At 50.3% G+C, this 142,968-nt stretch overlaps 1 long non-coding RNA gene across 1 annotated transcript; it reads right to left on the reverse strand.

Annotated features, from left to right (window-relative positions):
• Positions 1–2,536: 2,536 nt before the first annotated feature.
• LOC123620377 lies at positions 2,537–113,309 on the reverse strand. The gene is made up of 3 exons (XR_006728823.1): positions 113,277–113,309; positions 112,851–112,919; positions 2,537–2,708 (listed from the first exon to the last, which is right to left on the reverse strand). It is a non-coding gene; the product is annotated as an uncharacterized LOC123620377 (long non-coding RNA).
• Positions 113,310–142,968: the final 29,659 nt, after the last annotated feature.

Genomic DNA, 142,968 nt, shown 5'->3' on the forward strand with positions numbered 1-142,968 from the left:
GTTCCTTGGATGGTCAGCTCCGTCTTGGCCACCTGTTCCCACCACCCAGTGATGTGGGCGGCAGGGATCATTAACCCAAGCCATGAACTCACTCTCCCTCCCAACCCATCTGGCCGGATAGACACCCCTCCTCCACTTCCCTCCCCCCCTTCCTCCAGGGGAAGAACAAACCGGGCTTCCAGCCCAACAGAGCATTTCCTGCCCTGCAAAAATGCCAGGTGCCAGAGAAACTACCTGCCACCATCACTACAATAGGCTGCCCACTAGTACCATGCACATGTACCCGAACCACATGGTGTCATAGAAGGAGCACTGGACTAGCAGTCAAGAGGCCTGGGTTTGGGTCCCAGCTCTGCTGCTCCTACGCTCTGTGGCCCTCAGAAACCTATTTATGCTTTCTGAGACTCGATTTTCTCATCTGTGAAATGGGGATAAAGTGCCTGCCTTCCAGGATTGCTTTGTGGACTGAATGAGAGAGTATACATGAACATCTTCTGTAAACCTATGAAGTACTGCTTAATTGTTGGAATTTGTGCACATTTTCATTCATTCCACCAATTTCGGTTGGGCTCTGACTCTCTACCAGGTGCCGGAGTGTGAACACATCTTTGTACTTCCACATTCACAGTCCTATTCCAGCCTTCGCACATCTTGCCATAGGGAAGAACTTTGCTCGAAATACAAGCTACATTCACATCCTGTGTATGACAAATGGGAAATGGCTTAAATTAAAGGAGGAAAGATTTTATCAGGACTAACTTCCCAATGCAGGAGGCTGGTTGATTCCTGGAAATCTTCCCAGAAGAAGAGAATCAATTAAGTACTTTGCCCAGAGTAGACACCAAATCAATTGTTGAGTGAAATTGACTCTGTCATATCATTTGCCAGGGACAGGGGAATGTATCAGATGACTTAGGACCCCCTCCATCTGACTTTCCATACACCGTACATACATGTTTCCATGTTTGGTGCAGAGCAAAGAGTCTTGGGCTGGCACTCAGAAGACCTGCCACAGATCAGCTGTGTGACCTTGGAAAGATCTCATGCCCTCTCTGAGACTATATTTCCTCTCTTGAATGCCATCCTGAATAAGAAATGTAATGAACCTCCTAAAAGAGTGTCTGCACTTGATATTTCACAAGTGTTTGCTGAATGAATGAATGAATGAATGGCACTCAGTAAAATGCACAGTTCATGGTAGCTCTTCTTCCTACCCGGGCCTGAATCTGCCCACCTGTCAAATGGGGGCATTGGGCTGCTGGTCTCCAGCTTCTCTGTCACTTCAGGCTTGTGTGATCTGCCTCTGTGCCTGAGGCCCAGGCCCAGAGGAGGGCAGCTAGGGGATTTGGGGTCTGCATCTTCACACCCAGCAGCTCGGGCTGCCCTCCCGTTTCAGGGCATGGGCAGGAGGTATGCGCTTCTGTTCCCACGGGGCCGCCCTGCTTAGCCTGAGGCTCCCTTTGCTGGGAGAGTAGCCTGGGCTGCAGCCCCGCACTGACCTGCTCTTAACCTCCAGGAAAGTTACACAAACTCCTCCACGCTCCGTTGAGAGATGAGTTGCACAAGGTGGGGGCAGGAACAATGCTTCCCCTTGTGCCCTCGGCCTATTCCACATCAGTACACATAGGGGAGGGACACGGGAGGCAAGCAAGTGGGGCTGCCCAGCTCCGGTTTCCCCCATGCCTGGAAATTGGATCTTCCTCCCTGGCCAGAGCTCCCTGGGGCATGAAGTGGGGCTGGAGTGTGGGTCTCAGCAGGAGCCCAGCTTCTCCTCCTCACGGTTTTCCCTCCAGGACCAGCCCTGTGCCTCAATCATGGAGCAGATCTGCACAACTCCTTAGCAGTGCATCTCCCTTTAGCAAATGCACCCCAGTTATAAGATGGTGGGGAGGAAAAGGTTCACCCTAGAAATCAGGAAGCCTGTGTCTGGTTCTGCTGTGGCCAAGACACCAAGGGTTGGACTAGCCAGGGACTGAAAATGCAGGATGTGGAGACAGACTACCTTGGGCCAGGTACCTGCCATTTTGACACTGCATTTCTTCATCTGCTGTAATGGTGCCTACCTTCCTGAGTCGTTATGAGGAATAAATGAGTTCCTATGCACTGCATGCTTAGAGCAGTGTTCGACAAATGCCAGCTGTGTGGTTTGCTCTCCATAAATGTTTAGTGGGAAGCAGAGGCATGTGCAGTCCTTCTTCAACCTCCCAGGGAAAAGTAAATTGCTCAAATTGTCTAAAACACAATAGAACTACTTAAAGTACATGAAACTAGCTGTCAAAATTGTGAAACATAATCACTGTTTTGATTGCTTTCTGACAGTGTAAAAATTGCAAATTTTTCATCAGGCAAGAAAAGAAAAACAAAAAATAACTATGGTCAACCACATCTCTTCTCTCATTTGTGTTCTGCATGCCTATCTGAATTAGTTTGCTCATGTTGACACATGCACAGCACAGCTTCGTATCATTTGAGACACACATTTCTTCTTCTTCTGTCATTTAATATTTAGTCTGTAGTTGTATGGTGATGGGTTTCTTTCCAGGTAACTGCCATTGTTTGAAAACAATGTCAAAACAAAAGTTTCTTCTTTTCTCCCTGACAATTGGTCACAGCTCTGTGTCTCTACAGCCTCTGTCCCCATGCCCTTCTCCATCAGAAACTTCCCTTCTGCCCCATGACCACTTCTTATCTTCCTTGGTTTGGAATTCCTGGAAGAGAACAAACAAAAATCATCGATGCCCCAGAGTGGCAGAAATAATGATGATTTGTATTAACAGTATGATAAGTTTCAGGACCATGGACAACAACACACATGTCCTCTCCTGCTTGCTGCCCAACTGCCAAGCGTTTTAGTTATGTTGTGACTATACCTAGCTGAGATTCAACTTTACCTTCTGTAAAAAGGGGAGGGAGAAGTGACTGAGAGGTTGGAGGTGGAAAAGACCATCTCTAAGACTTCCTACAGCTCTGTGACCCTAAGAATCTTTCTTTGGCTTCATGCTTGCCTTCCTTTCCCTTTCTCCACACACCCCCCCTTCCTTCGTTCCTTCCTTTTTTTTAAAAAAAGGAACATTCCATTCATTTTAATGGACTGATAGCCATCACCCAGGGAGAGAGGTCAAAGATAGTTCCTTGTGAGCACAGTGGCACCCTAGCCCTCAGGAACCCTCAAAACTCAACATTGAGGAGTCACTTGATTTTCCCCTCTGCCCCTAGTCACCTAGAGACATTGTGTTAGTTGTGGCAAAAGGCTGAGCTGCTGTAACAAAGTCCACTTGCTGATAGAACAGAAGAGTGGGTAGGAGGGATGCTCTGCTCCACACAGCCATACAAGAACCCCGTCCATGCAGTTTTCCTGCCATCCCCTGGTGATGCCTTTGTCTGCACAGTCCACTCGGGTCACAGGCGTGCCCATGTGATGTCTTCAAGAAGGACCAAAAGTGGGAGGGGCACATGAGCAGTGTTTTAAGGGCCAGGCCTGGAGCCAGCACATCACTTCTATTCCCATTGTAGTGGTGGGGCTTTGCCATATGGCCACACCAACTACAGGGGGCCGGGAAATTGAGTCCCTAGCTGGGCAGCCATGTCCTATGACTTTACTACTTTGGTTCAACAAGTCCACCACAAACATTATCCTCCATTTAATGGATGAGGTAGAGATGTGGGAATGGATAGTTTTGCTCATGGAAAGAGAAAGGAATTTGTTGAGTCAGATACCATACTAAGTGCTTTTCTGTACACTTCAAATGACCCAGGGTCTCATTTCCCCAAATGCCCAATCTAATCCAGTTACCTCCCAATCTTTGCTCATGCTGCTTCCTCTGCCTGGAATGCCTTTGTCTCCTGGATGAGTGGGTCCCATCCTCCCTTCAAGCTCAAGAACCACCTCCTTGATTATAAAAAATTAAAGCCAGAAGGAGCTTCAAAAACCATTTAGGTCAATGACTCATCTTATAAGTGAAAAAACTGAGGCCCAGAGAGGAAAAAGTACTTGTCCAAGGTGACACAGTAAGGTATCTATATAGCTGAATAGCCCATAACTAGGGCTCAGGACTCCAAGTCCAGTGCTCCTTCTAAGGATTCTACCTAGCCCTGAGAAACCCCTGCTTGTCCCATAGGCTTCAGCTCTGCCTCTCTTCATGTGACTTTGGACAAATCTCTTGGCCTTTCTAACCTCCAGACTCTTAAACTGTGAAGTGAAGAGGTTGGATCAGATTCTCCCTAAGGTTTTATTAGAATACAGACCCAGTCACTTAGTGGCCGGGCCTTCCTGGACTTTCAGATCCTGGCCCCTCCCCATGATGCTGCCACATCACCCAGACAAAACTATGCAGACCTCTCCCCACCTCATCCCATGGGTGAGTTCATAGTTGAATCAAAAAGAGAGTTCCTTTCTTCCCACCTCCCAGGGACCAGGCATGGGGCTGAACACTACATGCTATATCTTGGTTTATCGTAAAAAAAAAAAAAAAAAAAAAAAACCTCCCTGAATAGTGGGTATTATTATCTCCACTTTTTAGATGAAGAAACTGAGGATCTAAAAGGTTAATGGCTCTGAAACAAACAGATTAGTCTTGATCCTGGGGTCTCCAAAGTGGGGGATAGGACCAGTGGCAGAAGTTACAGGGAGATTTGGGCTTGACACAATAAAGAACTTCCTACTAGAGCTGCCTCTAGAGAGAGAGGCGGTTTTGGAAGGGGGTGATTTCCTGGTTGCTGGAGGTGTGCGCACACTGGGTGAAAGATCAAAGGATTTTAGTACCGGACGGGTAGAGGCAGGGGCAAGGGAGTGAACAGTATCAGTGATTCCCAGAGTTTCTTTTTGCAGATACAGTGACCAGTATTAAATAAGTGACTCCTAAAATTATTTTTCAAACTTTCTGATTTTTTTGACCAGGAGAAGGTCTCAGTTTGGGGCTGGTATAACTTGCATACCTCTCTACCATTTGTTAGTTTCATTTTTAACCAGAGATATTGAGCCTCAGGCTCAGAGCTCAGGAGCAGGTAGTAGGACTCAGGATGGAAAAACATGGGGCTTTTTATTTTTCTGGTTTTTTATAGTTTCTTCATGGCAAATTATTTTGGTTTCCCTATTACTGTTGTTTATATGGAGTTTCATTTTAACATGAATATATTAATAGTATATTTTAAGAGAATGAACAGACAAGCTACAGACTGGGAGAAAATATTTGCAAAACACATATCTGATAAAGGACTTTGTATCCAAAATACACAATGAACTCTTAAAACTCAACAACGAGAAAACAACCCAATTAAAAAGTGGTTAAAAGATTTGAACAGTCACCTCATCAGAGAAGATAAGATGGCAAATAAGCATATGAAAAGATGCTCAACATCTCAGGTCATTAAGGAACTGCAAATTAAAACAATGAGATGCCACACACACCTATTAGAATGGCTAAAACCCCAAACACTAACACAACTAAATGCTAGTGAGGATGAAGAGCAATAGCAACTCTCGTTCCCTGCTGGTGGGAATGCACAATGGTCCGACTTTGCAATACAGTTTGGCAGTTTCTTACAAAGGTAAACACAGTCTTACCATATGATCCAGTAATTGCACTCCTGGGTATTTACCCAACTGAGTTGAAACCTTACGTCCACACACAAAACTGCACACGAATGTTTATAGCAGCTTTATTCACAATTGCCCAAACTTAGAAGTAACCAAGATGCCCTTCAATAGGTGAATGGATAAACAAACTGTTGTAAATCCATACAATAGAATATTATTTAGCATTAAAAAGAAATGAGCTATTAAGCCATGAGAAGATTTAGAGCAAACTTAAATGCATATTGCTAAGTGAAGGAAATCAGTTTAAACACCACATGCTATATTCCAACTATTAATATAAGAAACTCTGCAAAAGGGAACTAAAGAGATAATATAATAAGATCAGTGGTTGCCAGGGGTTTGGGGGGGGTGGGGAGAGGGATGAATGGGTGTAGCACAGGAGTTTTTTAGGGCAGTGAAACTATTCTGTGTGATATTATAATGGTGGACACATGAAATTATGCATTCATCAAAACCCATAAAACAGTACAACAGAGTGAACCCTAATGTAAACTATGGACTATAGCTAATAATAATGTATCGATATTGATTCATTAATTGTAACATATGTACCACAGAAATGCAACACCTTAATAAGAGGAGAAACTGAGCAAGAAGATATGGTAACTCTCTGTATGTTCTGCTCAATTTTTCCGTAAAGTTACAACTTCTCTAAAAATAAAGTCTATTAATTTAAAAATAAATAAATGTATTTAAGAGTTTTGTCCACTAGCAATTCCACTTCTAGAAATACAGACATATGTACACCAAAGACATGTCCAAAACTCTGCAGAGCAGCACTATTTGTAAGAGCTTAATATCCACCAATAGAAGAGCAAATTCTTCATCATATATTTACACAATGTAATACAATGCAGCAATGAAAAAAAAAACTACTGTTACACACAACATGAATGAGTCTTACAAGCATCATGTTGAGTACAAGACACCAAATCCCAATAAGTCTACCCCTTTTGATTCCATTTTTATAAAGTTTTTTTTTTTTTTTTTTGAGACAGAGTCTCACTTTGTTGCCCAGGCTAGAGTGAGTGCCATCGTGTCAGCCTAGCTCACAGCAACCTCAAACTCCTGGGCTTAAGCGATCCTACTGCCTCAGCCTCCCGAGTAGCTGGGACTACAGGCATGAGCCACCATGCCCGGATAATTTTTTCCATATATATTTTTAGTTGTCCAGATAATTTATTTCCATTTTTAGTAGAGACAGGGTCTCGCTCAGGCTGGTCTCGAACTCCTGACCTCGAGCGATCCACCCGCCTCGGCCTCCCAGAGTGCTAGGATTACAGGCATGAGCCACCTTGCCCGGCCCATTTTTATAAAGTTTTTAAAAATGCAAAACTAACCTATGGTGTTAACAGTCAGGAAAGCAGTTACCTGTAAAGGGGGTTTGAAACTACAAAGGGCAACATGGGAGCTTCTAGAGTCCTGGTAATGTTTTGTTTCTTGTTCTAGATGCTGGTTATACAGGTGTGTTCCCTTTGTGAAGATTCATCTGGATATTCACTTATAAGTTGTATACTTTTCTGTATGTGCAGTATAAAGTTTTATATAAAAGTGCATCCATTAAAATATTTTATGTAAACAATAATATATGGTGAAACCCCAGAACCCAGCATTTCCATCCCCCATGGGTATGCCCAACAGAAATGCATTCATGTACCCACCCAAGGACATGTGCAGGACCGTCCACAGCAGCACTGTGTTTAACAGCCTCAAACTGGAAATGATTCCAATGTCTACCAACAGGAGAATCGCTACATAAGTTGTGGTATATTCAAACAATTGAATGCTAGGCAGCGTGTAAAAAGGACAACCTACTACACCACCCAGTAACATGGTGGAGCTCACAGGTATGATGTTGAGTGAAGGAAGCAAGACAAAGAAGAAGGCCTGCTGGATGAATCAACTTCTAGAAATGTCAAAAACATAAAACTAATCTTTGGTTGCTTTTGGGGGTCCTGAATAGAAGGAGGTATGGGGGAGGCTTCTGGGTGCTGGAAATATCCTATATCGTCACAAGGCATGATTACATGGGTGAATATATGTGTGAAAATTGAGGAAGCTGTTCACTTAATAGGATGCATTTCAAGTTTAAAACTACAGGGGCACTCAGAAATGGCCAACGTTATGAAAGTAGAATGTAAATGACTAAAGTTTGGGAAATAGTGGATAGAAGAGTGGGCTTTCAGGGGCTTGCTGTGCTGAGAGAGTGGGATCCTCTAACTGCAGTACCACCACCCCCTCCCCACCAAGGCTCTAAGGTCAGTGGGTGACCTGCCCCTTATCTGGCCTGGCGATCGGTGGAGGCACCAGCTTTAGGGGGTCAGACACCAGTTGCCCCCATCCTGTCCCCAGGGCCAGCTCTGAGCCCTGCAACCCGAGGCCTCAGGATCAGGAGGGCAGATTCCTGCCTGAGCCTTTACAAACAAACGTCAGACCTGTGGGGGTGCACATGCTGCCATCCTCCCTGCTCCACCCCCAAGGCATGGTGGATGTTCTCCTGGCCTGCCCGGTGCCTCCCCTGGCCTGCCTCCATCCTAGACCAAGCATCATTGGGCATCTCCCCATGGGCTTGGGGATAAGTGGTATCTCACATTGTCATCCACCTGGCCTTCACTGGCTCATCTACAGACTCACTATGGGGCCGATCACAGCCCTTCACCTTGCCACATCTCATTTCCACCTCTGCAAAGTCTGGGGACAGAGAAGATTCGGGAGCCATTCAGGCTAGAAGCATGGGCCAGCCCCTGCAATGCCAGGTTCCTATCCCTAGGACTCTAGGCAGTCACTCAGCCTCTGTCTAAACACCTCCTGTAAGGTGGGGCTCACCTGGGCTGTTAGAAAGTACTTTTTAGAAATAAGTGCATCTAGTATGTACCTCTTTTTGCAAAAAATTAAAATGATTTATCATCTACCAATCTAAATGTATGTACATAAATATATAAATACGTGTATGCCTAATATGCATAGATAAGTTCTCTCTGGAAGACTGTACAATAAAACAAGCAATAATCCCTGCCCGGAAGGAGGTGAACTGGTGCAGGGATAGGAGGAAGATTTACTCTCCCACTCTTACCCATTTGTACCTTTTGAATTTTGTACCATGCGAGTGCATTACCTAGTAAACGTAGGGAGAAGACTTCAGAAACAAAAATTCTGGTTCTCACATGCCTTGGCTGGCATCCCACCCACCAGTCCCTCACTGCCTGGAGAGATTAAGGCTTTGGGGACAGATGCCTGAGCTCCAGTCCTCGTCTACGAGAACTTGTGAGACTGTGGCATATTGCTCAGCTTCTCCAAACGAAGGTTTCTTTGTCTATGAAATGTGAGACTAATAATGTCTGCCCACTGGGTCACTGTGAGGATTAAGTAAGGCTATGTCTGGCTCAGAGTAGGTGCTTGATAAAGTTTAATTATTAATATTATTATTTACTCTTGTCCTTTTATTGTGCCCACATATATATGGCTTTTAGTTTACAAAGTATTTTCCCATTTAACTCTTATGACGAGATAAATTTGGGTGTTTTTAACCCCCCCCCCTTTTTTTTGAGACAGAGTCTCACTTTGTTGTCCAGGCTAGAGTGAGTGCCGTGGCGTCAGCCTAGCTCACAGCAACCTCAAACTCCTGGGCTTAAGCAATCCTACTTCCTCAGCCTCCCAAGTAGCTGGGACTATAGGCATGCGCCACCATGCCCGGCTAATTTTTTCTATATATATCTTTTTAGTTGTCCAGATAATTTATTTCTATTTTTAGTAGAGATGGGGTCTCACTCTTGCTCAGCTGGTCTCGAACTCCCGACCTCGAGCGATCCACCCGCCTCGGCCTCCCAGAGTGCTAGGATTACAGGCGTGAGCCACCGCACCCGGCTTTAACCCCCTTTTACAGATGAGGAACTGAGGCTCAATGACTGAGGCTCATGGTTACTTAGCAGACAGGTCGCCAAGCCAAGAAAGAATCAGGCCTCCTGATGTCTACGATGCTGCTTTCTCACCTGGCTGCCTCTGGGTGGAATCTTCATTAAGTATCTCAAGTTATTCTCTGAGGGCCATAGAAGTGCCTCTGCCCATCTCCCTCCCATCCTTGCCTCCGCTGTGGTAGTGGCTCTGTCCTGAGTCCTTGCCCCAGAGCCCCTGGGCATCTTGAGAAGGATGGAGGGAGGCAAGGCTCTCCCTGTGGTCCAGCCCAGCCCGGGCCAGGTGTTACCCTCCAGGAAGCTGGGGTCCCTGAGACTTGGTTAGAAGAGACCAGGAGAAGAGACCAGCAAAGCTGATGGTTCCAGGGCCGTATGAAGATGTCACCACGAGAGGCACAGGCCAGGCAGCTGTAATTAAGACCTTGATCGGAGGTCAGTGTGGGCCTGAGACCTGGCCCAGACACTGGAGGGCAGTGATTCCCTCAGCTTCCCTCTGGCCATAAGGAAGCAGCAGGGAGCCTCCCCATCCCCTGGAAGGAAGTGTTTGTGGTTATTCCATTAAAGTCCCTCTCGCCCCGGGGGCTCCAGCGGGTTCATCTCACATCTGTCATGCTCGGCAGCACCTGGCCCAGGCAGCACCTGGCACATGCGAGGTGCCCATTAAAGATTTGTCAAGTAGATAAGCGGGACCTCACAGGCTATCCCATGCACCCCCAGCCTCTGCACACAGCTGCCTCCATCACTCACCGGTTCCTGTGTACTCCGACCATCCCAGTGTCTGGGAAGTTCTGGCTGAAGTCTACCCTGCATCCTCCCTGCAGTAGCCCCTGTGCGGTCAATGGTGTGCCTGGCTGGGGGTGTGGGTAATGTGTATAAGGAGCCACAGCAGAGTTACTGCGGCTCCCGACAACTAGAGGAGAAAACTGCTGTAAATTTCCCCAAAGGCACCCGGCCCGGCTCCTCCTCCCAGATTCCAGGCCCTTAGCTGGTGATTTACAGGTGAGGGAAGCAGGAGCTTCAGCAGCCACCTCTGCAGGATGGAAGTGGACACCAACAGTCAGGCAGAGGGCTTGTCTTCACCTCAGGCCTGGGGCAGGGAGCCCAGCCATTCACCAACACCTCCTTTGGCCCCAGACCTCCCAGCTGGTCCACCCCACCCCGGTTCCCTGAACCCCAAGACATCTGGGAGGGGAAGCCAGGAAGCATCAGATCCCACAGAGGCTCCTTCCACAGCCACTCGCCTTGACCTCTAGCTTTGCGTCTGTCCAGTGGGACTACCGGGGGGTCACTCTGAAACCAGGAGGGCTCCAGCCAGGGCCCCTGCTAGAGCTGAGGAGAGAAACACAGCTCTCATTTTTCTTTTTCATTCATTCATTCACTTCCCCACTTACAGCCAGGAGGACCCAGACTGCACAGAGAGGAATTTGTGGCATATCCAGAGGGATGGAGCTGGAGCTCTCAGCCTCATTTTTTGGCCTAGGCCTGGCCTCATTCCACCAGGTGGTGGGGAAAGAGCACTGCACTGCGAGTCCAGAGGTCTGGCTTCTAGTGCCTGCTCTGCCAGTAGCTTCCGATGTTCCCTGGGGTAAGTGTCTGGCCCTTTCTAGATGTCAGTTCTTCTGTCTGTAAAATGGGGGCCTAGGCCAGGTGGCTCCTGAGGGCTGGGGGGAGCCCCCTCCACCCCTTGCCACCCTGGAGTCTGCCTCACATCCCGGGGCTGGCACCCACTGGTCTGGCTCCACAAGCAGCACCCTGCCCTCAAGCCATGCTGCTCCCTAGATCTGGAGGAGGCTGGGGGTGGGGCCTAGACCCATTCGTAAGGGAGAACAGGTAGGCAGCTGCTGCTTGGTTGTCCCCCTCATCCCTAGGGCTGTCCCTTGGCAAGGGGCCCCCTCTGCACCTCAGCCTGAGGGCACAGACTCTTGGAAGGCCTCCTACCACTGCGACCAGCAGGAGTCTTCCTCCTCATCCCCCTCCCTCTCCTCCTTCCCTCCCTCCTCCCTCTCCTCCTCACTCCCTCCCAAAGTAACCCAGAGGCTGAAGCCACCCCCTCCGCAGGCACTGCTGCCTGAACCAGGCTGGCTTTCCTCCAGCCCCAGCAGGAAGCTGGGAGCCAGGGAGCCTCTGAGAGGTCCAGATTGGGTGTGTCTTTTCTGCCCACTCCAGCAGCAGGTAGGCATCAGGGTAGCTGCCTGTATCAGGGCCCCAAGGATCAGAAAGAGGAATGGGTGATGAAATGTCCAAGGTGAGGGGACAACCACCGTAGTTCCCATAAACGCTCAATGAGTTTCGAGCAGCCAATCCGATTGCTGGGCTGTGGGCAGCGCCCTGGGCCTGCTGGTCCCCGTGAGCCAAGCTGGGCTCTGTGCAGGGCTGTCTAAGGCCCCTATTTCCTAGCAATGTCATTGACGAATAACCATAATGACACCTACCGAGCCAAGCCCTGCTCTCCGCACTTTGCCCATAACAGCTCCTTTAACCATCACAGCAACCCTAAGACCTGTGAGCTGCTATTACCTCCCACCTACAGACAGGGAATGAAGTTCAAAGGCTCAGCTGCCCGGCCACAGTAACAGACTGGAACCAGATTCAAACCCCCGGCCTGGCTTGGAAGCCTGAGCTCCATTCTTGCTGCTTCTGAGAATTAGAAGGGTCCCACGCCTTTGTTCTACTCCTTTTGTGGAAAACAGAGGCCCAGAGACAGGGGGAAGACCCCCAAGGTCACACAGCAAGATAGGAACAATCTCGTTGCTCAGACTGGGTTTCCTCGGGCCTATCCTGGGATCTAGTCCATATGCAGCCAGTCCCTGCTGAGCCGCAGGACAGAGCAGCTCCCACCACCCAGAAAAAGAAGAGAATGTCCCCCTGCCCCCACCTCCCCTTGGCATAAGACAAGCCAGGTCTCAATGTACGGGCTGCTCCGTGGCTAGTGGTCAGTGTCTGTAAGCTCTCCCTGTAACACACACCCATGACTCAGATCATCAAAATCCAAGGATGTAATTTTTCATTTTTATATCAACCTGTATTCTTAGGTATCAGTTTTGCCCTCCTGGAATTCAGCTCAGCTGTTGGTGAAACAGTTTGCCAGCCCTGAGGACTTGCATGGGAGGCAGGGGGTGGCGCGAATCCCCTCAGGGCAGGGGATGAATTTGCCTCAGATACCAGGACACAGAGGAGGATAGAAGCCCAGTTAAGTCATAAGTGGCTTTTTGCCCGCAAAAATTTGATTATTTCAATGCCTAAACTCCCCCAAGACAATGTCTATTTTGTTTCCATCAGGCTGAGGGAAGCTTCCTGAGGCAGAGCTATATCTCCCCCATCTGACTGTGGGTTCTTCTAAGACAGGAATTTTGTCTACCCCGTCAGATTGGGGGCTCTCCCAGGCTAGAGCTGTGCCTCCCTCATCAGACTGGTTACTCCCCAAGGACAATGCTGTCTCCCCCATCAGACTAGCTGCCCTCTGAGGATAATGCTGTCTCCCCCATCGGACTGGGTAGAGTCTACATCCCCCTCCAGCCAGCCCCATCCTGGGCATGGCTGAATCTATACCCTTTGGCACAGGGCAGCTTCTCCTGGAATAAGGCTTTATGTGGCAGAAAAACTCCCCTATCCCTCCCCCTTCCCCAGGGAGCCAAGCCAGAGAGGCCACAGTGAGGGGTTCCTGGGGGCCTGTCCCAGACCATTGAGGCCCAGCCAGGCCCACAGGCTCCTCTCCCCACCTGCCCCCCACCCTGGGCTGCCCAGCACCCCCTGACCCCATGGCCTTCCATCATGGGAGATCTATAACATTTACAATCCCAAAACAAAAGACCCCGAGAGCCGAGGACAGAATTCATCTTCCCAGCTGACAAGCCCCGTTAATTAACGACTTAGAAATCGATGACGAGAAGGGACAGGCAGCAAATGACACCTCATCGTGGGCCAGGAGGAGGGAGGAAATGTCCGGGGACTGGTGGACACACACCATGGGGCTGGCCGGGTGCCTGGAAGAGCCACCCCCCCATCTGTCACTGTCACTTCAAACGCAGTCATCTACCTCCCAAACCAGAAATTCTCATTTCCCACCGTGGCAGACCCCCAAGAAAATGGGGAAGTTGTGCCCAAAGACTGAAGGGAAGGTAATTTATGGAGTACCTACTATGTGCCAGGCATTGAGCCGGATGCTTTTCATTCATTATAACCTCTTACGGCAGCTGTGGGAGGTGAGTTTTGTTATTCCCATTTTAGGGATGAGAAAATTAAGGGCTGAAGGAAAGTCAACCTAAGGTTGACTAAGGCTGGGGCTGTGTTTTTAGATGCCCGCTACAGGTTGATGAAACCAGTTTTGTTTCTAAAGGGGCAGCTTGGTTAGAGCAAAGAGCTCTGGATTTGAGAGCAGAAGCTGAGACCAAGGCCAGTCTCCATCCCCACTCTCTGTGTAATATAGGACAAGTTACTTGATTTCTCTGAGCCTCAGTTTCCTCATCTGTAGCAAAGGGAGAATGATCCCTGATCCCTTACTTACCACGTAGAGGACTCACACATCCTCGTGGCTGAGCTGAGGACACACTAAGGTCCACACTTGGGTAAGGGGGCAGACGTTATTTTCTTAGCAGCAGGCCTGTTGGTCACTCTCATGCAACTCTGGGGCAAGATGTGGGGTGAAGTGGCCTGAGGGCACAGAAGGGCTGTGCTGGAGAAGGGGAGGCTTGGGAGGGCCCAAGAGTGGGCATCAAAGATTCAAGGGCAAGGCCAGGACACAGGCCTTCGTGGGCCCACCTGGGAAGAGTTCAATCTTTCCATTAAAAAAAAAAAGGAGATAACAGAAGTGCCTACTCTGTATGGGGTTGTTGTGTAGTTGTGACAAATAATACAAGTAAAGGGCTTGGCATGGCCCAGCACATAGTAAGTGCTCAATAAATGTTAGAAAGTAACCATGTTCCCCTATTCCCTCTCCCCCTCCCAAACAAATATTTGTTGAGATGTGGTAGACTGGGGAGACAGGGAAACACGTGGAGCACCTGCCTGACCCGGGCCTCCGCGCTGAGGGCCCAGGGGAGGGAGCACAGCTCCTGCACCCAGAGAGGGCCCTGAAAATGGACTTCACACTTGCCATCACCATGAGGTACTCCATATTGGAGTGGACAGAGTTCTTTGGGAGCACAGAGTGGGTGCTGTCTGACCTGTAAGGATGAAGAGGAAGGCGAGGGAAGGGACTCAGCAAGGCAGGGTGAAGGGGTCCCAGGAAATAATGCCCCTTCTACCCAGCCCAGAGGCTCAGCAGAGGCCAAGAGGTGTCTGGAGAACGTGGGAGCCACTTGTGGCTGCTGGGGGTATGCGGGTGGGGCAGGACAAGAGCCTAGAGCAGCTGGGGCCAATTGGAGAAGGGCTCAGGATGCCACACCACACCAGGGAGTTAGAGCCTCCGCTTCCTGATGTACAAATGGGGCGAGTCCAAAGAAGATAAGCAAATGGCAAATAAACATATAAAAATATGCTCAGCATCATTAGGCACGAGGAAAATGTAAGTCAAAACCACAAGAAGATACCACTTCACCCTACTAGGATGACTATAATTAAAAAAAAAACACCAAAAAATAAGTATTGGCAAGGATGTGGCAAAACTGGAACCCTTGTGTATTGCTGGTGGGAATGTAAGATGGTGCAGCCACTGTGGAAAACAGTTTGGAGATTCCTCAAAAACTTGAATATAAAATTACCATATGACCCAGCAATTCCACCCCTAGGTATGTACCCAAAAGAAACTGAAAACAGGGACTCAAACAGATACTTATACACCAGTGTTCACTGTAGTATTATTCACCAAAATAGCCAAAAGATAGAAACACTCAAGTGTCCATCAACAAACCGATAAACAGGCCGGGCGCGGTGGCTCACGCCTGTAATCCTAGCCCTCTGGGAGGCCGAGGCAGGTGGATCACTCGAGGTCAGAAGTTCGAGACCAGCCTGAGCAAGACCCCATCTCTACTAAAAATAGAAATAAATTATCTGGACAACTAAAAATATATATAGAAAAAATTAGCCAGGCATGGTGGCACATGCCTATAGTCCTAGCTACTCGGGAGGCTGAGGCAGTAGGATCGCTTAAGCCCAGGAGTTTGAGGTTGCTGTGAGCTAGGCTGACGCCATGGCACTCACTCTAGCCCAGGCAACAAAGTGAGACTCTGTCTCAAAACAAAACAAAACAAAACAAAACAAAACAAATGGATAAACAAAATGTGGCCTATGCATATGAGGTGATATTATCCAGCCATAAAAAGAAATCAAGTTATGACACCTGCTACAACATGGATAAACCTTGAAGACACTTTGCTAAGTGAAGTAAACCAGACACAAAGGACAAATATTGTATAATTCCACTTATATGAAACATCTAGAATAGGCAAATTCATAGAGGCAGGAAGTAGAAGTCACCAGGGACTGTTGGGAGGAGAGAATGGAAAGTTATTGCTTAACGGGTGTGGAGTTTCTGCTTGGGGTGATGGAAAAGTGTCAGAAATGGAGAGTGGTAATTTTTGCACAACCTTGTGAAATATAATTAATGCCACTGAATTGTACACTTAAAAATGTTAAAATGGCACATTTTAAGTTACATATTATTTTACTACAACTAAGAAAACAAAACAAACAAACAAAAACCCAACAAGAAAACAAACGGGGCCAAGATCTCTGGCAAGAATTCTGCTTTAGTTGTCTTCGTAGGGACCACTTCCTAGGGACCAGGGGAGCCCTGCACTGGGGGGATCCTCTGAACCGAGGGTGGGAGAATGCATCGTGCCAACCCCAAAACCCCTCTCCCACGTGGGGAACATTGGCCAGGCCTGGACAAGCCTGGGCCTTCCTCTGAGAGCAGATGGCTTCACTCTCCTCCTGTCCCTCCGCCCTCTCCCCCACCCCCAGCCTCTTTAAAGAAGAGACCTTTCCAGAATACATCATCTCACCGGAGCCGTAAATGTCAAATTTAAATTCATACTTTGTACTACCTTTGATTTCAAAGCGGATTACACCTCAGTGGTGAAAGGCGGCCACAGTGCTGGGCCTGAGCAGGCCTCCTGGGCCTGCACGGGGCCCTGAAGCATTGTTAACTCCTTCCAATTCATTAGGTCTAATCCTGGCTGCCCCGAGTACGGCCCCGGGCTGCACCCGGCACTCGGGGCCATATGTGCCCATTGTGTCACTCAGCTGCTAATCCAGCACTGTGGCAGGCACAGGCCCACGGGAAAGGGGCTGTGGCCTGGGAGGGTGTCCTGGCCTTCGGCGGGGGGTGGGCAGCCAGGCGTTCAGCCCCAGAAAGCCCCCAGACTGGGGAGGAGTCGGTGAGGTCCTGGGAGAGGCGGAAGGACTGACAGACATCAGTCTGTGCTGCCCTGTGTTTTCTCTCCTCAGTACACACCCACTCACATATACACACTCGCACATCCACATGCACAGTGTCACACCCCTGCACACTCACTCTCAGGCAGCACCCACACCCACAGTGGCACCTGTGCACCTCCCACCTCACACACCCAGACCCAACCACACCTGCACACCCTCACACGACACATCCACACAGTCACGATACCAGTAGCCAGAGGCACACCTGGGTAGCTACACACAGCCACATCCACACTCTCAAAATATGCACACACTCATGTCTACCCCACTCCCACACAGATCCCCATCCACTCTACAGAATTTCCCAAGTTTGTTTTTAAAAAATAAAAGAGCTCCTGGCATTTTCCGCTGCCCTTTTAATGCCTAGAATGTCACAGCTGGAAGGGACTTTAAAGAGAATTGAGTCCACCCCTCTTGCTTACCAGTGGGTAGACTGAGGCTCAGCAGGGCAAGGGGCCTGCTGGGCGGTGTGGGGGAGCAGGGCGTGAGCCCGGTGGCGAGCAGTGCTGCCCTCGCTGGCTGGCGACATCGGGCAACTCTCTGTATGCCGTGGAGCGCCTGTCTCCTTGGCTAACTGCACAGTATGGCAGCACTTGCCCTGCAGGGCTCTCATCAGGGTGAAATGAGACAATGCACGTGCTAGTGCTTTGTGAACACAAAAGCACACTACACACGTGTGTAAATGTCATAAATGGGTTCCCAGGGACACCTGTTAATAAGCATCAATGGGAGACCAGAACCCAGAGCTTTGGACTCTGCCCAGGCGCTCCATAGCCCACGACTTTTCAAATGAGAGGGGTGCCAGCCCTCCCCGAGAGGTTCTGGTGGTGTGGGGTGAACAGACTATAGCTGGGGCTGGTCCCACACAGCAATCTCAGGCTTAGGAGAAATCAGGTTCTCAGGTGAAAGGGGTAAACGAGGCATGTCTGCCCACTGATAGCTCCCCGGGCCCGGGCTCCAAGCTCCCAGTGCTCATGCTTGCGGGAGAACCTGCTGGAACAAGTCTGGCTGAGGGTGACGTTCAGTTAGGATAGGGGGCAGAGGCTACCATGTCACTGATCCTGTCCCCAAGAAGGGAGACAGACACATGCAACACCTAAGGCTAAACCATATGCAGAGGCACTAGCACACCACCATCTGTCTGTCTGTCTGTCAGCCTTTGGGTCCACCTGTCCATGTTTAGGGGCATGGAGGCAGTGGACAGAGGTTAAAGTTGGTGGAGAAGGGGTTGGGTCTATTTCTTCTGATATTTCTCTTAGGCCAAGAAAATACATGTGCACATGTAACTGAGTGCTGTGTTGGAGTCACTCCTCCCTCACAAGAACGAATCGTGTGCATCTCTTTCCAATTCTGTGTTCAGTGACATCAGATTGGTAACTTGAAATACAGCAAGGTGGGAGTATTTACACCACAGAAACTGGAAATGCTTCAGATCAGGACTCTCCCCTGCCCCACGTCTGCTGGCACACCACTGCACATGCTCCCTCCTCCCCACTGGAAACCTTAAGTACGGAACTCTCTGCTCTGGCAAGGTCTCACCATTTTCTTCCACTTCTGAGCCTCAGTTTCCTCAACCATAAAATTAGGAGAATAATAATAACATTTGGAACAGAGCCTCTTGAACTTCAGTGTACACACAAATCTCTGTGGGATTCTGTTAAAATGCAGATTCTGGTTACTCAGTGTCTTATCCATTTGTGTTGCTATCACAAAATACTATATCCTGGGCCACATATAAATAATAGAAATTTTATTTATTTATTTATTTATTTTATTATTATTATTTTTTTTTGAGACAGAGTCTCGCTCCATTGCCCTGACTAGAGTGCCGTGGTGTCAGCCTAGCTCACAGCAATCTCAAACTACTGGGCTTAAGCGATCCTACTGCCTCAGCCTCCCGAGTAGCTGGGACTACAGGCATGCGCCACCATGCCCAGCTAATTTTTTCTATATATTTTTAGTTGGGCAGATAATTTCTTTCTATTTTTAGTAGAGACGGGGTCTCGCTCTTGCTCAGGCTGGGCTCGAACTCCTGAGCTCAAACGACCCACTCACCTCAGCCTCCCAAGTGCTAGGATTACAGGCGTGAGCCACCGCGCCCAGCCCTATTCATTTATTTTTGAGACAGAGTCTCACTCTGTTGTCCAAGCTAGAGTGCTGTGGCGTGAGCCTGGCTCACAGCAACCTCAAACTCCTGGGCTCAGGTGATGCTCCTGCCTCAGCCTCTTGAGTATCTGGGACTACAGGCACGCACTACCATGCCTGGATAATTTTTTACTATATTTAGTTGCCCAGCTAGTTTTTCTATTTTTAGTAGAGATGGGGTCTTGCTCCTGCTCAGGCTGGTTTCAAACTCCTGACCTCAAGCGATCATTCTGCTTCAGCCTCCCAGAGAATAGAAATTTATTTCTCATATTCTCTCACATTTCTCAAATTTATTTCTCTAGAGCCTGGGAAGTCTAAGATCAAGGCACCAGTAGATCTGGTGTGTGGTGAGGGCTGCTCTCTGCTTCCAAGATGGTGCCCCGTTGCTGTGTCCTCACGTGGTGGGAGGCAGAAGGGCAAAAAGGGCCTGGCTACTTGAGATTCTGCATTTCTGACAAACGCCTAGGTGCTGTTGCTGCTGCTGTCCCATGGACCATGCTTTGAGGAATAGGGACCCCTTATCGACACCTAGTACCAGGTATAGGTGTTAAGGCTGCCTTACATCTCTAACCTCTGGCCTGAGCCCTCTCCTCAGCCTCAGGCCCCTTCTCATGGCTTTCATCTCTATTCGAATGCTCCTCTGGGACCTCCAACTCAGTGGTTCCAAAACAAAAGTTAAAAAAACAAAAGCAAAAGTGAAGATTCATCCCTTCATCCCAAATGCCTCCCTGCAGACTGTCATTCTCCCCAGCCACTCTCTTTCTTTTGCCTATGACCAGCTGGTCACAGGGACGTTCACCAGGAACATCTTCCCTAGATGGTCAGAGCCTGCTCCTTCTCTGACTCTGTCCCCCAAGTCAGGCCACATCCCTCCAGCCCCCACCCCTGGAAGCCAGTGACAGATTTCCTCCCCAACCTCAAGGGGACCCCTGCTACCTCCAGCTTGAAGTCCCAAGGTTCTTCTCTACCTGGCCTTGGCCATCTTCTCCCTCAAATGAGTTCAATTCAGTGTTGCAGTTCACTGTTCCCAGGAGGTTCCAGGGCATCCTGGGCAAGAATTTGCCCTCTACTCCCTCAAGGTCAACAGGGTAGCTACTTGCCCGAGGACCTGCCCTCTCTACACTGTGCACCCTTCTTTGGCACTCACCTCTGTGTTACTCAAACGGCTCAGGGCTTCTCTTTTCAGGTTTATGTCTTCTATTTCATTCCCGCATCAGACCAGAAGCTCCCCCAGGGCAGCGGCTGTGTCTCCAACATCAGACTGGGGACATTTCCCAGGACAAGAGCTGTGTCCCACATCAGATCAGGGAGACCTCCTGCCAGGGGCTGAGTCTTCTTCTTCAGCTCGGGGGTACCCTTGGCATATCTCCTTTGTCAGCCTGGAGAAGGTAACACTGCATTTCCTATTCCTTCTGCAGGTCTGGCCGTGGGACTTAGGCCTCGTCCGATGGGGATTGGCTGAGCCTTCTCCCTCCCACCCATTCCCAGCCATGGCTCTCCTGGGCCCAACCAAACAGAAGAGAGAGCAGCCACTGCAGTCACTCCTGGGGTGGGGGCCTATCTCACCAGGGAAGGATCAGTCTAGAATCCTGTGTCCTTCACTGGCCCCCCAACACCTGTTTACGGCACTATTCCAGCTTGCCAAAGGAGCCCAGGACTCCCAGAGCCACAAAGCCACTTGTTAATTAATTGCACCAATTAGCAAGGATGAGGCTGGACATCTGGACCCTCTCATGGGTGAATTCAGACCCTCAGCACTCTCGGGTTGAGGACAGCTGCCCAACAGGGACATTGTCTCCAGCCTGCCAGACCTGGGGCCCCCTGCACAGGCACAGAGCACCCCATGTACACTCTGAGCACCCCAAATGGAGAAGAGAAGCCAGGGCAGGCTGGAGTCAGGGAGCTGTAAACTGGATTACTACGAAAGACTCCCCACTGCAGGTTTCTCTGGAGTGAGAAAGAGGGTGGCAGTGCTTTGCCCAGGGCAGGAAGGAGCCCCTTTAGTGGGGGAACATCTGCACCCCCATTCATGCCCTTGCTTACATCCTGTTTACTCCTCAGCCCCCTTCATCCTCAACACCCAGGGGTACTCATTGTCATCTCTGTGTGAGTGCTGCTCTAGGATCCCAAACACAATGTTTCTAAAACAAAAGCAAAGCTGTAAAGATCCATCACCCCTGCCATTCATCCATTCACTCACTCACTCATTCATTCAACAAATGTTTATCAAGCACTGACTATGAGTCAGGCACTATGATAGCCACTGAGCATGCAGCTGTAACCAAAATATGGTATTTACATACCATGGAATGTTATTCAGCCCTAAAAAGGAATGAAATTTTGACGTATGCTACAACATAGATAGACCTTGAAAACATCATGCCAAGTAAAATAAGCCTGACACAGAAGGACAACTATGTAATGATTCTACTTATATAAGGCACCTAGAATAGGCAGATGCAGAGGCAGAACATAGAATAGAAGTTCCCAGTAGCTGAAGGAGCTGGGGGAAGAGGGAATAGGGGTTACTGTTTAATAGGTTTGGAGTTTATTTTGAAGATGATGAAAAAGTATTGGGTATGGACAGTGGCGATGGCCACCCAACAGTGAGGATGCATTTAATGCCACGGAACTGTACACTTACAAAGGATTGGAATGATAAATACTGTGTGTATATTTTACCGCAGTTAAAAAACAACGAGAAAAACAGAAGTCCCTACCCTCATGAAGCTCAGATTCTAATGGAAGGAGGCAGACAATAAAATAAGTGAAGAAGTGAAGTATGTGGAAGATGGTGACAAGTGCTATGGAAAGAACTGAAGTCAGAGAAAGGAAAAGACAGTTCCAGGTGGGGCTGCAGGTTGAACAGGGTGCTCAGGGAAGGCCTCGCTGCTTGGGGGGCCTTTGGGCAGTAGACGCGGAGAAGGCAAGGGGGTGTGTGGGTGTCTGGGGACAAGCACCAGGCAGAGAGAGCAGAATGCCCAGGCCTGGGGAGGGCGTGGGGCTGGTGTGCAGGGGGCACGGCCAGGGGCAGCAGGGGCGGTATGGAGTGAGCTGAGCCAGGGGAGAGGGTGGGGGAAGGGCGAAGAGGGGATGAAGGTTCACCAGAGGGCCCTGCACACGGAGTGCTTGTCACACGCCCAGCACATACGCTGCGGCACCCAGCACCTCGCCACAAGAGCCTGCCATGCCAGCACCTACCAAGCACCTCTCCCACCCCCTGACCCATCCCTCAGCTCTCTCTAGGGCCCACCCCTCACATCCTGGACTCACCCCTCACCCCTCTAGATCCCGCTCCCTCTGTACTCCTGCCCCCCAGGTACCTGGACACCTTTGAAGCTCCACCCACCATAGCTTCACTGCGACAGCACCCAGACATTCCAGCGCCCACCTGCACAGCCTCAGCCCACCCAAGGTTCTCACAATCTTCATCTCCACTTGTCAGGTGAGTGGGGGTGAAGACACACGGAAGGACTCCAGCTCCTTAACCTTTTTTTAACTCTTCTTCAGCTGGAAGAAGAAGGCCTGAGCCCAATCCTATAAAACAGGATCTCGAAGCTCCCAGAGGCGGCCATGCACGTGTGTGCACATGCGTGTGTGTGCACGTGCCTCCCTCACAGGACCCATGCAAGCTCCACACTGCAGGAGAAATGCCTGCCACAGGCCTCAGTGGGGTAGAAGAGAGAAGGGGGTGGGAGGGTGTAGGCCGTTGGGAACAGCAGCCTGAGCATGTCTATACAAAAGAAAGCCACCAGTTCACTTTCAAACACTCAGAAGCACCCCACCCCATCCCCTTCTGGCCTTATCACCCTTGACTCCTTCTTTCTCACCAACCCCCCGCCACCCCCCACCAGAACCCCGGCAAATCTGGGCAGCTCTACCTTCAAAATCCATCCAGAATCTGATCGCTCTCCACTACTGGTCTGAGCTGCCATCACCTCTCTCCTGGGGGACTGCAGTAGCCTCCACATGGGCCACTGGGCCACCTCCTTCCATGCTTGTCTCCCTACAGCCTGCTCTCAACCCAGCAGCCAGAGGACCTCAAAGTCATACCATGTCCCTGCCCTGCTCAAACCCTGCTCTGGCTCCCAACTTCCTTCAGAGTCAAAGTCCTTGCAACAGCCCACCAGGACCACCCTATCTGACTCCCTCATCCTCCTTCCCTGCCCTCATCTCCCTCCCTGCCCTCCCTCCCTCTTTCCATGGCCTCCCAGTCTCCCTTTGAGTGGTCCAGGCCCAACCCTTCCTCAGGACCCTTGCACCAGCTGTTCCCTCTGCCCAGAAGTCTCTTCCCCCAGAAACCCACACGGTTCACCTTCATCAGGTCTTTGCTCTAATGCCACCCTCTCAAAGAGGCCCTCTTGACCACCCTGTCTAAAATCGAACCTGCCCCACAAGACCCTCTAGGCCCTGCTTCCTCTTTGTTCTTCTGTTTAGCACTACATGAGCACTCTAACGCTTGCAAACTGGTGTGTTCACTGTCTGTCTCCCTCCACTGGAGCATAAACTCCTCGAGGGTGGGCACTGCTGTCTGCTCATTCCTTATCCCCAGTGCTTAGAACAGTACCTGGTACAAAGTCGGCCCTTTGTCAAATGAATGAATGAATGGATGGATGAATCTACCAGGAACTACAATGAGATCAAAGCTCCCTGAGAAGGGGCAAGTAGCAAAAGAAAAAAGAAGAAAATTGACATTTGTCTTGGTCTTTCTGTGAGCTGAGGCTTCACATTTAGAACACTGATGTTCAGAAAGGTGAAGTAACCTGCCCACGGTCACACAGCAAGAAAGGGAAGGAGGAGCAAGATGTGTTTGCTCCAAAACTTGTTTCGTTTGCCCTGTGCTGCCTTCAAAGCTTTGGCATCCTGACCTCCTGGATGGGGCTGCCACCTTGATTGTTCCCTAAAATGCTGTTTCCAACAGATCTCCCCTGCCACTGCCGATAGGGTACCAATCGCACTCCTCCCTTCCCCCACCCACGACATAGCCATTGGGAATTCTTTTCTGAAAAACCCTGGCCTAGGGGTCTGGGTTCTATAACCAAGAACCTGTGTGACCTTGAGCAAGTTCCTGTCCCCTCCGCACTCCCTCACCCCTTTCTGCCCCACCCCAAACACCACACCACACACTGACGCACCAGTAAGCATGGAGCTGCGTTGGGAGATCTTGTATGTCACTCGAAGCCTGCTCTAAGTCCTAGACACCTGCCTTCTCCAGGCAGGGTGGACGCTCTACCCTCCCCGGTTCCAACCAGAGTGTATACAACACAGAGCACCTGGGCTGGGCTTACTGAACTCGGGTCCCTGCTACAGAGCACGCAGTGCCTGTTAAGCTAGTGAATGAAGTGAATAAACCTGAGCACCACAGGCATCCCCAGGTTTTGCCAGGAGGCTGAGGGTCTCTGTGGGCTGGTCATTTGCCTCTTCTGATGAGACCACCCTTCTTTGGCCACATCCACTTTTCAAACCCTCAGTTACTGCAGCCCTGGTCAAAGCCTGCCTGGGTTTATTCTCGTGGTCTGTCTCCCTTAGGTTCGGGTTCAGCCTTGCCACCAGTCAAATGGGGTTATTGTGAGGATTAAATTAGTTTAATCCATGTAAAGCACTTGCCCAGTGCCCCACAATGGTAAATAATAAATGTTAGCTAACGTTGGTGATGGGGGAGGGGCTTCCCGGGAACACATCTATCCTTTCCAGACTTTGCAAGCTCAGCAGAAAGGACAAAAATTGGGGTTCTGAGGCTGAACACAGTCACATGCTATAGTCCCAGCACTTTGGGAGGCTCAGGTGGGAGGATCATTTGAGCCCAGGAGTTCAAGGCTGCAGTGAGCAATGATCACACCACTGCACTTCAGCCTGGGCGACAAAGAGAGACTCCATCTCTAAAAAGAAAAAAAGAAATTGGAGTTCTGAGGTGGAAATCAGCTGAGTGTAAAAAGTTAGGCCATGTGGGGAAGGGGAAGTCTAGAAAAGGGAAACAGATGTTTATTGAGCAACTATTACGTGCTAAGAGTCATCTCCTTCTACCCTCTTTGCGCTCTGAGTCCACGATGCATTGTGGGCCTCCTGCTGAATGCCTGTGCACCTCTGTCATAGCTCACACTGTATTTGCAAGTATTTATTTCCCCATCTGTCTCTCTGTTGTGGAACTCCTTGGAGGAAGGGCTGGACCTTATCCCTGTTTGTGTCCCTGAGCCTTGGAAGCAGGAAGGCAGGCAACTTCCTAGATCAGGAAATGAAGACATAAGGCAGGTCAGTACCTTGCCCAGGGTCTTGTAGCAGGTGGGTACTGCAGCTGGGTTGGACTGGGTGACTCCCCACAGAGGAGTGGGTGGAGGAGACGACCTGCTAAGGAGAACAGAATTGGAGGGTGAGGGTCCTAGCTGGGCACTGGGGACGAGGAGTCTGACCTGACAGCCCCTTCATGATATAGAGGCAGCACCCTCACTGCCACCTTCACTAAGCACTTGATGTGTACCCTGTATCATGCTAAGGGCTTCACGCACATAATCTCATTGCATCCTTCCAGCTACCCTGGGAGGTAGGTCCTATTACTTGTCCCCATTGTATAGATGAGAACACTGAGAGGCCCAGGCAGGCAAAGTGACTGCCCTTGGTCACATAGCCGGGAAGAGGCAGAGTCAACCTTAGAACTCAGTTCTTCCTGACTCCAAAGCCCATGCCCTTAACTGCTACCCTGTTTTGCAGACTTTAGAACAGGCACAAGCTACTCCGCCTCTCCCAGAACGCCCTAGTTCTCACAGTCTCACATTTGAGACTCATTGATTGAATATTGATGGATGTATTTGTGGTCTGGCTCTGGGGCCTCTCAGCCAGGCCCTGGGCAAGGGCAAGAATGGGGGTGAGGCGGGGTCTTCCAACCCCAGGAAAGGCCCTGGGGCTGCTCCCTCCCCAAGCATTCCTGCTTCTGGCGTCCACCACTGCCAACTTCCCTCCGCCCCTGGATTTAAAGTCACAGTGACGATTAATCACCCAATGACATGGAGGGCAGGCTGCAGAGGAGTTAATTAATTAGGGAAATTTCTCCCAGCCCTTTGAAGGTGAAATGTGTGGGGAGGGGATAGGGCCAGGGACAGTTATTATTCAAGCTGAACAAGCTGACATTGGGAGACTTCAAGAACAACTCCAGAGGAGTTTTGGAAGGCTGGAGACCTCAACAGGGTAGCTTGGATCATGCCCAAGATCACCCTCCTTAGCCCAAGTCTAGGCCTTCAGCCACAGAGGGCTGGGGTCCTCCTCCTTAGCTGATGGACTGGGCCTCCCTAGAGGCTGAAGGGCCTCTAGGAACCACGTGGAAGAAGGACAAAGCCATTACCTGCACCACACTCACCAAATAAAAGTAGCCAATAATACTGCATATGCCAAAGCCCCATGGGAATGATTCGGGTGTCATTTGTATGGCTTGGATGGTCCAGACACACAGATAACTGGGAGGGAATTTTTTTTTTTTTTTTTTTGCAACAGAGTCTCACTCGGTTGCCCTGAGTCAAGTGCTGTGGCGTCAGCCTGGCTCACAGCTACCTCAAACTCCTGGGCTCAAGTGATCCTCCTGCCTCAGCCTCCTGAGTAGCTGGGACTACAGGTGTAAACCACCATGATGCCTGTCTAATTTTTCTATTTTTAGTAGAGATGGGGTCTCACTCTTGCTCAGGCTGGTCTCGAACTCCTGAGCTCAAGCGATCCTCCCACCTCAGCCTGCCAGAGTGCTAGGATTACAGGCGTGAGCCACTACGCACAGCCTCTGGGAAGGAAAGCTATCAGACCAGTGCAGGCTCATGGAGGGAAATTGCAGGTGATAGGGAGGTCTGGTCTCTTTAGCCTCCCATTCTTCCCTCCACCACTGAGGACTTGAGGGCTTGACCCTCTTGTGCTGGTGGGGCTCCATGTTATCTGCCAGGCTAGGCTGTTGCCCACAGAGGCAGACAGGGGCTGCCCATCCTCCAGGCAGTTGACTTGGTCATGAGGTTAGGGACAGCAGGAAGTCCCCCACCACCACACACCAAGTATTACCCTTCTGCAATGGCAAAACTTGGAAGCTAGAGAGACACGGAGGTGTGACAGAGAGGTGTAGGACCTGGACCCCACCTTGAAAGCACCCCCAGATCCCCCTATACCATGGACAGACAAGGCAAAGGTCTGAGCCCAAAACATGGTAGATGCAAAGCTTCATGGGAGCACAAAGGAAGCAGGGTTTAAAATGACCAGAGGATCAGGAAAGGCTTTAAGGAGGTGGTGTCATCAGGGCTGAAGACTTGGAAGGAAAGCTGAGATTTCAGTAGGCATTCCAGGCGCAGTGCATGGCCTGAGCAGAGGAATGGAGGTGGCAACTCACACAGTGCATCTGGGGCAGGATGAAACGTGGAGCAGGGCGGCCCCGGTCTAGAGTGGGTGGACAGGGGGCCTGGGGAGGGTTGGACATGAGGCCAGAAAATTGAGGTGGGCTGGTGGTGGAGGGCTTTAGAGGCCAGGACTGGACGTTACTCAAACATAGTGGGAAGTCACCAGGGGTTCTGAGGCACGGCCTGTCATGAGAGAGCTCTGGACTTTAGAAAGAGCACTATGGCAGCAGGGGACAATGGGTGCATTGGGGAGGGGTGAGGAGAGACAGGAAACTAGTGAGGAGGCAGGTTTCATGGTCCAGGAGAGAGATGACGATGGCTTCAGCCAGGAGACAGAGCAAGGGGGAATAGAACTGTGGTTTATTGTCCGCCTTCTCCACCCTGGCCACTGTCCTGGACACTTTTCATTCATCTTCTCCCTTCCACCTCAGGGTTTTTATTATGCCCAGGATTTCTGGGAGACTAGGGGGCTGATACAGCTGGGGTGGGGAGGTTCTGCATACCTGAGCAGGTGTCTTTCCTCCATTCTCTTCTCCCGCCACCCCAAAAGAGAGTCGGCGGCCTGGGCATACCACCCATGCCCAGCTCCGGGACCCCCGTGGAGAAATCATAAAAAGCAATGCCACATAGCCTACGCCACCCCCAGCTCCTCCCCACCCCTGCCCCCTCCAATCATTTGTACGACAGGAAGAGAACCTAATCCCGAATCTGAAAAACTATGTGATGGAGGATTTACAGTATTAGAAGGCAAACAGTGGCAGGTGTAATTAGGAGAAAAATTTGTCATGCTCTCGAGTCGGGGAAGAGAAGGGAAGGTCTGGCATCACAATCTCCCCGGTGTTTACCCAGCGTGCGCACACACGCAGGGGAGCGGGCGCTGGCCACGGGCAGATTAATATTTGATGCAAGGAAGAGAAACGCATGCTGTTCATGTTTATTTAGGATATTGTGAAATACAGTGAAATTTGCAATTTTATTGGATTTGGGGGAACGGTGTTTTGGAGAAGTCTTAAGCCGCATGGTAGGACACGCACATCTCTCTGGAGCATAGAGGCACCAGCTTTGGTGGCAAGCCCCCTCTACCCCCCTTCCCAAATCCAAACTTCTAGTTCCATTCCCCTCCTGAAATGAGAGAGGATTGGCCCCAGGGGTATGGGTGGAATAAGACAGAAATCTCAGCTGGGCCTCTTAATTTGGAGTTTAGTGGCATGTGCCTGGCACAGGGAGAGACCATCTTGGGGGGGAGGGGGTCTTGTCGATTACATGAGGGTTCAAAGCCAAGGTTGGGCAGCTTTAGGCACTGGTGACACTGGCCTGGCTTATCTCGAGCTGGGAGGAGTGGGGAGAAGTGGGAAGAATATGGGATAAAGGACTGTTTTTGTATCCAAGAAACCAGCTGATGGAAAGAGCCTTAGAAGACATGAGTCTAAGCTCCTTCCCCTAATCAAGGGCTTGACTCTCCCATTTCCTTTTCCCCAAGTGGTCTTTTAGCCTGAGCTTCCACTTTTCCAGTGTTGGGGAACTCACTAGTCCATGCCATTGTTGAATATTGCCCAGTGGAGAACTTTTTCTTAGAAACAGCTTCCAAGCTACATAGTTAGGTTGGGGCGGGGGTAGGGAGGATCAGGTCATACTTATGCTCACATGTACGTTAAAATAAAGCAGGCAGGTAGACAGCTAGATAGAGATGCTTGCATGCACAGTGTATTTCTGAAAGAACACACAAAAGTTGGTAACAGTGGTTGTTTCTGGAAATGGAAACTGGATGATTATGAACTTGAGGAGTCTGGGCAGGGAGAGAAACCTACTTTGCACTGTACACCTTTTGTCCAATTTGGAATTTTTAATCATATGCATGTAATATTTTTTTCCTCAATGAAAAATACTATTTTCTTTTTAAAAAGAAAATATTTTCTACTCAAAGAACAAGCAGAAAATAGTATTGCATGAAAAAGCAATAGAGGCCAGGCTTGGTGGCTTCATGCCTGTAATCTTAGCACTCTGGGAGGCCAAGGCAGGAGGATTGCTTGAGGTCAGGAGTTTGAGACCAGCCTGAGCAAGAGTGAGACCCCTGTCTGTACAAAAAATAGAAAATTAGCCAGGCGTGGTGGTACACATCTGTAATCCCAGCTACTTGGGAAGCTGAGGCAGGAGGATGGCTTGAGCCTAGGAGTTTGAGGTTGCAGGGAGCAATGATGACGCCACTACACTCTAGCCAGAGTGACAGAGCAAGACCTTGTCTCAGAAAAAAAAAGCAACAGGATGAGCTATAGGGGAGTAGAAGAAGTAAAAGACAGCAAGGAAACTAAAAATGCCACAGCCAAATTCACACTACTTGTGCACGTGTGTGCATACACACACACACAGAAATCACATAAATCATTTTGTGGAACCAAAGGCTGGCTGTCTCCTTGGAGCTTCCACCCACTTTCCCATTGTCCTAGTTCTATCAACTGGGTCACACAGAATAAGTCCCTTCCCTCTGCCCCATGGCAGCCCTGCAGGTGTTTGGAGATAGAATGAAATCCCACTAGAACTGTGTCTGGCTCCTGTAACTATCTGAGCTGGGTCGAATTGGATCCTGGCCCCCTTTGTACCAGGACTCGTCTCCTCCACCACATCTTGCCACTCCTTTTCTCCAGGACATGGTTTCTCTGGCTCTCTCCAGGCCTCCACCTCTGGCCATGCCCTCAAGGCCTAATACTGGGAGCCCAGAGCTGGACTGGGCCCCCTCCAGGTGAAGGTCGTCTCTGCTGTTGTCTCACACTCGCTGACTTGGACAGAGGCCCAGCCTTCTTCAGCAGCAAACTGTGCACGTCTGAGGCTGGATGTCCTCAGATACCATTCAATTCCCACATTTTAAAAATGGATAACTGAGGCCCAAGACAGGACAGAGACTGGCCTGAGGTCATGGAAACAAGATCTTCCTTGTGTCTACTTCTCCCTCTTGTGAGCCCCCTGAAAGTTCCCAGAAAGAGGGAACTTTGGGATAAGGCCACCAGGGAAGTGAGAACACCACTAGCCAGTCTGATGTTGGAAGCGGCTCTGTGTCCAGAATACACAGATAGCAATAAAACCCTAGAGCTGGGCAAGCCAGACAGGGCCTGAGGTTAACTTCGCCTTGCAGAAAAGACAGAGGTGGGGCAGGCATCAGCACACAGTGTGGTCAGAGTGGGAAGGTGGCTATGCTGATGCTTGTGTGTACCCATCTGTGCGTGTGTGGGTGTGTTGTGCATGCACACGTGAACCTGTGCTGGCGGTGTCTGTGTGCATATCCACACAGGTGTGTGTCTGTGTGTACGTGTGAGTATTGAAAAGCATGCTGACAACAACCAGGGTGTGCGTATGTGTGTGCATGTACCTCTGCGACAGCCCTCAGCACACTGACTTGTCTGCATTTGTTCATAAAGCTGCCTCCTCCCCTGAACTGTGAGCTGAGATTTTGTCCTTTTATTTCTTTATTTATTATTATTTTGTATTTTATTTCAGGATATTATAAGGGTACAAACATTTTGGTTACATTTTGTCTTTGCCTCACCCAAGCGAGGATGCCCTTCCCCTCTACAATGCTCACCGCGTCCATTAGTTGTGAGTTTAATCTTGATATTCCCAGTGCCAAGCAGTCCATGGTGTATGATAGGTGCTCAGTCAGTGTTTGCTGGGCTGAACTGGATTGAATTGAATTGAACTGAACTGGATGGAATTTCCCCAGTGTGTCTCCATGCATAGGGGTGTGTTCCAGGGAGAGGGAATGAATCTGTGCCACGGGGGCAAATGCTGGTGCAGTGTGCATGCGTTTCTGGGGCAAGTCTTCACATTGGCATGTGGGTCTGTGTGCATGCTGTGAACACGCCCTGGCATGAGTGAATTCAAACCACACGGAGGGCATGTGCGTATGTGTGTATGCAAGTGTGTGTGTGTGTGTGTGTGTGTGTGTGTGTGTGTGTGTGTGAACGTGCCAGCTCCAAAAGCCCTCTCATGCATGCAGACAGCCCAGTGACTTCCCCGCCTCAGCTGAGCCAGGTTTTTTCCTCTCTGTAAACCTGGAGCAGCTAAAATTAGTATGAAAATGGTAGTGTTCGGTTAAAAGGAAGGGGGGTGGGAAGAGATGAGGGTGCCCATGAGTGCTATTTTATTTCTCAGTGAGAGGATAAAGTGATTTTTCCTACATAATTTTTGATGTAGAGGCTAAATTAGGCCGGAGAAGAGGGACAAAGCAACTTTCGCCCTCATTAGTATTCCAGCTGCGTTGGCCCAGCCACGGCAGTTATGTATTTTTGCAAGTATGCATATAATTTATTGTGGAGAACACAATTTACATGGTAGTCGATGCCTGTTTTATAGCCTCACAAATAGATGTATGAACTCAAGCATATAATGGCCCAACCAGCAGGCGCAAATACGTTCTAAATCTTCTAAATGTGCTTCACAAAAATGTAACTGAGGAATATAAAACAGATCAATTCTTGCATGTTATATATTGGTTTTTGATTTACAAATCTAATCTGGGACATTTCTTCAGAAATGAGGGGATTTTTCCCCCCTCCTTCCCCTCCTCTTCTTCCACCAACTTCTCCGTGCACAGACCATGTCTGCTGGTCAGGTGCCTGCAGGCATTGCCACCTCTGGGACATACACAGGTGCCCATATATGTGCCTATGTGTGCGTTGCATGCTCTTGTCTAGCTGCCTGTGTGTGCATGCGTGTGCATGTTGGGAAGCTGCAGACCTTGAGCAGAAGGGACCGAGCGGTTTTGTTCCATCTGCATGCCCTCCCCCCATTTGAGGCTGAAAATTTGGGGAAGAGGGCTGATAAGAGAGCCCATGGGGGTGTGGGCATCTCTCAGACTTGCTCCCTCTGGGCTGCTGTCTAAATGGCCTATTTTCTCCGGGATCCAGAAAAATTAAGTGAGTGTCCCAGGAATGAAATTAAACTAGCATGTGTCAAGTTCCATTTATATGTGCATTTTATTGAAAATATTTTTATCAATTTATCTTTATGTGCATGGGTTTTTTTTAAAGCCCATTCCATCAATAGCTGAATGGACACATACACTGTGGTGTCCTCATAAAGTGGAATATAACACAGCAAAGAAAATGAGCCAACTTTTGCTGCATGCCACAACATGGGGGAATCTCCCAAATATGATGTGAAACGCAAGAAGCCAGATCCAGAAGAGGACCTGCTGTATGATTTGATTTATATAAAGTCCAGAGCACAAGCAAAATGAAACTATTGTGTTTAGAGATGGCAACACTATCAAGGAAAGCAAAAGTACTTGCCATTAAAGTCAGGATGATGGTTGTCTTGGGGGAAGAGAGTTGTATGAGAGCATGGGAGGGGCTTCCAGGGAGTTCTTCTTGGTTTCATTGGGTATTCACTTAGTGGTAAATTATTGAGCTATGCTTTTTTTTTTAAAAAAAATTCACTTTTCTGTACATATATTATATTTTACATTAAAACCATTTACAAAAATAGCCCTTAAGGGCTTATAATGAAAAGGTGATGCCCCAGCTCCACCCTCCCCAGCCCTGTTTCCTTGAAGGCTGAAGGCAACTACTAGGAACTATTTCTGGTTGTTCTTTCCACTCTCTAGAAGTGTTGTGGAGCTTCCTTTCAAATCTGTCTACCAGTGACATTTTATAATCCCTTTTATTTCTGTAAGGTCAGTAATAAGGTCTCCCCTTCCATTCTTGATTTTTCTTTTCTTTTCTTTTCTTTTTTTTTTTTGAGACAGGGTCTCATTCTGTCACCCAGGCTGGAGTGCAGTGGTGTCAACATAGCTTTAGCTCACAGCAGCCTCAAACTCTTGGGCTCATGCGATCCTCCTGCCTCAGCCTCCCCAGTAGCTGGGACCACAGGCCTGCGCCCCCACACTAGATAATTTCTTTTTTTGAGACGAGATCTTGCTATGTTGCCCAGGCTGGTCTCAAACTCCTGGCCTCAAGTTATCCTCTTGCCTTGGCCTCCCAACGTACTGGTATTATGATGTGAGCCACCATGCCCAGTCCCATTCCTGATTTTAGTGATTTCAGTCTTCTCTCTTTTTTTCTCCGTCAGTCTAGCTAAAGTTTTGTCAATTTTGTTGCTCTTTCAGAGAACCAACTTTTGGTTTTGCTGATTTTGTCTATTGTTTTTCTATTCTCCATTTTATTTATCTCTACTCTAATCTTTATTATTTGCTTGCTTTGGATTTAGTTTGCTCTTTTTTTTCTAGTAAGGTGGAAGGTTAGGTTACTGATTTGAGATCTTCTAGTTTAATGAAGGTGCTTACAGCTCTAAATTTCCCTCTGAACAGTGCTTTTGCTACATCCCATAAGTTTTTTAGTATGCTGTGTTTTCTTTCTTCCTTTCTTCCGTTCCTCCCTTCCTCCCCTCCTCCCTTCCTCCCTTCCTCCCTACCTCCCCTCTTCCCTTCCTCCCTTCCTCCCTTCCTCCCTACCTCCCCTCCTCACTTCCTCCCCTCCTCACTTCCTCCCTTCCTCCCCTCCTCCCTTCCTCCCTACCTCCCCTCTTCCTTCCTCCCTTCCTCCCCTCCTCCCTTCCTCCCCTCCTCCCTTCCTCCCCTCCTCCCTTCCTCCCCTCCTCCCTTCTTCCCTACCTCCCTTCCTCCCTACCTCCCCTCTTCCCTTCCTCTCTTCCTCCCCTCCTCCCTTCCTCTCTTCCTCCCCTCCTCCCTTCCTCTCTTCCTCCCCTCCTCCCTTCCTCTCTTCCTCCCCTCCTCCCTTCCTCCCTTTAGTATGTTGTTTCCTTTCTTCCTTTTTTCCCTTCCTCCCCTCCTCCCTTCCTCCCTTTCTCCCCTCCTCCCTTCCTCCCTACCTCCCTTCCTCCCTTCCTCCCCTCTTCCCTTCCTCCCTTCCTCCCCTCCTCCCTTCCTCCCTACCTCCCTTCCTCCCTTCCTCCCCTCTTCCCTTCCTCCCTTCCTCCCTTCCTCCCCTCCTCCCTTCCTCCCTACCTCCCTTCCTCCCTACCTCCCCTCCTCCCTACCTCCCTTCCTCCCTTCTTCCCCTCCTCCCCTCCTCCCTTCCTCCCTACCTCCCCTCCTCCCTTCCTCTCTTCCTCCCCTCCTCCCTTCCTCCCTTTAGTATGTTGTGTTTCCTTTCTTCCTTTCTTCCCTTCCTCCCTTCCTCCCCCTCCTCCCTTCCTCTCTTCCTCCCCTCCTCCCTTCCTCCCTTCCTCCCCTCCTCCCTTCCTCCCTACCTCCCTTCCTCCCTTCCTCCCCTCTTCCCTTCCTCCCTTCCTCCCTTCCTCCCCTCCTCCCTTCCTCCCTACCTCCCTTCCTCCCTACCTCCCCTCCTCCCTACCTCCCTTCCTCCCTTCTTCCCCTCCTCCCCTCCTCCCTTCCTCCCTACCTCCCCTCCTCCCTTCCTCTCTTCCTCCCCTCCTCCCTTCCTCCCTTTAGTATGTTGTGTTTCCTTTCTTCCTTTCTTCCCTTCCTCCCTTCCTCCCCTCCTCCCTTCCTCTCTTCCTCCCCTCCTCCCTTCCTCTCTTCCTCCCCTCCTCCCTTCCTCCCTTTAGTATGTTGTTTCCTTTCTTCCTTTCTTCCCTTCCTCCCTTCCTCCCCTCCTCCCTTCCTCTCTTCCTCCCCTCCTCCCTTCCTCCTTACCTCCCCTCCTCCCTACCTCCCCTCCTCCCTTCCTCCCTTCCTCCCCTCCTCCCTTCCTCCCCTCCTCCCTTCCTCCCTACCTCCCTTCCTCCCTACCTCCCCTCTTCCCTTCCTCCCTTCCTCCCTTCCTCCCTTCCTCCCCTCCTCCCTTCCTCCCCTCCTCCCTTCCTCCCTTCCTCCCTTTAGTATGTTATGTTTTCTTTCTTCCTTTCTTCCCTTCCTCCCTACCTTCCCTCCTCCCTTCCTCCCTACCTCCCCTCTTCCCTTCCTCCCTTCCTCCCTTCCTCCCCTCCTCCCTTCCTCCCTTCCTCCCCTCCTCCCTTCCTCCCTACCTCCCCTCCTCCCTACCTCTCCTCCTCCCCTCCTCCCTTCCTCCCCTCCTCCCTTCCTCCCCTCCTCCCTTCCTCCCCTCCTCCCTTCCTCCCCTCCTCCCCTCCTCCCTTCCTCCCTTTAGTATGTTGTGTTTTCTTTCTTCCTTTCTTCCCTTCCTCCCTACCTTCCCTCCTCCCTTCCTCCCTACCTCCCTTCCTCCCTACCTCCCCTCTTCCCTTCCTCCCTTCCTCCCCTCCTCCCTTCCTCCCTACCTCCCCTCCTCCCTACCTCCCCTCTTCCCTTCCTCCCTTCCTCCCCTCCTCCCTTCCTCCCCTCCTCCCTTCCTCCCCTCCTCCCTTCCTCCCTTCCTCCCCTCCTCCCTTCCTCCCTTTAGTATGTTGTGTTTTCTTTCTTCCTTTCTTCCCTTCCTCCCTTCCTCCCCTCCTCCCTTCCTCCCTACCTCCCTACCTCCCCTCCCCTTTTCCTCCCTTCCTCTCCACCTCCCCTCCTCCCTTCCTCCCTTCCCCCCCTCCTCCCTTCTTCCCCTCCTCCCTTTCTTCCTTCCTCCCTTCCTCTCTTTCTTTCTTTTCTTTCTTTCTCCTTTCTTTCTTTTTTCTTTTTTGAAACAAGGCCTCACTCTGTTGCCCAGGCTAGAGTTCAGTGGCACAATCATAGCTCACTGCAACCTCAAACTCCTGGGCTCAAGTGATCCTCCCACCTCAGCCTCCCCGTAACTGGAACTACAGGCATGCACCACTACACCCAGCTAAGTGTTTTTGTTTTCATTCATCTCAAAGTGTTTTCTAATTTCCCTTGTGATTTATTTTTTGAACCATTGGTTATTTATGGGTGTGTTGTTTAATATTTAGATATTTGTGAATTTTCCAAATTTCCTTTTGTTCTTGATTTCTAATTTCATTCCACAGTCATCAGAGAACATACTTTGTGTGATTTCAATCCTTTTAAACTTATTGAGATGTGATTTGTGGCCTAAGATCTGATCTAGCCTAGACAATATTCCATGTGCACCTGAGAAGAATGTGTATTCTGCTGTCGTTGGGTGGAATGTTCTATTATCACTGTTAGAAAATAATGTCTGTTAGGTCTAGTTGGTTAATAGTGTTTTTCTTTTTTTCTTTTCTTTTCTTTTCTTTCTCTCTCTCTCTCTCTCCTCTCTTTCTTTCTTTCTTTTTTTTTTTTAAACAGAGTCTCGCTCTGTTGCCCAGGAGTGCCCTGGTGTCAGCCTAGCCCACAGCAACCTCAAACTCCTGTGCTTAAGAGATCCTCCTGCCTCAGCCTCCTGAGTAGCTGGGACTATAGGCGCTTGCCACCACGCCCAGCTAATTTTTTCTATTTTTAGTAGAGACAGGGTCTCACTCTTGCTCAGGCTGGTCTCCAACTCCTGACCTCAAGTGATCCTCCCACCTCAGCCTCGCAGAGTGCTAGGATTACAGGCGTGAGCCACCGCACCTGGCCAGTTTACAGTGTTTTGCCAGTCTTCTATTTCCTTGCTGATCTTCTATCTAGTACTCCATCCCTTATATCAACGGAATTTTTTAAATCTAACCTACCTGGCGCTTATAACATAGAAGTCACAGCCCCCATTTCAGGAGCCTACACTCCAGTGGGGGTGGGGAGCCTCAGTTCTACAGAGCTGGGCCACTCCTTCCCTGTTCTCTAGTATAGGATGGTCACCCTCACCCCCGTGCTGTCCTGCAGCCTGGGGTCTTGAGCTGCTGTAATGCTCCCTATAAGCCTCAAGTATCTGCCCCTCCCCCATTCCCAGGGTTACTAACCCTGGTGCAAACAAAGCAGAACAGAAGAGGTCTTGGAGACCATATGGAAGTCAGTACCCTTGTTGTAAAGATGGAGAAACTGAGGCCAGAGAAGGCAAAGATCTTGTTCTTGGTCCAGTGATATCCTATCATCAGCTCAGCCCAAAGCACTGTGACTGATTCACTGGTTGTCAAGAAAAAGGGGCCTACTGATGACCCTCTGTGTCATTTCCATTTGTGATGTAGGGCGGTGGTAGACAGGGGCTGGATTAGAGGGGTGAAGAGAGGCTGTGTTGAATGCACACATCCCAGAGCACTTAGAAGATTTACACTTCCATCTCAACTTGCCTACTCTTGAGTTGTGTGAGTTTGAGCAAGTCACTCTCCCTCTCTGAACTTCAGTTTCCTCATATACAAAATACAAAACATCATAATCATTACCACAATTTACTGAGTCCCTACCAGGTACCCAGTATTGTACTTACACAATCTCATTCAATCCTCCCAGCAGCCTTGGAAAAGGTAAGTACCTTTGGCATAGAAGGAAATTGAGGCCCCATAAAGCAAAATAACCCACCCAAAGCCACAGGCATTCAACCATCACTCTCTTATGGCTCCAAAGCAGCTATAGCAGCGAAGCCGCCCGTGCCACATGGCTCCAGCCACTCCTGGAGCATGGGTTTACATGTTTAACGGGGGTGGGGTGGGGTGGGGTGGTGGTTGAAGATGGGCTGCCTGTCAGCTGATGTTTATCACAGGGATTACTGTTCATTTCCTTAGGTGTGATCATGGCCTGGTCAGCTAGTGAGAGGTACACACTGAAGTCTTTTCAGATGAAATAGCCTGATACCTGGGATTTGCTTTCAGCTACCCCAGCAAAAGAAAGAAGAGGGGACAGATGAAACAAGATGGACAAAGCTGATAATTGTTGCAACTCAGTGATAGGTACTTAGGGTTCATTAAATGCTCTCTCTAGTTTTTAATGTTTGAGATTTTTCGTAATAAGACATTAATAAAAACCCTCAGGTGTTCTGACTCCAGGTAGGCTCCACCACAGGAGAGTTGATGGTTCTCACAGGAACTGGCCACTGCTTGGGGATAAGTCTCACACCCCTAAGTGTCCCCAGTGCCAGCAAGAATCTGGTCTCTGGGCGGCGTTGACTGTGTTGTCTGGAACGCGGGTGTGGCTGTGTGACCACATGTGTTTTCCTTCCTGTCCTGGTCACTGGCAGCAAGGAGACCCACTGCTCCCAGTGTTGAACCATGAGGACACAGCCATTTTCTCCCTTGACCTAGGAGAGCCCTCCTGAGGGTTAATGAGAGGGATGGAGGCCTTTGCTTTAAATAATGGAGCAGCGTAGATGGGATGGCCCTTCGGTTCCCTTCCAGACAAACACGCCCCAGCTGGGGGTCCCCACCTGCCAGGAAGGGGAGGCTCCAGCTGGACTTCTAGGCCTGTATTCACAGCTAGCATCCCCATGGCAACAAGCTAGTTACAGGGTCCTCAGCACGGCCCCCTGGGGCCACTTATCTGCACCCCACCCCCACCCCAAGGGCGGCATTAATGGGCTGCTTGCTCTCCTCCCTGCTCTCAGGCCTTCCCAGGTGACTCCCAGCTCAGCCCCCACAGACAATCCCCCCCACCAAACCCGTGTACCGAGCCCAGGAGACAAAAGCCCCCCACCCCCGTCCCTGGCCCAACACACACACACCCATACAGAGGTGCACCTCTCTCACATACTCGCGTGCTGGTACACTCTCCCTCTCCTTCTCCCTCTCTCGCTCTCACACACTCTCACACACCCTCTCTCTCACACACACACACACACACACACACACACACGCTCTCACACGTCCTCTTTCTCACACACGCTCTCATACATCCTCTCTCTCTCACACACTCTCACACACCCTCTCTCTCTCACACACTCACGCTCTCACACATCCTCTTTCTCACACACACTCTCATACATCCTCTCTCTCACACACACTCACACACCCTCTCTCTCACACACACACACACACACACGCTCTCACACGTCCTCTTTCTCACACACACTCTCATACATCCTCTCTCACACACACACACTCTCACACGTCCTCTCTCACACACACACTCTCACACCCTCTCTCACACACACACACACACACGCTCTCACACACTCTCTCACACACCCTCTCTCTCACACACACTCTCACACACACACACACACGCTCTCACACACGCTCTCACGCACCCTCTCTCTCACACACACACTCTCACACACACACACACGCTCTCACACATCCTCTTTCTCACACACACACACACTCTCACACATCCTCTCTCTCACACACTCTCATATACCCTCTCTCTCACACACCCTCTCACACATCCTCTAACACACACACACATACACGCTCTCACACACTCTCTCACACACCCTCTCTCTCACACACACACTCTCACACACACACACACGCTCTCACACACGCTCTCACGCACCCTCTCTCTCACACACACACTCTCACACACACACACGCTCTCACACATCCTCTTTCTCACACACACACACACTCTCACACATCCTCTCTCTCACACACTCTCATATACCCTCTCTCTCACACACCCTCTCACACATCCTCTAACACACACACACATACACGCTCTCACACATCCTCTCTCTCTCACACACACACTCTCTCACAGATTCTCTCACAACATAGCGACACGCCATCTCCAGAAAAAAAAAAGAGAGAGAGAGAGAGAAGTGAAAAATTAGCCGGGCATGGTGGCTCATGCCTGTAGTCCCAGCTACTCGGGAGGCTGAGGCAGGAAGATCACTTGAGCCCAGAAGCTTGAGGTTGCTGTGAGCTAGGCTGACGCCACGGCACTCTCGCCCCGGCAACAGAGCGAGATCCTGTCTCAAAACAAAACAAAATAAAACAAAACAAAAAGAACCACGACGGTGCTGCTGGCAAACACTGCCTGCGTGGAGAGAGCTTACTGTGGCCGCAGCTCCCCACCGGCGCACAAGCTCAGCTAGTCCCCACAAAGTCGTGACGGAGGTGGAGCTTCCTGACCTCCCAGACAGGAAATGGAGGTCCGGAGACGTGAAGAAACTCATTCACGCCCCAGAGCGATAAAGTGGTCGTGTGGGAACTGCAGCCCAGGCAGCCGGCTCTGCATCGACCTCCGTGCCACACTGCAGTGCCCAGGAAGCAGCGCCGCTGTCATTACAGAGAGGGGACAGGTCGCAGACCTGCTCAGCCCCAGAGCCCAAGCCCTCACTAGGCAGAAGAGGAGCGAGGAGCGAGGGCCCGAGGGGGCAGCCCTCGCTGAGGTCACTCCTGCGGTCAGCAGCAGAGCCCTGGGCACTGTCGGGTCAGGTGCGCCAACCTCGCGTTCCCTGGAGCGCCCCCACATGCGAGTGCTGAGGAGAGTCGGCATCTGCCTTGGAGGGGCACAGGGACGGGAGCCAGAGTAGGGTTCTCGTTGGCAGAGCACACTGAGTCCCACCATAAGTCCCCCCACTCCTCTGTTTTATCCTTACTTCCTCCATCCCCCCTTCTCTCCCCGCTCTTCCTTCCTTTCCCCTTAAACAAGTTTGACCGAGTTCAGCTCCTCATACGCCATCTCTCACCCGCACCGAGACTGCGCCCCTTCCCTGCCCCATCCGCCAAGCCGCACAACACACGGAGACCTCTGCCACCTCCGCAGAAGCCTTGGCCCTGGGAAACAAGCCCCTGCAACCTCTTGCTTTCCTCATCGGTGAAATTGGGGTGTAGAGACCTAATTCTCAAGGTTGCTGTAAGGAGTCATTGAGAGACCTTGGAAAAGCCCAGAGCAAAATGCCTGCACGTGATGGGCACTCGCAAAATGCGGCTTAGTTTGACTGCCATTATCCCCAGTTCTCTGCAGCCTCCCCAGTCCCCTGGCACATCCTGGCCCTCTGGACCTCAGGCTCATGCAGTTCTTCCTTCCTTCAAAGACCAGGCGTCGAGAGCACCGGGGGCTGGACCCTGTGCCGGGGGCTGGGCTGTGATGTTCGGTAAGAGGCCGCCCTCCAATGGGACCCCTCACCTGGCAGAAGAGAGAAGCGAGGGTTACAGCAAGTAAGCGAGACCGCCCCATGCACAGAGAAGCCTGCAGACAACCAGCTCCAGTGGACCTCACTGTGGGGTGCACATTAGAATCCCCTGGGACTCCCACGCCCAGGGTGCACCACAGATCCATTACATCAAAATTTCTGGGGGGGGGGGAGCCCTGGCACGGGTATGTTTTATAATAAATCCCCAGAGGCTGAGACTCACTGCTGAAATAAATGCTGCCCCCCAGGCATGAGCAGAGAGGTCCAGGGCTCCCTGGGGAGGCCGCGGCGGGACAGGGCACTGGGCACACAATCTGACCAGCGGCAGTCACCCAGCCACCCACCCCACACGCAAGAGAAAGGGATAGGAAGGAATGGTTGGGGGTTGGGCAGCTGGGCGGTAGGGCGACTGTGTGCCTGGGGTGGTGGGTAGGGGAGGTGGGAGAGCCCAGGGCTCGTCCAAGCCGCACCCACCCCTCTAGCGCTCTGACACCAAGGCAGTTCCTCCCAGTGGCCTTGCCTACCACTTGCCTAATAGCTGCGGTATCATAATCGAGTTGCCCATGGAGCTGAAGTGGACCACAGTGTTTCACGGGATTGCTGGTCACAGTCTAGGTTATGGAAGGAGGCAGAGCCCAGCATCACAATTAGGAGAAGGTCTGGTGCCCCCCCCCCAACACCACCAAATTGTGGAAGCAGGAAAGCTTAAACCAAAAAAAAAAGAAAGAAAAGATTGCCTTTAGACACATGAACTCTTTTTTAAAGTTTTATTTTATTCTTAATTGATACATATTAATTGTACATATTTATGGGGTAGAGTGTGATGTTTCAATACTTGTATATGTTGTGGAATAATCTAATCATGGTATTTAGCACATCCATCACCTCTAACATTTATGATTTCTTTGTAGTAAGAACACTCAAAACCCTCTCTTCTGGTTATTTTGAAATACACAGTACAACATTGTTAATTATAGTCACCCTACCTGCAATAGAACACCAAAATTTATTCCTCCTATCTAACTGTAACTTTGTACCCATTATCAGTCTCTCCCCATCTCCCCTCCCTCCCCTCCCAGTTTTCTGGTAACCACTATTCTACTCTCTGCTTCTATGAGAACAACTTTTTTAGATTCCTCATAGAAGTGAGATCATGAAGTATTTGTCTTTCTGTACCTGGCTTATTTCACATAACATAATGTCCTCCAAGTCTATCCAAGTTGCTGCAAATGACAGGATCTCATTCTTTTTTATGGCTGAATAGTGTTCCATGGTGTATATACACCACATTTTCTTTATTCATCCATTGATGGACACTTAGGTCCATTCCCTATCTTGACTATTGCTGTAATAAACACGGGAGTGCAGATGTCTCTTTGACATACTCATTTCATTTCCTTTGGACTTATACCCAGTAGTGATATTGCCGAATCATATGGTAGTTCTAGTTTTAATTTTTTGAGGAACCTCCATACTGTTCTCCGTAATGGCTGTACTAACTTATATTTCCACCAATAGTGTATGAATTCCCCTTTCTCCACATCCATACCAGCAGTTACTTTTTTGTCTTTTTGGTAATAGCCATTCTAACAGGAGTGAGGTGATATCTCATTGTGGTTTTTATTTGCATTCTCTGATGATTAGTGATGTTGAGCATTTTTTCATATACCTATTGGCCATTTGTATGTCTCCTTTTGAGAAATGTCTATTCAGGGATTTTGCTCATGTTTTAGTCAAATTATTATTTTTTTTTTTTGCTATTGTTTGTGTTCCTTATATATTCTGGATATTAACCCTTATCACATGGGTAGTTTGCAAATACTTTCTGTAGATTGTCTCTTCAACTCTGTTGATTGTTTCCTTTGCTGTGCAGAAGGTTTTTAGTTTGGTGTAATCCCATTTGTCTACTTTTGCTTTTGTTGCCTGTCTTTTTGAGGTCTTATCCAAAAAAAAATCTGTTCCCAGACCAATGTCATAAAACATTTTCCCCACGTTTTCCTCTGGTAGTTTTATAGTTTCAGGTCACTGGACTCTTAAAGCTAGAAAGGGCTTTAGAAATCAAATTGTCCAACTCCTCACTATACAGATAGACAAACTGAGGCCCAAAGAAGTGTGTGCTGGAAGTCACCAGCATCTAAGTATCAGCGTTGCTGGTGAGATTCCCTGCACAGGCCGTGGGTCGAGGAGCAAGGATGGGTGATACCCTCTTGTTATTCTAAGAGGCTGCCAAAAAATCATGCTTGAGGCAGGTGAACCAAGATATTGAGAAAGGGGCCTTATTTGTTTCCTGGGGCTGCTGCAACAGATCACCACAGCTTGGTGGCTTAAAACAACAAAAACATATTTCTCTCACAGTTTCAGAGTCCAGAAGTCTGAAATCAAGGTGTTGATAAGGCTAGCTCCTTCTGGAGTCTCTGAAGGAGAATCTATTCCATGTCTTTCTCCCAGCTTCTGCCAGCAACCTTGGTGTTCCTTGGCTTATATCTGCACCACTCCAACTCCTGCTCCATCTTCACACGTGCTTCTCTGCATTTTTCTTGTCTCAAATCTCCCTCGCTTGTCTCTTATAAGGAAACCAGCCATTGGATTTAGAACCCACCCTAAATTCAGGATGATCTCATCTCAAGATCCTTAACTTAATTACAATTGCAAAGACTACTTCTAAATAAGGTCACGTTCACAGGCACTAGGAGTGGGTTTGGGACACACCTTTTGAGGAACATAATGAAACCCACTGCAGGAGCTCCCTGGGTCACCATGGAAGAGGGGAGATGTGGTGGCCCCAGAGGCAATGCTCTACGTTATGGCCTAGCCACCCAGCCAGCGTGGAGTGTGCCCTCCTTACTCATGCCCACCCTGCAGATGAGTAAACTCAGACCTCCTGCTGGCTGCTGCTATCAGGGGCCAAGCCCAGTTGTGTTCTGAAGCACAAAGTCTTGGACAGGACATTTTTTTGCATCCTCCCCACATGCCGGGCACTGGGGTGGGTGGTGGGGAGGAGCAGATTTCCTGGTTCCGAGGCTCTCACAGTCCCATGAGGGAGCCACAAGCCACCTCCCACACAAAGGCCTGCAGATGCCTGGCAGAGGCTGACACAGTGCTGTGGAGCAGAGTATGTGGGGCAGCTGAGGGGACAAGAGGAGATAAAGGAGGGTCAGGAGGTGATGGGAAGGACTTCAAAGGAGAGAAGTAGAGAGGAGGTTCCCATCTAAGGGCCAGAGCCCTAAGGGCCCTTGGTTCAGAAAAAGAGTTGTGCTCCAGCCCAAGTGTATGATTGTGGGGGTGGATGCAGGGAGAGCCCCCCACTGGGAGCCCCCAGGTTGGCCCCAGGAGATTCTTAGTGCACCTAGTGTCATGGGCTGTGTCCTTTGCTGACCTCTCTGCAGGCTCTGAGCTCCTGAGAGCTTGAGAGCGAAGGCTAGGTATTCCACCAGAGCATCCCCAGGATAGGGCCTGGCATAGCACAGGTGCTCAGCACGTTTGTTGGCTAAATGACCAAAGGAACAAAGGACTGCTTTAGAAAGGAAGTCCCCTGAGCACCTCGAGGTGGGGGACCACCCACCAATCTCACCTCCAACACATCGCACCATGACCACCATCAGTGACTTACTCCTTGGTTTCTTTACGTACCACCCTTGATACACACACTGATTTGAGGCAGCTTGTAAAAAACACACGACAGGGTAAAACAAAACTTAAATAAATGGAGGTGAAACCAGGACAAAGGGAAAACGTGGGTAGATACCAACAATGGCATCACCCATTGCGTACCCACTGTGTGCAGGACACAGATGGACGCTTCTAGTCTCTCAGGGCAGAGCAGAGCCTGGCAAGGGAGGACACTGGTCTACTTAGACTCCCAGAGCTTTATATTTGGAAAAGCTCCTGAATTCAATCTCCTACACCAAGTGGAATGCTCTCTACTTTATTCATTCATTCACTGGTCCATTTGTTAATTTATTCAACTAACCTTTATTGAGTACCTACTATATGCCTGCTGATAAGCACTGATCAGAGATGATCTTTGCTTTTTACGAGGTGCCCTGCAGGGAAGACAGACTCAGATGCAGAGGCTGTGGCCTCTTAGTAGGAGAGAGAATGGAGCCCAGGTCCAACCCTAGTTTTCTGGACTGGGAAAGGCAACGACATGAGGCATTCTAATAGGCCTTTTCACCTATTGTATTTCATTGAATGTTTCAAGGTACAGTGTGACCTTGGGTGAAGTACTCAGCATCTCTGTGCCTCCAGAACCTCATTTGTAAAGTGGAGACAATTAAAACTTAAAGGACTTAATATACCAATGTTAGTTTCTTAGTTTTGACAAATATACCATGGTGACACAGGATGTTAACAATAGGGTATACTGGGTGAGGGGTTACGGGAACTCTCTGATCTGTCTTTGCAACTTTTCTATAAATCAAAAATTATTCTAAAATAAAAGATTTATTTACAAAATGAAAGGATCTGTCTCATGAGTTTGTGGTGAGGAAGGCTTCCTAAGCATGTTATAAGTAGTGGTAATGATTGCTTAATTCTCACAAAATACTGTGATGGAGGTTTATTATTCCCATTTTTCAGACTAGCCTCAGAGAAGTTTGGTGACCTGCCTGAGATCATACAAATAGCCCTAGGAAACATCTGGATTCAAACTCAGGTCTGACATGCTCCAAAGGCCACAATCCTTCCACCACCCTGTGCTCCTTCTAATATCTTAGTACTTTTAGTGACAAGGAAATGAGTATTTTACCAGGAACAGTTCTTCAAGTTAGGAACAGATCGTTGCACTTATAATGATCAGATGTGCTTTCCTGCAGCTTTCATGGGTTGACTTTTGTTCCACCCCTTGGGATTACAGGGAACACATCTCCATCCCATGCCTGGCCAGCCCTCAGGTGAGCAGGCCCACTTCATCCGGCCAGCTCCTACTCACCAACGTCCCTCCTTAAGTGAGGACCTCAGAATAGACCCAGGGCTCTTCCTCAAGGGATCTGGACGTCATTGTTCTGCTTATGCAACCTGGGAGTGAGGTAGCTTTCGAGCAGCCCTATCTTACTACCTGAACAGGGTAAGAAGAGCAAGATCCAGGCTGCTGGAATGTCCCCAAGTCTGAAGCCACAGTGTTCACTCCTGGTGTCTCTGTTCAGTGGTGTAGTCTTGGGCAGTCTTTTAACCTTCCTAAGCCTCAGTTTCCTCATCTGTAACATAGAAAGACTAAAAACAATACTTCTTGTCCCCACCTACCTCTCAAGCAAAGTGTCAAATGAGATAGTATGCCAGAGCTCTGACCCTCCCACTCCCCTCATACTCCCTACAGTGAGTGTAGCACAACCCACGTGAGACCCTAACGCCAATTTTCTTGTATTGCTTCCCCCAGGAGCTATGGGATTTCTTTGGGGACAGCAACTCTGTTTTATTTACTTTTAGATTCCCCAGTGCCTAATAAGATTAATAGCAGAAAACACTTATATGGCACATACTCTGGGCCAGGATCAACCCTCTGAGGGAGATCCTATGATCATCCTTATTTTATAGAGGAAGCTGAGGCACAGAGAAATGCCCAGTCCTGTACCTGGTGCACAAAAGTGTCCAATATTTGTTTTTATTAGACAGACGGAAGGGTGAAGGGGTGAATTAATGAGTATATTGGTGGATGGGTGGGTGTATGGAAGGATAGATGGCTGGGTGCATGTGTGGGCAGATGGATCAGTAAATAGATGAATGTACGGGTGAGTGGGTGGGGCGGGAGGGCATATGGAAGGATCAATGGGGGAGTGGATGGGTGGGTGGGTGAACTCATGAGTGGATGGATGGATGGAGGGTGGGTGAATGGATGGACAGTAGGTGGATGGATAGATGGCAGGTGTGTGGATGAGTACATGAAAGGATGAATGAGTGAGTGGATGAGTGGGCAGGTATGTGGATAGTGGTTCAGAAAGTCCTTGTGTTATCAAGTCTTGAGAGAGGGGAGATAACCTTGGGACTATTTAAAGGGTGGAGGCATTTAGAAATAGCAAAGCAAACCTCCTCACTCTAGCAGCGAGAAGACCCTGGGAGCCGAGTCCCGTGCCCTCCCAGGTCCCCCGCAGGCCGCCATCTCCCAGGCCTGCGGACTTCTCCCCCGCCCCTGACACCGCCCGGGCAGCCCCCCACGCCTGGCCTGCGGATGAAAGGTTGGCAGAGGCGGCGGGTGGGCGGGCGGCTTGTTCTCTCATTGTCGGCGGTAACCTTCCTCCGGGCTGCTTGTTCTGCGTAATGTTACACTTGTCTTCCCGCAACACTTGGATACCCGAGCCAATTTTGTCATGCAAATGAATTCAGCCCATTGTAAATCCCGAGGAGGGGTGCAGGTCTCGCCGAGCTGCAGGGGCGGGGCTGCGCGGGGATCACGGTGGCTTCCCTGCTGCCCCTTCACTGCCACAGAGGAATGGGGTTACAGACCTTTGCCGGGGACCAGCCCTTCGTCCCCAGAATCCAAGACCGCTAGAGCTGGAACAGGCCTTAGAGATGGATCCTCTCCGATTATTGGTTAATAATCTGAGGTCCAGTGAGGGCCAGCGTCTTGCCTACAGCCACACAGCCAGTCAGCCAGGGTTCAGCACTGTGTTCACCCATACAGCCTGACTCTCAGCGGTAACTCTCTCTACTAGGTTGAGCTGAGCCTGCCATCTTCCTCATTCAGAGCCCTCTGGCCACCAGGATGGCCGGATTCTACTCCACCCAACCAAAGCTGTGCAGGGACCCTAAGACCTTCCAGGGGCCAGGACTTCCCAGTGGCTAGCTGTGTTACAGCGGGCAGGACTGACATGTAGACAACGGACAGGTTTGGCCTGGACAGCCAGGGGAGTCAGGGGACACTTTGTGGGTCTAGGCAGGTGTAGGTCATGTCCAGGTTTGTTGGCCAAGGCAAGGCTGGGCTGACAGGTATTGCTGGTCAGGGGTGGGGGTAGAGTGCAAATGCCAGGTGTTCTGCCAAGAAGGGCAGGCTGGCACCAACGCCAGACCATCATAGTCAGCAACAGCAAGGGGGTGAGTGCTTGGACACAGGGCAAAGAGTGTGAGACTGAGCCCAGGGGCTGCCTGGGGCCCCATGGAGAGAAAGCCCTGCAGGTGAGCTCTGCCTGAGGGCAAGGTCGAAGGAGCAAGGCACATGGCCCCAGTGGAATGCTGGAGGTGGGGGGGAGGTGGGGACAGGCATTTGTTTCAAGGCTGCAACATGCTAGGCACTTTACATCATCTTCAGATATTCTAGTAGTTATTCTTTGAAATAGATGTTGTTCCCACTTTATAGATTAGAAAACTGAGTCCAGGAAGATTATATGTTTGGCCCCTAAAGCTACACAGCTTGAAGTGGAGATTTAATTCTAAATTCATGAGATTCAGGCTTTCCAGAGTCTATGTTCTTTTTCCACTCCACATTCTGCCACCCCTGCCAAACTCTGCCATCAGGAATCAGCCCCTTACTGAGCTAGTGGCAGCTGGGGCAGAGGACAGGGTGTTGATGAGGAGAGTTGTCACTGGTAGAGCCTGATTTTCCAGGAGATGAGAGTTTCCAGCTATTTGAAAGACTCAGGGGCTCCCAGTGATGAACTGAATACAGCCCTGTCTCCTTCCGGCATTTAAGGTCCTTCTCCGCATACCCTACCTCCCACTCCCCTGCGCACGCCCACTTCCCCCACTGATCTTGAATATTCCAGGGCTTTGCACAGGCTCTTTCTTCTGCTTGGAATTCCCTTCCCCCAACTTGGCCACTTGCTAATCTTCAGGACTTGTCTCAACTGTCCCCTAGACTCTCCTTTCCCTACCCTGGACAGCGTTGGCTCCTCCCTCTTCTGTACTCCTCTAATTTTCTTACTCACACCCATTATATTGGTTGTTTGCAAAAATGTATATTGTGTTGGTTTTCCCCACTAGTCATAGAGGACTGAGGTGGCTCCCAATTGTTCACACTGCAGACTCTGTGGCCAGCAACCCCCAGGCTGACCCTCTGTACTCCCCAGTGTCTGTCTGGGGCCCCTCTTCCAGGACCGATTCCACACTCCTCACCCCCTCACTAAATCCTATGCTGCTGCTGGTGCCTCTCTCAGTTGGCCTAAGCCAAACCAAACGCAGATCAATCAAGTGCTAAAAGCGCTCACATTCCCAACCCTGGCCCGGGTCATTCTGAGGCTGTAGCTTTACAGACTGGAACAGCCTCAGATATGGGCTCAGGGCCCTTGGGGCCAGTAGCAGGGCCTTGGGTCCCCTGCCCCCATGGTTGCAAGCATCAGTGCTCTCTTCTGCCTGGCCAGCCTCCCAAGCAGAAGCAGCCCAGAGAGCAGGGTGCTGCAAAGGAAAGCAGCTCTCCAACAGCCGTGAGACACAGTCCTTTGTCCAGTTCTGCCTGGGACCCGCGGTGTGCCCTGGGCTAATCCCTTTCTTCTCTGGGCTCAGTTTCTCATCAGCAAACTGAAAGGGATGGATTCAGGCAACAGCAAGCCCCCCTCCCCCTTTATGGGAGCCAGGACCAAGGCCTAAAGCACCCACTTACAGCTCAGACCTCTCCCTGAGCCTCCACCCTGGGCCAGATGAAGGCAGAGATTTACCAAGCACTTGCTATGCCCATGCATGGTGCTAACAAACCTTCTTCCGTACATAAGTTATCTCATCAGTCCTGGCAACCACCCTATGAAGTGGGCTACATGGTTATCCCCATTTCACAGATGGGAAAGGGCCAGAGAAGGGCCCTCCTCCCAGGCCACACAGAGCCCAGTTCTACTCCTTCACTCTGTGGCTTGGTCCCAGCCTGGCTGTAGGGCATGGTGACATTTGCTGGATTAATGTGATAACCACTACATTACGGAAACATATCTTGGTGACATTTGTGAGCCTCTCTGCCCAGATCTGCCCCCTTCCCTTTGCTGGCTTTTTGGGGGTGGGGAGAGTAGAAGAAGGGTGGTTCCACAGTAGATGGAGGCAGTGGGATTACACACCATGCACCCCTGTCTGGTGCGCCCCACAAAACGTGCTCGTGGCATTCCCCAGCACCTGGCACACACAATAAGAATGTGTTGGAGAAAGGGAGGGAAGGCGAGCCCCCGCCATAAGTCGCCGGTGTGACCCCTCCACACCTCCGCATGGGCAGTGGTCTGGCTTATGGGAGGCTCCCCTCTCTCAGCCACTCCCTGTGTCAGGCAGGGACCCATGGCAAGACCCAAAAATCCCAAGAACCTGCTCTGCCCTCCCTTCCCAGGAGGCCTCATGCACACCCCCTCCCTTCTCCCAACCTCACTGTCCCCATCTGAGCAATGTTAGAATGGAACCAAAGAACTGCTCCACCCCCACACATTGCTCGGCCACAAACCCCCGGAGCCCCTGGGTGCCCCGGCTCCCACCCTTGCTGCTGACCACACTGCGGGCACCATCTGAGTGCCCCTCTCGGCCATCCACTGAGGGCCCGGGGGCCACTCGGCCGCCGGCAGGACCGCCGTGCCTCCGGCATTGCCGGCATAATGTATGCCCCGTGTGCCGCCCCAGTCACTCAATCTCAGCCGGCCTGCGGAGGCAGAGATAGTCCTTAATGAGAAGAGCCCGGGCTTTATCTGCTTTCGACTTCAGCCATTATCTCTCCCAGTCTATAGACACGCAGTTACCTCTGACAATAATGCTCAGAGGCAACAAATGCTGATGAGTTTTCTATGCAGTCCGCACAATAAGTCTATCAAAACAACCTCGGAAAATTATGAACCCCCGTGACAGACAAATACAACCGGCTTCGGTGTGAATTTAGAGCCCCCAACGCTACGTTTCTTTTAATTCTTCAGGCTTCCCTTATCTCTGCTGTTCCTCTTCTGGTGGGGAGATAACAGTAATTCTTCTCTGTGCTGGGTTTTTTTTTCTTCCCCCCCCCCCTTGCTTTTTTTTTTTCCACCCACTGAGTGAGATGTTTTCCGTGTCTTTCTGCTTGCTAAAGATAAAGGGTTAAAGACCAACTTATGTTGGGTGCTGGGGAAGGAGGAGGGGGCAGGGGAGAGGGGAGAAAAAGTAATCAGCATTCAAGAGATTGCTATCGGAGAAACCGCGCAGAGAACAGTAATTTTGCTGGCTTCCGCGAGGGCTCTCTCCACTCCCCCCCCTTTTTTATGAATGCACATAATGCCTGGAGTGTTGGGGGCAGATAAAAGAATTAGCAGCAGCCAGGGGGACGGAGGCCCGGAGAACAGGGGAGAATTAGAATGTCTATCTTTGTCTCTTCCGGCTCATCCAGCCAGCCGAGGCTCCCGGCTCGTAAACAATTTAATCTTTTTGCTACAGTTAAAATACAAAGACAGCAAGCCTCCTTCTTCCAAATGGAAAAGGGAGGAGGAGCAGGACAGGAGGAGGATTGGGCTGGGGGCTGGGGGGGGGGGTGCGGTGGATGAGGGAGAGGGAGATAGAAAAGGGCTGACACCACAAACTTTTCTGCTGCCGGTTTAAACCCCTCGGCCCTTGAGACCTCAGAACTGCTGCCCTGATGGGGGACAGGTGCAGCCCAGACCTGGTGTGGTCCAGCCCACCTACAGGGCAGGAGGCTCAGCCACGGAAGGTGGGAGTCCTGCTCCTGCCTAGGGTCCCTGGTTCCTGTCTTCCCGGGAGGTGGCAGCTTTTGGCTGTCCCAGGATTCTTCCATTGATCCATGGTCCCACCCTTACTCCTCCCCCTCTTTCTTCCTCTCCCACTGGCCCCCTTGTCTCCTGACACCCAGGTGTGGTATGGGCTCTCCAGTCATGCAAAATGAGCACGGCTTCTCTTCCCCACCGGGCTGCAAGCTCCTTGAGCGTTGGGACCACTGCAGCGAATATGCCCACTGTGCTCCCTGCACAGGGCAAGGATGGGATTCCGTGCACAGAATGGGGGCTCCAGCTCTCCAGCTACTGCCCAAGACCAGCAAAGGAGACCGGCTGAGATGGGATACGAGGATGTGTGCCCCTTCTCCATTTCTCTTGCTGTCTCACACACACACACACACACACAGTGGGGGTGGGCAGAACTCTAGGGAAGAACATTACCTAGAAGAAGGAGAAGCCTTTCTGAAAGGACAGATTACTTTGAGGGACCTGAAAATTAACCAGAATAAGGAAGCCTCTGATGGGCCCTAAGAACAGAAGATCAGAGGAGGGAGGACCCCTTCCACATCAAAGGCCAGCGGCCCACTCGAATGATCAGCTGTGCAACCTCAGGGCAGCCAGTGCCCCAGTGATCACTGTACCCCCCACGGTGGGCATTTCCATCCATTCCAGCTGTACCCTTGTCACATGTAACATGAAAAGCCGGGTTCACACAGGGCCAGGTTGGAGGCTGGCTTCTCCCTTCTCTGCCCTTGTGCTGCCTATGGAGTGCTGATCCCACTGTGTTGGCATATAATTTACCACCCTCTCTTGCTTGAAAGCTCCTAAAGGTCTTCCTCACTCCTGGGTGCCCGAGCCCTGCACCATGCCTGGCCAAGCCTGCTGAGTGCTTGCTGAGTGATTTGGTAGATGAATAGATGAATGAATGAAGTAAAACACACACACACACACACACACACACACACACACACACACACACACACAAAACCGCAAAGGGAGAGGGTAGGTGAGAAGAGCTTCTTGTGGCACCAGACACAACTTAAAGAGGGCCACTCTGGAAAAAGGATGGAGTGGGAGCACCAGGAAAGGAGGAATGAGGGGCCAGAAGAAGAGGATGGGGTATGGCCCCGGAGCTGGTCCCCTCTCCCCAGGCTCCACCAGCTGGAGCCTTTCAGATAATGAGGTGATCAAAGCAGTGATCAGGACTCAGCCATATTCAGAATGAATTCCTTAACTTCTTACCTTGGGGCCCTTCCTGGGAAGGCCTGGGGGGTAAATCATGAGCCTTGGGGACAAGGGAACTGGGTTCACTTTCCAGCTTTACCTTGGCTGGATACTTGAGTTTGGCTGTGTAAGCTTTGAGTACATCAATCTCTCCGAGCCTTGGTTCCCTATGTGTGAAATGGAAATAATAATGACCTCTACCTTACAGAGTTAGAGGAGCATACAGTGGGGACCCAGCATAGAAGTGATGTCTTGTAGTCACAAATATAGCAGACACAATAAACCAAGGATGCTAAAAACACCTCAAAGCACCAGAGAGAAGCTTTCCTTTATCATTATTATTATTATTATTAGTTATTCATTCTTGCACTGCCCTTTACTCCTTGGAAAACTGAGGCTGGGCTGAACCACAATGTGGGGCTGCTTCCACCAGCTCCTGTGTCTCCACATAAGGCTGGAAAATGACAAGTTCAACAGAAGCTCTTTCTTTGGAGACTCCGTGGAGGTGGCGTTCTGGCCAAAGGAGGTGGCTGTAGTAACTGAGTCATTTCCACAGCGTTGCAGATAAACTCTCTCTTTCCTGCTCTCTTTCCCTGGTGGTTGCTTCTCATCTATGATCTGGGCCAAGCTCTCCCTCCTGTCCCAATTCCAAGCCCCACTCAAATATTCATCCTTCCTCACCCCTGACACCAATGTTACCCTGAAAATGACCCCCATGTAGTTGAGGAGGCATCAGAGTGGAACATGGGTATGAACATAGGTGTTTATAAACAATGTTTAAATAATAATTTACCATTTAGTGTTTATATCCTACAATCACAAAACAGTTCTTTTCAAATGTACATTAAATGTATATCATCTTGGTCATGTCCTAAGCCAGGATATCCCCAATTGTCCACACGTCAGAATCTCTTGAGTAGTTTTAAAAAATATTAGTTCTCAGTTCACGCCTGGAGATTCTGAATCAGTATGTGTGTGAGCGAGAGAGTGGATGTTAGATCTGAGGAGCAAGAAAGTAGATTTCTTAAAAGACCCCAGGTGATTTGGCTGAGGAGCCTGGTTTGGGATCTGCTATCTTTAGCCACAAAGAAATAGGCTTCATTTTATTCATTAATTCAACGAACACTTTCTGAGCACCTGCTATTTGTCTCTGTGTGTGTTGGGAGTGGAGGGAGTGAGGGGAGATAAAAAGAAGCTGAAAAACCCACAAGGCACAAGAAAGCAGTGTCTAGCCCACCCAGGATGGATCCCCAGCCCCCCAGCCTCGATCCAAACAGCCCACCCAGTACTGAGCTCTCCTCTTCTGAGATCCACAGGGTTGGATGCCTGTTCTCTACTAAGGAATAGAGCAAGAATACACATTCAAGGCCAGGCGCAGTGGCTCATGCCTGTAATCCTAGCACTCTGGGAGGCCGAGGTGGGTGGATTGCTCGAGGTCAGGAGTTCGAGACCAGCCTGAGCAAGAGCGAGACCCCGTCTCTACTAAAAAATAGAAATAAATTATCTGGCCAACTAAAATATATATACAGAAAAAAAATTAGCCGGGCATGGTGGCGCATGCCTGTAGTCCCAGCTACTGGGGAGGCTGAGGCAGGAGGATGGCTTAAGCCCAGGAGTTTGAGGTTGCTGTGAGCTAGGCTGACGCCACAGCACTCACTCTAGCCCGGGCAACACAGCGAGACTCTGTCTCAAAAAAAAAATGAATACACATTCACTAAGGATCTACGAAGCACCAAGCACTACACTGAGGATTTAACCATACATATGATTGCATTAATCCTCACAAAACCCGTATGTGGTAGCTGTTATTATTTGCATATTATTAATGAGGAAATACAGTCACAAAGAGGCTGAAGAACTCACTTAAGTTCACAAAGCAAGTGGTAGGGCCACCTGTCTCCCCTCCCCAATCCCAAAATGTATGCTGCCTAAGTGCAGGGCCTTAGAATTCTTTGTCATTAATCACAGTGCCTAGCATTGAATCATTCAGTCATCCATTCAGAAAACTGACAAATCACCTACTGTGTGCAAGGCACTTAACTGTGGGGGATAAATAAGACCCTGACCTCAAGGAGTGTACAGTTTAGGAGGGGAATTCAGGCAACTGCACAAATAACTCAGAGATAAGGAGAGATGCAGCAGCAAATGATCAGAGTTCAGTGGAGAAAAATTCCTTCCAGCTTCAGGGACTCACAATCCCAGAAATCCAGAGGTCCCTGGCAAACATTAAGGTCTTATATTATCAGAGAGGTGAAGCACCTCACCCAAGGTCACACAGCTGGAGGGGCCATAAATACAAGATGAATCGAATGAGATTATTCACCAACTCCAATTACATCTTAACCACTAATAACTTGGCTCCTGCTCGCCTAATGGGATTTCCTCCTTGGACATCAGCCTTCCCTTCCCCCTTCCACTGACATCAGCCAATTAGAGAAGGCCAGGTGCTGTGATTGGGGTCACAGTGAGAGGAAGAGATGGAGAGGACTACAGCTCACCCCCATTCTAGGCTGAGAAGGAGGTGATCAGTTTTGGTGCTCACAGTCTCTTATGATGAAGAGCCTGGGAAAAGCTTGCCTATGTGGACAGAGGGGCAGATTTGGAAGTTCAGTTCCGCCAAAATGAATGCCCAGGGAACATCTGCTTTGGACACAGCACCCTTTATGCTCCATGTCTGAGACCAGCAAGCATGGGGAGAGATGTGAGGCCACATGCTGAGACCTTCACACAGATCAACAAACCTGAAGGGAGTCGTAGACAGGGAGAGAAAAAGTACCCCAAGAAATACACATATGCATGAAAATAAACCAGATATGCCTGTACACAGAACCCCAAAACTAGCTTCTGAGAGAGTCACAGAGACCCAGACACAACATGATTCTTAGGGAGAGTCAGATATCCACTCATTTATTCCACAGAAATGTATTAAGCACCTACTACGTGCAGGCACAGGGACATAAGAAGCAGTCTCTGCCGTCCCAGAGCTCACAGTCTGGTAGGACAGAGCCAGCATAGAAATAGCAAGTACAATACAATAAGCAAAAATCACAAAGATGAGAAGATGAGGCCTAGAGAAGCACAAAGAGAGACAGAGAGAGAGAAAGACACAAAGAGAAGCCCAGAGGTGCTGAGATAGAAGGCAGGCGCAGAGACACCACAGTGCTTAAAGAGAGAGCAACAGAGATGTCCACAGATGTGCACACATGCACACACATACACACACTAACACCTCTGCTGTGCAGGAGCACAGAACAAGGCCTTTCCAAGGACTCCCTCCCAGCAGACCACAAGCTTTCCCCATGGGGATGAGGGAGTGGGGCTTGGAGAGGGCTAAGCTTTCTCTTTGAGGGGCACAAAAGGCTTATGTGGAAGAAGAACCAGGCTCTGCTGAAGGCAAACAGATGTGTGGGCAGACGACAGGGAGATGACAGCTGCTGGGGCTTCCCCAGCTGTCCTGGGAGCCAAGGCCAAGGGTCCAGCTCCTGCAGACCCACTCTGAGGCACAGCACAGCTGACTATGCTCCGGTCAGCATCCCCCTGCCCCAGAGCCTTGCAGCTGGCCCAGTGTAGAGAAAGGTTCTCTCCTGACCTTGACAGAGTCCTCAGTCACCTAATCTGGAACCATGTGGTTCGTAGAGCTCAAATTCTTTGGGTGTAACTTCAGTCCTCCTACGGTCCAATTCCAGTGGCAGAGTGCAGGAGCTCAAGCCACAGAGCAGGTGTTTCCGGGATCCCGGCCTCAGTCTGGTCCACCAGCTCAGGAGCCTGGCCTGCTCCAGGCTTCCTAAAGCAGCCTCCCTCAGGGAGGCTCTGCAGAGCTGGATTTGGAAAGGGGTGCTGACTCGTCAAGCCACACCCCTTCCCTCTCCCCACCTCCCCCCAGCACCTGGCCACTGGTTCCTGGTAGGAGAGGAGGACTCTAAGCCAAGAGACTGGCTATGGCCACAGCCCACACACAGGGGACTGAAGACAGCTTGGGTGAGGTCCTGGGGAAGGGAAGGAGAGGCAGACATGAGCCTGCCCCAGCCCCCCACACAACCCCACCTGAGCCTTACAGCCCACCCAGCAGCACGGGTCAGACTCCCAACAAGCTCCGCCCCGTCCCACCTGCCAGCCTGCCCTGCTAGCCTCCTCCCCGACTGCCACCACGCGACCAAGTCACCCCACAGATGGCTCCACCAGGGCAGGCAGGGCTCGGCGCGAGGAAGAGGTTGTGGCGCACGGGCGCCCCCCGCCCCGAGCCTAGCTGTCTGTCCCTCGACCCTGCTGGCCTCTCCCGTCCCCCTAGCTTAGGCCACGGGGCCCTCCCGCGGCGTGCGTGCCTGTCCCCGCCAGCGGCCAGCCGAGAGCGCGTGCGCAGCGGGGGCGCGCGGGCCGCCTCCGAGGCTGCCCCCCGGATGTTAAGTGCAGGGCCCAGGCTTAAGTAGCAATTAAGGCTTCAGGGGAAGAAAGAGAAGGCCAAACCGCCTGTTTATTTCCCTCCCCCGACTACCCCCATCACACACACCTCCTAGTTGGAAGAAAAGAGGGAAAGAGAGAGAAAGGGGGAAAAAAAAGTAAACCAAACCTCACTGCAATTAGGAGAACAGGCTGGGGAAAAAAGATATGTATTAAATGGATGTTTCTGCACAAAAACCCCAGGCTGACAACATCTCTGGCCTTGTAAGGGGGAAATGACTGTGCCTCGGTGTTTACATAGCTGAAATCAGGGGGAATTATGCTGTCATACTGACAACTGTAGGAGGACAATTTTAAAATTACACCGTTCAACACCTTTAATGATTTGTAACAGAAGAGGTGTGGCTACTCCTATTAAATGTGTTGCCAAATCAATAAAAGGGATAATTGGAGTTGTTAGAGCAAATTATAGCAGCGTCTCTTCTGTTGCTGTACAATGTTCCCTTGTAAACTGCTATTACAGGCAGCGCCGTATTTCTCTCTTATTTGGCCGCTTTGTAATGAGTTGGCATTTTGCAGCATAATAGTTCCACTTTCTTTTATGGAGCTCTCACTTTAACTTTTTCTCCTTTGTGCAGCCTATAATTTCCTTGCCCTCCCTGCCTCCCTGCCTGTTTTCAGAGGTGGCCACACTGCCTGTCAGCAGCCTCTGGGTGATAAACTATATTATTTCACATTATTTTCAGGCCTTTTCAATTGGCAGTCAGATGGGGTTGAGGGGTAGATGGGTCTGAGGGGATGGGGATGTGAGAAGGGAGGGAGAGAGGAGACAAGGCCAGGTGGAGAACTAAAAAATTCATAGAAATCGAAGGGAAAAGGGATGGAGAGGGCACAAGGTTGGCCTCGTTCCCAGGGTGGGGGTCTGGCCCTTTAAACACAGGACTTTCTAGAGCCTTCTGAGCTAGGCAGAGACTCTAGCTGGTGGCTCAGCGATGGGTGTGAGGGGGTGTACAGTGCCCTGCCAGACCCTACCTCACTCTCACACCCCAGAACCTCTGGCTTTCCCTGCTCACAGAGACAAAACTGATAAACATCTCAGAACTGAGGAGCTACTGATTTTCTCTGCCCCCTCAGGGCAGAGCTTAGGCCAGGTCACAGGAAAGGTGTGGCGCTGTACCCCTAGAAGTATCTTGGGACTTCCAAATGGATAGGTCTTGGAGGACAGACAAGCCATTCCTACCGCAGACAAAGCCTGAAGCCACTGAAAGTTCTGAGGCATGGTCCTGGCTGAGGCAGGGAGCTGGAGACTATCACATGCCTGTCCTGGGGTGTATCTGCTGTCCTGAAAGGAGCACTGGTCCAGGAGTCCAGAAAACTGGTTCCAGACTTGAAGGTGCCTCCTCACCTCACCCACACTCAGGCCTTGGCCCCAGCTGGAAAGGGCAGAGTCCCCAGGCAGCTGAGGACCAATCTCACTGTGTATATCATTCTGTTCCTGAGACAGCAATAAAAGTCCAGGCCCAGACAAACTCACTCACTCAGTTCCCATGTTGGGCTACAGGACAATCAATCTGAATTACCACGAGGTCTCAATGAAAGACAATTGGAAAAGAAATGCCATTTTATTACTTCCACGGAGCTGCCATCCCTGGAACCCATCTGCTGCAAAGCAGTGCGGCAGCAGGACCTGCTACGATAAACAGATAAGACTTGATGGTGGACAAATAAGATTCATTTGTAATGAGCAGCATCAATTTGCTTGCCAACAATGAGCGAAGTCCTAATTCTCTTTGTTAGGTTCCTTGTGGCCTTTTGAGTGTCCTCTTGTTTCCATCCTTCATGATCCAAGCTAACTTTTTCCCAAGCGAGCAAATGAAAGTCGACCTGCCTAGGTGCAACCAGAGGAAGTTTGGGATTACTGAGGTTTTGGTGAATACCATCTAGCATGTGACAGATTTCCAGGTACCCATCACCAGCTTCCTAATTTGAACAATAATCAGTCCCATAAAATCCCAGCAAAATGTAAACATGTGGACAGTTCCATAGCATCTGCTTTTAGTAGGAGCTGACATTTTTCTTTATACTGGTCTACGCTAACAATGCTTTAATCCAACAAATAGGCTTGTTAATTGTCTCCTATATTCCAAGCACTGTACTCAGTGCAGGGGACCCACTGGTGAATGAAACAGACACCATCGCGGCCCTTCTGGAGCTGACGTTTTGGTAGGGACCAGATCATAATAACAACAAGACTCATAACATGGCAATCCTCACACTAGAATTGCACGAAAGCAACAGGAAAGTGTTTTCACTCATCATCTCATCAGAGGCAGTGGGGTTTGGTGGGAAGAGCATGGAATAGTCAGGAAACCTGGCTCCTAGCCTCAGGTCTGCAACCTGAAGACACCTTCCCTCTCAGAGGCTCAGCTTCTTCATCTGTAAACTGAGGGTGTATTTCTTCATTCAACAAATATGTATTGAGGATCTACTATGTGTTGAGCGCTACATTAGGCACTGGAGATACAGTAATGAACAAGTCAAGTGTAGGGCTTGCTCCTATGGGTCTTACCATCTAGAAGTAGAGATAGACATCAATCAAATAATCACATCAATATATAATTACAGAACATATGATACATGCTGGGAAGGAGAAAGACATGAGCTTATTTGTAATAGTTGAAACCTGGAAAAAAACTCAAATGTCCAAAGGAGGTCAGAGTGGCAGAGTGCAAGGGGAAGAATGGTCTTAGGGGAAGGTGGAGAGATGGGCGGGAGACCTGGGCAGGCAGGAACAAGGTCAAGGCTTTGGCCTTTGATCCAAAGGGCAAATGAAAGCTATGGTGGGTTTTAAGCAGGAGTCTAACAGGACCCAATTCCCATGGTAGGGATACTATTTGCTTCAGCTGTACCGAGCAGAAGGGATTGGAGAGGGCCAAAGCAGAAACAGGGAGGTCCGTTAGGAGTCCTTCACAATGATCCATGAGAGAATTAACAGTGGCTTATGAGAAACAACTGAGAGCATGCTCAACACCATTTATCATCAGAGAAATGCAAGGTACATGAGATTCTACTACAGAATCAGAGTTTCCCAGCCGGGCGCGGTGGCTCACGCCTGTAATCCTAGCACTCTGGGAGGCCGAGGCGGGTGGATCGCTCGAGGTCAGGAGTTCGAGACCAGCCTGAGCAAGAGTGAGACCCTGTCTCTACTAAAAAATAGAAAGAAATTATCTGGCCAACTAAAATATATATAGAAAAAATTAGCCGGGCATGGTGGTGCATGCCTGTAGTCCCAGCTTCTCGGGAGGCTGAGGCAGTAGGATCGCTTAAGCCCAGGAGTTTGAGGTTGCTGTGAGCTAGGCTGACGCCACGGCACTCACTCTAGCCCAGGCAACAAAAGCGAGATTCTGTCTCAAAAAAAAAAAAGAATCAGAGTTTCCAAAATGTAAAAGGCTGACAATACCAAGGGTTGGTGGGGATGCAAAGCAACTGGAACCATCATACACTGCTGGGGGCAATGTAAGTTAGTGTAACTGCTTTGGAAAAAAATAGTTGGTAGTATTTTTTAAAGCTAAAAATAAGCGTATTCGATGACCTAGCATTAGGTCCATCAAAAGACATGAGCTTTATTTGTATTAATAATAGCCAAAAAGCTGGAAACAACCCAAATGTCCAACAGTTGTAGAGTGGGCAAATAAATTATGGCATTACCACATACTGGAACATTATACAGTAATTAAGAAAGAATAATCTACTGATATATGCTATATGGATGAATCTCACAATACAAGAAAGGACATACTGCATGGCTCTGTTTACATGAAGTTCAAAAACAGGCCAACGAAATCAGTAAGAATAGTGGCCAGGATAGTTGGTGTCCTTGCAAGGGAGGCTGCTGTAAGGTTGGCAATGTTCTATGTCTTGATCTGGGTGGTGGTTACATGGGTATAAAAATTCATCCAGCCATATGTTTAGGATTCATGGGCTTTACTAAATACAAGTTATACTTTAGAAAAGCTTAATAAAAAGAGTTGTCAGGGTGTGGTGGCTCACCCCTGTAATCCTAGCATTCTGGGAGGCCAATGTGGGAGGATCGCTTGAGGTCAGGAATTCCAGACCAGCCTAAGCAAGAGTGAGACCCCATTCCAAAAAAAATAGAAAAATTAGCTGGGCATGGTGGCATGTGCCTGTAGTCCCAGTTACTCAGGAGGCTGAGGCAGGAGGATCTCTTGAGCCCAGGAATTTGAGGTTGCAATGACCTATAATGATGCCACAGCACTCCAACCTGGACGAGAGAGTGAGACCTTGTTTCGATAAATAAATAAATAAAATAAAAAGAGTTGACAGTGGCTTGAACTAGGAAGATGGCAGAGGTGATGGAGAGATGTGGACAGAAGAGAGAGAGATTTAAAAGGTAAAATAATGCCTGCCTGACTGGCCTCAGCAAGGTGTCCTGAGGAGCAAATGAGGTAAAGTAGAGGAAAGGCTGACAGCCCAGTGGCTTTCTTGCTGTGAATATTCCAATGAAAATAAACCAAGAAAAAATTCCAGGCTCAGAGCTAATTTGTAACCCCACAGCTAAGACCAAGCTCCTCGCACCCCAGAGGAAGAGGATAATAAAAGTGTTTGCTGGAAATATGGGCTATCTGGTTTTACAGAAGGTGTAGGGTCAACCATGAGGCCCAGAACAAGCCTCGGGACCGACTAGGCTGGAGGACACCCTGTGCTTCCTGGTAGGAAAGTGGCCATTTGCTTCCCAGCTGCAGCAGAACCACTGGCAGCTGCCCCAAGTCTCTCTTTCACCTAATTGCATTGAATCACACCATTTTCATGGGATAACGGGATTTCCACGGGTGACATGGGGTTGCAGCTAAGACTAGAGGAAGCTGCTGCTAGTGAAATAGGATGAGGGATCTTTCGGGGAAGCCATGGAGAGCTTACCAAGGGCTCTCCCACAGCCATGTGAGGTAGGCATTTCTAACGGAGGACAACAAAGCTCCGAAAGGGGAAGTGGGTTGCTCAGCCCAAGCCGGTAAGAGCAGAGTGGAAACCTGTGCCAGACTTTACAACTCTAGCGCAGTGATGTTCTCACCACATCACAGCCGCCTACTGGTCTGCTAGTGCAGCCCCTCCTTCGCCCACAGCCCAAACTCTGAAAGCATCAACCGTGGCAAAGCCAAATTCACTGTCCTCGACAGGCATAGGCTGAAATTTGCAGGGTCACTGTTAAGTAACTTCTTTCCGCACACCTCCTTGTTTTTTATCCCCCGGGGGGTGCTAATGATTCAGACGTGGGCAACTGGTCATATCTGCTCTGAAAGTTTTTCAGGCCAACATCATTCTTGTAATGGTGTGGAATTGTGGGTCTAAATGAAGTTCCTATCTGAGAGCATTATGGGCTCAAAAAGACCCAGGGGAACCCTATGTTTGCCAACAAGGGGGCCCTCCAGTCCACCTGCACACATAGGTGCGGAGACCTTCCAGGTGGGGAGAACCCCTACCAGTCTGTTTAACTTTTGTCTTAGGATGTTCATCTGATCTTCTGGATTCCAGATGTGAGGACATCCCCACCTGCAGTAGCTGACTTGGAATTCCAGGCTTTCTTTTGCATGCTCAGAGGACAGTGCAGCTTTAAAATGTATTTCTCCAGCCTAGAATAAATGCCCAGCTAAGGGCAGTGCAGTAAAAGTCTCAGTCCAAAGACTCACAGTATAAGATAAAACTTTTTTCTTTATTCTTTTTTTTTTTTTTTTTTTTTTGAGATGGGTTCTTGCTATGTTGTCCAGGCTGGAGTGCACTGACTATTCACAGGCACGATAATATCACACTACAGCCTCAGCCTCCTGAGCAACTGGGACTGACTATAGGTGCATCCCACCACTACAGGCTTTATTTTTCTTTAACACAATTTAATTTCTATTCTGAGTCCTCATTCCACCGGCAGTGGAAAAAAAAATTCAGTCTCAGTTTTGGTTTTCCTCAGAGCTCTCGCCATTTCCCTAGACTTCCGTCTAAATTCCAGGGGATTTATGTAGTGCTAGGAGAAGGGGGTGAATGGAGTACCATGCGATCCTCCATGCCTTCTGTTCACACAGGCAACCTCTAAGAGGACCCTTTCTTGTCCAAGTAGCACCTTCAGTTCTGTGCCCTTCCAGGTCATGATGGAAGGCACGTTAGTGATTCTGCTCCTTCTAGCTTGGCATGGAATTCCCCATGAAGCCATCTGGATGCTACCTTTCAGCCATGCCTCTCTTGGCTCTCGGGGGTCTGCCTAGGCTCAGGCCTTGTCCTCTGAGGTCCAGCAAAGTCTGAACTCCCAACCTGGAAACACTGTTCATTCCCCAAAGGGCCTGAGCTTTTGAAGACCAAAACCCAAAAGCCTTTCTGACTCCTACTTCCCACCTACCCCATCCTCCCATTGAGGCAGTGGGACTGAGGGTGAAGTTACAAGGGGAGAAAAAAAAATCAGTCAGTATTTCAGAAAGATCTCACCAGAGAAGTAATATTTAGGAAGCACCTTTATTTAATATCAACATCTACTGAACAGCTAGAATATGATACACACTGTGCTGAGGTAAAGAATTTAAAAAGCCAATGTGGTAAGTAGCAAAGGAAAACTTGAACTCTGGCTTCAGGCTGCCCGGGTCCTAATCACAGCTCTGCCACTCCAGCCCTGTGAGCCCAGGCAAGTTCCATAACCTCTCTAACTTTCTAGTTCCTTCATCCATAAAATGAGCTCAACATACAGTTTAAATCCAATAATATTTCTTTCTAAAGAGTACTTAGCACAGTGCCTGGCACACAGTAGGTGCCTAATAAATGAAATCACTATACAAAGGAAGCTGTGAGAGGCGCAGTGGGTAGGTTTCAGGCTACACAAAAGCAACAAGGAAACATTAAGTGATTTTTTTTCTGTTTTACTTCAAAAAGATACTTAAATAGGGCTGGGCATGGTGGCTCATACCTATAATCCCAGCACTTTGGGAAGCTGAGGCAGGAGGATCACTTGAGGCCAGGAGTTCAAGATCAGCCTAGGCAACATAGTGAGACTCTGTCTCTACAAAAAAGTTTTTTAAGAAATTTTGCTGGGCATGGTGATATGTGCCTATAGTTCCAGCTACTCAGGAGGCTTAGGCAGGAGGAATGCTTGAGCCCAGCAATTCAAGGTTACAGTGAACTATGATAGGGCTCCCGCGCTCCAGCCTGGGCAATAGAGTAAGACTCTATACCCTGTCTCCCTGTCTCTATAAAAACAAACAAACAACAACTACACACACACACACACACACACACACACTTAAATAGGTCAGATGTGAGAGCCCCGTAGCATGCATCTGTAGTCCCAGCTACTCAGAAGGCTGAGGCAGGAGAATTGCTTGATCCCAGGAGTTCCAGTCCAGCCTGGGCAACACAGAGAGACCCCATCTCTTTGGGAAAAAAATATACTTAAATATAGAGAAAAAAGTAACAATCATTCATAGTTCCACTACTCAGAATTAATCACTATTAGCATCTTGGCACATCTGGGTATCTCAGCCCAGAATTTTTTTCTAAACTATAATCACCATATTTTTTTGCAGGCATGATCCATACTTGTTATAAAGAATTGAAATGATGATTTAAAATTCCAAGCTGAGAGAAAACAAATTCACCCCAAATCGCATTACTTAGGCCATTGATGGATTTTAAGGCTGTGGAGTGTCGGGGTGATGATCAAGTCTGTGTATTAATATTAGAAAGATCACTGGCTGCCTGGTGGAGAAGAGTCTTGGGGGAGAACAGGGAGGAGGCAGGAAATGACACAAACCCACTCTAGGGTGAGGGTAGTGGGAAAGAAGAGGATGGACTGGATTTCAGAGACAGCTGGGCATACTGTCCCATGGGCATTCTAAACCCCTTCCTTGTTTCCAGCTAAATCCCTAGAAAGCCACGTACCTGGATTATATAGGTTAGACTCCTACAGGATTGCCTTCATTGAGTCTGAGCTTTAACACTGTGCCCTCGGCTTTTATTGAGGGCAGATACAAGAAACAGCCACAGGAAGATCATGGCTGCACTTGCTGTAAATCTGCAATCGAAGGCTTTGTCTATTATACTGCTCAGAGTCCCTGAACATTGCCTTGTGCGATGGCTGCCTGTTTGAATGTAGTTCCAGAAACAGTTTGTCTCTGCTGAAAAAAGTGCCATACTTTTTTCTCCCAAATAGTGGAGATTATGAATCCAATATATTTCCTTTTTTGCCCTAGTTGTCAAGAAGCTCAGAGCCTAATTTCATGTTATATTGGCTCTATGCCTAAACACCTTTACCTCCTTCTTATTGTTTCTCCATTTTAATTTCAATAACTTTGTTCCAAATGTATCTTTTGAGAAAGTCCTTTATGAAAAGAACTCCCGCCGCAGAGGCTGATGAACAACAGGTATTCAATAAGTATTTGATAAATGAAGTAGTAAATAAAGAGCCAAATTTTAATTCTGCCTCATAGCCACGCACGGCAACTCAAAGGCAGATATCTCAGGGGCCGCAGGCACAGCCCACAGGAAGTGATGGGGCATTTAAGGAATTAACAGAACAGTCTCTTCTGGCCTGAGTGAGCAAGAGTGACTCTTGCCCTCTCCCAAAGCCTGAATCCTATTCAGGAGACACTAAGCCAGTGAAGAGCAGAGACTAAAATGTGGTATGAGTATGTATGTGTATGTGTGTGTCAGATAACTGACCTCTTCCCAGCAACAACTACTCTCTCTCTATCAAATTCCTACCCATCCTCAGTGTGTTAAGACAAGTCATCCCCAGATTCCCCCAGCCCATGGTTATAATCATAACCCATTGCATGTATGTAACATTTTACAAACTGCATATACATATAGCTCCCCATTCAAGTCTTGCAACAACCCTGTGAAGTGAGTGGTATTAGCCTATCCCCATACCACAGATGGGAAAAAATTGGGGGCTCTTGAGATGCACTGTCCTATAAGGTGAGCCACTAGACATATATTGCAATTGAACACTTAAATTTGGCTAGTCTGAATAGAGATGTGCTCTAAGTACAAAATACACAACAGATCTCAAAGATAGTACCAAAAAACCTCAAGAATGCAAAATATCTCCTTAATAATCTTTATATTGCTTACATGTTTACATGAGAATATCTTGGTTTTAGTGATGAAAATAAAATATATCCTTAAAATGAATTTCACTGTTTCTTTTACTTTTTAAAATGGGGCTACTAGGAAATTTAAAACTATATATCAGTGCTACTCCAGAGCGGGGGAGCAGGGGTCGGCAAATGTTTTCTGTGAGACATTTCTGTAAAACCAGATTGTAAATATTTTAGGCTTTGTGCACCATATGTCTCTGTCACAACTACTCGGCTCTGCCATCGTAGGGCAAAGGCAACCATAGATGATAGTAAACAAATGGGGGTGGCTGGGCGCCAATACATTTTATTTACAAAAACAGTCAGTAGGCTGAGCAGTAGTTTGCCGACTCTTCCTCTAGAGCCAGAGAAGACACGTGGTGCAAGAGCTCAGGATCTGGTGTAAGAGAGGTTTGGATTCTGGCTCTCTAGCTGCTGTCAACTGTGTAACTGTGGGCAGGTTACTTAACTACTCTGAGCCCCAGGTTGCTTTGTCTAAAAAAATGGGATAATAAGTCCAACAGATAGTGGGCAAAGAACATCAATGCACAATTCATAGAATACAAACAACCAGAGATATAGAACATACATCTAAGTTCACTGTAAGAGAAAATGAATATTAAGACAATAAAAAGATACATTCACCTCCCAACTGAAAAGTGTTGGGTTTTTTTTTTAATTACAAGGTGGGCACTTAAATGTATGTCTCATACATGGTGAGTGGGATGTAAATCCATATAACTCTTCTAGAAAGCAATTTGGCAATAGAGACCAAAATCTTTAAAAAATTTATACCTTTGAACCAGTAATTCCACTTGAAGAAATCTGTGCTAAGGAAATAATCAGTGATGTGGACAGAGATTTATGTACAAAGATGTTCACTGTAGCATTATTTATAATAGTGAAAAACTGGAAACAACTTATATATGTCTAACAATTAGAATAATGGTTAAATAAATTATGACATATCAATTGGATCAACACTAAACAAATATAAAAATTGTGCTTAAAATATTTAATAGCACAGGAAAAATGTGCTCTTTATAATGACATGTGGGATAAAGGGTATAAGACTGTATATGCCATGCTATGCTAGGAATGGGGGTGGGCAGTACTTATATTTGCATAGAAAAAAAGAGTGGTAAATATGCACCAATATGTTGCCAAGTGTTATCTCTGGATGGTGAGATTCTGTGTCATGTCCATCATCTTTATTATTTTCTGTGTTTTCTGATGTTCTTCATTTAGCATGTATTACTTTTATAATCAGGAAATTAATATTATAAAAACCTTTAAAACCTCAACCCAATCAAAAAAATGGGCAAAGCATATGCAACAAAGAAACATAAAAAGGGCAAAGAAGACAGAAAAAATGGCAAATAAACATAAAGGTCCCCAATCTCAGCAGTAATCAGGAAAATTGAAACAACAAAGAAAATTTTTTTCATATGCCTATTTAGGAAAAATGGAAAAAATATGCATAATGGTCATTAATGGCAAGGACATAAGGAAATGGGGGTCCTCTCATATGCTTTGGAGGAATGTACAGGCTTTTTTGGAGGACAGTTTGGCAATAACTATAAAAATGCTTTTTAAAGGCACGCTCCATTCCATTCAATAATTCTACTTCCAGGTATTGAGCACATATGTATTCTAAAAGGCCTGTATTAGAATATTCAGGGAAGCATTGTTTGTTGCATTCAATATCAAAATATTGGAAACATTCCACATGTCCATCAATGGGGGAATTATGGTGGATCCATTCTGTGGAATACTAGGTAGAAGTTAAAAGAATAAATTAGATCTACATATACTGACATAAAATGGGGGAAGGATCTGCAGAACAATACAACAGAATGATCACATTCACAAGGAAAAATATCTCTATACGTTGTCACATATATATAAAGGTTCTGGGAAAATTCTACCTCATAGCTTTCCGAGGGGGAAGAGAGCTTTGGGTTAAGAGTACAAACTTGGCCCGGTGCGGTGGCTCGTGCCTGTAATTCTAGCACTCTGGGTGGCCGAGGCAGGAGGATCGCTTGAACTCAAGAGTTCGAGACCAGCCTGAGCAAGAGCAAGACCCCTGTCTCTACTAAAAATAGAAAAATTAGCTGGGCTTGGTGGTGCATGCCTGTAGTCCCAGCTACTAGGAGGCTGAGGCAGGAGGATCACTTGAGCCCAGGAGTTTGAGGTTGCTGTGAGATAGGCTGACACCATGGCATTCTACTCAGGGCAACAGAGTGAGACTCTGTCTCAAAAAAAAAAAAAAAAAAGGTGCGGAAATTCTGGAGACAGACTGTCTGGACTTCAGTCTGGGCTCCACCACTTATTGCATGACTTTGAGCAAGTTGCTTAACCCTGCTGCAAAACCTCACTTTCCTCATCTGCAAAATAGAGGTGATAGTAGTAATACCCAGCCATAAGGCCGCTGAGAAAATGAGATGAGGTAATACAAATAAAGCACTTCACACAGTGCCTGGCACACAGTAGGCCCTTAAATGTTAACCACCAAGTCAGTTAGTAGTTACTACCATTATGATCAGTGCTTAAAATACTCTCATTAAATGCTTGTGCAAAAATAAAAATTATAGATCAGAACAAATTTATATACACCTAAATGGGCACGAGGATCCCAAACTTGGGAGGGAAGTGTGAAAAGGTGGGTACCTGGCACACAGCAGGTTACACGTTTGAAAGCGTCACCTCTGGAGTTCACCTCTCTTGGTTCCAAGCCAGAATCTTCCTCGAGCAACTTGTGCAAGTTCTCTGCCCCTTGACTTCTCTGGATCTCAGAATTTCCTCGTCTACAGACCAGTGGGCAATAACCGTTCCTGTCTTATGGGGTTATGGAATAATGACACAGAGCAAGCATTGGCTATCGTGGGTGATGGTACTGATACTAGTCAAAGCAGCACTACAGCTGCTACTATTACTAAATGTCTTATCTCCCCCAAGTGGCCTCTGGACTCCTCTAGAGCAGCAACAACATCTCATTCTCTGAGCCCCCACGAGCCCCTCACCAGGGTCTGACAGATAGTAGGCACTTAGATTTTCGCAAGATTGTTATCGCGGCTTTAGTTTGATGTATCATTTAGAAAACAGAGCCAGGGGAAGCCTGCGGAAACAGGAAGCCCACGAGCCTGAGCTCCGTTTGCAGTTAGTGGCCTTGAATCCCAACCCTGGTTCTTACCACCCCGGTGACCTCAGGCTGGCATATCATTGACTGACCCTCTCTGATCCTCAGGCCCCTCACCAGCGAGACGGTTTAATAATATTATATCCTTCATACAGTCACTGAGAAAAACAAACAAGGTAATGCTGTGACACCCCCAGCCCTCAATTGTTGCCCAGTTATGTTGGGTGCTTAATGTTACCCCCCATACTGATTTAATGCATACTAAGCTTTGCTGTTTGGGCCATAATTAGACACCACTACACACCTGTTCATAGTATGCCACAACTCAGGCCAAGTGCTTAAGACAAAGTAGCAACTTGGGTTGCAGAACTTGCAAACTCATAGAGGAGTGGTAACTTCACAGAGGTTGGATTGTATAAAACATGGGTGGGCGGGAGTGGGTAGAATCTCAGTCATAATAGTAAAGATAACAAGAGCAATTGCAACAGCAACAGCAATAGCAATAGTGTGTGTACCAGGCACTGAGCTAAGCACCTTTACTTTGTCTTCCCTGGTGAAAGAAAAAGGGGCATCACACAGCACATCTAGGCAGAGCTGAGGTCCTGAGCCCCAGTGTCTGGGCTCCTGGCTCAGCAGGAGCAGCCTTGTCCTGCCTCAACACACAAAAGTGTCTACACCAATCACAAAACAATAATAATAAAAATGCCTCAACTTTTCTGGATGATTAAACACTTATGGTTAAAAGAAAATGACACAAAAACAAAAATAAAGGTGTCAAAGGGTTAGGGAGCCAGGACTCAGGTATTCAGGATCACAGACCAGTCAAAGCAGAGAAGACTCACCTGTGCTGCCCTCTTGGGGCCGGCAGATGGCAGGGTGGGGGCAGGAGGCTAGGAACAGAGAGCTCCCAGTTTGATCTAAGCAGCAACCTGGAGCACCACAGGCCCAGTGGTCACCTGGATGTTGTGTACCCAGAACACCCCCTTCCCCAGAATTTCTAGGCAGAGATCGGTTGTCTGACAGAAATTTTTTCTTGCAAGGTAGACAAGGTCTCAGCTCTAGGCATGAGGATTGTTAGTATCATTGACAGAGAAGAGAAACTGTGGCCAAGGGGACACACTCATCGCTCCCCGTACTTAATCTCCAGAAGCTATGCTTCATGAACGGGAAAGGGGTCTACATGAGAATCTGACATGTGAGACCAGGGGGGACAATGCAGACTGGAGTCTCGAGTGACAAAACCAGCTTGCACGTGCACAAGCCCACATGGCCGTGTGCAAGTGCCTATCTGGGAGTGTACAAAGAGAAGCTGGACAAACACTCCCTCTGTAACCTTATAGGTATTTTTTTTTCCCCAAGTCTGGGACCCTAGGCTTCAGTTTCAAAGAGTGAGAAGGGGTCAGATGGTGAAACTGTGCCTGCATCCAAGGGTGCAAGATATAGAAAGGGAGAGCCTCATGTCCAAGAGTGTCACCAGGATGTGTGGCATTGGGCACCAGAGCCAGCAGGAGAGGCCACAGCTCCTTTGCTACCTAATCAAACCTCCTGGCATTGACAGAGGTGAATTGGGGGTGGAGAGATCTGCCTCACCATTATCTCTGCTCTCGTGGCACCTTCTCCTCCCTCCCCTCCTCCCTCTCTCCCTCCTTCTCTCTCCCTCCCTCCATCCCAGCTTTGCTCCCGCCTATGAAAAATCAGCAAATAAAAAGTTACATTAACCCCACCCTGACCTCGCCGACATAATACACTGCAGGCTGATGCGCTGCCTTTGGAGGCTCGCTGAGAACCTGTCACTCTCCAATGTCCCGAGCACAGCCTGGGGAGCATTTACCAGATAATTAATATATTAAATGCATGAAAAATAGTTACACAGACTTCCCCTCCCCGCCCAGGGAAGGGGGGTGGGATGCAAAAAAGACAGATTCAGGCTGTATACCATCAATATAAAAGCATCCCCCGAATAGCCGTCATAAAAACTGTTCATAATTTTATAGCTTCATTCCTGTTGGAGCACCATAAAGGCAAGTCATATTTTTTACACTCAGGATGCCCCATAAAAAAAAAAAAAAAAGGAGCGAACGAGAAAACGAGAACTTGGCAGGAGGCGCCTTCACTCTCACCTGAGGGTGAGGGACAAGAAGGCGCCCCCCACGTTTGTCCTCTCTGACCCCCTCCTTCCACCCTTTTCTTGGCCCAGCTGTGAATTCTGATGAGTCCATCAGAATAATTATTAATTGGATGACTTTATTACTTTTTATTTGGCCTTTTTCTCCTTTTGCTGATTCCATATTTGCCTTTTATGAGGATGGAGGTGGGGGTAGAAATGGGGTGTCTCAACCCCTTTACCTTTCCTCTGAGAGGCTGGGGTTTGTGGAGTGGGATGATGAGGGTCTGGTTGGACCACCTGGATCTGTTAGGGTTCAGGTGCAGAAAGGAGCAGGGGCCAGGAACATGTCCTTTGTGAGACGTTAGGGCCCCAACCAGACGGTGGAGAGGAAGGGGAAGGGCTGGGCCCAGCGTGTCTGCAGGGCCCCTGGTCTGCTGGCCTGCAGCTGGGATGATCCTCTCAGGGTCTCTGGCAGAAGCGAGGTGTTCCTGCACAGACTCTCCCACCGGCAGTTCAGGACTGGGGGAGAGGGCATTCGAGATCAGATACTGACCTGCCCAGGAGGTGAGCAGGGCGGCCACAGCTCAGGAGGATTACCTGTCCTGATCAGCCCTGCAGTGCCCAAAGAAGACAGGAAGATGACCCTTCCCTGCCACATCCTCAAACCCATGCGTGGCGTGCGCGCGCGCACACACCCATGCCCTCAGAGAGCATGACCTGCTCCTCCGACATGACCCCAAGAGGAAGCCTTTACCCTGGCTCGTCCTCTTGGTGTGGTCGGGCGCGGGCGCCGCTGCTGCGCGGGCGGGAGACGCGAACACGCACTCCCGCCGCCTCTGTGAGGAGCTGCGGACGCATGGGGGAGACAGACACTCGCGGAGAGACGCGCGAGGGAGGCGCCTCACCGCCTGTCACACACCCCTCAAGCCCGGGGCCCTTGTGGACCCGGGGTCACGCAGAAGGGCCGGGCGGCTGGAGGCCAGCCCAGGGCAGGGGCGGGGCTGGGGCGCGCGCCCGCAGGTGGCCGCTGGCCGCGGTGCTGGAAAGGGGCGCTGTCCAGGCATTGAGAAAGAGGAGCAGACCAGTGGCTCGGCACGCCCAGCCTCCCCGGGTGTCTGTCACTCTGATGGGCTTGAGTGTGTTGATTTCTTCCCAGCTAAGCTTAATGGCTTGTACCTCCCATCCTTTGGGGTTTCTGCACTTTGCCCGCCTTCGCTTGCCCTGCCATCCTTGGCAAGGATCCAAGCTGCACCAGAGTGGGTACATGTCTCTTCAGTAAGACCCTAAGACTGGGAGATCTGTCACTACAGAAAAGACCTCTCCTGATCATACTGGCACTCCCTGAGGCCAACGGATCTGTCTTTTCCAGTGGTCTGGGGCCTCCCTGAGGGTAAGCTCTGGTCTCTACCATCAGACGTGTCTTCTTTAGGCCACTGCGTTACATTCTCATCAGACTGAAATCTCCCCCAGGCAGACTTTGTCTCCCCGATGAGCCTGGAATTTTACTATGCCAAGGGTTATACATCCCTCACCATATTTAGAGCTCCTGCGGGGCAAGAATTTGTCTCTATCATCAAAGTGGGAGGCCCCCCAGAACAAAGGCTGTCTGCTCTATCAGACTGGGGCTTCCTCCAGGGTAGGCACTCAGTTTCCCCAACCAGATTAGAAGCCCCCCACCCTGATCAGAAGCTGGATTTATCCCACTAGACTAGAATGTCTCCCTGAACAGGGGGCTGGAGCTCTTTCACAAAACTCGAGCCCCCACCCCTCAGAAGGCACTATGGTTTCTCCATAAGAATAGGAGCCCCTCAAGGACAGGGGTTCCACCACCAGACCAGAAGCCCCTCTCAGATCAGGGGCTGAGTCTCTCCCATAAGACTGAGGCCCCTCAGGGTAAGAACATGACTCCTTCATAGGAGTCTGGGGTCTCTCAAGAGCAGAGCTTCCCCCACTATGCCGGAAGCTCCCACACACCAGGCATCCCCAGGGCAAGTAATGTGTATCCTTTGTTCAACCCTGCACCAGGGAGAGGCGCTTGGTTCTTGCTATGGTTGAGTCTGACTGCACCATCTGTGAACTGGACAAAAGGGACTAACATTATCAGCCCCCTCTGTGTGCCAGCCATGGCCTCAGGCCTCTCACACCCATTATCTCATGGCCTCACCACCATCCTGCAAGGCAGATATCCTTATCCACTTTCTGCACATGAGATGAGACTGACACACAGGACTCCTGCTCCAACTCCCTCACCCCAGTCCTGGCCTCCCCATCCCTTCCCTCTCCCACAGTTCCTGCCCAACCCCGCTGATCCAGTCCTACAAAAGCAGCCATGTGGGCCAACCCAGGGCCATAATCTCAGGGCTTGAAAGCAATCAGCCTTCAAGCAAAGAAGCAGCTGTACACCAAGGGACATTCTTTCCTCTCCTTGGGCATTCAGGACTGTGGGCAGGGGGTGATGGGGGCTGGGCTTCCAGGTAATTAAGGAACTCCCATTCTCTCTAGAAGTCCCTGTTAGCTTGGCAATTCTGCGTGCACTGGGGAAAGGGGGAGGTGAATGGAAGAAAGGAGGGTCACTGGGATACTCTCTTCTGTAAATCAGATTTTTAAAAATTCTATTTTCCTGGTTTTTGGTTTTTTGTTGTGTTTTTTTTTTGTTTTTTTTTTTTGTGTGTGTGTGTGCTAAATGAAAACTTAAGCCCTCCTCTTCCCCTTTCTCATACCTAACATAGTATCTCAACATGTTGGGGTGAGAGTAGCTATTACGACCTCTGTATTATACATTTGTTTTCTCTGTGCATACGTATGTGTGTGTGTGCATTTGTATAATAAAAACAGGTCTACCTCCTCTTCCAGACCAGAACTAAAATAGGGGGGCAGTAAACATCCTCCTCCCCCAAAAGGAAAAGCATCAACTAATTTGAAAAATATTTAAGAAACTCTGGGTCATCATCCACTCGCTTCTCCCTGCTCCATAATTACACTGCAGTGCCTGATATTTTCATGGGACATTAAACCAGGAGTCAGGTGATGGGTTCCTTCCGTCTACGCCTATCCGTTAGCCGCCAGGCCCCTGCGGACCTTGACATTATTAATAGTCCTATTCATTAAGTATTACTCTTGTAGAATGAGTAGCATAATATTGGCCTGGAGATAGGAACAGGCAGAAGGAATAAGTCAAATTAATTTTCCAGAGCAAACGCCCCGGTTCTGTAAATGACATTCTGTACTGTTAGCATTTTAAATGTGGCACAAATGGCAGGAGACACAATTTGAAAGCAAAATACTAGAAGACATGGCTCAGGGTGGAACATGGCAGCAGGAAAATCTAAGAGCATCAGGGACCTGGGGGTGGGAGGGTCTGGCCTATGCAGTGACGAGGAGAGGAGAATTTTTTTTAATGGGCATTTATATTAAATGCAGTTGAGGGAGGAGGAAGGTAGGAGAATAAGAGTGGGCAGTGGGTTCTGTGTGTGTGATACTCTGTGAGTGTGTGGAGGGGTGCCTGGTGGAACAGAAAGAAGGAATCAATCCCTGTTCTCCTTCCCCCTCCACTCCTCCAATGGGATAGCCCAAGGCTGGGGTTGAGGCGTTTCTGCCACTGACTCCCCCAGTGGGATGTTCTATACCCATTTGAAGTCTTGCTGACTAGATCCAGGGAAGGCTAACTCTTGCCTTCTTACTTAATGTGAGGTTTGGTCTTCAGGGTAGTTGAGGACACTTACTCACTTGGCCATCTACCCGTCTGTTCAACAATACATGCCAATTCTGGGACAAACTTGGCATTAGATTGTAGAGTGTGGGGCACACACAGATTGGTTAGGCAAGGGCCCATGCCCTCCAGAAGCTTAGAATCTAGTGGTTGAGCCATCAAGAGCCCAGGTAATGGTGGCATGATGCAGTTTGTGATCAGGGCAATGAAGGAGGGAAATATAAAAGGCTATAGAGAGCTCAAGACAGAGAGAGACGTTTCCATTGGGTGAATCAGAAGACACTTGCTAGAGTTGATGGCTTTTGAGCTGGGCTTTGAAGGATAGGCATAATTTGGACATGGAATGATAGACAAGAGCAATTTGGATGAAGGTAGCATGATGAATCAAGATTTGATGTCATAAAAGGAGCAACATGAATTGGGGACAGTAGGGCTGTTGTCCAGAACAGAAGGTTTGGGGAGGGTAGTCATTGGTCATAAGGTTGGGAAGGCCACTCTCGCACAGTCCTGTATGCCAGGCACCTAAAAATTCAGAAGCGAGTCTGAGAAGATTGTGCCCTCCTGGAGTCCATACCCCTGCCTCATTCTCCCCAAGGCACATGGACAGGTGCTTGCCAGGAGCAGGGAAGAGCATTATGGACTGCAGTCCTTGCCTTGGATGGTTTCTGGGCCTGTACCACTGCGTCCCAGGCAGTGGCTAAGCAAACCAGAAGCCTAGTTTGGAAATCAGGTTGTGCCTCAACAACGTCAAGCTGTGGGTGTGTAAAAAGGTGAATGGTCACTCATGTGCCCTGATTATTTCCATGGGGATGCCAGAAACAGGACTCCTTTCTATTTAATATTCACTTGCCAGTGGCTTTTTTGGGTCTAGCACCCATTACCACCTACTTAGATAACCCCAAGTGTTTCAAACATCCCAAGAGGACAGGCAGAACCTTCACCTTGGCATGTTGCCTGGAACTGAATTTGTACATAACTGTGCTCCTGTCCTCCTTACCCTTTCTTCATCCAAGCTACAGAAGGGTTTTTTTTTTCTCCTCCACTTTGGAGAAGGCAATGTATACACTTACCTGGATCCTGATTAGGACCTAAGGCCATTCAGGACCTGAGGCCATTCAGGACCTGAGGGGAACTCAATCTCTGAGGTGTAGACGCTAGAATCCATTCTTAAGAAACTTGGAGTTGGATAGCAGATATAAATACCCAAACAACTGAATGCATTGCAGTCCATGATAGGGAGGCACATTTTAAATGTTAAATCAACAATAGCTATCACTTACATAGCAATTACTATATGTCAGACACTGTTCTAAGTGCTTTTACATATATTAACTGATTTAATCTTTACATCAGCCTTATGAGGTAAGTGCTGTTAGTATGCCCCTTTTACAGATAAGACAATGGAAGCACATAGGTGTTCATTAATTTGCCAAAAGTTATATGGGTAATGAGTGTCAGGTCCAAGATTTAAATCCAGGCAGCTTGGCTCCAGGGGCCATGCTCTTAAAATTCTTCACTATATGAGGGCACAGGGCAGCCAGGGCCTAGGGGATCTGGGGCCAGAGAGGTGGTCTGAAAGGTTCTTGGGATCAGAAAACCACATGTGCTGGCAACTCAGGCAGAGATCTTACCCAAGTCCAGGGAAGGAGATGTTATCTTGGGCCTGCCTGAGTCTGAGACAGACAGCTGCAAAGCCAGGATGCTGACCGTTCATGGTCACTGGTTCTGACACTGGCTCTGTTCATGCTACCATAAAAAAGGAAGGAGTGCAATGGGAAGAACACAGGTTTGAGAGTCAAGAGTCTGGTCCACACCATGGATCTTGGAGAAGTCATGGCTTCTCTGAGCCTCAACTCTTCATCTGTGAAATAAAGAACCTAAACCAGGTGCTTTCCAAAGTTTCTCCCAGCTCTGACACTGGACTGAAATGATTCTCAACTTTGGATGCACATTGGAATCACCTGGGTAGCTTTTTAAAAATACCAACACCTGGACTGCATCCCAGGTCAACTGAATCAGAATCTCCTGGGGGTATAATCCAGACACTGGCACTTTAAAAACCTACCCACGTGATTCTATAGTGCATTCATGATCTGTAGAATGCAGGTGTATTGAAAAACTAAGCCTGCACTCTCATTGTAGCCCAATCAGTGATCTTACAAACTAGTGACCAGAACCATGGGGGGGCGGGGTGAGTGGTTTACAGGTAAGGAGACCAGTCCAGTGAACTCAAGAATCCCAAAGTTGCCCCAGGATTTATAGAAAAGCAGAAAAACTTCTCAAAAATGACTGATTAGAATCAAACCACATATCTGTGGGCAGATCTCCAAGCTGGGAACCACATAAGGCCTCTTGGGACAGTAGGTCTGGTTGACCCTTCTTACTCCTGGCATTCCAGACTCTTAATGCCTAGCATCTCCCCCTATTTTGGGAGATGTCTTTCCCTGTAAGTTCTGCCCAGCGAATTGGGGGTCCCACCTCCTCCAGATCTCACTGGAGCACCATATCTTTTGGGGAGCAGGCTAGGGAGGAGGATTTCTTCCATCCAATACCAAAGGAGGGGTTATAACTTCCCCCCACAGAATAAATACATTTAGCACCGCCTCTGCCTTTTTTTCCCCCAATTTAGTATTGTTTAATATGCATTTAATCAGGCCATTCGGTATTACAGCAGCTATGTAGCGTGACTCCCCCCATGGGCATAGCAGGGGGTGGGGGGGAGGGCGTTATAGGCCATTAGGCTAAAGTAATATGTATGAGGAGTCACTTTTCCCCAGGGCGCAGTAACTATTTTTGCTCCCCAGTCGTCCCCATTAAATCATTAAACCTCATGACTATACTTTCTGAACTCTACCATGATCTTTAAAAAGCCAAGCATTAAAGGGCAGCTGTCACCCTCCACCGCCCAGGCCTCTGCCGCTTTATGTATTCACAGCATTAAGTCCTTTGTCAGTCTATACATCATGGGGAGGGGTGGAGTTACAGCCCAAGAGGAGTCATCAGGTTTCCCAGCCTCCCAGCTCTCTCCTGGGGAGGGCTCAAGGAGTCTGGTGATGCTCCCCCAGCCTCTAAGGCTGGTTATGGGGAGCGGGCGTCTGGGAACTGTCCGTGGTGCTGAAGAGCTGTCGCACAGACGGACGTTATCCTCTCGCCCCTTCTCTAACCTACTACATTTGGCTTTCTCAACTAGAAACAGTCATTTCATAACCAAATATTTCTGAAAGTCCCTATTTTTTCTCCTCTATAGTGAGTATGATACTGTCCAAGGAAAGTTGTGGGGTAGTAAAGAGATCTGTGGATTAGGATTCAGAAAGCTGCTAACTGGCACGACTTGGACAAGTCTGAGGATCAATTTCTTCATTGGTAGACGGTGCCGATAGTGCCAATCACACAGCATTGTTAGGATTAAGTGATACTGTGTTTGTTAAGGCTATTTTCAAACATAAACATTGCACATATAATACATATTATCTTAGGCAAGGAAGCATGAGGAAAAATATACAAATTAATGGTTGATGAGAAATATTAATTGATATAAATTTGTTTTATTATTTAGTAAATATTTATTTATAGTAATGCTATTTATTATTATTGTTGATAGGTCTTAGTCAAGAACCATATATCCCAAGAATTTCCTCCTTCCCTGGGAAGTCTCCCCCCACAGAGATACAAAAGAAGACTACTATCAGTAGAAAAAGAGAAGTGAGAAGTTTTTATTTTATTCTACCTCCTATGAATTCAAGTGGAGAGAACCCTTGGGTCTCTTCTCCCTAGACCCAGTCCCCCACCAATCTCCTGTCCAATCTTAACCCCAATGTCCCAATCCTCCCCCCGACACACAGGTGCTGTTCTCTGCATCCCCACACCTGCCTCACCATCAAAAGGCTGGGCAGGGAAGGGTTAAGCATCTCAGCAGCCCCCAACAGGGTCCTCCTCACAGGCTGGGAAACAATGGAGCCATCAGTCTATATTTGACCTTTGCCCCTACAGCATTTATGACTTATTCCTCTCCTCCACTGCCTGCTGCGATTCAGCCTTCAATCTCCAACCCCTCACCGGAGCAGAGCTGACCCTCCCCCACCACCCTCCCCAGCTTCTTTGGCCTCCTTCCTTCCCCCTTTTCTCTCTCTCCTTCCTTACCTCTCCTGGATTCCCTTCTGTCTCATTCATGTTCTCTTTTATTTTCCCCTTTTCCTTACTCATCTTCTTCACCCCAACTCCCATCTCTCTCTCTCTATCTATCTCTCTCTCTCCCCTTTTCTTCTCCTTCCGCCCACCCTCAGTTTTCTCCTTCTCTCCTTACCATACTAATTTAGTCATTGGCCTGCTAGATTTTGGTGAGAGCTCTTGGAAATCTCAGCTTGCTCTCCTCTTTCCCTCGAATATTCTCAACCTTACATATTTCTGTCTGCTCATCCCCCAGGCCCTGATACCATTGCATCCAGAAGTGGTCATGAGTTGGCACAATGCAGGTGTGGGGAATGGGGATGGTATTGCATCCATTCATGGGATGGGAGCCCATGGGATGAGGTAATGTCACCCAGACCAGAGCAGAGACAAATTGAGGAGCTTGTCAGGGAGGAGGAATTTTTGTGTAGAAACAGGAAAAGAGCACACAGGCCTGGGTATCTGCAAGAACCAGACTGCAGTCTTAGCTCACCCAATAACTGAGTGACCCTGGGCAAGTCATTCATCCTCTTTGAGCTTTTTCTTCTTGTCCTACAACATCGAATTTAATAATGCATACCTTGACCTGGCTTGCAAAGTTGTCATAGGGATCAAGAAATAGAGTGTGAAAGTGTACTGTAAACGATAGAGGACTATCTCAATATGGGGGTTTCTGTTATATTTTGTAGAGACTCATCTAGCTGCCCTAGCCCCATCCCATCCCACCCCTGCAACAGGATGGAGAAAGCAGTGATCTCAACCACCTATATAATACCTTCCAGTTTAAAAAGCACATTGGAAGCTTTTTCACTTGTAGCACTACCCTACAGATGGAGGACATATCATATGTCCCATTTCATAGATGTGGGCACTGAGGCTTCAGCAGGTTTTGAATGACTTGCCCAAGGCCATAATGTTAGTAAGTAATATAGCCAGGACTCAAGCCTAAGTTTTCAGCCTCCAAGTTCAGTGTTCTTTCCACCGTCCTTCATGGCTTCTCACTTGCCCTCAAGTGTCCCAGGCTAAAGGGCACTTGTCTCACCAGCCTTTGTTCCCTCCTTGCACTGTCTCTTTACATGCCCATCTTCCTCCAGCAAGGGTGAGTTCCTTGAAGGGAATGAAGAAATCTGGTGGGCACTCATTAAAATTGTTTGCCAAGTGAATGAATGAATGAATGAATGTCCCTCTCCACCCTATCACACAGTGCTGCCCCTGGGTGCAGCAGTGTGTCATAGAAGGTGAATTACAACTTGGTCCTCTTCTCTCAGAACTCCAGAGGGCTGCTGCATAGCCACAGAGTGGGCTCTGGTCTGTGGCATGAGAGTCTCTCCTAGGGGAGGGGTCCCACCCCCTCCCCCCCAAGCACATTGCTCAGCCCCTGCCCCCAGCTTGTGACAGCAGCCTCTGTAATGAATGACTCTGCAGTGGGGCCCAGCAAAAGGACAGGAGGGCAAGAGACAAATCATAGCTGCCAGGCGCTAATCTTCCCCTGGGAAAGTCACCTCCACCCCCCTCATCCATCACTGGGCACTGGGCTGCCACCATACCCCCCCATACACACATACCCAGGACAACCACCCAGGCCCCACGGATGCATGCGAGAGTGCACAGAGAGGCAGGCTGCAGCACAGTGTGGGAGCATCTGCACACGGGCAGAACCACCAATGCAAAAGGCCAGAGCCACGCGAAGGTCACTCCAGACAAGGCTGCTGCCTCGGACCTCTCACCCCAGAAAAAGTAAAGTCTGATGATTCAAAATAAACCTTCTGAGCCATCTATTTGCTTAATTGCCTAAGAAATGTTTGTTGAGAATCCATTTCAAGTAAAGCAATGTGGTGCAAAGGATGCAGAGATGGACAGAGCAGGATCTGGTGCTGAAGGAGCCCATGGCTCAGCAGGGGAACAGACACAGGTCAGGGAGAGGCAGGAAGCTCAAGAGAAGAAGAAGGTGGACAGGCAAGGGAGGCATCTCTCCCAGCCGAGGGATTCAAGGACAGCTTCATGAAGGAGCATCCTGAATTACGGTAGAGTTTGCAGAGACAGGAAGAAAGCAGCCTATAGTGGGAAACAGGTTGAGCCAAACCAGAATGTGGAAGGCAAAGGCACGTGACAGAGGGCAATAAGTTGTGCAAGGAAAGATGAGGTTGAGACCTGACCGCTGAATGCCAGGTTTAAAATGCCAGACCTTCCCCACCACCCACCCATTTCCAAAACACGCACACACAATCTCAGCCTCATGAAAGGGAGCTGGTTCAACTCTTGCTATAGATCAATTTCCAGCCACATGTACATCTTCTCCCATTGAAGAGGCCATGGAGGCAGGGACCCATAGCCATAAGCTATGTCACTGTACTGCCACTCTGTGCACACAAGTTGCCTCCTGGCCAGCCTTCCTTGAGCACCATTCTGAGAGTTTTACATGCATTATTGCCCAGTAGAATGTAAGCCCCATGGGACATTGAATGTCTTACTCACTGCTGAATCACCGGAACTCAGAACAGTGCTTGGCACACAATAAATGTTCAATAAGCTTTTGTTGAATGAATGACTGATCTCATGACTTCATTTAATAGGGTTGTTGTGCTATAAGATAGGTACAAATATTACTACCACCTCCCCACCACCACCCCATGCTAAATAAGAGAAAACTCAGTCTTGGAGAGATTCAGCTATATAACTAGTCGTGCAACTAGTAAGTGAAGGGCCCTGGATTCACCCCAGCTCTGTCACCAGAGTGCAAGCTCCCTGCCAACAATGCTAAGAAGCAGCAGCCCTATGTCTGACTTTTATGTCTCTGTAGTCATTGTTATGCTTTGAGGAGGCATAATTTGAACTTACTCTCTCAGAATCTGCATAATCATGAGCTATCATAAGAAGACACTAATATATACATTTCTATAGTTATATACACTCAACCCACTTTTAAAAAGCCCAATACAAACAAAATCACCCAATTTCCAAAGTAGATAAATCTAGAAAGGCTCATTTGCTTTACAGAAAAACTCTTTGCACTCTAAAAAATTAGAGGATTCATCCAAAGGTTTTTTAAGTAGCAGAACTTCTCTGGGCATTTCAGTGCTTAATTTAAGGGAGACAGGAGGGGGTGGAGTGAGGGCATCATGATTTATGGATCATCTGTTGTGTACTAGGCTCTTTCCTACTCTGTGGAGCAGATATCACTATCCCATTTTACAGATAAGGAAACTGAGTATCAAGTTCAACACATTCGCTCATTCAACACTATGTATTGAACCCTGTTCTTTGCTAAGAACAAATGCAGGCCCCAGGGAATCAGATATATACAGATAAAGTCCTTGCCCTGGCAGCACTTGCATTCTCACGGGGGGAGATAGATCATAAACAAGTGAATGGATAATCTTTGAGAGAATGTCATAAGTGTTCTGAAGGAAATAAACAAGGTGATAAAAAAAAAGGGCTGGAGTGTCTAATACAGATCTGGAGGCATTCAGGGACCCCCTCTGAGACGACTTGATCTCTGGCACCCTAGCCCCAGTTCAGAGAGGGTGGAAAGAAGGAAGGAAGGGACAGAGGGACAGAGGGAAGCATCCAACCTGCTCCTCCTACCATACTGCCTTGGCAGAAATCCAGGTGGGAGGAGATGTCAGAGAAGCAAAATTCGTTAGAAGCCATTGTCCATTACAGAACCATCTGAAGTTAGCTCGGAAGCCCTGACACTGATTTTCTGAGAAAACAGGACTGTGATATGTAAAATAGCAACTCGGCCAGCTTGGTGGGCGCACAGGGGCTGTGGGTGGGCAGCGGGATGCAGACTGAGCAAAGCGAGGCTTGGTGCAGGAGTAAGAGCCAGACGGTCCTGGTTCCATTTCTGGCTCAGCTACTTAAAGGCATGAAGCTGCAGATGGTTCTTCGACCTTTTTGTACTCCAGTTTCTTTACCTATAAAATGGGTGTCATGATAGTGCCCACCTCCAAGCGTTGTGCAGAGGATTAAATGAATCAATACCTGTGTACCACTTCCTGATACACAGTAAGCAATAAAAAGATATTAGCATTTAGCATTGGTGGGGGAGTCAAAGTAACTCTGAGGCTACAGACAGGAAAAGAGGGCAGGAGGAAGGACTAGGGAGAAGAGAGAAAAGCAGAGCAAAGAGAAACCAACGGAAAAAGAAGGCAAGTGTGCACATAGTTACAAGGTTTTTATTCAACTTCCCTCAAAGCTTAATAGATTTCTAAATGGGCTTATTATCACCACCTATGAATTCTTTTAAAGGACCTAATTATAAAACACCAAACTAGCTAATTAGGTTTCCTGAGCTCGCCTTGACACAGGTGCAAACAGGCTCTCTGGATGGTAGCCCTGGCAAAGCCCGCAGAGCCAGCTCCGAATCGATGGGGGGCGGGACCTGCCTGTGGTCACACAATTACGTCTGTAATTGTAGGCCCCCTCCTGCCGCTGCCCGGCTGCCAGAGATGCTGGCTGTCTGACCCCTCTCACCTGGTGGGTGGGAGCAGGGCGCCTGCAGAACAGGGGCCCAAGCTGGGCCCCTCTGGGCTTGGGGCTAAGGATGCAGCAAGTGGGCGCCCCCAGAATCCAGCCCAGGAGGGGCTGCATCTGGGCAGAGTGGTGGAGGAATCAGGCCCTTGGCACTCCTCCATCCCTCTCTGGAATAGAAATGCCCGGGGACAGGGGCCACCGAGATGCTGGGAAAATGCATGTGTCTCACTCATCATTGGGAGGTGGGTGCACTTGGGGGCAGTAAAGTGGCAGAGATGGCCATGCCCCTCCCCCACTGATTAGAGGATCCTTGGTGGGGGTGGGGGGGGTGCGGGGCAGACTTCTCAAGTCCTGGGATGGAGCTACATGAAACCATCTCTCTACTGTGATTTCCAAAGTGTGTTCCCCCAACCAGTAGCATCACCATCACCTGGGAACTTGTTAGAAATGCAAATCAGCAGACAGCACCCAGGGGTGGGGCCTTGCAAACTGTTTAAAGGAACCTTTCAGGTGAATCTAAGACTCGCTCCAGTTTGAGAACCACTGTTCTCCTGTATCCAGGAGGAGGCCATTAATCAATGCAGCTGCCAATGGTGGTGCTGCTGGCTGTGGAGGGTGTGCGGAGGGGCCTGTTTCTTAAATTAAACTAAATGATGGCCATTAAGGGGGCATCCCCTGCACATAATTAATTCTCCTTTTGCTAAAAGGGGCTGGCAAGAACTAAACAGCTACTGATGATCACTGCGTGCCTCACCCTTGCTCCTCCCCCACCCTCATCATCTCCAACATCCTTGTCTTTGGGGCCCCTCATGAATAAGACTGATTCTCTTTCCATGTGGAGAATCTCACAGTCTCACCAGAGTCTGAGATTTGTGAGCTACATGGCGTTCACTCCCCCAAGCTCCCTATCACTGTCCCCTTCTCCAAGTCAGTCACCCCACTTGCTGGCTCTGGCTCCATCCTCCCACTCCTCTGCAGCCATCCTAGACCCCCATGTCATGCCTCAAGCTGTTGCAATTTTGAAGGTCTGGGGGAGTGATACTACAATTCCTCCAGAGGAATTCCTTCGAGGAATTTTCTTCCAGACAGCCAAGCGAGACCAGAATGCTAATCTAACCACCCTCCCCAGGTACCTCCCTAGCAGCCTAATTTGTCCCCTGACCTTCATACCTATTCTCCCAAGGCAGGGGTTCTCATATTCCATGATTACTGGCCACTCCACCCCATATTCCATGGCTCTTGCCTCCTATCCAGCCACCTGTCTCTGCTGGGCAGATTATATGGAATTTTCTCAGTGCATTTTTACAATAGTGCCATGGCCTCCAGAGCTGGCCACAAAGAGATCAAAGCCCCCACTGTCCAGGAAGCCCACCAGCCACCTCTTGACTTTGACAATAGGAGAGCTCATCCCTCTTAGACACCCACTTCCAAATAACTGGCATAAATACTCAGATGCCCCTGTGTGAGCTGTCTGTGAAACTGAGGCCCCATCCATTATGTCACTCTAAGGCCCTCTTGGCTAAAGAATCACTAGAAACAACCTTTCAAGGCATAATCCCAGGAAGAAAAACAAGCATCCTCTTGTTAAACAATACAAGCCATGGAACCATAATGTTTTCCTTTTTGCTTTGGCTGCTAGGATGCTCAGAGCCCAGTTCTGCATTTAATTGCATAGGATTTAATCAGCCTGATTTTTTCAAATAAATAGATACCTTGTGTTTTGCCCTCTTTTTTAAATCCTTATATTCATGATTACAGAGAAGGGTTGGAGACCAGGAGAGGCTGAGGGGCAGGGCGAGAGCTCTGGGAATGGGGACAGGCATGCTCTGGTCATCTTGGTCTCTCCACAGACACTGAGGGTGTGATAGCAGGGAATGGGCAGGGGAACAGCCCTTAACAGCCAAAGAATCCTGGTTTGAAGCTGCCAGATGCTGAGACTCATGGAGAAAAAGACCCCTGAAATGGAGAGTAAATGAGGGTAGGACAGAGACAGTGGGAGAGAGAAAACAGCACAGAGGCAAGGTCAGGGTCCCCAGCTGGCCTCACTATTTTCCATTTCCACCCACACACCCTCAGGGCCTCTCCGCAGACATCCCCAGACCCCTGCTTTAGACTTAAGTCTCAGGGGACAGAAAAATGAGGTAATCTAAGTTTTGGCTTCTTGGAAACAAATATTAAGTCATAGCCCAGGGACAGGGCCCCACAATATTCTCCTGGTGTAGCTCACACAACAGAGACTTCCAGGCTGGGACTATGTGCTGTGTGGTTTGAGGCAAATCACTGCCCTTCTCTGGTCCTTGGCTTCCTTCTCTATAAAAATTGGGAGAGGGAGGCTGCATCACTGGTTTTCAGACCTTGCTCCGTAGAGCCCCGGGGTTCCTGGAAACCTCTTCAAGAGCCACCCAGGGAATGTAGGAGGGGCCAGGAAACAGTCCCAATGTCCTTTCACCAAGAGCATCTCCACTTTTACCAGCCTGACATATTAACCTTGTGAGCAGAATGCTGATTAATATTTAAACCACAGATGCCATGGCTTTAAAAGGTGTGGAACCCCGGAGCTAGAACCCCACGCCCCAGAAAACCCACATCCCAGCCTTCCCAGCTCTAACTGACTAAGGCAAACCAAAGTCCTGAGGCTCTGACGTAGGCAGGTCAGGCCGTCCTTCACCTGCTGCATAGTCCCAGATAAGTCCACGCTCTTCCCTGCACCTGCTTCCCACGCCTCTCAGATGTGGGTGAGGCCACCTCTCTCTTAGGGTCACGGTGAGGATTAACAGAAACAATACACGAGAAGCACCTAGACAGCCCCTGTGACACAGTAGGGCTGGGGACACCTTCTCCTCCCACCCTCTCTGGGGTCTTCAGATAGGCTCAAACAGGGCTCATTTCACAGACCCAGAGATGTCTCTGGGTTGCACCAGCCAACCCCCTCCTTCCACAAATAAATCCTGGAGTCTAGGTACCGGAGCAGGTTGAGTGCAGTTCAACAAACCTCTGGTGGGCACCTGTTATCTGCCAGGTGCCCTAACCCTGGCTGAAGATGCAGAGCTGGAACAAGAAAAGACCCTAGAAAATCCAGTGTGGTAGGGGAGATGCATTTATATTGTATTCTTAAGAAGGAGAAATAGACAAGGGAGGAGGCAGAGTGGTGCAGAAAGCAGGGTGGCTTTGGACACAGACCTGGGTTTAAATTTTGGCTCTGCCCAATAACCCAGGTACCTTATGCAAGTCACTTACCCTCTTTGAGTCCCCTTTTCCTCCCTTATAAGATGGAGAAAAAACAAGAACTTCAAAGGGTGAGGCTCACAGATGTTGTGGGTAAGCACCTGGCACGTTGTGGAGGCTTAGAAGATGGTGTTATTACTGTTATGAAGGCAATGGGCTTCCTTGTCCTCCACAAGCCCACCTTGCCTCTTCAGGGTCGGAGTCTGAACAGTTCTGGCAGCCCTGGGCTTTGGGGTTAACCAGATGATCCTTTAATACACAAAGAAACCCCAAACAGCTTAACCTCAGCTGAGGCACAGAGGGCCCAGCGCCCCGTGAATGCTGGCCCCAAATCGTGTGCACCATTATTGCGTCTGAAAATCCGTTAAAATTTCACACAATTTCCTGCACAGCAGTGTGCTTCATAATGCTGGGAGCCAAGCCGGCCCAGTAATTGGGACCGGAGTGGGGCAGAGTCCAAAGCAATTAATCCAGCCTCCTTCCTTGTTTGCACCAGGATAAGCCTGACGGGGTGGAGAGTAATTGGAAAGGAGCGGCCTCCATCCCCAACTCCAAATTAATATTTTCCTGCCCTGATTTAATTCCGCCCGGGAACAGTGACACAGAGACACGCCGTGTCAAGCGCTAAGTAATCCGCCACGAGCCACCTGAGGAGGAGGAAAGGACTTTTCCTTTTCTTTGCGGTTGCCCAGGGGTGGAGGGAGGTGGCAGCTAACAAGGCATAACCTCAGAAGCAGGAGGCCCTCCAAGGACATCCGGAGTCCAATCTTGTGCCCAATGCAGGGACAAGCCAAATGGAGGAGAAAAATCAGGGACTTGGGAGGGAAGACAGATCTGAGTTCTAATCCTGACCATGCAGCTTAGGAAATAAATGTATGACCCAAAACAAGTCATGCTACCCCACTGAGGCTCGGTTTTCTCATCTGTAAAATGGAGACAATAGGACCAACCATAATGATTGTTATAAGGATTCATCACAACAAATATAGTAGGTGACGGTAAAGGGTAGTAAAGGGTAGCTATTTTTCCTCTTATTTTAGGTTTTACAACCAAGAGCTAAGCACGATGCTAGGCTCTGAGAATCCAAACATAAATAAAACATGGGTCCCCATCTTTAAGGAGCTTGCATTCTAGTTCTATCTATCCAGGGCTGGTATACAGAAGGTGTTTAATATTTGCTAGCTCCCTGCCTTCTGCCTACGGTATCTCTCAGCAGGTGATGATTCAACCTCCATTGATCACTTCTAATCACTTGCTCGTCCCCGCCCCTGCTGTCGTTGATGTGTCTGCCTGTGTGCAGCTCCGGCTTCTAGCTGCCCCCCTGTAACCTCACCCCACCGGTTCCAGCTTTGCTCTAGAGCCAGCTGGAGAAGGGGGGCAGGCACAGGAGTTAGGACTCAGGGATCTGCAGATTTCTGCTGAAGACCTCCCTGCCCCTCCCCATCCCCCTGGGCCCTGCCTCAGCTGGCTGGGCAGCCTTTTAGTAGGAAAGAGGGGTCCCCACTGGATCCTCTCCCCACAGGGGTTCAGGCACATCGGGTAACCTGGAGAACTGGGGCAGGATTGGGCTCACTACTCACAGTGGTATCCTGCCTGCCTTACTTCCCAGCCCTTCTTTCAACACCCAGATAAACCACTTCCACTGAATCCTTGTCTTGGGTCTGCTGCTGCGGGACATCAAACTAAGACAACCAGGCACCCGTAAGCCCCGAGGTCTGAGCGGCCTGCCAGGGATGCCTCTAACCAAAGGCAGCACCAAGGGACAGAGGGAACAGAACATGCCCGCCTCACAGCTGAACTGTGCTAGCACCTTAAGGATTTCCAGCCATTTGTAGAAGTGCCCAGTGGAGAGGCAGAGGTTACCCAGCAGGGGCAGGCTTGTGCATGAGCACAGAGACCCCACCCCACCCCAGGACACTCAGGAATACTTGAAGGCCACACAGCAGCAGGAATCTCAGGGAGGGCCTAGAGCCAGGGGGATCTGGTTACTTACGTGCCCCTCTCCCCAGAGGGCGGAAAGAACACAAGTCCAGGGTAAGGGAGGAAGAAGATGCCTCAGTGGGCTCCAAACTCCCCCAAAGAAAACCGTTCAAGCCAAAGCAAGGGGTTATCAGAAAAACCCCCATGTGTTCGATAAAACTGCAGGGAAACACTATGCAAATGTCAAACTGATGAGAAGAGGAGGGGGGAGAGGGACAGGAATAAACCAAACATTAAATCAAATCAGTAGGAGAATAATAGCTAAACTCCTTCTTACTTGTAGCACTCAATTCTGTAGTCGATATGGTCAGGAATGAATGAACGGCCTGCTCAGAGCCACATCTAAATTCAATGTGTGTAGCACCCCAAACTCCACCAGGGGAATCTGCCAGCCAGAAACCATCCTGCCCCACCTGCCCAACCCACAGGTGCAAATGTGCCTGGGAAAGGGGACCAAGCCCAGGTGCTCAGGGGGCGGTGGGAGGAGCCTGCAGAGGGGCTGGGTGAAGTGGCCCCTCTCTGAGCCCCAGGGCATCGACGTGGAGGGGCACAGAGGCCTGCGTGGGGATTAAGTGGCTGTGATTGGCCACAGTGCTCAAAGGGGGGGGGGGGGCGGGGGGGTAGTGAAGCAGGTAGAATGAGGCCCTGGGGGAGCATGGCCAGGGTGTCTGTGTCCTATCAGGTTTTGTTTGGCTATATAGGGAATGCAACATGAGGGTTTTGTTTTGTTTAAGAAACTGGGATTGGAGAAGAGGGCAAGATTGCTGTCTGGAAGAGATAGAACAAAGGAGAGAAAAGCCCAAAGGTGTTGTGATTAGTTTGGAGTGTGTGATATGCAATGTCACCTGCTTCCCATGACAATGTCAGTAAAATCCACACTGTTTACCTCCACTTTGGGAACTGGATATACATGTGAGACATGGCTACAGGGTAGGTGTGGGGGCAGAGCAGAGGCTTAGGGGGACCCAGCTACATTTGGGCCATACATGCAGCCACCTCATGTGGAGACCCCTGTCAGCCACTCCCTGTCACTCCATTCCACAGCCATTCGCAGATTGCACAACCACATAGCAGGCACAGTGCCAAGGCTGGGAACAATCACGAATGTGACACGGTCCTGCCCTAGGTCAAAGACCAGAGGGGAAGACACAAGCAGCAAACATATCAGTGCAGACTGGGGGATAAATTCTGCATGCCAAGGAAGGTTCTAGGGCCAGAGGGCACATGAGTCTTGCCTGAGCACCGTCTGGGAGCCGCGTGGGGCTGGAAGTTACATTTTCTCACTCAATCCTCCGAAACTCGGCTCAGGGAGAATAGGGGACTGGCCCAGCGTCACACAGCTGGGAAGGGGTAGAGCTGGCTGGGAAACCGGATCTGTAACTTTAGCAACCACCGTTGCTCACACCTCACCTGGTTGAAACTTCAAACGTAGAAATGGGGATGCCGGCAGTGGAGATGAGGCACTCCTCTTTCCCTTAGCCTGGAGCAGCCACAGGGCTACACTGCTGTCCCCAAGCTCCCCTGACATGTGAAGGACTCCACATCCCCAGCCTTGGACTTTATCCCAGCTGTCTCCAAAGTTGCAGACATGACTTAGAGTCAGAAGAGCCTCACCTTTGCTGCCTTCACCCTGCCCACTGCCCCTGCCCCTAACCTCAGGGACTTCAGTGGACAATTATGGCTTTTACCTGCCCAGAATCTCTCTTTTTTGAATCTGTACGTTAAATTTTCTTCAGAGCCTGCATCTCTCTCCTGTGATCAACCATGTGGTTCTACAGAAGCAGAGCCTACTCCCTAGACAGGGATGGCCATAGGCCTGAAATCCTCTGCCCCTGGCTACAGTGACTGGTTCATGGATGAACATGTGACCTAAGCTGGGCCAATGAAGTTCAGTCTTGGGAATTTTATTATTACTATCAGTATCAGGAAGGAGAAGCTCCCTTTTTCCAGAGTGTTGAACCATTAGGATGTGGGCCTAGTGCTACTGGCAGCCATTTTGTCACCATGAGGAGAGACCATGTCTAAGAAAGCAGTCAGCCTAGAGAAAGACAAGCAAAGCCAAGAGATGAAGACAGAGCTCTGACAACATTGTCTGAACTTCCGAATCACACTGCAGCTGAAGACTCCCTTGGCCCCTTCCATAGACAATAACTTCCTCTTTTTGATTAAGCCAGGCTGAGTTTTTATTTCTACTATATCAGCCTTTTTGCCCAAACTGAAAAGAGTTAGGACTGATATCAGCAACAATATCTTATGGGAATTGTGCCAGTGTGTTAACCTCTGCTTGCTCTAATCCCCTGGAGGGATCTCATATGGACTGAGTCCAAATTCATCTTTGGGAGTACAAGAAACTGAGTCCCAGATAAAAGAAGTAACTTATTCAAGTCCACACAGCCAGTTAGGAGAAGAACTGAGATTTGAACTCAAACCTTAAAAGACTTTTACTTCTGTGTTCCTTCTGGATCATGATGTGATCCATTTTGTCCAGTTCTGAAAAGGTTTATGTAGAGCATGAGCATGTGTGTGTGTGTGTGTGTGTGTGTGTGTGTGTATGTTTCTGTGTCCCCAGAGAGATACTGAAATCCCCAAGGGCCAAGCTTGTGCCACTGACATCCTTGACATCTCCCAGACCCAAGTGAGTGCAGCAGGTCCCTCCATAAGTGATCCCTGGACATCAAGTATAAATGGGCTCCCTGAGAGTGCCACCCTGGCATGTCCAGATCTGGGCAGTAAGGTGGCTCTGGGAGCACCGAGCTGTGTGTCCAGGGGAAGAGTTCAACCTCTCTGAGCCTCAAGCTGATGTGAAGTTGAACATGATAAAAACAGTATTAGCAAAAGAGAGATCACTGGCATGAGTAATCTCTTGTGAAAATGTAAGACACTCACTAAAAAGAAAGCTACTGAATGCATTCCACTTTAAGAAAATCCAGTATACAAAATCTAAATTTGCCCTCTGAATTTAAAGGATAAAGATCAGTTTTACAAAAGAAGTCTAATTATTACAGCAGTTCCAGTGAGGAGCCAGGGTGAGTGTTTTCAGGCCTCCGCAGCAGGGAGGCAGAAATGAAGGAAACAGAGCTGCTTTGAGCTAACGGGCAAAAGTCGTGCCCACTGAAGACCCTGGGAGGAAGGCCAGGATCTCAGAGGAGGTAAAGGAAGAAGTCAGTAGACAATTGTCATGGAGACACATGATTGCATAAGGCAGGCACATCTGTGTAACATAGCAGGACAAGACCATGGGTCCCAAATCCTGGGGCAGCCTGGACCCAACCCCAAGCCCGGGAGAGTGTGGTACAGTGTATTATAACATCCACTGCCTTCTCTCCCCACCCATCCCTGCAGGGCCTCTCCCTGGTGCCCATCCCTGTGGGAGAAATGCACTTCCCATCCCACTGATGTTGGACTTGAGGATATGACTCCCTTTGGCAAACAGAGGGGAGGCATAAGCGACATATGCCACATCCAACCAAAAACCTTCGGAGCATCACATTTCCACCATCTTTCTTGCTCTTTCCCTCTGCCGTCAGAGTAACATGGCTCAGACTGGGGCTGCCTTTGTAGCCTGAAGCCCAGAGTGAAGACATATGAAACAGAGCCACAAGTGACCCATGGTACATATGTATGATGAGCAAAAAATTAACTTCTGTTGTTCTAAGCCACTGAGATTTGGGGATTGTTTGTTACCATAAACTAGCAAAAGCTGGCTACTACAGAGGGCAATGTTCACAGCCTTACGGCCAACCTGTGACAACTCAATGAATGGGATAAGCGGCTCAACGTGTCTCTTCAGATCAGTGGCTGCAGCGCATGGCAGTCCCATACATGGGAGTCACATGGGTAGCATTAAAAGGCAGATTCCCGGATCCCCTCCTGAGATTTAAAGCCAGTTCATCTAAGGAGGGGCCCTAGGATTTTTCACAAGCTATGAAGATGATATTCACACTTTGAGAAACCCCGATCTAATGGGTCCCATGTTTTTGCTATCCAGAATGAAGTCCAGAGAGGCACAGCAGTATGCCAAAGGTCACACAGCATGGTGCTTAACAAGAAAGAAATCTCCAACTCCTTCTCTCTGAAGCACACTGTCCTTCCCCAGAGAAACAGGGAGGAGGTGGAAGGGAAAATGCAGCTCCAGAGAGAGACCGGTGGAGGCTAAGGAATTCGAGTTGAGCCTGGGTGAAGGTTCTGGGCTGGGGAGGGGCTGCCCAGTGGGGAGGTGAATAGGTGACTCCCTGGGGCCTTCCCTGGGAGAGTGGGGGTGGGTAGAAGAGCATCAAATTTCAGAGCAAGAGGCTGGAGGAAAGAGAAAGAAAAAAATATATAAAAATAGAAGGGGAAAAAGTCCTCCAGCCCTGGTGAGCCCAAACAGCCCCAGCATAGCTGCAGGAGCCTCCCCAGCCCTCTTCGATTTTGATGTACAGTTTGAAACAAATCAATAGCGGTATAATAATACTCAGCACGCTGTGTAATTTTTATATCATTAGTTTTCATTTTCCGCTCCCCATGCATCAAAAAACTTACAATGGGCTCGTAAAGTTTATTTAGTATTCCATGAATTCCTAATCAGTTTCATTTCATAATGATTCAGGAGCCGCCCGCTGCCTAGGCCCCCGTGTCAAAAAATCGATAAAACCAACACAGTTTTCCTGATGGCGGCTGCAAAAGGATCTATTGTAGGGGAATTATGATTTATGCCCTGGCCTGAACCACGAGCAGCAGCCTCCACCCGGCAGCTCAGGGCTGAGGTCTTCGCCAATAATGATTTATGCACCTTCTGATGGCCCCACCCTGGCTCCCTCCCTGCCCCAGCTGGCCCCTGACACTGGGGCACAGAGAGGGCCCAGCTGGGAGGGAAGGAGGAAGGAGAAGGCACAGCGTCCCCCCCCCCCCCACTGACTGTCCCTGCATGGGCCCAGCATCTGCCTCTAAGTCCACCCACCTCCAGCAAGGCCTGAGCACAGAAGTGAGGTATTCGGGGAGACCTGGCCCCAAGGAGCTACAGAGGGCACAGCACGGGGACAGGTGTGTATGGGTGGAGCAGGGGTAACCCCGGATCTCCAACTGTAACCCTCATCCCTGTCCAGCCTCCATTTTGACCCCACAGACGAGCTCTCGGCCCCCACCTCGTACACACCGCAGTCACCTCCACCCCTCCCTGGCCCTGCCCCAGAGGCTCAGCAGGAGCTGAATGGTAAAGGGGTCCCAAGGGTCACAGTGGCCCAAAGGCCCCCGTTGGACCCCACGGGATGCAGCCACGCAGGCTTCCAGGAATTCTGAGGCTGGAATGGAAGTTTCCAAGACTCCCAGGGGAAAACAAGAATGAGCTTGAGTATGTCAGGCCCCTTCTCTTCCATGAAGTGGCTTGACTTGGTTTCCAGAACCCTCCATCCGCACCCAAAGCTCCCATCCCCTCCCTCCACTGGTCAGTGATTAATAGGTCTGGGAGACATGTTAACGGGATGGGTATTAAGTCCAACAATTGGTTTAATTAACAGCAACTAACCTGGCTCGGATAGAAAGATCTCAGGGTGACTTCAGATCTCTGGTGTGACAGGCAGCCGACTGGGGCCACCAATGTGTGCAGCCCCACCCACCCCACCAGTGGGTTTCTTGGCCTCCACATGGTGTCTGGGGAAGGCTGGGGGACTTCATTTAGGCAGGTTGAGAGAGGCAAAGATTCAGGGGCTAGTACCTGCAGGGACTCTGTCCTGAGTCAACGTTGGCAATCTAGCCTTTGACTCAAGTTAGAATAAGCAGGCTTCTTCCTCACAGCTTCACTTGTGTTTTCACTCAGTCACTCAGCAAACATCTGGGAGACACCACATAGCCACTCGCTTCACATGCTGCCCAGAGAGCAGAAGGGACTGGCCCGGCTCCATGCAGATGGGGAGTGGCAAAGCCAGGACCCCAACCCAGGTGCTCCAGGTCCAAGGACATGGGGTGCCTGCCCAACTGGCCCCACTGTGCCCTGCAGCCCCCCACCTCCTGGCCTGTGCCCCCCTCTCCAGGCCATTTGAGGGGTGGGGGAGCAGGACATGACAGCTGTTCTCCCTCCACCTCACCCATGCACACAGCAGCATGGAAAGAGCCCAGACTTCAGGGACAGACCTGGATTCGAGTCCTGGTTTCTTCCACTCACCAGCTGAGTGACCTTAGGCAATTTAATTAACCTTTCTGAGTCTGGCCTTCCTCACGTGTAAAACTGGAGTAATAATTTCTGCCCCACAGATGCTGATGAGTCAAAAGAACAGCATATATAAAACATCCACCCCCCAGGGGCCCCTAATAAATGCTTCCTGCCCCCTTTCCCCACTGCCTCTAGGCCTCACTTCTCCCCAGAGAGTCATCTGTACAGCACTGGATCTGTCTCCCCTCCTCCCAGATAATCAGGAAACCAAAAACCAGCCAGGACTTGGCAGCAGCGGGCTGGGGCTGGGCTGCTGTTCACAGCATCTGGCCTGAAGGAGCCCAGCCTCATCTACACAAAGCAGAGCCAAAGCCCCTGCCAGTGCCTCAGTTTCCCCAACTGTGAGACAGAGGACTTATTCCTTCTGAGGCTGAAGCCTGGCAGTTCACTGCCCTGGGAGTTGTGTCCCAGGAACCAGCAGCTTCTCCTAGGTCAGGAGGCGGGTGGGGGGAGGTGCTGGGAGGAGGTGTGAGGGCCCCTAGCCTGGAGAAGCCCACCTGCCCCCCTCCATCCCCAGAAGGCACACGGAGGGGGCTGGGGCTGCTCCCTGTGCAGCAGAGTCCAAATTCTTCCCCCACAGAAACAGGGACTCTAGAGCCCAGCCACCGCTCCAGAGACACCCAGTCAGGCTCTGCAGCTTCGGGGCAGGCTGTCCCCCAGGGCCCTTTCCTCCTCTCCCAGCTCTGTCCCCTCCAGTAGCCTCTGTCCTTCTGCCTATTCCCCTCCACTCCCCGCTTTCCACACTGGGGAAAACAAACATTTCATTCTCTGAGGCCGAGAGGTCCTAGCACCTTCCCACCAACTGGCAGGGCTAAAAGCCCTGAGGCTTCAAGGGAATGACCTCTCTCCCCTGCTCCCCTTTCTCCTGCCAGCCCCCCCCCTTTGTCCCCTCAGCTGTTTGATCACCCCTGGGCCAGGTGACTGTCCTACAGGGAAGGTAACACAGTGGGACAGGAGGCTGATCAGTGGCCGGCTCGGCCCAGAGATGGATTCCCACTGGCCAGGGCTTGGGGTGAACACCAGCCCAGCTCTGGCTGCTGAGGGATGGGGGCCATAAGCTCCAATCCCTCCCTCCGTCCCCTTCTGCAGACCCCCACAAACACACAGGGCTCCTCAGCACCAAGGCCGGCTCCGCATTTGGGCTCTGCCCCTGCCCACTCCCTCTGTCTCTGTCCTTGAGCTCACCCCTCATTCTCCCAGGGACCAGAGCCAGCCAGGCCCATGGGGCTGTGTCAGGGACGTGGTCTCAGCTGCTCCAGCCCCTTGATGAAAGGGAAAGAGTCCAGCTCAGGGTCTCTGAGCATCAGCTGTTTCATCTGTGAAATGGGCTCAATGAGAGTTTATTTGTCAAACGCAAGGCCCAGGGTTGGACACTGCACTGTGGGGACTTGACTCCTAATTTAACAACCCTCTAGCGTCATTGCACAGAGCTCAGTGCCCAGGCCTGCGGGCCCAAGCAAGGACCCTCCCAGCAGTGACTCTACAACTTACAAAGCTTCCCAACTGGCAGAGTCACTGGCGACCAGGGACTCATTCAGCGGACACAGAGGGTCACAAAGAAAACAGGAAAACAGAGACTTAGGACCAAAAGGCATCTGTGTCCCATGGGAGTGAAGGGGTCACTGGGGCCAGAGGAACCCAAGTTTGGAGGTGGATTTGGCCACCTGCCAGTGGAAGGGCATTGGAGAAGGTGTTTAACCTCTGGGAATCTCGGTTGCTCGTTTGCAGAAGTGACAACAGTCCTGAGCTCCCAGGAGTGCCCTGCGGATTCAACGGCAAGTTGGGAACGGGAGGCACAAGGCATGGGCTCTGGAGGAGAAGCAGCTGGGTCTGCATCGCAGCTGGCTGTCTTCCTGTGTGAGCTTTCGGCGAGTTACCGGACCACTCAAACCTGCGTCATCTGTATCTGTTAAGTGGGGGCGATTGTCACCTCTCTTATGGGGTGCTTGTGCAGGTTCCAGATGGTCGTGCATCATTTGGAACACCAAGCTAGCACCCAATACGAGCTATTTATAACATTCATGGCACCGGCACAGTGCCTGGCACAAGAGAAGGGTTCAATAAATGTTCCTTTGATTTATTATGAGGGTGGGTGGGGACAAGGATCAATATGGGGGACCCCATGAGGGAATCCAACTGAATAGGGAGAGGGGCGAGCTCCGTCTGCTCAGGCCCAGAACATCTGCAACACATTTCTAGCCATTGATCATCTCTGTGTCCCCAGAGAAGGTCAGGGAGTTAGGTCCCCATTGGCAATTGAAGAAATTGAGGCCTAGGGAGGTCTGGTGGATTTCTTTCAAGGTCTCCCAGAAAGTGCGGGCCGGGACTGACACCAGACCACTCAGCACTACCCAGACAGGACTCCAGACTCAGATGTGTTCTGCTTCCCCTCCCTTCTCAGACAATTCATGATGGTGATCACCACTTAACTGGGTGGCGCCTGTCGAAATGCTATGAAGTGTTCATCTCATTTAGTGTTTGCACTACCTATGAAACAGGTTTTCTTCACACTCTCATTTTACAGATAAGGAAACTGAGGCACGGGGAGTCAAGTGGCTTGTCCAAAGTCCCTCTGCTCACCGGCACTGGGGGCTGGACTACAAGCTCTGGTATCTGGAGCCTGTGCACTCGATCAGTCGCTACACCAGCACCATCAGAGGTAGTTCGTCCATCCCAGCACAGGCTGGCGGGCCTCTGCAGAGGTCAACCTGACAATCCTCTGGGCTCTTCAAAGGCCCAACCCTCACCCCTTCCCAAGCTCAGGCAGATTATTTCTGGGGGGAGCCTGAGCTCCTGAGCAGCCCCTGACGCCCCAGAGACGTCAGCACAGGCTCCCTGCGTCCTGCCATCCGGGCAGTCGGGACCTGAGTTCTTCCCACAAGTCTAAGCTAAATCCTGTAGCTTCAGGGCAGTCCTGGGCTTCTGCTGCCTCCACCATCATTGCCACCTACCCCTAACCTGGTGACAGCCTCTAAAGGGAGCAAGAAGTGAGGTCAGTGGCCCCATTGGGAGTAAGTTGGGCCCAAAGCCCGGACCCCTCCCTGCCCTCAAGACCCCGCAGTAATGCCCAGGCTTTGCAGTCGCTGCACCTGGGCTCCCACCACGATTCTGTCTGAATTCCTTAGCCCGTGTGTGACACTGAATAAGGAAATTCCTTAACCTTCCTGAGCCTCAGTTTCCTCTTCTGTAAAATGGGACCGATCATCCTGATTGTCATGAGGCTTAGATGTCACAATGGGCTGGAAGATCTGAGCACAGTGCTCCTAGGGCACGTGGCAGGCTCACAACACATGCTGGTCTCCTCTTCCTCCTCTTCCTCTCAGAACTTAAGGCATTTCATCCCACCCACCAAGAAACCCTAAATCCAACTACCTCTGTACATCAACCTCCTCCTCCTCCATATAGTCCTCTGTGATTGCTCCCTGCTAGGGAGGGCAAAGGCAGGTGTGTGGCAACCTCTGCCCTCCTTATTCTCACCTTCCCTGCAGGCCTAGGTGGGGGCCATTGAGGGTCAAGTTGGTTTCAACAAAGTGGGAGGCACAGCCTCCGGCTGGGGTAGAGGGTAGAGGGTCCTCCCCCAGGCTACCCCAGCAGGCTGCCAGGGGCTGTGGTGGGGACACACAGTGTGTCACAGGTAAGAGGTGCTAGATCATTTGTTCCCCCACTTTATAGATGAGGAAAGGAGGCCTAGCAAAGATAAGAGGCTGAACCAAGGACACACACCTGGGAGGAGTCTGGACTCAGCCAGAACCACCAGCCTGCCTCAGTTAAACCAAGCAAACTAATCTGCTTCCTGCTTCGGAGTTGACGTCTTCACTCTCCAGGGGTGAAGACCAACTCCTCATCCTGCCAATCTGAGCCAGCTGGCATTTAGGAGGCCAAGACTATTGTCCTCAAATCCCAAACCCCAACCCAGCCATAACTAAAATTGCCCCTCCCACCCCCCAGGGCAGACCCTCCTTCAGGTCAGAGCCTGCAGAGGGGACCACACATTTGATTGCCTTCATATCTGCCCAGCTGCAGGTCAAACTGCATCACACCAAGAGCCATTATATAACAAAAGTCACAGTGCCACCAAAATATTGACAAAAACAGCCCAGGAAGCATGCAGCCAGCTCAAATACTGCCTCCTCAAAGTCCTGGGCAAAACAGTGAACTGTAGGCCCCATTTCACAAATGGGAAATTTGAGCTCAGAGAGGGCTCACAGAAAGGAAGTGGTAAACAGCCCACGTGTTCTTTCCATGCCCAGACCTTCTTGAGCCAACCCCCAACACATGCCCCAGGGCAGATGCAGTGACTTATTCTGAGAGGAACACACGAGAGGGGGTGCTCCTACTTATGCACCCTGGCAAATGCGTGTGACATGGTGCCTCTGCCAATGTGCATGCATGTGGCATGTACACACACACAGGTGAACATGCACACCCAGTCTCACTAGCACACACAAGCCTTAAGGCAGCAGTTCTCAACCGTGGATGCACACTGGAGTCACCTGGGGAGCTTTTAAACACACCTGTGCCCAGCCCCACCCCCGGAGATGCTGGTGGAATGAATGTGTATTAGTTACCTATTGTTGCATAACAAATTACTCCCACCCCAAAATTTAGCACCTTAAAACAACAAACATTTATCATCTCACATGGCTCCTGAGGGTCAGGAATGCAGGAGCAGCTTCCCCTTCCAGTTCATCTCCCTGGAGGCCTTCTCAGGGACCCCCACCCATGGGCTCCAGGCCTGGCCCCAGCTCAGCATCACTCCTGCACTAGCTGCTCCCAGGTCTGGGGGCAGGCCTGTGCACGTGTGTGGGTTTGTGTGCGTGCCCGAGTGTTCACGTGTATGTGCACAGGTACCCACACAGGTTCATTGGCTCACAAGCCAGGGCTCCCTGATGGGATGGCCCCAGCCCCTCTTCTCGTCACCCCTCCTCTGTCTTCCTTTCTCTCCCCTCCACTCGTCTCTCTTTTCTTTCTTCGCTCTTGACTCATCCCCTGCTCTGTCTCACTCAGTTCTCTCTCTCCCCTTTCTGATCCTGGGGTCTCACATCCTCTTGGCCATTGGGAATATTCTGACGCGGTAACAAGGTGACAAGTGCAGAAGCAGCCCAGAGTGGACAGGAACTTCCCTGCCCTCCAACCCCCAGGGATTCCCCAGGCCTATCCTGCTGCGCCCTCCAGTTCCAGCCATGCCTCCAGGCCCCCCTGAGGTCCCAGCAGGGCCACTCTCCTTACTCTATCATCTGTCTCGGCCCACGCCCCTTACTCCTGAGAAGGAGAAGGCAGGAGAGGGGACACGGCTGAAGAGCCAGGAAAGGTGCCGGGCCAGGGTCCACTTCCAGACTCCTCAGCTCCGCTCCCCTGGCTCACTGCCTGTGCCGGCTTCCCGCGTCCTCCTTCTTCCATAATCCCTCTCCCTGTTCCTCCAGGTCTTTCTGTCTCTGCCTTGTCTCTCCCTTCCTTCTGCTCGGGCTTTTTCTCTTTGAGAGGAGCAGGCCCCGGTCACAGCTCCGAAGCCGGTGGAAATTAGAAGGCTGCCCCTCACGAGGAGAGCGGTTCTGCCCTAGTAATGAGGAGGAAGGAGGACTCTTCTCGGGAATTAATGAGACCACCAAGAACAAAAGAGGCGACCGGCAGAGGCTGGAGAGGCGGGGCCTCGCTAAGCCATCCCTGCAGAACCACATGCCGGCAATAATAGAGTGAGGAAAAATGGAGTCGAGATCCCTGTGGTAAAAACTATTAGAGGAGGCGAATTATAAAACTATTAACCAGAATGTAACTCCCAATTAAAAGATGATTTAACACTGGAACCTGATGGATGAATTTTGATTAAATGGAGAACTATTAGGAGCCCAGGGATAAGGCTGCTCCTGCCAGTTCTAAAAGTTAAAAGGCAGTTTGATATAAAAATTTATAAATTAAGGTTAATTACTTTAAATAACATGGCTGGAAGCAATGAAAGGAAATTTGTCAGAATCTCCAGAGTTTGGGGCAAGACAGATACAGATGTCCGGGCTGGCCCCAGGGAACCCAGAGGTCAGGGCAGGGGCAGTGGAGGCCAGCCAAAGGGCAGGGGATGTGTGAGGTCACCAAGCCCCACCAAGAAGTGAAGGGCTGGCTGAGGCCCCAGAGTGGAGACGCCCCTGACATTCCCCCACTGGACTCCACAGTGGGAGTCCCAGTCCATGACCCCAGGTTTACTGAGCACTGAGCAGGGGTGGCGGAGGTGTCACTCCACCTCAGTCCTGCCCCAGCTGAAGAGGAGCCACCAGCACCCCCATGCTCACCCCTGCTCCACACCCTCCACTCCACAGGTGCCTGCCTGGCAGGTCAAGGAGAGTCTGCAGGGGGCAGGGGTCGCAGGCTACAGCCAGCCCCCAGGGCCACTTCCCTGCCCACTGGAGCTGAAGGTCTATGCTTCAGGAGGCCCAGGCCCTGCCCACACCAGGGCCTGTGAACCCTCTACACCAGATGCTCTGCCCCGACCACTCATCCCCTCCCCACACCCCACCTCTTTCCCAGGTGATTTCCCAGCATGCCAAGGGGCAGCCGAGTCCCATCCTGGGAGCAGCCAGCAGAGCAGATACTCCGCTCAGAGAAGATACCTGGCTCACAGCTACAGCCAGACGTTAGAGGGCTCAGGAGGAATTAATACAAGGCCTGACCAGTGGGTAGGAATATGGGCACGTTCTTGGGGTTCAAGCGCCAGCTCCCCCACTTCCCAACATATGTCTTCAGAATCTACCTCTCTGGGCCTCATTTCCTCACCTATAAAATGGAGATAATAACCTCTCCTTGCAGGATTATTGTACAGACAAGAGGTAAAGCCCTCACACATAGTATGTGCTCAATAAATGGCAGTAATTCTCATCTCATGTCCACGGCGTCTTATCTTAGTAAGAAACGCAGTTGTCTGGCAGACCTCGCGAACAGCCCTCTATGTGCAAGCACTCGGTAAACACTCTGCAGGCATAGGTCAAAATACCTTATTTAATCTTCTCAGCGCCCTTTGAAGTCAGTCATGTAATAATTCTCATTTCACAGATAAGGAAACTGTGCACAGAAAGGTTCAGTCACAAGCCCCAAGCCTCACAGCTGGCAGCCACCAAGCCCGGATTCAGGTCTCTCAGCTCCTGACCCCATCTCTCAGGGCCCCTGGGCACTGTGCTGAGGGCTTTTACATTCACTCCTGCTGTGCCGCTGACTGTGGACCTCAAGTCATATGTGGGAGTAGAACCAATAGGAAGGAACAAAGAGGGTAGAGGAAGGAAGGGAGGGAGGAAGAGAGAGAGAGTGAAAGAGAAAGGAAGAAAGAAAAGAAAGGAAGGAAGAGAGTGAAGGGAGGGAAGAAGGAAGAGAGGCAGATTAAGAAAGAAAGAGAGAAGGGAGGGAGGGAGGCAGGGAGGGAAAAAAAAGGGAAAGGCTTGTGGTTTTTTTTTTAAATAAGTCTCTGCAGAGCTAGAAGTCGGGGTAGTGTTTAGCCCTGGGGGTGACAGGGAGGGTGCACAAGGGAGGTTTCGGGGGCCGGAGATGTCTTGCTTCTGATATGGGTGCTGGTGATACAGGTGCTTTGACTTTGTAAAAGTTCATCGCTCTGTGTGGGCTCGTTTGATCTCATTTCTTTATGTAAAAAATTAATTATAATAAGCAATTTTTAAATAAATATGATAAGCGAATTTTATAGTATATAAATTATACTTCATAAGGCTGTTTTTCAAAACATGAATATGGTATCTACAAAAAACCCAACCCTTACTTCGCATGGCACAGCAAGTTTGTAATATAAACTAGGTTTTGTAGGACTTAAGAGAGGTCCAGAGGAGCCAAGGGGTTGGCCCTGGATGAGGTCATCGGAGGCAGCTTCCCAGAAGAGGGGAGGCCTGTGGAGGCCAGCGCTGCGGAGAGGAGGCAGGAGATGCTGGGGCGGGGTCCCCACATGGCCCTGGCCAAATCACTTCCCTCCTCCAATCCTTTCTCACTTTCCTCGGGAACAAGGCTGGGCAGGAGACAGAGGGGAGGGCAACCAGAGGGGCAAGAAGGACACAGCCCAGGCAAAGATGGGGTGGTGACAACAGAGACGATCTAGGCACGAGGAACAGTGAGCCCTAGAGGCCCGACCTGCCCTGGGCTCAAGGGCACTTAGATCAGGGGAGAATGAGAAGGGCAATATCCTGAAAAAGCTCCCAAAAAACATGGCCAGAAAAATAATACTGCAATTGAGACAAAGCTTATATAATGACAGTGATGATCCCATTTGTGGCGTCACTGTTATGGCTGCTGTCCTCACATCTGTTGTTACCAGGAAAGTAGCAGGATGAAGTACAGCATTCCTCAAAGTGAGTTCCACAGCACACTTCTCCCACGAGATTCTCCTCAACAAACTTTTATACAGCAAAGGAGATTTGGTTAATACTAACTCTGCCCTTCTCTCAGAACTACCCAATGCACACTGGTACAATAAAGGCTCTGAGAAGCCCTGCTGCAAAGTGTCTGTTTAACTTTGTTGAAGACAGCCTTCCTTAAACAGATGTGATCGCAGAAACTTTTTTTTTTCATATAACACTTATTAACACCCCAGGAATTGGGGCTTTGTGGCTCACACTTTGAGGAATGAGGAAAAGTGGAGAACACATAAGTTCCAAAATCAGACAGACTGGGCTCTATTTCAGCTTGTTTCAGTGTAGTCTTGAGTAATCTGCTTACCCTCACTGTGCCTCAACTTCCCCAGCGGTAAAATGGAGGAAAGAATGCCTCCCTAACAAGTTGTGGTGAGATTTAAATCAAGTGTGGTGCATTACAGGTACTTGACAAATATTTGTCCAGCCATCTAACAGATGAACTAACTTGCTCAAGAACACATAAGCAGTGAATCGCAGTGGGGGTTCAAATCTAGGTTTTCTGTTTGGGGGAAGAGGGACCTCTGCCTAGTGTTTGCATGTGGGGCAAATGAGGTCCTTTCAGCAGAAGAGTCACCCTCTGAAGCATAAAGAATTCAGGACTACTTCCTGATGGCTTAGCACAGCACAAGCCCTGGCCCATCTACCACTTAGGGACCCACTGAACTGCTTAAGGAAGTCACTTAACTGCTCTGGTTTCTGCATCTGTAAAGTGGGGATAAAAACAATATCCTTGGGCTGGGTGCGGTGGCTCACACCTGCAATCCTAGCACTCTGGGAGGCCGAGGCGGGAGGATCGCTTGAAGTCAGGAGTTCAAGACCAGCCTGAGCAAGAGCAAGATCCCGTCTCTACAAAAAACAGAAAAATTAGCTGGGCATGGTGGTGCACACCTGTAGTCCCAGCTACTTGCGAGGCTAAGGCAGGAGGATCACTTGAGCTCGGGAGTTTGAGGTTACAGTGAGCTATAATGATGCCATTGCACTCTAGCCTGGGTAACAGAGTGAGACCTTGTCTCAAAAATTTTATATATATATATATATATATATGTAAATATATATATACATAAAACAGCATCCTTTACCTGTAGTTGTTGAGAGGCAGAAATGAGTCACTGCAGGGAAAGTGCTTAGAATGGAGACTGGCACGGGGTAAGCCCTCAGTAAATGTGAGCCTTGTTCCCATTACTGCTACTATTCTTTGCTAGGCTCCAAGTCAGTTGATGGGAGATGGGGATGCAAAGAATCCTTTTTCCCAAGGGGTCCTGAAAAGCAGGATGACAGCCCCTGTCTGCCAGGACCCCTCTCCTGGCTCTGTCCTTCCACAGACCCAGCCCTGCCTGAGCCCCTCCGTGTCCCTGTGGGGATCTCGCTAAAGACATCTATGCCGATGAAGCTGCCCATGCCACGGGTGAGCCCGTAACAGGCTGGTCCTCACAGGCTTCATCTCACTAAAGAGCCACTAATCCCACCCTCACCCCCAGTTCACATATGAACACTGGACTTGACCTTGAAAATCACTGTCACTTCTCTGGCACCCTCTGAGATGAGCAAAATGGGCTCTTGCATTCACAACGTGTCAGTGGAGAAACTGAGGCATGTGGAGATGTTAAGGAGGGAGATGACTCCCCTACAGTCAAAGGGGGCCTGGAACCCGGATTTCATGACATCCATGCCCAGGCTGCTTCTCCTGTATTGTGCCAAGCTAAGCCCTACCTCTCACCCCCCAAATAACACTATTCTCAGGTGTAAGCCTGCCCCTTACCAAAGGGGCTACTCGTGCTAACAGGATGAAGCTCACTGCTGTGGTGAGTCGTGCAGTCAAGGTTGTCTTTGGTCACAAAGGCCTCAGAGCAGTAATCCAATTGCCCCCGCCCACCCCACAGCTCGTCTCCCGGCACCATCTCGTTCCCTCCCATGTCAGGCCTCACAGGAGGGCTTTCCCAAGCCAACGAATCAAACTGTCATTTGACCTCTAATGACTACAAAGGCCTTGGCCTGGGCCACCTCTGACCCTGAGGACAGAGCGGAGCTGATACACCCATTATCTAGACTAATGAGCCTCCTACGTCTCCCACAACACGGAACTCTATGTCCATGGTGGCCTTTCCCTAAGATATAGCTCTAAGGTTAGAGGTCTCAGTCAGGGCCAGATCTACCGCTGACCTTCTCCTCCTCCTCCATTCTCTTTCCCCTCAATGTTCCTAAATTCTCTAAAGCTTAGTGTTCTCATGTACAATGGCATCCAAAGCACCTACCTTGCTGTGTTACTAGGAGGACCAGAACCAAGCCTGTAAATGTAGCTCCTGGCCCCAGGGCAGGCATTCCCCAAATGACAGCATAGCCAGCCGTAGTCTGGGCCACCCTGTGGCCAGTCTCCATATGGTGCTGCATTCAAAGAAAACATCAGTCCATCACCAAAGCACACCGCAATGCCTTCCAGACCTGACCAGAGTCTCAACGGGCATTTACATGCCTAAGACAAAGTGACACTTCTTAGAGTCCTCGCTCCTCATCTCCTGCTCCTTCCCACTGCACGGCCTGTGCCTCAGTCTACCCACACCCCTCACCACCCTCAGCCCCTCCAGGTGCCTGGTTCCCCTACACTCCCTGCTGCCTTTTGTCCTCATCTAGCCTCATCACCCAGGAGGAACACTCTGCCTTTCCTGAGGGACTTTAATCTGAGATTTGGAGACTTCTTCTGCCAGAGTAACTGGGGCCCAAAGAGGACCAAACACAGAAACGTCCTTGGTAGAAGGGTGAAGGCTGGAATCCCTGGATGCAAATTCTTTTTGGTGCTGTACTAGGTGGTTTTTATCATCAGGTACATATATCACACACAGTTACTGCCGTCCACAATCTGCTCCTCGAGGAGCTCACAGAGGAGTCCAGGAAATAATCTGAAACAATGAGACAACCTGAGCATCTGAACTGCATGCAACAGACACGCCTGCTGGAGGGAGTGGCCAGGGAAGCTGCTCCACAATGGGAAAGACTTGAGCTGAGTTCAAAAAAAAAAAAAAAAAGTATGAGTAGGCATTTGGCCAGGGGATGAGCGAGGACATTCATGGAGAGGGCACAGTTAGGAAAGGACACCAAGAACTGACCCACCTGGAACAGAAGTTGAGAGGGGCAGAGCTACAGAGGCAGGCTGGGATCAGATCACGTCGGGGCCTGAGAGCAGGCTGGGAGATCTGGGTAGGCCCCGGGTCATGGGGAGCCATGGAAGGTTTTTGAGCACAGGAATCAAGCAGTCATATATAGGCTGGGCAGTCACACCTGTAATCCTAGCACTCTGGGAGGCCAAGGCAGGAGGATTGCTTGAGCTCAGGAGTTCGAGACCAGCCTGCGCAAGAGTGAGACCCTGTCTCTACTAAAAAAAATAGAAAAACTTAGCCAGGCGTGGTGGTGTGTGCCTATAGTCCCAGCTACTCAGGAAGCTGAGGCAAGACAATAGCTTGAGCCCAGGACTTTGAGGTTGCTGTGAGCTGGGCTGACACCATGGCACTCTAGTCCGGGCAAAAGAGCGAGACTCTCTCTGAGAAAAAAAAAACAGGAGTCATATATGTTATAGGTGTATAGGTGGCCAGAAGCGGAGGGTGGAGCCAGTGAGCAAGACTCCTGCAGAGTCCAGGCCAGGGATACTGAAGGGCAGCTGGATCCAAGTGTTGACAGTGACCAGACAGGGACAGAGAAGACAAAGGGAAGGAGAGACTTGGTTCCAGGCGATGCCTGCCCCTGCCCACCTGCCTCTGTCAACCTCAGCAGCCCCTGCCTTTCCCAACTTTCACTGGCTAAATCCTCAGACCTGTGTGCTCCTCCCACTCTCCATCCATCCCTTGGGGGCCCCAGATACCCGTCTGTGGCTTCTCTCCCTGCCACACCCCCCCCCCACTAGCTCTTTCCTGCCTTGAAAGCACCAGGAAGTTTCTCCAAAGCCACAGCCTCCCGCTGGAGCTGCCCTCCAAGTCACATGGGGAAGCTGAGCCCACCGAACTCACAGGCAAACAAAACCCATTTCCAAGGGTTCAGGGGTTAAAGCATGGGCTTCAGAGCCAGACAGCCTATGTCTGGATCCTGACCCTGACACCTGCTACCTGTGAGACGTTGGACAAGTTAATTGACCTCCCATACTCTCAATTTCCCCATCTGTAAAATGGGGACGATGGTAGTATCTACCTCAAAGGGCTACTGTGAGGACTGAAGGAGTTAATAACATGTCAAGCACTTAACACAATGCCAGGCACACAGCAAGTGCTCAATAAATGTCAACTCCTTTTTATAGAACAGGTCCCATGCCAGACACTAGGGAGGCATCATGTATAAGGCAGAGTCCCTGCTTTCACAGAGCTAACAGGAGATGCACAGAAATAAATGCCTCTCAATTTGGAGCAAAAGACAAAAGAAATGGAAAACACCAATACCCTCAAGGAACCCCCAGTCTTGGGATAGGGGTGGTGCACAGGAGCTCGGATGCCTTTCAAAAGCCTGGAGTCTGATGGGAGAGACACAAGCCCCCTACCAGGACCTTCCAGCCTGTTGGGGAAGGGTGGACCTTTGCACATCAAGGTCTCTCCTCCTAGGCTGTCCCTTCCTGTCTGACCACCTGGAGAATTCCTACTCTTTCTACATCACCTCCTCCGAGAAGACTTCCTTGATTCCCACCAGACACAGGGAGTCTCCCATCCTTGACACCCCCAGAGCACTTGGCTCCCTCCTCCATCAGAGCACCTCCCACTCTGCACTGAAGGAGCCTGTGTGCGTGTGTGTGTGTGTGCGCGCGTGTGTGTGTGTGTGTCTCCAGGCCACCTACACCACAATGTGAAGGTGGACACCAAGCCTCACTCTGTAGGGAGAGGCTGCACACAGCAGGTGCTGAACAAGTGTGTTCCAGCTAAGTGCCCAGATAAATGGAAGGACTGGCAGAGAGAGAGAGAGAGAGAGAGACAGAGAGAGAGAGAGAGAAGCTGCAGACCCAGGTCTGTCAGGGAAGACGGACACTGGGTCAGGACAGGTCTCTTCAACACAGAATAGGATGAGGATAACCTCTGCAGGGCCTCAGAGCAATGGGGATCCCCGGGAGCACCCCTGCTGTCTGTCCACCCAGAGCCAGCCTGCCCCCCGTTACCCACCCTACAAAATCGCAGCAGTGCCCTCCGTCCTCGGCACGACTGTCTTCCCCACCTGGGCAGCATGCCCTGGAGAAACAGCACAAATGCAACACACATCTGCTACCAAACAAAAAAGGGGGAGCATGTAGCCAGAAAATCACAAAGTGTGTCTCAAAGTTTTCTAGAAGCAGGCCGGAGCCTCTCTGCCCACCCTCTGGATGGTTTACACAGCCAATAGCAAACTAAGTGTTCAAAACTTGTTGGACAAGTAAATGTCTGAGCACACCGAGTACAGAGAGCTGGCTGTGCCCCCTTCCTCCTCCTAAAGGGGCTTCTCCCGAGAGCCCAAAGGGCAGCCTATGGGAGTGCCGGGTTCATGTCCTGCCAGCTGCATGACCTTGGGCAGGACATTTGTCCTCTTTGAGCATCAGCTTCCTCATCTAGAAAATGGGTATGATCATGACTAGGCAAAAGACTACCGTAAGAACAAAATATGAACTTGCATTTGGAAGAGCTTTATGAAGGAGAAAGGGTTGCACAAACAAGGGGCTTAGACCATTTGCATTGTTTCAATTTTATTGTTATTAGAGCAGAACAGAGACTCTAGGGCCCCTGGCATCTGCTCTGAGCTGGATTGTCTGATCCAAGGTCCAACTGAGGCACGGAACAACAGTGGAGAGGAGAGGAGAAAGGCGTGTGTATATATGTGCATGTGCCTGTTTATGTGTGTCTGTGCACATTTGCATATGTGTGCATGTGAGTGTGTGCCTTTATGAGTAGGTGTGTATACCTGTGTCTGCCCCAAGGTGGGGAGGGGTGGGGACAGAGGGAAGAAAAGGAGAATTGAGAAGAAAAGAAGAAAAGTGCAGGGAAGAGGAGGACTGAGGTATTCGGTTACATGATCTAAATTCTAATCAAACATCATTTAAAGCGTGTTTTATTTCAGCCTCGGGAGAGCCGGTCCCTCCTGGCTGCTCACCATGGCAACGGGCCGCTCATTTCAGAAGTGTCATGCCACATTATCGTCCTGCTGCCTCACAAGCTCTCGCTGCCTGACAACTCCGCTCTGCCCCTTGCGACAACCATCCCCACTCCGCCGGTTTATTTTTGGTGTCAGCGGCCCCCCTTTCCTGCCCCCTCCCCATCACCAGTGGATTGAAAGACAACCTCGGGCCTCCAGCTGGTGAGCATCGCAGCCTGTTTGGTGATAAGAGATAATTTGAGAAGATATTTGCTTACATGTGTATGAACAATTTGCTGCATTAAGACAATTCCTCCTGGTGCGTGAGCAAAGGGAGGGGTGGCCACTGCTTCAGCTGATGGCACCCCAGGAAAGGGGAGGGAGGGGGCACCCCTTACTTCTCAGAGCCCCTCCAGTCTCATGAGGGCCCTATAAAATTCTCATCTGGCTGCCTGCCCCAACATCATCAGCAGACGGTAGGCCTGCCACCAACTCCCTGTGTGACCTTGTGTGAGTCACTTCCCTTGTCTGTGCCTCCCTTCCTAGCACTCTGGGAGGCCGAGTCAGGAGGATTGCTTGAGGTCAGGAGTTCAAGACCAGCCTGAGCAAGAGCAAGACCTCATCTGTACTAAAAAAAAAAAAGAAAAAAAAAATTAGCCAGACATGGTGGTGTGTGTCTATAATCCCAGCTACTTGGGAGGCTGAGGCAGTAGGATCGTAGGATCGCTTCAGCCCAGGAGTTTGAGGTTGCTGTAAGCTAGGCTGACGCCATGGCACTCTAGCCTGGGCAACAGAGTGAGATCCTGTCTCAAAAAAAAAAAAAAGATAGAGTTGGACCAGCTGGAATCCGACACCCCTGCCAAATGAGATGCTGGGTGAATCAAGGATTCTAAGAAGTGGACGGCACCAGAGGGCTGAGGACCCAGAAAGAGGATAGTCCCCTGGTCTTGCCACCACTATGAAGACAGATGAAGGGACATGAGGTTAGCCTGACACGGCCCACCTCTACCCATGTGACTGTCCCAGCTCAGAAATGGTGGGGTGGGATCCTGAAGCTCTCCACTCTGGTGGAGGCTGGAAAAATCCCTGAGTTAGGATCAGACCCTGTCCCTGGTGGGGTTTTTCTAGGAGATCCTTCTCTGCTCTCTGCTGGGCCTTCTCCCTCACAGGATGAGACATCTCTAAAGTCACCCATTCTCCCTCGATCATGTTCACATGCACACGTGTACCCCACACGCATCTCTCCCAGATCCTCTCCCAAGATAGAGGCGGAAAGGCAGATTCAGAAGAAGCTGAGAGGGAGGTGTGCCCTGAGACCCCAGGTAGGAAGATAGGATACCCCCTTTCAGAGCAGAGCACAGAGATAACGGGTGGAAAGGCAAGGTGGCCCCTGCCCAAAGCCTCCACCCACTAAAAGCCAAGAATAATAATAGGAGCTGCTGTCTGCTAACGGCTTCCAGGTGCCAGGCCCTGTGCACAGATGAAAAGGGCTGAAGCCCAGTCCCTAGATGCTGTGCCCTCCTGCCCAGGCAGTAGGAAGCAGGGCTGGGAGAGAGTCTCAGCTGAGGGGAGCCTGCACCTCTGTTTATTCATCTGTCAAATGGGGTTAATAACAGTTCCTACTGCATATGGTGGCTGTCAGGATTAAGAGAAGGCTTAGCACAGTTTGGGGCATATAGTAGGCATTCAATAAATGTCAGCTATTAGAAGTTGTCAGAGTAATTGGGGTCTGAGGAACTAGCGCCTTCCGTTCATTGGGCCTCACTCCCCCACCACCTCAACCTGCTGTGCACCGGGCTCCGTGGCTGGTTTGGCTCCCACCCGGCGCCCTGTCCTAGGGAGGATGGACTCCCTGGGATGTCTACACCTGCCTCCCACCCCACTTGGTTTCTTTGGCCCCTCCAGCGGTGCTTCAGACCATGAAGGGTGATCTCTCCCTCACCCCAGATCCCACCCTGAACACCTTCCTCTGGGACCCTCAGAACCCAGGACCCCACAGGTCACAGCCCACAGAGAGATGAGAGACCCTCTCCTGTCTACCTTTGTCTCCTACCTGCCCACAGTTGGGGGTAACCCTCAGCCAGGAGCCCACAGAGCCCCTGAAACCGTAAGGCCAGCTGAGAACTTAGATCTCCATCTACCTCCCCAACCACCTTCTGCCCCAGAGGGGTCCTGCCCACACTCCTTTGGAGAATGGGCCCAGGGAAAACCACGGTGGGAAGGCAAACGGCAGTTTCCTTTACCATCAAATGCTAGGCAGGCTCCCCCAGGCCTCGGACACCCCGCCTCTCCCCCAGGACACAGACAATGGAGGAGAGAGGCAGCAGGCTGCAGGGAGAAGAATCTCCTTAGGGGCAATGGAACCTGGGTCCAGTCCCAGCTCCACCACCTCTCAGCAATGGAGTCTTAGGCCAGGGGCCTAGCCTCCATGTCCCTATCCATAAAATACATACTTATGTATTACAACGTAAGGATGCCGGCATGATTAGAGGTATACACCACATAGTAGGTGCCCAATAAAAAGCAGCCATTATGAGTAATGACCACAGCTGCCCCAGTGGAGCCAGGGAGCTACTTTCCTTCCACCTGCTGAAGGCCTCCGTGTACAAGGCAGTGGCTGGAGGCTTCCATGGCCAGGACCTTGTGTCCTGAGCCTCCCTACCCTGCCTTGCTCTGCTACCCTGCTGGAGCCTGGAAAGTGACAGGCAATGCTTACATGCCCCAGCGTCCCCCCCCCCCCCCGCCCTTCTCAGCAAAATAGCAAAATGAATGGAATTACTCATCTCAGGATTCCACTCACATCTGCTTGGGTCAGAACTGGGAACGTTCTAGGGCTCAGCCCCAAGTGGGAGGGGCAGGGGTCTCAGGGAAGAAGGCTTTGGCCCACAGGAGGAAGAGTTGTCACATCATACCCACATTTCTGTGTCTTCCCCTTGGCCTCCTGGGCCTCAGTTTCCACATCTGCGCTGTGGGGACAAGCAGGCCCTGTGAGGAGTGAAGGAGACGACGTGAGTGAGCTCGGGCAGCCACCTGGACTCTCAGGCAGGAGGCGCCTGCCGCCCTCCCAGTCCGGAGGGGAGCCGACTCCCACCGCCCCCCAACCCCAAGTGCCAAGGGCTTTAAGCGCTCACTTCTCACCTTCTCTGGAAGAGCTTGGTGGGGAGGCCCGGGCCACGGGGAGGTGGGGGAAGCAGCCCCCCAGATAGGAAGGGGTCGGCCTGGCCGCGGGCGTCTGGATCAGCCCCTCCCAGCGGCGCAGCCCCGCCCCCCCTGCGGGGCCTTGGGGGAAGGGACAGGGCGCGCCTCCAGCTCACCTCCTGACGGTGAAATGTGGCCATTTACCTTCACGCTCCAATGCCAGCACCTAAATCACTGTCTCCGCGCCCGCGCTCAAGGTTGCTCGGAGCCAACAGAGCCGCCGCGGGCTGCGGCCGCCCCCGCCCAGGACCCCAGGCGGCGCGGCCTCCCGGCCGGCTCTGCTAAATCCCCGCCGCCCTCCTCTCTCCTTCCCTCCCTTCGCCTTCCTTCTTTTTCCGCTTCCTCTTTTTCTGCCCCAAAGACAGCTCAGGGAGCAGGCGGCCCAAACTCACCAAGAGCCTCAAGTTCAGGTTTCTATCCCGGAGTGAGGTTATGAGGACAACCCGCTTGAGTGAAGAAGGCATTCGTTATGCAACTTTAAATTTGGGTCCCTCTGCCCAACAATATGCCTCGGGTACATTACACATGAATATTTTTAATCCAGTAACGCCCTTGTGACTATCACTCATAATGCATGGTGTGTGTGTGTGTTTATGAGTGAGAAAGAGAGAGAGAGAGAAGTGCTGATTTGTAGAAGGTAAGTAGTCACCCATCGCTGTGACCCTGTTTTGGCATCTCTTCATGAGGCCCTACCCCCTTCCTTCAGCTCCTTCCCCCTCCCTGGTCTTTCTCCCTCCTCTCCCTGGGGGATCCCCACTTATCTCCCATCAGAGAAGAGGAAAGAGAGAAAAAGGAAGGGGGACATGGGAGAGACCCCAGGCCCCAGTCACATAGGCCACTGGGGGCCTCTTTGGAAAAGGTGGGGCCGGATGAGGGCTGTTGGCACCACAAACAGAGCCTGGTGAGGAGGAGGCCTCAGTCCCTGGCCTGAGGAGCTGCCACCTGCCAGCTGTGAGAGAGGGTCAGCCAGGGAAGTGCAGAGACCATTCTCCCAGGAAGGGAGAGGGAGGCACTGAATGGAGACCTGCCCCACCTCTGGCCCTGATGCACCGGTCAGCGGAGTTCTGCCCTTGGGCTCTGAGCACACTATTTGCAGTGTCCGCTTGCTCTGCCTTGCGTCTCATTCGTTTGCACCTCATTTCTGTTTCCTCTCTGTGGATCAGTGTCTCCCCCATCTGACTGAGGGCCCCCAGGACAGATACTATGTTTTCCTGACTGGAGACTCTCCTGGGGCAGAGGTTGTATTCTGCCCATCAGACTGGCTGCTCCCCAGAACTGGGGCTGTGTTTCCCATCTGCCAAAGCTTCCCACTGGCAGGGGATCTGTGCCCCCACCGATCCCATCAGACTGCAGGGTCCCCAGCTTAGGGGTTGGAGCTTCCTCACAAGACTGGAGACTCCCCCAGTGCAGGGCTGTGTCTCCCCCTTCAGAGTGGGTGCTCTCCCAGGTCAAGGGCTATATCTTTCCCCTCCAGACCAAGAGCTCCCCCAAGACACTGAGGACCACACCTGACCTAGCGTTGAAAGCCCCAGGGTCCTGCCCCATGATCAGCCACTCTGGTTCTAGGAGCCCTCAGGTCTGCATATAACACCAGCTTTATTATGTCATAGCTCTGTGACCTTGAACAATTTGCATGACCTCTGGGGAGAACACTCCCACTACTCAGGGTCTTGTGAGGCTCCAGTGAGACAGCATTTTGTAAAAAGCCCAGCCAGGGCCTGGTATATAGTAGGTGCTCAATAAATTCTTGTCTTATTTCCTTCCCCTCAATAGATAAAGAAGTATATTCCAAGCCTGCTCTTCTAGCTTGGGCCAAGGAGACAGAGGGGAACCAGAGTTGGAAAGGAGGGCCCACGACACACACACACACACACACATACACACACACTCACTCCCATCAAGCAACTGGGTAGTGGCCTCCTTCGTTAGGGGATGGGGCGGTGGCAAGGAGTTAAATGTATTAAGCAATTTACAATTAATATAGAAGTCATTCCAGAGATAGCTACTAGAAAGAGTACAACAGGGCAATTAACCCACTAATACACTAGGCTATTACATCGCTATGTCTCTTATTTTAGCCCGAGGTGATTTGAAACGCATTGGATTAGAGGATATTACAGGAGATAGCATGAAAAATAGCTTAATGTAATGAGCCATCCCGTGATGTCTGCTATTAAAGATGATTTGCAGTTGAAAACTACAACATACAGTAGTTCAGCTATTTGAGGACCGAGGGGTGGGGGCTGGGGCAGAGCTGTTAACCCTTCCTTCCTTCCAGCTGCCCCCACCCCCACCCAGCCCTCCACCACCTTCATGCCAAGATTATCAAGTGCATCTTATTAGGCAACAATGGCTTCATTGGGAGATTGGAGATTGGGGCCTGAGGTTGATAAAGAACCAATAATCTGCTAATAACCTTTAAAAAATAGATTCCCCCAGGGAGCTGTACTAATGGGCTGAGGCTGGGGAGGGAGGTTGATTGGCAACTGGGCGGCTGATGTGGAAAAGGGTGTGGAATTAGGGTGAGGGGAGACTTCTCTGGATAAGGGGAAGGTCAATGTGCCCCCCCCAGCTCCCCTAAGTGGGAAGGCAGGAAGGTGTGTGGGTTATGTTCTGCTGCTTAGAAGGTGTCCCTAGGTGCGTGTGTGAATAATTATAATACACAAAACATTTTTTTTCTATTTAGCCAAACTTTATATGGTGCATTACAACTTTTAAAGGATATTTCACATGCATTAGTGCTCTGGACTTTACAGGCATCCAGAAAGGTAGGTAGTATTATACCTTCCTTGTATAATAAGGCTTCTGAGCTCAGAGAAAGCAAATAACTTATCCAAGGTGAATGTAGCCAGTTATGTAATAAAACAGGAATCAAAGAGAGGTTTTCTGATTTCAGAATCTGTGTTTAATGCTATGCAACTCCAGCCTATGACTGTGTTCTCTGCCTACCTTAAGGTCCCAAAGATCTACTCCTGTGTTTTCTTCCAGAAGTTTTATTGTTTTACCTCTTACATTTAGATCTATGATCCATTTTGAGTTAATTTCTGTGTATGGTATGGGATAAGGTTTGATGTTCTTTTTTTTTCAGTTGGACTATGAATGCATTTGCATGTCCGTGTGTTTGGATAAATGTGTGTGGTGTAGACTACACACCCACATGCTGGCTGCCACATAGAGTGGCCTAATCTGGGGCCACACACACACAGAGGCATCTAACGCAGACACACATAGAGTCACAGTGAAGGTGGCAGATGCTTCGGCACAATGGGCACAATGGGCACAAGGAGTGGGTGTCATGTGGTGGTAGGAGTGTGTGCCCGGGGCGGGCATGTGAGCACATGCCTGTTTTGGTGAGTGTTTGTGTTTATGTCACATGCTTATGTGCCGGTGTACATCTGTGGCCATCATTGCACATACATATTGATATACATGTGTGAGTGTGGATGTGTCCCTGAGCATGCGTCAGGCTCTGTGTATGTTCACAGCTGTGGGTGTCACTGGGCATGTATGTTTGCGGTCAGCATTTATGGACATGTCATTGTAGCTGAGTCTGTGTGTGTGAGGCTGTTGGCATGTGTGATTCTGTGTGTCTGTGTGCACATCATTGTGCATGTGTGTTGGTGTGCCGATGTGTGCATGTCGCTGTGCCCATGTGTTGCTGTGTGTCCGCGCCTCCCCTGGTGCTGCAGGGCCAGCCGGGAACAGCCCCCGCACCCCCCTCCCTGCTGTCTTTTATCATCATTTGCAGTGATAGGGAGCCCAGGAGGACGGTGATAAATAAGGGCCACTTAAAATACGAGACGACCACTCTGACTTTGGGGAATATTTCTTCTGTGGAGCAGCTGGTGCCGCCTCTGTCCTTGTAGAAAGGGGTCCCAGGGGCCGCCAGCCCCTGCCCAGCTTCCTCAGACTCCCTCTCCTCCCCCACACCCCTCCCCTGCTCCTGCCCTACCAGCTCTGGTCTTGGAGGCCTTAGGAAGCCTGGGAGGGAAGCACACAGGGACCCACCTCAAGCCAATGGGGCAGGGAAGGACAACGATGGGCCTCAGTTTGCCCTTTTAAGGTACTCTGTAGAAGATGGAGTATGGTGGGGGAAGAGGCTATGGGCCAGGGAGACACTGAGAGAGGTCTGAAGGACAGAGGGCCTCAGCCTTATGGGGTTCCCCTTTTAAGGGGAGGAATGGTTGGGGAGTTCCAGAGAGTTGAGATTCACTTAGACACACACACAACCCAGTCACACAATTTTGGGCACCCATTATATGCCAAGCCCTAAAAGAAAGACACAAAACACATATCCCATGTAGAGATAATAATGTATACACATGCTACAGTTGATACACAAAGACACACACAGGCAAAAAGACTCGTGTGTAAGACTTGTAATAGTGAGTGCTAGGAAGAGAAGGAGAAAGAAGAGAAAGGAATTGAAGAGGGAAATATAAAAATGTGGATGTGAAGGATACACAACTACATCAGGGTAGATGTAGCAACCAAGTGGGAGGGAGAAGAGGGAAAAGAGATGGAGGACTGCCCTATATGGGTGTGCAGGTTGTTCACTGCACAAGGATGCAAGCAAGAGCTAAAGTCCAGCTTTTACTCTACCAGCCAAGATACGCTCTGGTATGAGGCTGTGCCCACCAGGAGGAAGGATGCTTTTTATTGTTCACAGAAAGCACCATCCACCAACCACCCCCTATTCCCACAGGGTGGGTCCTCCCAGAAGTGTCACCTTGTCCTAATTCTCACAGAGGCAACTTATGAGCTAACCAGGCCCTGGGGGAGGGACTCCTCAACTATGTATGTAAGACATTATTTCCTTAGAAACAAAACAAGAAAAGAAAGAGAAGAAAGGAAGTAGAAACTGAGACAGAGGAGAAGAAGGAAGAGAAGAAAAAGAGGAAGGAAAGGAAAGAGAAAGAGAAAGGAGAGGAAGAAGGAAGAGGAAGAGTCCAAGGAGGAGGGGGAGGGAGGGGCAATCAAACCACAGAGACTTTTTCTAATCAAAGAACTTGTCACTGTCACTCTGCTAGTTGAGATGCCAGGACTGATCTGGGCCCCGCCAATGGGGAGGAGGACAGGTGAATCAGGAATAACAGCTCTTGTGTGTGCTCTCTCTCTGTCTCACATACACACACACACACACACACACACACACTCTCTCTCTCTCTCTCTCACTCCATTTACACCCCTCCTCCCAGTGCCCATCCTGTCTCCCTTCCAGGCCCATCCCATGTGGCCAGAGACCTGTCACGTCTCATTTCCTTCTCCCAGAACTGGTGATGAGGAGCTGGGGGAGAAGTGTGGGCAGGGGACCACCTGAGCCGACCTTTTCTCCTTCAATTTCCCTCTCAAGCTCCTCAGCCATCAGCCAGGGGTGCGCTGTCACCCTCGTCTCCAGTGACCTCTCAATGCATACAATGCCATGTCACCGCCCATCAGGAACTGCCCTGGGAGGAGGGCAGGGCTGAGATGGCCTCCTTTCTTCCCTGGGGCTTTCGACTCCCCAGATCCCCCAGATGGAGGCCCCAGGACCCACTCATGCCCACTTCTCTTGAGCTTCAGATCTCTGAGCACCTTCCCCAAGCCCGGTCCTCCCAACACGGCCAAGCCCCCGGAGCGCCTTTCTGGCCTGCCCACCCTGTGGAAGGGGAACGGGAGGAGAGCTAACATTTTCCGAGGTCTGTGCCTCGGACCTTGAACCCTGGCTGTGTCATTTCAAGCTCACAAAAACCCCTGGAGGTGAGTTTCAACTCAGAGTCTCCAACTGACAGATAAGGAAAGTTCAAGCCATAGATGGGAAAGCCTCACAGCTAAGAACTAAGGTTGCAGGAAAAGAAGCCACAGTCTCTCAGCTTCAAGTCCTGCTCTTTCCACTATGGCTTCAGACCCTTTTCTTGAAATCTCACTCTGTCCAATCCTCTCAATTTGATAGCTGAGGGCATACTGTGTGCCAGGCACTGTGCCAAACAACGTGTCACAGTAGCTCATTCAACCTCGTACCCTGTCCATGAAGAGGATTCTGTTGTTATCTCCATTCCACAGATGAGAAAATCGAGGCTCAGAGACTTTGAGTGACTCGCCCAAGGTTACACAGCTTGGGAATGGCAGAGCCAGGACTCAGACTGGGTCTCCTGCCTCCTAATTAAAGCATTTGCCCCATGGGATGATAACATAGATTCTGCCACTATCGCCTGCAGCCCAGAGCCGGCAATGGGACTGCCAGTCCAAGCCTAGCAGAGAGAGATTAGAGGAGTCGAAGGTGGGGTGCCCTGGCCTCCAGCAGACAAAGAGGAGGGAGGTATTGGGGTCAAGGACTGCACATTCTCTGTCTTCCCAGGAGCACTGGCCCCATTGTCCTCACAAGTGCCCTCAGATTGTCAGAGCCTCAGAATATATGGCTGCAGAATGATATGCCGGGTGGGGGAGGAGGGGTGGGAGGCTCTGGAGTGGAGGGGCAAATGAAGAAGGCTCCGCACAGCCCCCAGAAGGAAACTTAATAGTCTGGGGGCTCCCTTGGGTCCTTCTCATTAAAAAAAAAAAATCTCTATTTAAATGCAAATTTGTGCTGGAGCTGCCATGGGTTGGCGGGAGGCAGAGAAGCATCTAGACACTGATGACGTAGACCTAGCCATTGCACCCTGCTCCCCAATCCTGCCTTGTAATCTGGGACTCTGTGCCCAGAAGTTAGTGCCATCCTCAAAGATCGCCCTCCTCCCCACCTCCAGGAAAGCCCCCTCCGGCTTTGCCCCTCACTACCTCTGTATGTGTGTGTGTGTCCGTCTGTCTCTCTCACACACATACACACACACACACACACACACACACACACACACACACTCTCGCACTCCCTCCAGCCTCTCTGCAGAAATGTGCTGTGGGGTGAGGTGGCAAGCTGTAAGCCCAGACTGCAGGCCCCCTCTGTGTGTAGGAAGGGCGGAGTATCTGCCACCACACCCTCCTCCACCTGCCTTCCTCCAAGGGAAGAACTGAAGGTGGAAGAGGGAGAGTAGAATCTGAAAATCTTGACCTTCCTCTCCCCCAAAAGTAGAAAACCCTTATGTAACAGAGAGAGAGAGAGAGAGAGAGAGAGAGAGAGAGAGAGAGGAAGACACCAGGTTTCAAACCAGACAATAGAAGACAAACCAGCCCTCCAATCCAATTCTTGAAAGAAGTCAGGCTTCAAGCAAGGAGCAACTGCCAAAGCCGAACTCCTTCCTCCCTGGACCCAGCCCCAGGTCAGACTTTCGGTATCACCACTGGAAAAGCAGACAGGGGGCAGGTGGGGGGCAGGGGGGTTGGCAGCTGAGACCCACACCTGCCCAGCGCCACCTCCTGTGGAGAGGGGGATCCCTCTGTTCCCCCAACCTCAAATGACTCTTGTCTTGAGCTCCCCTCTGCCCCTCTGCCCACCCCCACCCCCACCTCCACCACTACCCCCATCCCCACCTCCACCACTACCCCCACCCCCCTCTCCAAGCCCATTACCTCCAGGGATAATTACGTGGGTAATTCACTGGCTCTGGAGAGCTCTTCAGTGGCATTAACTCAGGATGAGGGAGACAGAGAAGCATTGTCCCTGGTTACCACCCTGCTCCCCCCTCAACGCCCCCCACCATTGAGGGCGTTAATTTAGGAGGAGTGAAGAATGAGATGCTACATTAATCCATCTAGGACACAAATACAAACATCTGTCTCAAAACTTTATATTTCCATTTCTGGTGTTGTCAGGGGAAACTGAGTCAGGAGCCTCACCCTAGGGGACAGATGATCCTGGGGTTAAGGATTCCAGCATTCCTACTGGCTCTGCCACCTCCGCAGCCCCTCTTCTTCCTGCTTCTCCCCTTCTGCCGGCCCCTTTGGCCTTTCCTCGTCTCACCTGTACTCCTCCAAATTGGTTGGGACGTGCCATCTTTGCCATTGCATGCGGAGATCTGCAGGGAGACGAGGATTTGGGAGGCACCCAGAAGACCCCTTAAACCTTCCCATCCAAACCCAAATTTCAGGCTTGTTGAGAAGAGGGCAGAGGCATGGCTGGCTCAGCCACTGCCTACTTTCCCATGTTTGTGGCCCACACTGTGTTCTCTGGACACTACAAGGCTCTCCACGTGGTCAGGATAGGCTTCTGGGACCGAGAGTGGCCAGAGGAAGTGTGGGGACCTTGTGTGTCATGAGACAAAGCAGGGGATAGGGGTCAGGAGGGAGGAGAGATCTCTGTCGTGCCTCCTCCTGAGAAATGAGCAGATAACCAAGAGAAGAGCGGGCAAGACTCACAGAGAGTTAGGGCCAGCGGAGCCTCTATGGAGAGAGAACCGCAGCCCAGAGAGGACAAGGAGTTGCCTTTGGTCACACAGAGTCACAGCTGGGAAGAGAAGGCTGAAACCCAATCTCTTGACTCTGAAGCTGCAGGCTGACTTCAATTTGAGGGAAATAGTTATATGCATATAAAATCTGCCGGCGACACCCATGTGTTGCAATGTGCCTACACTGTGCATGAGTCTACGTGCATTTGTACACACAAGTGAGTTAGTGTCCGAATGTGGCAGTTTGTCAGCCTACAGTGATGCCTGTGGGTCTGAGCATGTGTGTGCTTATGGGGTTGGGTCACACATGTAAACACACGTGTGTGAAAGGGTGGGCACATGGCATGGCCTACGGGGTTGGTGGAGGAGCAGAGGCCCCCCTGCCACACCTGCAGGGTCCCTGTGTCCAGAGCATCTCCCAGAGCTGTGGCCAGGAGGCAGCTGAGCCAGCTGGGCCCGGGCAGACCCCCACCCTCAAACAAGCCCAGCCTCCGCCACTGACCAGAGGGGACGGTGCTGCTGAGGCAGGAGGCAGGTCCGCCCCCCTTACCAGCTCCTGACACGATGATAGAAACAATTAACTGGAAGAGACAGCTAATACCCAAAGGAAAACATTTCTTGATATGATATTACAACCTCGCCTCAAAAATGGGACTTTACCATGAAGAAATATAGTTTATTATAAGACACATTTTCTTTTAATTTAATTATAAAAGCTTTGGGTTTTTTTTTTTAAGTGGTAGGGGGAGGGGCTTAGATGTTTAAATCACCATTTCCCATGTCCTCACCGATCACCTGGGGCAAAGGGGGATGAATGGGAAGGTGGCTGTGGAAGTCCTGGGAACAAGTCAGGCCCATATCGAAATCAAGCCCCCCATAAAACACAGTCGCAGTAGAGGCAGCTTTGGGAACTACCAGGCGAGAGAAGCAGGAGGGGAGACCACAGGCCAAGTCCGCTGCCACCTTGGGAGACAGTGGGGGCCCAGGCCTGCCTCAGAGGATCCATCCCACCCGCCGAATCAGGCCATGGCACGCTCATGCTACCCTCTGCCTGACACATGCACACACACACAGACTCACACTCATGCCATCCATAGTCATGTCACACAGACTGTCACAGAAACTTACACACACCATGGAGTGCCCAGGCAGGCCAGACAGACACCCAAGAGTCAGAGCCAAACCCTGTAACTGGTCCCAGGAGAAGGAAAATGAAAGTCCATTCTCCACTTGACCATCAACAGTCTGCTGGGCTTGGGCAAGTTGCTGACCTCCCCAGGGCCTCAGTTTCCTCATCTTCCAAACAGGAGGATTAGATGGTTTCTAAGACCCTTTCCAGCTTTAAACTCTTCTGCCTGAAATCACCATTCTCATTACATGACTCCTTTTCTCCTGTCTTTCCTGAGGGGTAAGAAGCAGGCTCTGGCATCAGGCAGGCATAGGCTTCTGTCCCCACCCACCACTCCCTAACTATGTGACCCAGGGCAAGCGACCGAGTCTCTCCATGCCACTATTTCCCCATATGTAAAATTGGGAGAACAACCATGCTGTGAGATATCAGCTAACTTACCCATGGTAAGTGTGAAATTCATGGTTTCCATCATACTTACAAGTCCCCAGGAGAGACCAAGAAAGGCCCATGAATGCTCCTCTGGGATGAATTCAGCCTGTGGGCAGGGACTTCCGCAAATGCTGCAGCAAGCAGACAAATTAGGAGGGTACCCCTCTTTGGGGGCCCCAGCCCCTCCTCAACCTGCTACTCAGCTGTGGCCTCTTTCACCCTCTGCCCCATGACTTTACCCCATGACCAACTCCAATCACCCCTCCCCAGGTCTATGGGCCAGGTCTGCCAATAGTAGGGGTCCCAGGGGTGGCAACAGAAACCTAGGTGCCCTTGTCTGCAGCCCAAAGTGCCTGGTGCTGCCCAGATAGGGTGGCCCCAGGCAGCAGGGCAGCTAGAGCAGCAGCAAATCTCTGCACTTAGGTACTAATGCAGTAAGTCCTATCAAGACACAGTGAAACGGGGTGTAATTTTTGCAGAAAACAATGTGGGTGATGTATGCCCACGACTGGCACACAATAAAACTGTAGTAGAACGCAGAAAAAATGCACCCAGTCAATACAATAAAATCAGCACAAATACACTCGTGTAAAGCAAATAAATCTCCCAATCCAAATATTTTACAGCACGCGCACAAGGAGGAGGTGGAGAAGTGTTGTGTGTGTTTGCACCACTCAAGTTTTTCCCAGAAATCTCTAGAGGAAATAAACAAAACGACCAATGGGCCTCCCTACTCCCCAAATAAATAAATAAATAAATGTCAAGGACTTGGGGGCTGGTTTGCATTTCTGGCCTCAGACTTTGTCTGTGGAGGCGACTGGGGGCTGGAGGCCCCCAAATTACCATTCATCTGGCCTTGTTGTGGAAATTTTCAAGGGATTTGCAGTAATTATATGACAAAATGCTTGCAAATCTCACTCATTGCTGAACAGAAACAGGCGGGTCAGGGATTGAACACTTTCAGCTGGGTAATTTGTAAATGTCAATCAGGCAACGGGGCAGAGAGAGAGAGAGAGAGAGAGAGAGAGAGAGGGAGAGAGAGAGACTGAGGGAGAAGAGAAAGAGAGAGGGAGGGGAGCGTGGAAGCCAGGAAAATACTGTAGCAACCTCAGTGCAAGAGGCTCCTTCATCCTCCCAGAACCCAGGAACCGAAAGGGCCAGGCCAGAGGCCAGGCGGGAGGGAGGAGAGAGTGGGAGGCGGGGGGGTGGGGAGGAGGGGGAGGAGTAAGAGGAAAGAGTAAGGAGGAGGGGGCAGAAGGGAGAGGAAAGGGACAGAGCCCAGAAACAGACACAGAAAGCAGAGGGTGAGACAAGAGGGGAGGGAGCAAAGGTGGGGAGAAGTGGGGGAGGAGTTAGTGGATGGAGACGTGAAGAGAGTGAATCAGGAAAAACAGTTTAAATAAAACCAGGGGAGATTAAATTAACTGATACATACATTCCAAGAGGTAGGTCGAGGGAGCAGCAATAAATACCAGCTCCCTATCTCCCCTGCTCAAGACAGCGGGGAGAGCAAAATAAAATTAAAAGATATAACAATAAAAATTACAAATGCATCTTGAGGGTCCTGTACTTGAGGTCTGTAATGGAGGCTCCAAGCAGACTGAGCTGGAGGCAAGCCCACACTCAGGCCAGGGGAGCTGGGCGGGCGGGGTGGTTTCATTTTGTTTGGCTGGTCATTCTGTCTTGCATTTTACCAAACAGACCTGCAATGTACCCACTGCATGTATATGAAGGATTCGATGGGTGATGGTTACCATGATGACAATTGATTTGGTGCTTTGTATGGTTTTTCCTGGTCATCGTCACCCCTTGAGGGAGCCGGCTTTATTTCACTCTTTTGACAGGTGAGGAGACTGAGGCTTTAAAGAGGCTGTGATTTGGCTCAAGATGGATCCCTAGTTAACAGGTAGAGCAGGGATTTGAACCTGGGCCCCCTGGCTCCATGCCCTTTCCAGCACTACCTTCCTACAGTCTCATGGGGGAGACTAAACATACTTTCTGAGAACATACACACCACACCATTATCACACCACGTGAGTGGCTAACCAGTTTGTGAGTAAGCCAAGATAGCACCCTCTACACAGGAGTGTCCAACTCTCCAGATTCCAAAGACCTTTTTTAGCACCTAAAAGTTATTCGACAACCCACCAGCCACATGCACTCACATGCACACCAGTGGTTGTACTTCTAACATCTGTAGATTGAGGAACTACCTAATGACCCAAAGCTACAATAAATCTAGAAACACTTTTTTTAAATTATTTTATTTTTTTGGTTTTATTTATTTTTTTTAGAGACAGAGTCTTGCTGTATTGCCCAGGCTGGAGTGCAGTGGCACAATCATAGCTCACTGCAGCCTTGAGCTCCTGGGCTCAAGTGATCCTCCTACCACAGCCTCCCAAGTAGCTAGGACTACAAGTGTATGCCACCATGCCTGGCTCATTTTTTATTTTTTGTAGAGATGGGGTCTCACTATGTTACACAGGCTGGTCTCAAACTCCTGGTCTCAAGTGATCCTCTCACCTCAGCCTCCCAAAGTGCTGGGATTACAGGTGTGAGCCACCGTGCGTGGCTCAGAAATAATTTTAAAGGAACTTTAATTTTACACACCACCATAGTCTTGGAAAAAAAATAAAACATGGATATAAACAAGTTTTGTAAATTTTCCCAATGACCTCTCTCTGGGAATTCTTTTTGTTGGAAGGAGGTGGGTAGGAAGAGCAGATAGTCCAAAGGATAAACCAACAGAGCTGGGACACTTAATTCCAGAGCTGTGGTTTTTGTTGAAGGAAGGCATGGGAAAGTAGAGGAAGAAGTGGGTCAGTCGTGGGTGGAGAGGATGGTGGGTGCCAGCCCCCGTCCCCCAGTGTCTCTGTCATGCTCAGGACCTCTGGCATCCAGGATAGTAGCAGCTACCATCCTGGGTCTCTAAGTTTAGTTGGGCACATCTGGGGGTAAGGAAACCTCTTTCAAGAACTTCAGGACACCCTCCCCACTGAGGTCCACAGCCCAAGGGTCTAGGAACCTAGACCCTTGAGACTTCTTAAGACTAGAGGCCTTTGAATAACAGGATTAGGACTTACAGAGTTGGGAAGCTTGGCCCAGGAAGACTCGCAGAGGGAGGCACATCCTGAGAAAGGTTGGGTAAGGAAGCAGTCTGGTGGCACCAAGCCTATGTAAGACAAGGTTGGGGAACAAGGGGGACAGGCTGGCCACAGCATTCTAGACTCACAGCCACCAAAAGCCCCAGTTTGTACTTTTACCATGATCTCCAAATGGGGTTTGTTGACAGTCATGGGGACACCCGAACAGGGTAGAAAGAAGAAGGTGTTTCTCCTACAGGTTTAAACTGGAATCTAGCTTAGCCCACACTGCCTGGAGTGCACCATCCACTCATCAGAGAAGCAGCAAAGATGATGGAGCACCTACTGTGTGCCAAGCCCTGCTCTAGAAGCCGGAGCTACAGCAGGGAGCAAAACAGGGGATGAGAAACCCGCTCTCAAGGAGCTTACCTTACATTCATCATTTTCCAAGCCTTGAAATGATTTTGTGAGCAGCACCATTGTATGCATTGTCTTTTGTGAGTTAAAAATGTTAACTTGTGGAACGTAAATCAGATGACATTTTTGTAACCCTGTTTGGCATTTCTTCATTTTTAAATGTATTGGAGCCTCAGAAATAAAAGGTCTACAGGCTCCTGGGAGGCTCTGAGCAGGGCAGGTGCTAGCTAGCACTCAATGAAAGTCTCCATCTAACAATAGCTGCTACCATCCTGGATGCCAGAGGTCCTGAGCATGACAGAGACACTGGGGGACGGGGGCTGGCACCCACCATCCTCTCCACCCACGACTGACCCACTTCTTCCTCTACTTTCCCATGCCTTCCTTCAACAAAAACCACAGCTCTGGAATTAAGTGTCCCAGCTCTGTTGGTTTATCCTTTGGACTATCTGCTCTTCCTACCCACCTCCTTCCAACAAAAAGAATTCCCAGAGAGAGAAGTCATTGGGAAAATTTGCAGCTAATCCACTTAGCTGTGACTGCATTGTCATATGTACTGCAAAGTATGGAGACCTGTCTCCCTACCCCAGCACTGCCACTTGCTGCACAAATGGCTTCATCTCTTTGTGCCTCTGTTGCCTCATCTGTAAAATGGAGATATTAATAATTACTAGCAGCTACTCGGACAGGGCTATTGTGAAGACTAAAGGACATAATGCGTGTGCGCTATAAATATTAACTGCCGTGATTATACTCTCTCTCTGAGGCTCACAGCAGGACATAAAATGTGGAGGCAGGAGGGAAATTGGGGGCAAAGCTGAAGAGTCTGCCACTGTGGCTGGGAGTCAGCAGAGGGCAGTAGACCGGGCGAAAACAGAAGAAGTGGGTCTGCCCGCCCCTAATTCTGGAATGGCATCTCTCTGAGCCTCAGTTTCCCCATCTGTAGAGTGAGGAGGTTGGACTGGGAAATCTGAAAGTGTTTCTGACTCTAGGAAGTAGTGTTGGAAAGAATGAGAGGAAGGCAGGGAGGAAACCCAGGACAAGCCTAGATCCCACGCACTCCCTGATCAAAGGTGGGATGACTCTGGACCAGCCTCTGGCTGGGAAACAGCCAGGAATCTCTCAGACAGGTTCTCTTGGAATTCCCCTGCCCGCGATGGGAGAACTAAGCCGAGATCGCCCCAGAGACCCAGCCCCACCGCTTCCACCACCACCAGTCAGCAAAAGGCCAAATGCCTGAGGAGGGGGCAGAGGATGGGGAGGGTGGCATCCCACCTGCTCACCTTGCCATCCTGGAATCCGGTACCTGCTCCCGCCATTAGCTCCACCCTCAGCTGAATTTAATGAATCTGAGAAAAATTATGAAGTCCCATAAAGCCACAAGTATCATAAAAAGTATAATAAAATTGAGAAAAGCTATTAAGTTATAAATACAACCAATGCATGCAACATCACTCAGTCGGGGAGGAAGTCGCTATAAAATAAAGTCATTCCACAAGTGACTAAATCTCTTAATTCACAAGGTACACGCTCCCCTTTCCGGCGCCCAACCCCGCGGTCCCCGCCAGGAGTTGGTGTAACGTGAACTCCCCGTGGCAGAGAGCGGTGGGTGGGGAGACAAAGAAAAAGGGACCCTGGTCACCGCGACAGAGACGAGCCGAGCCGGGGGCGGCCGGGAAGCCCCAGGGGGAGCAGGATCGCTGCGGAGGAGGCACTGAGCAGGGGGTTCGGGCTGTAGATCCCAAATCACCCACCAGATACTTTGCCGAGCAAAGGGGAAAAGAAAGAAAAAAGCAAGAAGCTGCCCAGGAGGGAAGTTTGTAGCTGGCGTTTTGGCTGTGTGCCCCGGGAAACCCCAGGTGCGGGCAGGGACGAGCGATCCCAGCCACCCTCCTTGCTGGAAGCCAGCGAGCCCAGGGGTCGCCCAGACACGCGCCCCCCAACTCACGCCAGTCCCCGAGGCGCGTCTCCGCGGGCGCCCTCCCGCCGAGAGTCGCCCCCGCGTCTTGAATATTCATGACTGTAATTAGAGCGCGCGCCCGGCGCCCATTACGGTTATTGTGCGTCCAATAAAAACAAACACGCTAATGAGGAGCTTTAATGCGGGGCGCGCGGGAGGCGCCCGGACAGGGGCGGGGGAGAGAGGAGGAGGAGGGGCCGGGGAGGACGGGGCGCGATCCCCGAGAGGGGGCGACAGGCCAGGGGCGAGGGGCGCCCCAAGAGACACCGTGCCTGGCTGGCGGGACACTGTCCCGTTCGGGGACGGGGTGGGCTCCGAGCAGGGGCTCCAGAGCAGCGGGCAGTGGGGACGTGCGGGCCCCACCGCAGGCTGGGAAGCGGTCCGCGCGGGTACGCCCTGGACCGGCCCTGCTGGACGCGGTGGCTCCAAAAGACGTTGCGTTTGCAAAGATTTGTGCCGAGAGCGCACGGCCCAAGGCGCCCCGGGCCTGGCCCCGCTCCCAGGGAGGGCGGGAAGGAAAGCCAGAGCGCCCCGGGCGCTGGCCCCAGCCAGGGCGGTGTTGGAGCCGGGCGGTGGCGCGGAGGAGGTGGCGCTGGGTGCCAGCGCGGGAAGGCAGGCCGGGCCAAGGAAGAGGGGCAGGTGACGGGGCTGGACATAGAAGCGGGAGGTATTTAAAATCGACCAAGTAATCTACTGTTCGAGTGCCCGAAACTACTTCATTGGAAAATGGGCGGGCTAGAGAGTAGGCGACGGTAGTGGGGGGTCGGCATTAGCACAGCCACTTAGCCAGCGGGGGAAACGGAGGCACCCAAAGGTGAGGGAACTGTCTCCAACCACTCTCCAGCAAGTAGGTTGGAACCAGGTGTGAGCCTCCCAAGCCACCCGGCCTGCAGGCTGCTGGGTTTACCTGGGGAGTGCTTAATGGGTAGATTCCCACGGAGGGTCTGGGCCTGGCGAGGAGCGTTAGCACAAGGGTTTTCACTGAGTGACTGGGGTGGAGTCAGCGGCTCTTCAGGAAGATGGGAAGGACAGCGGGAAGCTGCAGGACTGTGGCCTCCAGTTAGCCCGTGCGCCCACCGTGTCCTGGACCTGGCGCATGCAGTGAGGGCTGCCTTAATGTTTGTTCAAGGAATGAAAGAAGGAAAATGCGAGAATGAAGGAAAAATCTAGAATGGACATAGAGGATGAGATCCAGAGCAGAGGTTCTCAAGTTCAGCATGATCATATTAAAATATGGATGTCTTAGGTTCGTGCTAAGACTTGTATAGAGCAGCATTACTCACAATAGCTAAAAAGTGGCAACAACCCAAAAGTCCATCAAGGAGGGAATGGATAAACAAAATGTGGCATATCCATAGGATGGAATACTATTTAGCAATAAAAAGGACTGAACTACTGATACATTGTTTCAACATGGATGAAACAAGCCAGTCACAAAGGACCATCTGTTATGATTTAATTTATCTGAAATGCCCAGAATTGGTAACTCTCTGGAGACAGAAAGTAGATTAGTGATTGCCTGGGGTTTGAGAGGATAGGGGAATTTGGAGGTAACAACCAAGAGATTCAGGGGTTTTGGGGGGAGTAAAGAAAATGTTATAAAATTGATTGTGATGATGGTTGCACAACTCTGTGAATATATTAAAAGCCATTGAATTGTACATTTTAAATGGGTGAATTGTATGGCATGTGAATTATATCTCTATAAAGCAGTTAACAAAACTTTATGCTAAGTAAAAAAAAAAAAAAAAAGCCAGACTCAAAAGATCACCCAGAAAAGGCAAATCTATAGTGACAGAAAGTAAATAAGTGGTTTTCTAGGGCTGTGGTGTAGGGAAGGGATTCACTAAACAGACACCAAGGATCTTACTGGGGTTATAGAAATATTTTATAATTGGGTTATGGTGATGGTTGCACAACTCAATACATTTACTAAAAATCATTGACTAGTATGCTTAAAACAGGTGAATTTTAGGGTATATAAAGTATACCTCAATAAAGAAACAAACACAGACTGATGGGTTCTACCCCCCCCCGCCCCCCCCCGTGTTCCTGATTCAGTAAGTCTGGTGTGGCTGGAGAATTTGAATTTCTAACAAGTTCCTGATGCTGTTGGCCAAGGCACCATACTTGGAGAAACACTGGTCTATAGAGATGAAGGCCACAGCCAAGAAGAGGGAAAAGGGCTGTTTAAAAATAAATGAATAAATACACACTTTGGGCACCAGCTATCCATGCTCACCTACCACCCACTCCTTGGGGGTGGGTGTAACCCAGGTGGAAACCAGGGCGAGGGGCTGTCATGGGCAGCAGGGAGCCGACTGCTCTCCGTGCCGGCAGACGTTCCTCTGCATGAGACAGCCGCAGAATTCATTTCAATGCAGCCTCTCCACCATCAACCGAAATTGGCAGTGTAAATAGGAACCACTGTTTATTTGCCACTTACCTCTGTCTTGTTCCGCTTAAATACTGAGGGGAAACCGGAGCCATTAGGGTCAGGAGAAAATTACAAACACACAGCGTCGCTGTGGGTGGGTGAAAATGATATTAGAGATTGGGTTGGGGGGAGCGGCAAAAAAAAAATAAATAGAGGAAGAAGAATGGAGGGAGGGTTGGGGGAAGGAAAAAAATGCCTTGCACCAACAGAGCATGAAATAAAATAAAATTAAATAAAGATCTGTTTGGTGGGTGAGGAATCTTCATCCCAGGAAATATAGGTGGGGTGTGGGGGAGGGGAGAATTCTGGAGTTGTTTCTAAAGCCAGATCAGGGAGGGGGTAAATTCTGATATCTGTTCTCTGGCCTGATTAGAGCAGTTGAGACTGACTCTCTTTCTCTCAGTCACCAGGAAATGGGTCCAGGGAGGGGACAAAACCAAACACCACCATCTCCACCATGGGGTATCTCCCCCACCTCTGTGGTCATGGACCTCCCTCTTCCTGGGGCTTCACATCCAGGGGCGGCCCCCTTCTTCTCTACCTGCCCCCACCCCGTGGCAGAATTAATTGTAGGCAAGAGGAGCAGCACATTTATTACCTCCCCTCCTGATCCACACTAAATCTTGTGGCAATGCTTCTAAAAGTCAATAAAACGAGAAGGAAGATGCGATAAAATTAAGGTGGAAAGTGCGATGGGGAGAGGAAATGGGAATCTTCTTTTTAATTTAGCTTTAATTTTAATTTTTTTGTCACCTCTCCAAGCAGCCTGCGTGCTGCTGCAGCTGAGGGGAGGGGCTGGCCTGGTTTTTTAAGGACTGGGTGACGTTTTCTGCACACTGGCCCTGGTCTTGGGGAGGCCATGTCTGGTGGAGTCACAGGCTTGGGGTGGAAGGGCTGCCTGTCAAAATGCTACTCACCCAGAGCGAGGCACTCCCTTCTCTGTGCTCCCAGAGCACATTGCCCACACCTAAGGGCTCACTGCAGCTGATTTTGTACTCCCTGAGAGCAGGAACTGTGTCTTAGTCATCTCTTTACCCACAGTGCCTGGCACATATCAGGAGTAGTAGCAGTAATGATGAAGATGATGATGATGGCTAATAGTTATTGAGCACTTATTATGTTCTAGACATTGTTCGGAGTACTCTACATTTACTGTTTCATTTAATTCCTCACATCAACACTATGGGACAGGCACTGTTATAATAGCCCCATTTTACAGATGAGGACAGTGAAGACAGAAAGGTGAAGCACCTTGCCCATGGTCCCAGAGCTAGTAGGTGGTGGCACTGCTATTCATGAAATAGATAGTGGACAATTCTCATTTATTGAGTGGACGAATAAATGAATGAATGCAAATTGTGTAAGAATACTAACAAAGTGACAAGTGTGCCAGTGCCAGTGGGCCTGTGGTGCCCCATCCTTCTCAATCCAGGAATGCCGAGGGGTGCTGAGCAGTGCGGAGGTGGGTGGGCTTAGTCAGGAGCAGTCTAAGGCTTCCTGGTATTGGTGGGAAAGCCCTTAGGGTTAGGCCATAATTCCCTGTCATGTGACTTCTTTCCCATTTTTTAGGAAGGGTGAAATATCTCCATCAAAACCGGAAGCTGTTCTCTCCAGAGTGGCCCAACCATAACACAGAAGGTCTACGGCCCCAGTTGTAGCCTCTTCCCCAAGAGCAGAGCCCCTGACGTAGCAGCATGACTGATCCTGCCTCACCCTGGCACCAGCCAGGCATCCTACACGTCCAGAGCAGGGCCCAGCTTGGCCTATCAGAGGAGGTCACAACTGGAAGTTCTAAGGATACAGCCAAGAGACTGCCAAGTGCAATTCCACAATTTACACACTAAGAAAGTAAGGCCCAATGAGAGGACAAGACTCCCCTCAGGTCACACAGGTGGACAGCCAGAAAGCTGGGTCTCTGGGCCCCTCTCCCAGAACCCCTAGGTTTGCCCTGTCTCTTTCCATTTGATGGGAGCCCCATCATCAGTATTTTCCAACTTTCTAAATGGGCTTGTATCTCAATCCTTGGTGACAGCCCTCTGGGAGGTGACCCAGAGGTAGGTGTTGTTTCCTATACAAACAGATGGGGAAACTGAGGCTCAGAAGGGTTCAGCGATGTCTACAGGACCATGGGAGCACTAACACTGGCACTGGGCTCTGGTTGTGCCCGGTGAAGGATTCTGGCTGCTGTCTACCCTCAACTGAGTATGAGGAAAAAAATATGTTTTCAGAAGAGACTTTCTGGCATCATCCTCAGGCTCTAGAGCAGTCCTGCCTCCTTCTCTGCCCCACCCCAGTGTCACCCTCCTAAAGCCCCCCAGCCTCTCTAACTGGAGCAGGCAAGAAAGGATGGACTTATTTCTAACAGAAATTAAAATCATTAAAAATCATATTCCCAAAGACCATTGCAAGGCCATGGAGAAGAGCACATAAGGTATCTATAAGTTACCAAATACCATGCAGAATATCATCCTAATTCTGCTTTGTTTTCAATATAGTTTACAGCTATATATGTATGCATAGAAGAAAAGACTAGAAGAATATACACCAAAATGTTTACAGTGGTTTTTGTTTTCTTCCTTATATAGTTCCATATTTTCCAAATTCTCTGGTGTGAACATGTGTCCTTTGGTAACTGTATAAAAGGAAATCATGAATGAATTTTAAAATTCTGCCTTATTAGGTTTTATTTTTTTAAAAAGACGGATCCCCTCCTAGCTTGCTGGCTCTGCAGTCTCAGAAGCAGCAGCCACGAACAATTCAGATGTGAATGAGTGTGTATATGTGTGTGTTGGGGGCCCCAACTCCTCCACCCTCTCCCAGTGACTGCTGTTCATCATAACCAGGACAATTAACCATCCCCTTATTATTCACACGTCATGATTACTAATCACCCTTATTAATATCCATGCTTTGCAAAACCAGGAGGCAGCTTGGCTCTGATGCTTAGAACTCCACAGGAATCCAGTCCTGACCCCAGGCACCTCCCTTCCTGCTCTGTGCCCTCCCCTTCCCCTGGATCAGGATGATCTGCTCCTCCCTCAGCCCTCCACAGTGACCAATGCCCTCTGCTTCCCTCCTTTGCCTGCTTGTAAGAGCCTCACATCCCTGGAAGACCGTCTAACTTCCTAACTCCATTCACCACCTGCACCCCCAAACCTTCCTTACTCTGCAACTGGAGCAAGGTCTCCTCCTGTACTTGACGTCTTTTCTCATATCACCCACTTTGTTCATAAAATGTACACTTTACACCAAACAGATAGGCTATGGCTACAGACTGAACTTAACGGCTATAACATTTCACTAGTTTAGTCTCTAAGCCTTGTTTCTCGTTTCCAGAAATGCATTAGCAGTTGTGTGTTGAGCCAGCTAATGGTAACATTGGCCATTTGGCTAATGGTAAATTCCCTGGCTAATGTCTGATGCCGATTCATACTGTGGGTCAACTCAGTGCTAGGTTTTTGTGGTGGGGGTGGCTCTGAGTAATGTTGAGATGAGCCCCATTGTGTATCTGGGAAGTGGTTCCAGACTCTGCCACGTGTGCACACACAGAATTTACAGTACATCAATGTGCCAGCCCCTAAAGGGATCATCGTAACCTCCCAGGTGGAACTGGTCACACTCTGGGTTGAAACCAGGTACTGATCACCACCCAGCCCCAGCCAAGACACGGAGCCCCGAGTTCCATTGCTGAACCTACTTGAGGAGCGTACTGGAGATGAAGACAATGAAAGTAATTTGAACAAAATACAACAGTGGCATTTATTACAGCAAGAAATTAGACACCTCTCACAAACCCAACAATGAAGGAGTAACCAAACACAGTGATGATCCATCAACATGATGGAATGCCATGTGGCCATTAAAATGACAAGACAGTAGGCTCTGCCACCCCAAAAATGTCTGTGTGAGGCCATGTCAGGTGAAAGCAGGAAGCCCAGAGGAAAGTCAGGCACAGCGGAGACATATAGCTGAGGGGAAAGAGCCTAGCACTATCACAGAGAAGAAGCGGATTCAAACACAGGCCCAGCCGTTACTGTGCCTCAGTTGTCTCTTGTGTAAAAAGGAGATCCACGCTCCTGTTCCCAGTGTCATGGTGGGGCTAAACCAGGTCACAGATGTGAAAACCAGTACATAGTTCTCAGGACCTTTCAGGTACCTGGTAATAAAAATGCCCCAAAGACAGTAAAAATCTAGAAAGAATTGATCAGAATGTGAATGTTTAGAAATTAAAGTTCTTTATATCCTTTCTAGAGTAAGTTCATATAAGAAAAAAGGTAGGAAATGGTTTGGAAGGAGAGGCTCTGGAGCTTTGAAGATTCTCCCTGGAGGACAAAGTTGGTGGCCCACGGAGGCTGGCTGGGCTCTGGAAGAATGGAGGGAGAGAGAAATGCAGGCCTCCCAACCCACCCCAGGTCCCCGGGTGAGAAATCCAAGCTCAGTCTAAAATGAGAAGGAACAAACGTCACCCTCACCCTGTGCAGCTCCCAGGAAGCACAGTGGAGCCCAAGGAGTCACCTGGCACTTGTCTCCTCCAGAGACCACAAAAGAGACAGCAGGAGAGAGAGAGAATCAGAGACAGAGAGACAGAGGAAATATGCCCAAATGATCTCCTCCTTTAGCTCATATTCTCGACTCCTGCCCGCTGTCTGTCAGGGACAGGCTCTGCCAGCCTGCTCCAGGAACAAGAAGAATAAAATAAACAGCTCTGACAGCTGGCCGCCTACGCCTCCTCCCTCTCCCCTCCTTCCTTTCTTCTTTCCCCTTCTCCTGCTCTCCCTCTTCCTACTCCTGCCCTCTCCCCTCCCCCTCATCCTTCCTCCATTCCTGCTGCCCAGACACCATCTCCTGGTATCCATTCTCCAAAGAAGGAAGAGGGTAGTGAGCCCGGTGTAATGTAAATCACTCGACATGAGTATTTCTGGCGGGGAACAGAATCCTCTCTCACATATCTGCTCTCATGGACCCAAGGATGGAACAGGGCCCCAGACACCTCGACTGGAGGCTGTCCCTCCACAGTATCTCAGGAGGGTGTGGGGACCAGCTCTGTCCCGCCAGTCTTCCTCCAACACCACCTTCTTCCTTTGAGGAGCGGGAACGGGGTTTAAGGCGCGAAGTGATGGGCTGAGGGAGGGGGAGAAGGAGGGATGGGATCTTTGGGGGACACTTTCCTTCACTGTCATTTCCCACGCCTGTCATTCTGGAGGCGAAGAAAGAAGGAAGCAGGCTGCCTTGAGGGAGTGAAGCAAATCCAGGGATTTGAGAGAACATTTTAGTCATTATCCAAGTAATTTAGCCTCCTACTCCCTTCCCAGTACATTCCACTTTGGGTTCAATAATCCGGGAATTGGGGAGGACTCCTTTTCAGTTTCATCTCACCTGCCCCTTGCTCTAGGCAAGCAGCCTGTTAGCAGTTTCCTGGATGTGTTCCCAGCTTCTGCACCCCGAGGACTATTGCCCAGGCCAGCCCTCCCACCAGGCATCACATCCCTGCTCCACCTGCAGGTCTGAGCCCTCTGAGAAACCTAGCTCAATACCACTCCTCCTTTCATGAGGTCTTCTTGGAATCTGCCAGCCAGAAAAGCTCATTTTCATCTCTGCTGTCCCAGGAAGGAAATATACTCTGGGGATTTCCAGCTCACACCATATCACCCAACTAGATGGCATCTCACTCATCCCCCCATGATGCCTTTCACCTGCTCCATCAATCAATGGGCTGAGAAAAGCATTTGGGGTGGAGGGATGGGGGCCACAGAATTGCTCAAGTACCAGGTAACTGACCCTATAGACAAAGCTTGGATTCCCAGCCTGAGCCCCTGACACGAGTTATCCCAGGAAGGTTGCATATCTGCCCCACGGAGTAGGTCCCGTAACCATCCCATCTCGCCCGGGACACCTCTAGCTAGTAAAGGATTTGAACCCAGCCTGGCTGACTCCAACACCCGTGCTCTTTCCACTCTACCACACTGCTTCCTACCGCTCTTTTCCTGGGAGGAGAGGGGTTAGAAATGGGTATATGGCTGCCCTTGCCGCCAATCCTAATTCTCTCAGATGGGAGACTCCTCTCCCAGATCTTTGCTCCTTCACCTTCGGGTCCAAGTTGAACCCTGCCTGACTCTGCCACTCAGCCAGCTGGTTGGGCAGAGGGGGCTGGGGATCCCTCGGCATTAGTGAGCACCAAGGGAGGTGACAGTCACCCTCTCCTCATCAGCACCGGGACCAGGAGGCTCACACAGCAAACACCTCTGGAATAGAGCCCAGCTATATTATTATTTTTCCCTGGGTTGCTCTGTAGCTTGGCGGCAGGAATTACACCTGACAGGAGAAGGGTTAGTTGAGGAGAGGTGTGGGGGGAAGAGGATGTTCAAAGAAGGGAGTGGGGACCCCCGACCTCTGCAGACAGCTCTGCCCAGCCCCCAGCCCGGAGTGGGGGTGGGAGAAGGGTTGATCCCATCTCAGTCTCTGAAAGATTTATTTCGTGACTTCCCTAAGGCCTTTGGAGAAATGCTGCAATTCCCAGCCCGGCCCTCATCTCCACATCTCTGCCAGCGCCTCAGTTCCAGCCTCAGGGCTCCAGGGGCAGACTGCTGACAGGAACCACCAGGGGACCACACATCCATCCAGCTCACGGCTGGCCTGCAGGAAGGACAGCGCACAAACACTGGGGTCTCTGGTACTGGCACGAGCACACACACATGCGCACCCCAAACCGTGTAAATGGACCCTTCCCCTCTGCGTGTGATGTAGTGTACAAAGGCCTCCTCCCTGCATTATCTGCATTGTTTGAACAGGGTCCTGTGGAGGGTGCAGGGCAGCTATTATGACCCCATTTCACAGGTAAGGAACCCTTGGTTCAAGGAGGGTGAGCCATCTGCTCAAGGTCACACTCTCCAGAGCTTTGATCATAATAATACTGACAACACCCACAGCGCTCACGTTTATTAACTGCGGAGCCTCGGTGCTAAGCGCCTTCCACACATATATTAAGCTCATAGTAGTCCCACAAGGAAGACATTATTATCACCCCCATTTTACAGATGATGAAACAGGGACTTAGAGATGTTGGAAGATTTGGGCAGCCACGTGGAGTCAAGCCCCAGGCAGCCTGACTCCATGGGAACTCCTGCAGGTGGGGACCTTGTCTTTCTGGGCCCCTGGTCCTGGCACCCAGACCAGAGTCTGGCCCACACGAGGTGCTCCTTGAACATTTGTGGAACATTTGTTAACTGAAGTCTGCCCCCACTGCCCTTGCCCTCGACTTCCTGCTCCCAGGCCATTCCTGCCATCTCTCTCCTAACTCCTCACATGTCCCCAGCCACCCATTCTAGTCCTCTCCCCCAGGAGTTCAGGGTAACAGACTCCCCAAGACCCCTCAAGGGGCTGGGAAGTCAATTTATCACCCCACTCCCCACACACCTACCAGCATTCAGGGATTTGTGGTTTGTCCTCATGATCACCCCTTGCCTCAGTTTCCCCACCTGCACCCGATAGGAGGCAAGCAGCCAGCTGGAGAAGAGGCCCTGGGGCAAGTCTGTCCCTCTGCTTCCTTCTCTCCCAAGGGAGTGTTGGAGATTCCCTTTCTCTCTAGATCCCACTGAGCCCCAGGCATGTGGAAAGAGGGGCCTGCAAGGGGTGAGACACAGGGACAGGGCCGGCAAGCAAGTGTCAGGGCCCAGCTCCCGACGACAGGGGCCTCTCAAGGATGGTCCCCCATAGGGTGAGGTTTTGGAGGCAGCTCCAGCTGCCCCCACTCCAGGCCTTAAGCAATCATTAACACCGAGTATGCACTGGGCCCACAGGCAGGGAAGAAATGCAAGATGCCACTTCTGTAAACAGGCAGAACTGGAGAGATGCCTCACGTGTGGCACACTGAATGCCTTCGTGGCATGATCTCATTTGAGCTTCCCAACTATTCTGAAAGCTGATATTATTGTTCCCATTTTACCAAGAATGAAGCAGAGGTCTCAGTGACTTGCCCAAGGTCACGTGGCCAGGACACAGCTAAATGGGGACAAAAAACCTGAGGCCTTTGGGTCCTGTGCCTGAGTCTTGCCCTCAGAGCAAAGCTGACCCTTCACCAATATCTCCTGAGGCTTCCTTTAATCAGAGCTGGGGGCATTGTAAACACCTGGTCCTGTGTCCAAGGGCAGGAAAGACGGGCAAACCCGACCTCCAAGTGGACCCTGGGCTTGCAACCCTGGGCTTTAGTGGTCAATGAGAAGACAGCCTTCCCCAGCCCCTCTCCCAGCTGACGGTCACCCCCACACTGCTGGGCTGCTCCACCCTCACCCCCACCTCCCCTCTGGTCCCCGGGTCCCACCCATCGCTCTTGTTTCAACTACCACCACCTGGGGCCCCATGAATGACCAGGAGTCATGGATAGGAGAAGCAGAGCTCCTGCTCCCCAGCCCGGCTTCTGACATTTCCAGAGCCCCTCGGCCTGGCCTAGCGGCGGTGTCGGGTCCAGTGAGTCGGCTTCCCCTCAAAGCCGATCCCACCCTGCCCTCTGGCCACTGTGCAGCCACGTGCTCAGAGGATTGCCCAATGTCAGAGCGCCACCTAGTGTTCCTTCCAGGCACTCCCGCCCCAGCTCGTTCACTTTGTCCAGGGCAGGGCTGTAATGGGAGCCGTGGGGTGTAGAAGGGGAGGGGTCTGAGCCTGCAATTCATACTTACAAAGGGCCTCAAATCTAGACCTCTCATATAGTGTCTGGATGACACTATTCCTCCAGTCACAGACTCCAGAATCCAGTCCCCTCATAATTGGAAAGCTTTGCTCTATCATAGGATGACATTGCCTGCAGAGCGCTGACTTAAAAAGTATCTGTAAAGCTAAAATAACCTTTCAAATTGTCCAATAACATTGCACTATCTTCTGTTCATTGGAGAGAAGTAAACTGTCCAAATCGGCCACAATTTTGGTAACCCCTTTTTGGCAAGTTTTAATCTTTAACAACAGCCTCAAATAAGGAACAGGAGCTATAGCATCGTCAGATATGGGAGAGGCCCCGTCCCTGTGTATGAAGCCTGCATTCCAAGCCTGTTCCACGGTTCTCTCTCTCTGTGTCTCTGTCTCTGTCTCTGTCTCTGTCTCTCTGTCTCTCTCTCTCTCTCTCTCTCTCTCTCTCTCTCTCTCTCGTCTCCATTTTCAGTAGACGTATCCGTCTACTCCCGCCCCGGCCCACCCCTGACTTGGAGTCTGTTAGGGTCCCTGCTCCGGTCTTCTTCCCCTCTGGAAGGCCAGCCCAGCGTGAGCCCACAGCAAGTACGTATCTGCTGCTGCTGAACCGAACGTTCCCAAGCACTCTGCTAGGGGAGCCCCTTCTGCAATCCGGAGGCTGGGCTAACCCAGGTTTCTAGGTTTGTCTCTCCGTAAAAGGGTATTGAAGCTCCTGACTTGCACAATTCGTACAGGGATTAAAGAGAAGACATGCACAAAGGTGTTTGTAAAGAGTGTAACACACAGTAGGTCCTCAAAAAATAGAATGTATTATTATGATAGTTTGGGAGGCCCAGTTGGTGTTCAAAATTCTGTCCAAGGAAGACAGGATGAGTAGTATTATTTCAACTGTGCAACTTCAAAAAAGACACTGGGGCCAGGAGACAGAAGGCAAGATGGGGAGAGTGGGAGATGGTTAAAACTGGTAAAGATTAAAACCCAGTCATGGTCTCGGTCAACAACTTATTTAAGAGTAAGGCATCCCACGGGCCGGGGATAATTGGGTGGGGAGAAGCCTCTCTTTCCCCCAGGTGGGGATGGGAAACAGGCCAAGCGGGGTGGGGGATGAGGGGGCAAACAGCCTCTTTATTAACACAATTATTTTATTTGCTGAAAGGTAATCATCCTAAGTGAGGTCAACGGCAGCTGGCACAGGACTGGCCCTGCAGGCACTGGCCCACGTTGCCATGGTGACAGAGCCCGTTCTCTTCCAGCAGCTGCAAGGGCTGGAGGTTCCGGAGCAGGGAGACCCCCAGATCTCTTTTCTTCCCCCAGAGAAGGGCTGAAGGACACCTGCAGGTGTTTCCATTCCCCCTCCCAGCCCCCAAGAGACAGACCAAGAGCATTTGGGGAACATACCAGCCCAAGTTCGCAGAGGGTCCATCCTACAGGGAAGGGGTCTCTGCAGCAATCATCTCATTTCATCTCACAAGAACCCTGTGAAGAAGGGACCACACATCATCTGACCATTTTACAGAACTTGGTGCCTCAGAGAGGCTAGAGACCTGTCCACTGGATGCACAGCACATGGGGATTTGCAGGCTGCGGTCCAAGGCCTGAGGCATCATTTGCAGTTGCCTCAGAGGCAGGGACTCAGGGACTGTGACAATGACAGGGAGGGATTAGATCAAGATCTTGAGTGATCATAAAAACTGGTGTAGAGGAAAAGACACTAACCTGGAAGTCAGAGAGGCCTGGGTTCGAGTCCCAACTCTTCCCCTCACAAGCCATGTCACTCTCAGCATATTTGTTCTGACCCTCAGTTTACCCAATGCATTCTGTACCTGTGACTCTCCAGTCTCTGCAAGATACAGCCATGGTCAAGGTGTATTTCCCCATGTGTAAATGAACCAACTAAGCCCTGCCCTGGGGACCCTGGATGTCAGCGGTGACTGGGAAACTCACTGCACTAATGTAAGAAGCTGGGTCATTTTCACCCAAATTTCAAAGGGTGTTAGCTCTGCAGAGAAGGGACAAAACATGCCCTGTCCCCAAGTCCTCCAGCCCTGAGGCCCAGCAGTGAGGATGCCGGGCTGGAAGTGCGGGGCACAGCACAGCAGAAGCAGGTCCAAGGAGGAACGCACCACTCCTGGGCTCAATTTCCTTTGTGCCCGCGGTATCTATCGCCCTCTGGTGGAGGAGTCTGACACAGACACAAGGGACGACTATGCAGAGGGAATTTAGAAGGGATTTGGGGGGCCACCCAAGCAACTGGGAGCATCAGGGGAGGCTTTGGGAGGTGATGAGACTCGGCCTCCCAGAAAGTGGTTGTGGGGGATGCGAGTGGGAGGGAAGGCATTTCAGGCAGTGGAAACTGATCCGATAAAATCGTACAGACTGTTGGGTTCTTGGGGGAGTTTGGGGAACAAGGCATCATGTGGGTGGGTAGAGCAAAGGGCCTTCAAGAAGCCCAAAAGGAAGTGGCAGCCACATTGGGGCCGATTGTGGGCAGCTTTGCCCATGAGGCTCCATACGTCACCCTGGAGGCAACGGGGAGCCATTGAAGGTTTCTGAGCAGGGACACACACGATCTGATTTACATTTTAGGCATATTGTGTGGAGATGATAGTAGAGGTAGTAGAGGCGGCTATTCGAGCCACCTCCTCTGAGCACATTGTTACTCACAAACAACAGCAACACTCCTGGCCTCCCTGGACACTTGACACACCCCTTTTCTTGCCACTACACACCAGCCCTCAAGCTGTGTGGGTTCCCTGCCTGAAAGCAGATCGGGGGCTGGGGCTGAGGCTCCCAGCTCTGGTTCCCACCCAACCTCCTGTCAGGGCACTGCGTTGATTTAAAGGCTTGCCAGTCCACCTGAGAAGCGGAGAGGCGGGAAGCTGGGCGAGGTTGGGAGGGGAGAGAGCCATGCACCCAGGGCTGCTCAGCTCCCAGCCTGTTACTCGAGGTCCTTGCGACCCTGGGCGGGCACTCCTTCTGAAGTGATTATCCCTGTTCTACGAGAAGGAAACCAAGAATTGACATGGTTAGGAACAGCCTCGGACCGCCAGGACCAGGACACAAGCCAGGTGTGTCTGGCCCCAAAGGTCCTCCCTACCAGCAGCAGGAAGAGAAATAGGCCTCAGAGAAGCCACCCTCTCCCCTCTGAAGGACGACCTTCAGATACCGCTGTCCTCCTCCAGCACCCCCTCCCTGTAGTCCCCTCACAGCCACATCAGGGTCCTGATGGCACGCATTGATACACGTTTCGAGATACCTGGTGCATCGAGGACATTCACAAAGAAGCAGTTCATCCAGCTTTCCATTTTAGATTCATCAACCTCTCTGAGGTGTCAGCCAGAGTCTCCGTCCTGTGCCAGATGCCACTGAGCAAAGGCAGGAGATGGCAGGGGGGTTGCTCAG

The sequence above is a fragment of the Lemur catta genome, chromosome 15 (genome assembly GCF_020740605.2).
Source record: "Lemur catta isolate mLemCat1 chromosome 15, mLemCat1.pri, whole genome shotgun sequence".
Taxonomy (NCBI): domain Eukaryota; kingdom Metazoa; phylum Chordata; class Mammalia; order Primates; family Lemuridae; genus Lemur; species Lemur catta.